We start from the raw sequence: 124,559 nt of genomic DNA on the forward strand, positions 1-124,559 counted from the left end.
TGCGTCAGGTAGGTGTCAGTTTGCAGCTCTCCCCATTAATTTGTGTGGCATCTGCAAACATGAATTACAACACACTAGTTGACTGTTATGCTCTCTCCTATGATAGAGCTGCGGAGGTTGCTATCTCAGTAATTACAATCTCTGGTGCTGAGCGCTTGATGGTGCTAGAAAGTGTAATCAAGCTTGGAATCATGATCACCAAGGAAACTGCAGATGTCAAGATTTACAGTGAAAAGTCTGTTGTCACCCAAAATTGATTAGACGTCTTCAGTGACATTGATTAAACTGTATGGATTGCCTTTATGCGGCCTTTATGTGCTTTTTGGAGCTTCAAAATGTTGTTCACCATTCACTTGCATTTTATAGACCTACAGAGCTAACAGATATTGTTCTAAAAATCTTAATTTGTGTTCTGCAGAAGAAAAAAGTCATAGGCATCTGGGATGGCATGAGGGTGGGTAAAAGATGCAAGAAGTTTCATTTTTGGGTGAACTATCCCTTTAAAGGGGTCATATAATGCCATTTTTGTACAAGGTAATATGAATCTTTAGGGTCTAAATGAAAACTTTGTAATATACTTTTATTAAAAATTCTCATTAGTATTTTAAGAAAACACTAATTTTACCTGCTCAAAAACAGCTCTGTTTTCAGCACACCGTTTCAGTGCATATGACTTTAAATGATAATGAGCTTTGGTCACCCCGCCCTTCTTAGCAAAACCAGCTTTATACTGACCCTCGTTTATAAAGCAGTCTGGTGAAAAATGATTCACAGCAAACATGAACGCATTGACGTTGCTCATGGGGAATATTCCCATCGTAAACAAAACTCAGCCACTGCGTCTTCAGCGGTTCAGATTTAGGAACATCAAAATGACTGCTGTGTTCAGTTATTACACCGAAGAACAGAATGCCACAATCGCTAGGCGCCATTCTGCTCCAGTGTATCAACAATGATGACGGACTATGATTGACAGCTCGCTCACGAGCGAGGGCGGTCTGTGTTGAAACACTGCTGTCAATCAACAATCCTGGGAGGCGTCCGACCGTGTGACGTCACACGGTCGAACGGCTCGATTTGAGGCAGGGGAAAATATATAAGGAGATTAAAACAAAAACACTGGATGGATTTTTATCATAATAGGATGGTTGTGTACAGGCACAGCCAACACACATTTCAGTACAATCAACTTGAAAAAGTGCATGTACCATTATATGACCCCTTTAAGTGATACTAAACCCCCATACACATTTCTAGATGTGTCTTGCTCATGAATAGTAAAAGAAAATCAACTTGACTCTATATGGCACAAGGGGTCCTGATAAGTCATTCAGGAGTTGCTTGATAAAAGCATCTGCACTATATACTTACTAGAAGCATTCTTTGGCCAGAAAGTTTTGTTTTTAAGCAATATAGAATTTAGTGTCATGTTTGCACCACATAAATGCATCTTATACACACACAGTTTTCTGAGGAAGAGTGTCTCACGTGCTCATCACAAGAGGCTTTATTTTAGATGCATCTTTGTCTCATATCAAGAAAGGGGGCAGAGCAGTTTTCCCTGCCCCGTCCTTCTGTCTTTCATTGGACATGTCTGAGTTTCAGAGAAACGCACTGTAAACACGGACTTCTGTACAAAACCAAAACAACAAGATAATACCCGCTTTGAAAATATCAAATTAAACAAATGAGAAAACTTTAACAAAATAACAGCAGAATTCAACTAAACTGCCTACAGTACATGCTGTACAATTCATCCATTGCAGACAAACTATGCAAAAAAACAAAACAAAAATAAAACCCTATGCAACCAAAACAGAGGATATGTACAAGTCATCTGTAATGGATAACAAATGATATCAAACGGAAACAACAAAACCAGCGAATATGCTATACAATTCTTTCATCGCAAAGCCACAGACTCTGTCCGGGTCGTCGCCTTTTAAACTGTACACGTACAATTGTTTCTTAGATTTACAAAACAAATGTTCTTCTTGAGAGTCCATCTCATAGCTCTTACATAAAATAGAGTCATATTCATATTTATTTATTTAGCTATTTACATGATATATGTACACTGCAGCCTTACAGGCAGTCTCACGTATGACCTCAGGAGGAGATCCTGAGAGAGTCCAATCCAAGACAAGTCATCCCATTTAGAGTTTTTCACCTGATCTGAGCCCGTTTTGTCTTTTTAACTTATAAAAGCTCAGGAGAAAATTTGGGTGCAAATAAGCTGATTCTTATCCAGTCACAAAATGTATTTTTCCCATTAGAATGAAAGTATACTATAGGCCCTTTCAACATAACTCGAGGGCATACTGATAAAAAAAAGTGCTCGCCCATGTTAGGTTCTACATTTGAAACTAGGTTGGGCCAACAGAAATGATCCATATTACCAGTATAGTAAAGGTTTCTAATATAGTTATGAGAGGTTCTGTCAAAGCTTCACAAATACTGCATGTGGTCACTTGTTTTTGGTCTGTTATCAATCTTCAATAAGTGAGGAGAGTGACCAGTCTTGTTTGGCTTCTGTTAAGATAAATCTCTTCCTTATTATCATTCTATATTAACCAGGATAATGAGAATATCCTGTACGTAGGAGCTGGTCTTGGATTTGGGACTCATTTGATGGCTGGGGATCCATTTGTTTTATACAGAACACTAACATCTAATGACCGCAACCAAGATGCACAGGGTTGCAGTAAGTGCCAATGTTGGTGGTGGAGGAGGGAAGACCGAAAGTCAAAGTTCAAGAGGTTAGATTGTCTGATGTTTGAGGGGGCCAAGTAAGGATTGAATGGCCAAAACGCAGTCTATGTTTCTGATGGCCTGGATGCAAAATTGAACAGATTAAACGTATGCCGGTGACCCGGATGGGTGTCAATTTGGTTAAGTCCAACTGATGGCAGTGCAATCAGGACAGTTTTCCTTTCAGTCGTAAACAGCACCAAAAAAAAAGGTGGAAACTAAACCCAGACCCTTATGGGCGGACATAATTAACTCTGACACAGATTCACTCAAATCACAATTCACACCATGAACAATTCTCCTTGTTCAATGATTAGGAGGTGGAGCCTGAGATGATTGACAACCCAACAGGGTTGATCTGCAAAAATGAAGAATGAAAGGTGGGTGTCTGGGGGTTATTGAAAGAATCAAGAGGGTTTTGTAGATATGGCTTGTAGGTACGCTTAGTCCCTTCACATGTCTTTTGGCTCCAGCTTGCTGGACATCTCAAAGAGCAGGTTCTGATTGTCGATGACCTGCAGCTGCCGAACATACGCTTTCGTCTGGAGATGAGAAAGGGACGGCTCTGCTTCCATTGCTGTGAGAGAAAATGAAAGAGAAGCAAAAGATATCCATTAAAGCTATTGAACGATTTTTTCTCCCCCAGCACAAAGTGGCCGAGATGGTTCATTTATAATTTTTATGGTGATTTTTTTTCTCCTTTTTGACTTTTTACAGCCTGTTGTCACTGTATCTTTTCTTTATATGGGAAAAAATATTATTCTGCTAAATGACCCCCTTGTGTTTTCCAAAGAAGAAACCTTAGCGGTTTTCAATGCACTTTACACCGTGACTCATTCACCCATTCAGACACACACACACCAATGATGGCAGAGTGCATGCAAGGTGCTAGCCTGCCATTGGGGGCAACTTGGGGTTCAGTGTCTTAACCAAAGGACACTTTGGCATGTGGAGTCATGTGGGCCGGGAATCAAACCACCAACCCTGCGATTAGTGGCCAACCCGCTCTACCACTTGAGCCACAGCTGCCCAATATGCCCATATGGGTTTAAATCGATATGAGGTTGAGTATATTCTCATATCATATTCATATTAATTTTATTTTTCTCAGCATCCTCCAATAACAGAGAAGCATCTGCACCGATTAAGAGTGATAAAAAGTGATACTTTGGCTGACCACATGATGGAGTGCTAGAGTTGAGATACCACCATGCATACAGTATGCAAGCACACGCATGTCCAGCTGACTTAACTTTAGAGATACAGCATCCATTCTGTTGCTAAGACACACTCTCCAAAAAGAAAGTGAGTAGAAAAACTACAAGAGGGAGGAAGGAAAACAGCTCTTTTCAGTAGCTATGAATAGCTTCACATTGTGCAGGATAAAAATTCAGCTGTCACTCAAGTTATGGTGGCAAGACTGATGCAGCTGCAGGTTAACACAGATCCAAGACCAACCTCCACTAATCTTCCTCCACCAACTGTACCCTTAGTTTGCTCTTTCATATCATTTTTCAGTTATGTTTCATTTAAAGCTGCACTACATAAGACGTTTTGGGTTACAATGAACTAAAAGTCCATTATTGAGTGAGTTCATAAAAGCGTTCAAACAGAGCGGACAGTTTAAAATGGCACCTAAAAGACACTAAAGGACCGAAGTAGTTCCGCATGAATGTGTCCTCATTTCAAGTTGTAATACTGTACCGATTTCATAGCACTGTAATGTTTATATTGCATATTTCTGCATAATATTTAGATTTTTAATAAAGTATATTTCATCCCCGAAATTATTGAATCCTCGTTTTATGTTTTTATGTTACAGTCTTATTGTTTGCAGTGTACAGACGTACTATTGTAATATTACAGTTCACTTGCATTGTCCACTGAGGCTGTAGATTGTGATATAAAACTGTAGTGTCTTGAATTATACTCAAATCAGTCATATCATGAGTTTTACATCTTAAATTGTGCAATACAGATATTATTGTGTACTGCATAAACACTTGAATAATCATATTAATATATGTTTATCTTCCTCAAAGCAAACAATATCTTGATTATAAATGTTTAAATGGATAACATGATATCAACATGAAAAGTACACACAGTTTTGTGGTCCGTTCTGAATAAAGCAGCGGCTCATTTTAGCTTATCGCAGGCCCATTCGGCATGTTTCGCCACTGACCCACCGGCCCGCTCAGTTCTCCCGATGGCCAGTCCGCCCCTGATCGACCCAAAAGTGCATCGGCCCACCGAGAAAATGCCCGGTATGCCAGATTACCAGTCCAGCCCTGACAGGAGTGCAGAAACACCACTTGCATTTAAAGTTGCTTGCAATTTTAACTTTTAACCACAGATGTCACTAGAGAGCCCAAAGTTCCATAGTGCAGATTTAACTTTTAAAGGAATAAAAAGGCACCATCCTTTGGACAAGATGTTAAACTGAGGTCCTGAAACTCTGTGGTCATTAAAAATCCCAGGACACTTCTCGAAAAAGAGTAAGGGTGTAACCCTGGTGTCCTGGCCAAATTTTCCCCATTGGCCCTTATCAATCATGGCTTCCTAATAATCCCCATCCACTAATTGTCTCTATAAGTCTACTCTCTCCTCTCCACCAATAGCTGGCGTGTGGTGAGCGTACTGGCGCACTATGGTTGCCGTCGCATCATCCAGGTGGATGCTGCACACTGGAGGTGGTTTAGGAATGTCCCCTGTTCACATTGTGAACTGTTCGCTTTGAGTGTAGTGTCAGAAAAGCTCTATACAAATGTAATGTTCATTCATTCATTATTCACTTACCCTGATGCCATCCCAGATGTGTATGACTGTGTTTCTTCAGCAGAAAACAAATAGAAGAAGATAGAGCTCTGTCAGGTCCTTATAATGCAAGTACATGGGTGCCAGCACATTTGATGGTACAAAAGTCACATTTAGGTAGCATAAAATTGATCCATGTGACTCCAGTCAATCAATGAATGTCTTCGGAAGCAAATCGATATGCTTGTGTAAACAATAAATAAATAATGAAAATGTTATTAACTTTTAAAACGCACTTCCAGTTGAAGCATCACGTCATGCGAGAGATCATCCATTTTTAACAGCATCAGAGCCCTGCATGGAAGCGCCGATTTAAAGACAAAAATGTTTTGATTATCGACTTGTTTCTTACATAAACCTTTCGATTAGCTTCAGAAGACATTCACTGATCGACTGGAGTCGCATGGATTACTTTTATGCTGCCTAAATGTGACTTTTGGACCGTCAAAGTGCTGGCACCCGAGTCCTAGCATGATTAAGACCTGCCAGAGCTCTATCTTCTAAAAATCTTTGTGTTCTGCTGAAGAAAGATGGGATGGCATCAGAGTAAGTGAATAATGAGAGAATTTTCATTTTTGGGTGAACTACAACTATTCTTTTAAGTATCATTTATGTCTCGGATGTTTCTCCTAAACTTCCTTAGGAGAAATAAACAGAGACAAAAGAGACAATTGTTAGCATACAGTAAGAATATAAAGCTATCAAATTAATGTGGAGAGCATCACTCAGATAATTTGGTGTTGGTATAATTTTATGAGAAATACTCATAATGAAATATCAGAATTTTGAATGCAGGTTTATTATCTAAAAGTATCAAATTCGAAAACAGTTTAAGACTTTGTTACAATCTTTTCTGAAACTCTAAAGGAGGCATTTGAGATTAGATTTCCAGAGTCTTTTCCAGAGAAGCAGGAAACTTCAGCAAAAGTACAGACCTATGAAATGAATGTGGACAGCATAGCTCAGCATGGGTTACATGACACGTTACCGGATTTGTGGCATAATGTTGATTACCACAAAAAATGACTTTGTCCCTCCTCTTTAAAAAAGCACTACAATGAAAGTGAATGGGGCCAATATTTGGAGGGTTTAAAGGCAGAAATTTGAAGCTCATATTTTTATAAAAGTAATTAAATTAATTCTTCTGTTAAAACCTGTTTTATTTGAGCTGTAAAGTTGTTTACATTGTTATATTTACAGTCATTTTAGGGTTTAAGGGTTTACCTTACATCACCATGGCAACAAAGTTATAAAATTGGCTATAACTTTACACAGACAAAGATTAGGTTAGAAGCAACTATACCACACAAAAATCATGTTAACATGCATATTATTTATGTCTTGTGGCTAAACCTTTGAAAAAGTGAATATTTTAACATTCAAAAATTGCCCCCATTCACTTCTATTGGAAGTGCCTCACTTTAACCCAGATTTTTGCTTTTTTTAAAGAAAAGAAGGGGCATTTCTTTTTAAGGTAATCAACATTATGTAAATACTGTTGATTGAGCGTAACTTATTGAACCTGGAATATTCCTTCACCCTTACAAAAATCATATCAATTACAAAAAAGTTCATGGCAATTTTTCCGCAAATTCGCCACCGATCATTTTCACATGCAAATGAGCTTTGCGGCAAACTTGTGGTAAAATGTCTATTGCTGCCAAAGGTTTGCTGCAGGTTTACCACTATCAGTGAAGAGCTGCAAACTTCTGGCAAACATTTGTGGTGAATCACAAGCTCATTTGCATGTCAAAATAATGAGTGGCAAATTTGCAGAAATTTTATGGCAAGTTTGCAGATAGTTTGCCATAACTCTACATTTTCTGTAAGGGTAAACACAATCAGTGTAAGATCGTGCACATAAACGCACTCATTGGTGATTTTATTCCCCTAAACTCAGTGTTCCAGCGTTGAGCTGTGGCATCCTTCCTTCAACACTTTGACAGCAGGAGTGCATTAGAGACATTTCTATTATCCGAGCCTCTCGACCAAAGTTAATCCCTAATATCAGGGAAATGGTAGGAGGAGCTATGCATGGTCTGAGTAATGTCAATGGCTGCTATTTGTCCATTTAAATGAATGCCTTCTGGCCTGTGCTTGTCACAAAATGAGCCTAGCCACCCAATAGAAATGTAATTGAAGGAAAGAATATCACGTAGCATGAGCGCAAATCAGTCAAAGATAAATACAAATGGGGTTTAGAATATGCAACGATAATGACAATGTCCGTATTTCAATGCATCTTAATGAAAATACGCCACAGATAGAAAAAATGTTATTGTTTTAAAAAGGCTACTACAACGCATCAGACTGAAAAAGTGTCCTGTGCTTGTCTGAGCATCAATCCCTCTAATGGAAATGAATGAGTGCAATCCACTCAGGTAGATGGAGGGGGAAGGAGCCCTGATAATTACAGCTCTTATTCAGAGGTAGAAACAGCTAAATAAGTGCACTGATGCACTGAGACCTGCTGCTATACCCCAATATACCATAAGATACAGCATAGTGACTAAATAAGAGAACAAAGACCCTAAGATGATAAAATAATAGTTATTTTCTTAGCGAGTCATTTCAAAACCAAAGCATGCTGTAGAAAATCAATCATGTTCTTAAAATACATGTGCAGGATATTCGGAAAACAGCTAAAATACAAGAGTTTGAATCTGAAAACATAGACCTTATTCATAGCAGCGCCATCTTTTTTTAAAGAAAAAAGTTTTATGGTAATCAACATTATGTAACATATACTAACTATAACGATGTTATAAAAATACTGTAATAGTCACTATGGAGAAAACTTTCTGCATTCCAAACATCTTAATCAAATCTCTTTAATAAATCTTCTCTAAAGCAATTTTAACAACTGCATTCATTTGTTTTTCTGTTTATAAATTGATGATCACATAAACAGGGTTGAAAATTATCGCAATAATGACAAAATTATGCATGCCAACCTCTAAACACACAGCACCATGGAGAGGAAGGAAAAGAGAAATAATTTGCAGGGTGTAATGGTGCAGAGTATTTAAAGGCAAGGCAGGCCATGCAGAATATGAATCGATGGTTGCGTGGGTGTGTACCGAGTCATGGCTTTTCAACATTGCACAACCTCATGGTAGCCATGGAAACCATGTTTTGTTTGCATGACCTAGGTCATCTAGACTCCAAAACACTACACAGTGAAACTACTAGCCACAAAAAAATGTAGAGTAGATGTACTGTAGTTTTGTTTTAATGATCAAAGACCAATTTCAAGAACATCAAATCGTGTTCCTGAACCACAGGAGAAACCCCCTATTGAAAGACCAGCATATGTTTTGGATGCTGTTCTCCAGCATGGGATTCTGCTGGTATGCTGGTGTCCCATGATCAACTAGCTTCATCAAAATGAAGCATTTTATGCTGGTGAACAACATGAACACCAACTGCACCAGCTAGACCAGCGGCGAATATGTATAAACCAGCTCGGACCAGCATGGAAATTTGTGCTGGTCTAATCTGCTCTTTTCAGCAGGGAAAATCTCTAAAGCCCCCAAAACTGGTCTAAGATGAGTGCAAAAGGCACCTCAACCATATTCTGAACAGATAATGGCAGTATAAAGACTAATAATGAACAAGTCATTGCGTGTTTAAGCAAAAGCAAAGTAGCACAGGCTGTTTGTCTGCGAGCATAAACGTTTTGAAGCACTGCCCAGCTGTTGCATGTGCTTGTGATGGGTGTGTCACATGCTGGGTGTGTGAGAGTGTGTGTGTGTGTGTGTGTGTGTGTGTGTGTGTGTGTGTGTGTGTGTGTGTGTGTGTTTTGAAGTGGTGCCCCATGACTTGTGGCCCTCAAAGCTGTGCTGGCCTAAACAAATGGGCTGTGGAAGGGTAGAGCAGCACTCTCTTAGAACTAACATACGCAGACAGTGTGTGTGTGTGTGTGTGTGTGTGTGTGTGTGTACTGTAGGTATGTCCTTATGTCAGTGGGTGGAGACATGTTCTAGTTTTCACTAATCATTTTTGACAGGCCAATGACTGTCTGTCTGAGGGTGTACACATGGGCTTGTGTGTGTGTCTGTAAGTGAATGTCTGTGTATGTGTGTGTATGGAGATAAATACTGTACCTAGCTGGGTGCTCCTATACCGCCTGATACTTCGAACCATCTCGGCCACTTTGTGCTGGGGAGAAAGAGAGAAAGAGAGAGATATTTGTATGACACGCACTCCATTATTGGTGTAAAGTAACAAAATAATGTACCTGCAGCACTAACTAGCCATAAGTATATCTTCGATTGGTTAAAACCTTTGTATACATGACAGTTCACTCACGGACAAGAAACACACTCACGGATACTACACTATTCTACAGTCATAGTTACTTAGCTGTGCATTGGGGACAAAATTATCCTCAGAAATGAGCTAAATCAGGCATTTTATATGTCAAACAAAATCTGAGAAAACCTTCTTTTGAGGCTGACCTCAAAAATAAACATGATTCATAAAGTAAATGTTTTTGTAATGAATTAAGTTTAAAAAGGTTTCATTAAAGGTACAGTTAGGGTCTCTAGTAAATCAAATTGAGATTTATATAAAAACAATATAAGTTTAAAGTACGTCCTCATTTAGCTAGATCAGCATAAGTGCGTGTGTGGGTGTGTGTGAGCAGAGCATTACTTCCTTAATATGTGCCAACTCACCATCTTTTCGAAATTAACCAGTTCCCCATGGAAACTCTTACAGCTCTCATGGAGGAAGGTCAGATCTGCAGAGAGAGGGATAGAGAGAGAGAGAGAGAGTGAATGCATAATAAAGGGAGCAGTTATGTAATGACATGTCATGCCATCATTCGTTCAGCCAGACGTCATCTTTCTTGCAGAGCTGAAGCTTGACATTCACACGCAAGGATAAAGAAAAAAAGAGAAGGTGAAGTGAACAGTCGTCATGTCATGATCGGTGGTCTATCCATCCCGGGGACGGGTCTGATGGAAGAGAGAATGGATTCAAAAGTGAAAGAGAGAACTGGAGAAAGGAAGAGTGGCAGGAGTAACATGAGACAAAAGGAAAACGTTAGCGACACTAAATGCATTTACGAGGCATATGCTGAATTTAGGACATTAAACAATTTTATTTTTACTTTAATTTTATTCAAAATAAATGTTTCATTTAATAATATGTATTATATTATAATAATATTAGATGATTATTATATATGTAATATATAATTATATATTAATTATATTATTATATTTTAATATACTATTACTATATTATTAATAATATTATTTAATTATATTATATATTTATTATTATATATTTAATAATATTATAAAAGTTATAATATATAACTTTTTATTAATAATTAATTTGTTTTACTTTCATTGCTTATTTTATTGTATAATATATTTTATAATACTATAATACAATTATAATATATTTATTGTACTTTATTATTAGATTTTATTATATAAATTGCATATGTAAAGTATGTGCATTAAATATGTATGCAAGTGTATGAAATATTACTCATGCCTAAATGTAAATTATGTTTTTTTTTACTATGTGAATAAAGAAACTTGAATCTTGAGGGGGTATAGCTAACTTCCTGACCTGCTTCTCTGAAGTCTGATGTGGTTTTAGCAAATCACCAAACATTAAAAATGCAACACGTGTCACATTTCGCCCTGCCACTACAAAAATATATTGCAAACAACCTCTCCAGCTCTTTCAAGGTCACTACTTTAGTCTCTAAACTCTGGTATGGCCGCGCATCATTTAGTTGATCTGTAACATATTTGAGAGTATTATTCCAAATTTTTAGGCAGAAAAGAAAATGTACTCATATGCACTCCTGGTGAGTTCCCATCAAACAGACTTTGGGATTTCAGCTCAGAGCACATTTCTAGACAAAAACAACACCGTTTGTCTTCTTATAACACCATTCCTACATCTTTATCCCAGCAGCTTCAGTCCAATTTACACTTTCATTTTAGCCGCTCTCATATTTGCCAGGGGTCTCATGACATTGCAATAATGTTAAACATCGGGGACTCAGAATCACCAGAAAATGAATGACTACATTCGGATGAGTGGTATAACATCTTTATTGCTTTTCAGTAAGATTATACCAGATATTCCTGAATGTTTGGAGATATAAACATATAATTGTGGGTGGTAGTGTTTGCACTAATTAGCTCTGGTTGCATACTGCAAGTTTGACAAATATTGTCAAATATTATCAAATATCGAAATATGCATATTACAGTAAATAGTACATGTATACTGCATACTGAATTTATTTCACTTGTAGAAAGTTTATAGAATACTTTAAAGCACAAGTGCAATCTCAACACCAGTATAAGCAACGCAAACAGAATTAACTTCATATGCCAGATCTAAGCCATATCCGATTCGTGAAAGAGTCGCACTATTTTTACGTGATTCAAATTGTTTGTAAAACACTCATCTGAAACTTTTTTAGTTTTTAAATCACTCATGTGAAATGCAAAAATGGACATCTGGAAACACTTTTGATTAATGAATCGAATTAATCCCGAGAGACTCTAGCCAGGTCTCCTAAGCAACCAAATTGGCCCAGTTGCTAGGGAAGGTAGAGTCACATGTGGTAACCTCCTTGTGGTCACTATAATGTGGTTCTCGCTCTCGGTGGGGCACGTGGTGAGTTGTGTGTGGATACCACGGTAATATACTCAACATGCCACGTGATAAGATGTGCGGATTGACAGTCTCAGATGCGGAGGCAACTGAGATTTGTCCTCTGCCATCCGGATTGTGGCGAATCACTACGCCACCATGAGGACTTAGAGCGCATTGGGAATTGGGCATTCCAAATTGGGAAAGGGAAGGGGAAATGTTTTTTGAATTGATCAGTGAATCCTTTTTTTTAACAAGTTCACTAAAGGGAACCATATGATCAACCCAATTTGCTCAAATATATCTGACTTCCCAACACTACTAAACCTGCATTCATCCTTCTATAGCCAAACTCTACAGCTTATGTTTTAACAGTCTGTGTGAAACTTATTCTGCACTATATTCCAGACTGTAACACATAGCACTGCTCTGCAAAGAGTTTGATTCTCAACTGACAGGCTTGAGTCATGAACACCTACAGGGAAGGAGACAGACACTAGAAAGACTCAACAGACATGAAAGAGAGAGGAAACAGACAGCACATAGAATAGAGCAGCTGCCTATGGATGTGTGTGTGTGTGTGTGTGTGTGTGTGTGTGTGTGTGTGTGTGTGTGTGTGTGTGTGTGTGTGTGTGTGTGTGTACATTGTTGAGGACACGTGTACATTACTATACTATGCAACAATGGTTTTTATAGGTAGGATTTATTTGTAAACAATAGAAGTCTATGGTATATCCTAATTTAGATAGCTAGATAAACACAAAGTCTGTCGATGTAACATTTTAATTTAGTGCCATTAATTATATAAAAAAATTAACTAACAATTAATCATGCCTCTTGAACAATATGTAAATTCTGTAATAAAAGTACGTATTTTCCTACCATCAGAATTATTCAAGCTTGAAGTCCAAGTACAGTAACTGTAACGAGTCAGCAGGGGGCAGTCAGCGCACCTCAACAAACCTCACAAGCAACACAGCCACAGAATGAAAGTCAGGCACCGCTACGTGTTCTTGACAGCCGGACAGATCACAACAGAATGCAGGGATCGCGAGTTGCTATTTTCAACGACAACTACTTTTAATTTGACACAAGTTAAAACGCAGCATTATCGATGCTGAAAACCAGCGACATGCTCTGAAGGCGTCCGTCAAGCACATACTTACTGTACATTGACGACTATTAAACATAGTGCCAACAAACATAAGAAGAACACGTCCTGTGAGAACAGGGCAGATTGACGAATTCAATTGCAAAATTGAGTGTCGTGGACTGTAGGCTTATGCTCAGTTATATGGGAATAAATGAAACAGTAGTATGTTGACTTCTAAAGCCACTTTTTGTGTTATCAATCAATGCTTTACACTGCCACAATAATGCAATATATTTCAATCTGAATTGTTATATACATAATAATTATAATTATTTTAATTATTATGTATTATTTATATAGAATTATCTTTATTTAGACCAAGTAAATACATTTGCAAAATGCAAAAGTTTTGTATGATGTTAGGTTTAGAGGTAAGGGAATAGAAATATCATTAGCTCAGTATAAAATTGTGTGTGAGTTCATCTCATTTACTTTTATGGTTTACTTTTTAAGTTTGCCTAGAGGCTTCAGTGTAATTATATAAGTGTGTGTGTGTGTGTGTGTGTACATTTCAGAAAACAATATGTACATATATTAAAAAATTTAATGAGCAGCAGCAACTGTGTGTGTGTGTGTGTGTGTGTGTGTGTGTGTGTGCTGTGTGTTGTTTAGTGGTGTATGTTGGGCCCTGCAGGGGGTCAGCAGTCCACTGTATACAGAGGCTGCAAAACAGAGGGGTTTTAATTAACCAGGCGGGGTCTTTTAGACTGACTTTGAATCAAACAGCAAAGAGGCAGCCACGGCAGGAGGGGACTTTATAGGAACACATATGGACAACAGCTGGGGGAAGACTGAAACCACTCTGTAGTGCTACTGTAATGTGTGTGTGTGTGTGTGTGTGTGTGTGTGTGTGTGTGTGTGTGTGTGTGTGTGTGTGTGTGCGTGCGTGTGTGTGTGTGTGTGTGTGTTTTTGTGATTTACGAGGACAATTTTGTAAGTTACAAATTAGTAATTACAAGGGTATTATGCTATAAATGTGATTTATGAGGACATTGCTAGTGTCCCCATAATTCAAATTGCTTTAAAATCATACTAAACAATGTTTTATTGAAAAAGTAAAAATGCAGAAGGTTTTCTGTGAGGGTTAGGTTTAGGGGTTGTGTTAGTTTTAGGGGTTGTGTTAGGTTTAGGGGATATAATCTATAGTTTATACAGTATAAAAGTCATTATGTCTATGGAAAGTCCTCATAATGATAGGTAGACCAACATGAGTGTGTGTGTGTGTGTGTGTGTGTGTGTGTGTGTGTGTGTGTGTGTGTGGCGTGTATTTATCACTTTGTGGGGACCAAATGTCCCCATAAGGATAGTAAAACCCGAAATTTTTGACCTTGTGGGGACATTTTGTCGGTCCCCATGAGGAAAACAGCTTATAAATCATACTAAATTATGTTTTTTGAAAAGGTAAAAATGCAGAAGGTTTTCTGTGAGGGTTAGGTTTAGGGGTAGGGTTAGGTTTAGGGAATAGAATATAAAGTTTGTACAGTATAAAAACCATTATGTCTATGGAAAGTCCCCATAAAACATGGAAACACAACATGTGTGTGTGTGTGTGTGTGTGTGTGTGTGTGTGAGACTCACCCTTTAGCAGCAGTGGAGTGAATGGTATGAGTGGGGCTCTAAGGCTGGCTAGAAGGTCTCTGTAAGACTTGTGGTTCCTGGATGGGTCCTGTATCAAACACAAAAATTATCATCAAAAATAATTCTGAAAAAGTCGGGACAGTTTGAAAAATGCTAATTAAATAAAAAAGGAGTGATTTGTAAATTATATTCACTCTTTGCTATAATGAAAGCCCTACAACTAAATATTATATGATGTTTTCCTTGTGAATTTCATTGTTTTCTGAAAATGTACAGTAATTTAAAATCAGATGATTGCAACCCACTCCAAAATGTTGGGACAGTCGAGTGTTTACCACTGTGAAACATCACCATCTAATAATACTTATTAAGCATTTGGGCACTGAAGACATAAGTTTGTTAAGTTTAGAAAGTGGAAATTTCCCCCATTCATCCATTATTTATGACTTTAGCTGCACAATTGTACAGGGTCTTTGTTGCCTTATGGTGTGCTTCAAAATTGGAGACAGGTCAGGACTGTGGGCAGGCCAATCTAACACTCACACTCTCTGCTTACACAACCATGCACTAGAAATCTGGGCAGTATGTGTTTTGAAGTTGTCCAACTAGAAAATGCAGGGACTTACCCAGAAAAGACGGTGCTGGATTGCAGTATATGTTGCTCCAAAATTTGTACATATCTGTCTGCATTCATGGTGTTCTCACAGATGTGCGAGTTACCCATGCCACTGGCACTGGCACACCCCTGACCCATACAGACACTGGCTTTTGGACTTGACGCTGATAACAGCTTGGATGGTAATTTTCCTCTTTGGCCCGGATAACACAACACATTTTTTGACTCACCTGACCAAAAAACATGGTTCCACTGTTCTACTTTCCATCTAAAATGAGACTGAGCTCAGAGAAGTTGCTTCTGGACAGTGTTGATGTAGGGCTTCTCCTTTGCATAGTAAAATCTTAACTTGCATCTGTGGAGGCAGCGGTGAGTGATGTTGACTAACAAAAATGTTCAAAAGTTATTCCAAGCCCATGTTCATGATATCCATTACAGATGAATGATGTTTTTTAAGAGTGATGTTTGAGGGATCAGAGATCATGCGCATTCAGAAATGGTTTTCGTCTTGTCCTTTACGCACCGAGATTTGACCAGATTCTTTGAATCTTTGAACTATATTGTGCAATGTAGAGGGTGAAATGCCCAAAATCCTTCCAATTAGTCTTTGGGGAACATTGTTCTCATAGTGCTGTTTTATTTGCTGAAGCATCTGTTGGCAAATTGACTCAAATGATCCTTGCTCTTGAAGGACTAGGCTGTTTTTGGAGGCTCCTTGTATACTATGACATGATTGCCTTACAATGTTTCAAATCGCCTTGTTATTTCAACTCATAAAAGTTTTATTATTCTTAAATTGCCCCCTGTCTCATCTTTTTTTGGAGTGTGTAGCATTCATCTGATTTTAAATTTTCAAACAAATAATGAAATTCACAAGGTAAAACATCATATAATGTATAGTTGTAGTGCTTTCAATATAGCAAAGGGTGAATATAATTGACAAATCACTCCTTTTAGTTATTATTAGCATCTCTTATATTGTATATATATATATATACACTCACCTAAAGGATTATTAGGAACACCAGTTCAATTTCTCATTAATGCAATTATCTAATCAACCAATCACACATGGCAGTTGCTTCAATGCATTTAGGGGTGTGGTCCTGGTCAAGACAATCTCCTGAACTCCAAACTGAATGTCAGAATGGGAAAGAAAGGTGATTTAAGCAATTTTGAGGGTGGCATGGTTGTTGGTGCCAGACGGGCCGGTCTGAGTATTTCACAATCTGCTCAGTTACTGGGATTTTCACGCACAACCATTTCTAGGGTTTACAAAGAATGGTGTGAAAAGGGAAAAACATCCAGTATGCGGCAGTCCTGTGGGCGAAAATGCCTTGTTGATGCTAGAGGTCTGAGGAGAATGGGCCGACTGATTCAAGCTGATAGAAGAGCAACTTTGACTGAAATAACCACTCGTTACAACCGAGGTATGCAGCAAAGCATTTGTGAAGCCACAACACGCACAACCTTGAGGTGGATGGGCTACAACAGCAGAAGACCCCACCGGGTACCACTCATCTCCACTACAAATAGGAAAAAGAGGCTACAATTTGCAAGAGCTCACCAAAATTGGACAGTTGAAGACTGGAAAAATGTTGCCTGGTCTGATGAGTCTCGATTTATGTTGAGACATTCAGATGGTAGAGTCAGAATTTGGCATAAACAGAATGAGAACATGGATCCATCATGCCTTGTTACCACTGTGCAGGCTGGTGGTGGTGGTGTAATGGTGTGGGGATGTTTTCTTGGCACACTTTAGGCCCCTTAGTGCCAATTGGGCATTGTTTAAATGCCACGGCCTACCTGAGCATTGTTTCTGACCATGTCCATCCCTTTATGGCCACCATGTACCCATCCTCTGATGGCTACTTCCAGCAGGATAATGCACCATGTCACAAAGCTCGAATAATTTCAAATTGGTTTCTTGAACATGACAATGAGTTCACTGTACTAAAATGGCCCCCACAGTCACCAGATCTCAACCCAATAGAGCATCTTTGGGATGTGGTGGAACAGGAGCTTCGTGCCCTGGATGTGCATCCCACAAATCTCCATCAACTGCAAGATGCTATCCTATCAATATGGGCCAATATTTCTAAAGAATGCTTTCAGCACCTTGTTGAATCAATGCCACGTAGAATTAAGGCAGTTCTGAAGGCGAAAGGGGGTCAAACACAGTGTTAGTATGGTGTTCCTAATATTCCTTTAGGTGAGTGTATATATATATGAGTATCAACTTTGTTTGAGATGTTTCTGCTAATTTTTTTGGGAGAAATAAAATAGAAACAAATGAGACCGCTATGAAATGCAGTAAGAGTATAGAGCTGAAACTCTAATGGAGATCCAGATGACTGGTGTCAGGAGAAAAATCTGAAGCAAGATACTTAAGCAAAATTCTGCATTTGATCTCCATTTAATGTCATTGTTTTCTAAGAGAAATTATATGAGATTTTTACATTGATTAAACACTTACTGCAATACTCTCAAACTGCTGAAATTGCTTCCGGAACTTTCCTGGTAAACCCTGCCAAAACAACGACACACACACAATCAGGAAGTGACATATTTCACATATTAGCTGGGTTTCCATCCATTTCTATTTGACCCCAATTTCTGTATAAGTGACGATTTTGTTCTCTTAACCTTGCACGACCCCGCGTCCACATGTGTGGACGTTGTATTTTGGCTTTGCTATACACAACGCATAATTTAAACAAATTAATACTGTTCACAAGACATTACACTGCCATTTAAATTTTATTCACACGTTTTTATTGCGATATTCTTATTTTTCATATAAATTAAATTAGCAAATTGGATGACATCCTGTTTATTGACTGTTTAGAATAAAATTTTAATTTGCGTTAAATTTACTGGTGGACATGGAAATATTTCCTCTAAAAAAGCACTGCTAATTCAGTGCTATTGCTATGACAACATGTGCTAATAGCCTCCTGCCAGGAATAACACTTGACGGTTCTTAGGAACGGAGTGTATGCAGAGGTGCTAAAGAGTGTGTGCGTGACCGTTTGCGAGAAAGTATTAAGGAAAGTGAGAAACAAATGTACTCACTTCCCAGGTGAGACGTAGGCGGCTGACTGCAGGGTTGTCCAGTCCCAAAACCACTGCCAGAAAAGACAGCAGATCCTGCTGCTGTTTACATCTAAAACATACATACAACTGTTAAAGCACACAACATTTTAATGCACAAACCTAATACATAATGTGACCATTTTTGAATGCACTATTTTTATTTTAGCATAAAGAGACAATTTAGTCTTACATAAACATTTCAAAGAGATTGTTCACCCCAAAATGAAAATTCTCATGATTTACTCACCCTCATGCCATTTTAGTTGTGTATGATTTTCTATCTTCTGCAGAACACAAATTTAAAAGAATATCTCGGCTCTGTACAATGCAATTGAATGGTGCAAAAGTCGCATAAGGTCAGCGTAAAAGTAGTCCATACGACTCCGATGGTTAAATCCTTATCTGCTAAAGCGATATGATAGGTGTGGGTGAGAAACAGATCGATATTTAAGTTCTTTTTTTACTATAAATGTCCACATTTACTGCCATATTCCTCTTCATCTGTTTTTTTGGTGATTTGTATTCTTCATGCATATTGCCACCTACTGGTCACAGCTGGTCAAAGATTGAGATATTTGGTTAAAAAAAGACTGTTTCTCACCCAAACTTATCATATCGTTTCAGAAGACATGGATTTACCCACTGGAATATTAAGAATTATTTTTATGCTGACTTTGTGATTTTTGTAGATTCAAAGTTTTGGTCACCATTCACTTGCATTGTGAGGACATAAAGAGCTGAGATATTATTCTAATAAACTTTGTTTGTGTTCTGCAGAAGAAAGAAAGTCATACACATCTGGGATGCCATGAGTGTGAGTAAATGATGAGAGAATTTCCATTTTTGGGTATAATATTCCTTTAAACCTCAAAATAAAAAGGCTGTTTTTGCATCTGTACCTTTAAGACTATTTTGTGCTTAGCTAACCACTTTGCATATGAAATGAATAGCAACACCTCCTCCAAATTGTTAAATACTGAATATGCACTGTAGTTTAAACCTGGGCAGTCATATGTGACATCAAATCTGACATCAATACCACAATTTCTGGATGACTAATTTTTGCACTTAAGTTTCAATTAATTATTTGGGTGGCCTGGGGTGGGAGCTTTGCGTTGTGAATGCTAGAGTACATCTATACAGTATATTATTCCACAAGAACATGGAAAATCCTGTTTCCCATACCTGTCCGCTTCTATAAGCAGTTTTAGATCACTCAAACATTTTCCTCATAAATCACATGCATACTCACAAGGCTGCGATCTTTATAAACTTGCGCAGTAGTTGTATCCTTTTCGGAAGCGACTGGCACTGCAAGATCTCCGTGGCGACCCAGTGCTGTACCTCACTGCATCGCTGTAGTATCAGTTCCAGGTTGAGGGGGCGCCAGCGAGCCTGTTCCCCATGGAACACGTAACATACAAACTCCACCTGTTTAAACAGACCCAAATACAACAAAATCAAACACGAACAGGAACAAAGGCAGAGGTAAAATATTACCTAACATCAAAGTGTTTTTGTTTTATACATGGACTTTGCTTTGCGACGGGCCTTGAACTTAAAGCCTATTTCCTGATCCACAGGTAAAGCCTTTAAAGGAATAGTTACGTACAAAAATGAAAATTCTCTCATTATTTACTCACCCTCATGCCATCCCAAATGTGTATGACTTTCTTTTCTTCTGCAGAACTCAAGCAAATATTTAGAAAAAATGTCTTGACCAAAACTATGAAGCTCAAAAAGCACATAAAGGCAGCATAAAAGTAATACATACGAAACGACTCCAGTGGTTTTACTCATGTCTTCTAAAGTGAACCAGTCAATTCAGTGTGAGAACAGACCAAAATACTTTTGACTACATTTCAAGCAGTCTCCTTGGCAATCGTGATTTCAAGCTTGATTACACGTCCTAGCGAATGTGTCAAGCACTAGGAAGTGTAATCGAGCTTGAAATCATAATCGTGCCTAGAGATTGCAAGGGCAAGATGTACAAAGATTACTTTTATGCTGCCTTTATGTGCTTTTTGTAGCTTCAAAGATTTGGTCACCATTTACTTACATTGTATGAAACTAAATCTTTGTTTGTTTTCAGCAGAAGAAAGAAAGTCATACACATCTGGGATGCCATGAGGGTGAGTAAATGATGAGATATTTTTATTTTAGGGTGAACTATCCCTTTAAACAGCATAAAAAACAAGGATTTTCAATTGAAACTGCAAAGTATACCATATACCAATTAAAACGGCATAGCAACAAATTAAGATTTTGCTTTAATTCAGAATGAAACTGTGGCATAAAAAGATATTAAAATCACAAATCTTTTTTTGAAAAAATCACGTATAAAAACCACAAACATTTAAAAACCTAAGTTACAAAAAATACAATAATTAAACGCCAGTTATTATAAAAGTTTCATGAAGAGGCCGCAGGGCATTTGTACTTATAAATCTTTCTTCTGCTCTTTTAAGTAGTTCTAATTCTGCCAATTAAACATTTTTTTAATATTTTAGAAGCAGGTTGATAATCATTTGTTAAATACTTTAATATTTTCTGTGTATTGCAACAAAGTAGTTTTAAAAAAGTCTGTGAAAATCTATGTGAGTGAAACAGTGCTGGATACTGATAGTTTGGGGGCTGTAGTGTCCAGACCTCGTGTACACAGCTGAAGAGTTCCCAGTCGAACACAACAAGCTGATTGGCCACTTCCTCTGCGCTCATGTCATGGAGTTTGCTGTCGCCTGGCGACCAATGGATCTCCTCTGGGAGAGGTATCTAAATTACACAAGTATGAGGGTGAGAACAGGGCTTTGTCCACCATAGACATTGAGGGGTACACTATTTAGAAAAGTGGTCAATGAGGGTTTTCACTGATGTTTACATATGGTCCCCCTTGTAATGTATATTTGGTTACATCCAAAGAACCTTCTTTTATCATTATCTACTGTATTATTTTCACAGTGAAGCTGGACTGTCTTGTACAGCTTTATTTCAGATTTGTTCTAAATGGCTGGAACTCTCTGTTTGACTTGTGAAAGGATTAAAAACATTGAGGCACAACTTCCAGTCCTTTCGGTGTGTAGTTGAAAGAAACCAGAGACAAAAGATTTTGATGCCAGTTCAATGCTTTCTAAACCCCTAGTGTAAGCTTTTAACTCTATTGTATTATACAGTGTTTACCAAATAACAATCATAAACTAGATTGGTAAAACGGTCCCCGCGATTCTCACCAGGCTCTCCAGCTCTGAGGGCTCACAGGCGAATAGGTGGGTGTTGACGCCCAGGGTGGTGAAAACTGCCTCATCACTGGGACGGAACACAGCCTTCTCTGAACAAACACAGATTAGATTGTGATGTTAAAGCGGATGAACGGATTCAACCCCAAACTTGTTGTGTCTCCAAACATTGACACTTCCCACACCAAGGTTGAGGTTTGGATCATAATATACTGTCTTGGCTTTTCAAAACCTTTACAAATTATGCTGTATTTGGAGTTTTATTGCACAAGGAGAGATTCAATTTTCTGTGGATCTTTGAGCACTCTTACCCCCAGATGAGGTGACGGCCACCAGTACGAGGTTGGCAGGTTGGGTCGGCTGATCCTCGCTATACTGGAGCTTCTCTCTCACCAGAGCCAAGATCTCTCCAACGCGGCACGACAGACGACTTCGAATAGTCACGTATGAGTGATCTGGCGTGTACACCCTGCAGAAGACTGAAAAAGAGCCAGAGTCAACCCAGCTTTCTTAACAGCTAACATACAGTATACTTTATGCTCAATTTATTGATAATCTGTCACAAGGTTTTTTCCTGTATTGAAAATGTTTTGGCAGCCATCCAAGCTACATTTCCTAGATTGCTTGTACGATGCAAAATACAATCAAGAAATGGACCTCCAGACAGCACGATTTGTCTTGTAAATCATTCATCAAACCATACCGACTTACATTACACTTATTAAAGAGACACTTTCGAATAGCTTCGAAAGCACAGCTAATGGATCCTTCTTTCTTGGGTTCGAACCTCCAACCTTTCGGATAAAATCCTAGATCTAAAATCAACATACCACGGACTAAAACATGTCATCTTATAACACAAAAACTATTTCCTTATATCACTCTCTTCCTTACAAATTCAAGTTCAATAAATAAACAAAACTATGATTGGTAGTAAGAATGTAAATTATTGGCTTCTTCTCCATTCACAGTCACAGCTTTACACAAACAAAAGCAGAAAGCGGGTCAGTGGTGGCTTCAGGGTCAGCAGCTTTTGTACTGTCGGACTGCCTATTGATTAAGGTCTGGGAAATCACTTAGCTTGGCTTGAGCCACTGCCCTGACAAAGAGCCCCATTCCATCAGATGAGCTCATTGCATCTATAAAACTTGGCAGACGCTACCCTGTGACCCAATTTGTCATACTGGTCTGAATGAAGTGGAAGTAATCTGGCACCTTTACAAAGAAGGATGAATACGATAATCACTAGGTATTCTCATGGGCGTTTTGGCAGCGCTACGCAAACACAATGGAAATAAAGTGGTCTGCGGTCGAAGTGTAATATTTAATCGTGTTATGAAAACGCAGGTTGTAACGTACTCTCGTCGGAGCCGCGGAAAGCCTCTCGGGGCTGCAGGCAGGCATCGATTCGTCTGAAGTGTCGGAAGAGTGGACGTACTTGCTTCTTACGACTTTCCTTGTCCTCCTCCGCCCTGTATGAAAAACACTTCAGTTAGTTATTCATTTGTAAATAACAAAATAATCAATTTGTCTCCGAAAGACCATTTTTAACAGTGTGTATCTAAAACTTGTTTAGTACATATATGCCAATAGTCTTGGAAAATGCTCTATGTACAGACAAGGTATTTAAGGACTAGTCATGAGGTGTTTGTTATGACTGGACGACAAGAAATGGTAAACTCCAATAAGCTAAACACAAGAGCTTGTAGTGCAAATTTAAATATGCAGACAGACCAAATAGACCATTACCAATTTCCTATGAGAGAGAAAACAACATTTCTTAAATTCTAGTCTCAACAGCTTAAAGGTCTATGAGAAAGACTGTCGCCCTGTTTTGAAGCTTTTAATGACAAAATCACAGTAACCCAACACATTAAAGTATTAATCCCCAGACAGAACCAGTCATCCACAGGACAGCATCTGGTTCTAAAGCTCTTAATGGGCTACTACAAGCGCCTGATTTAATACTTTACAACTAATGTTGCACTTCAGGAAGCCTTGAGGCTCAGGGACATCGGTCTTCATGTGCTTTTTTATGTGATTTCCCGTTCTATGATTATCACCGTTTGTATGGCTTATAAAAACATTTATAGCTTATATTAATGTTCCATTGTGAGGATGAAGAGGATTTGATGCCTACGGGCTGTGAAGTATCTCAGTCCAGCGTTGAAGTTTCAGGACATCCTCCACCAGATCAGGAAAGCGTCTGAGCTCCTGAACAGCACACAAATACAGCTCCTGAAACAACACACTGACCATTATTATGAAGTCCAGGTAGAACAAAATATAGAAGATGCAACTGCTGATATAATTTATTGACTCTCTATTTTCAGATTTAAAATTAACGACATGACAGTGTGAATATCTTTTATCCGAGTTGTGATCAGCCTGATTTGAATGTGATGAGATAAAACGTCTGTATACTGCAAACTACCAACAAAACAACACCTCCCTCTTTTGTATTGTGTTTGCTGACTATATTGTGCATTGTATTACACTACAAGAGCAATCTGATTCACAAGTGCATGACTCATGAGTCGATTTTTTAATGAATCGCTTCAAAAGACATTCTTGACAAATACATTTTAAAAAAAGTCAATCTCTTTTAACTATAAATCTTCACTTTAACTTTCACATTCTTCTTTTATTTTTGGTGATTCGCATTCTTCGTGCATATCGCCATCTATTGGGCAGGGGGGAGAATTTGTCTGTGTTGGTTGTAGCTTCACTACAAATAGCGAAGCTTAACTACATTTCTGAGTATAGAGGTTGTAGCTTCGCTAGTTTTTAAATCAAGTAGCTTTTCATTAGTAAAGCTATATTTTTAACTAGGTAGTGGCATAGCGTTGAGAAAAGCTACACCGCTACATCGTACCTTGTATCTGGTGTTTACTATCACCAGTTTTGAATCAAAACTATAGAGGTCCGATCACAAATGGATTGCTTAATTGGTTCGCAATTCAATCTGAATGCTTTAGAAAGCTTGCGCTGCTGAAGCATTTGTTCATGCTCTCACTTGTCAATAAGCTTTTAGTATTTTGTAACATGGAAAATAAAGTTAACGCTGGTTGCAGTGGATCTACAATCAATGGAAATTAAACATGCAAATGCATCCTATCGTTTGCCTGTGATGAAGAAGGTCTTTATAAAGTTCAATACATTTGCAGCTTGTGAACGACTTCTGCAGGTAAATACATTTTCCAAAAAAAGAGTATCAAAACACATATTAGCCTACACGAAAACACTTAAAAAAGTACCATGACATTACCATGTTTGTTGGACATGTACCATTACCTGGACGCACTCTGTAAATACAATGGTATATGAATATGGTAATCATATAGTAGTGAAGGACCATGGTATTTTTTTTTTATTACCTTGAAGCACCATGTAAATAAAACAGTGTATGAATATATGGTAATATATCAATTTACCATGGTAGTAACATTCAAGAACATGAATGTATATTTTTCTTTGAACTATAATAACATATTCTTTGAAGTACAATTGTATAATTGTATACTGTATAGCAGCACACTGTAATATACTGTACCAAGGCTTTGATAAACATCATGTCTTTTAGATGCTTTGTCTATGAGAGTATGCTCTGTGCATCTGGGGATGAAAAAAATTAGGTAGCTTAAATGTAGCAAGCTACTTTTGCCGTGTAGCTTGTAGTGTAACTTGCTACTTTTTCTGAAGTGCAGCTTTTATCTTAGCTTAACACATTTTTCTGTTGAGTAGTTTGTAGCTTAGCTTGCTACATTTTTTTGTGTAGCTTGCCCAACACTAGAATTTATAGTAAAAAATGACTTCAATATTGATCTGTTTCTCAACCACACCTATCATACCACTTCTGTAGACATGGATTAAACCACTGGAGACGTTTGGATTGCTTTTATGCTGCCTTTATGTGCTTTTTTGTGATTCAAAGTTCTGGTCATTCACTTACATTGCAGGACCTGCAGATCTGAAATTGTCTTCTAAAAATCTTTGTTTGTGTTTAGCAGAAAAAAAGAAAGTCATGCACATCTGGAACGGCATTTTATTTTATTTTATAGCATTTTATTTTTGATAATCTACTATTTTGTGTCCTTTACCTTTGGGAAGGTGTTGGATCGATCTCCCTCCTCCTGCAGTAAGTCTCTGTATGTGTCCAGATAGCGAAAGGCAACAGTCAGCACTGTAAGTTTCCGCTCTGCTCCGTCCCAGCTGGGCCAGCCCTCACCCTGCTTACCCTCTGCACTGAATCTGAGCCCAGAGTTAAGAACAAACCACTCACAAGCCAACACTTTCACACCTGCACAAACTTTTTATAGGTAGCTCTAGATAAGAGCATCTGCTATATAAATTGTGTATGCCCAGACAGAAAGAAAGAAAGAAAGAAAGAAAGAAAGAAAGAAAGAAAGAAAGAAAGAAAGAAAGAAAAATAAATATGGGTGCATATTAGTGCCTGTGGATAAACACATACTCAGACAGCCGCTGTCCGATCACCTGACACAGATGCACGGCTGGAAAAACAAAATCTACAGCTCTGTGGCCAGACAGCCAGAATAATTACAACCTTTGAGAAGTACTGAGGGCGATGGAACACACCCATCACACCCACACACTACAGCATAGATGCACACGGAAAGGATTTTTCACTTGCGCTGTTGCATAAATCACAGTGGAAATTCACATTGTAAGTATTTAAGCGAACATATCATTGCATGTACATTACAATTAGTAATTCTATATCTAGAGCTGCCACCTCTGTTTGGGTGCCATTAAAACAGCAGCCTGAGCAACTGGGGAGCTGTGAAAGATGAACCCCGTTCCATGCATGAGTCCTGGATCTCATCTCTACAGCGGTTTGGAGCCCAGCCAGACCAACTCCACCAGGAGCTTGGCTACTGAGCTTTGATCGCTCAACCACTCAAAAAGTGTGTGTGTGTGTGTGTGTGTGTGTGTGTGTGCAGTGGCGTGCACAGACCTCAGCAGGGACAGGGGTGAAAGGATCAAACATTTTTTTTAGAGTAGCACTTGTATATACTTAACTTAATCTTTGCTTTTTAAGTATTTAGGCATTTTTCTTGTATAATAAACATATTGTTTTCCATAATAATAGCCTATTCCTTTATATTCCTAACAAAAAGCACCATATTTTACACTTGTTTTTTTCAGACATGGTCTTTGATAACCCATGTTTTATGACACGTGTCATAGTAAAACCATGGTATTTTTTGAAGTATCTTGGGAGTACTATGACAACAGTATCGTGATATGAACATGAATATAAACATTGAATACCATGGTATTACCATGGTAATGACACAGTGTCTTTTTTGTTTTGTTTTTTGTTATAGGGCTCTAATTGTCACTTTTCTCATCTCTGCACCCTCACTTTACCATTTTATCTGACGTGTGCTGGTTTGCATTTAGAGTTCTCCATTGGTGTGTCAGCGTCGTTCTGTGAGTACACGTCCAAAATGCTAACTAGGCCTATAGGTTTCATAAATAAACAAAAGCAATGCAAGCAATGCAATGTCTGGATTCTAAAGAATTTATTACATTATTGTAACATCAAAAATTAGGTCAAATATGTGAACATGTTGAAATGTAGGCTACATATCATTTATTTAGAAAATAAATGAGGAAATTACTGTATGATTGCTCTTGAGTTGCTTAAATTATAATACATTTGTAATACATGCTTTGGCATATTTTTGACATTCCGTGCTGAAAAAGAAATCATCAAAATAATGAATAACTAATTGCCTTAATAAAACAAATTTGGTGTCGTTTTAAAGACTTTACAATGCAATATAACCAAAAATATAACCAACTCTTACTAGGTGCTTTTCAATTTGCAGACAAATTAGAAGTGTTCCATTTCCATAACTTATAAAATATGATTATTCACACAAACTGTCAAACACGAGGTCAAATCATCATGCGGATTGGAAAATTCACGAATCCAAAACAACACAGATGCTCCGTGATGCAACTTTGATGCTTCGAAACAAATTCAAAACAAACTTTTTGCTCTCTCAAAGGGCACTGCTGCAGGGGATGCCACTCGAAATCTCGTTCCAAATGAAAGTGAGAAAATGAATGGGGACGATGAAGGGCACATTCATGCATTAATTCTGTGTTCCCTTCAGAGTACCCACTTCAAGGGCTCTGCACCTCGGAGTGAGTAGGGCATAGGGAGAATCACTTGTGATTAGAATCCGCACCTGATCTGTTGTAACGAGTGTTGTTAAGGGCACCTACACATCATTTTCTATAATGTTTTTTTCTGGATGACCAGAGGGGCCCCTTTATATTTGTAAATGAATCGGGCAGGGGCTTACGCCACTGCTGCCCCCATTCTGTGCACGTCACAGTGTGTGTGCAGGACTCAACAATATGTATATATATTAGGGCTGTCAATTTAATGCGTTAATTCCGTGCGATTAATTGTATTAAAAATAATGCATTAAAAATAAAAATGTATGCAATTAAATCGCAATGACCCCGGATTGTAATAAGGAAGATTCCTGAGAAATGCAAGCTTGTAGTACCACCTGTTTACTCCAGAGGGCAGTAATTGAAATTTAAGCTGTGTGGCAAGGCACAATTTATAAAGTGAAGAAAACACTTCAGTAGGCAGAACAACACAAACATTTGTTACGTTCTTGTGTTCAAAACACTTGGAGCACAAATTCAAACTGAGGGATCTCAAGATGTGTTCTAAGTATTAAACTATATTTAACTGGACACAGTGACCTAAAAATGTATGTTTATGATGCAACGCACCCGAGATGCTACACAAGCTCATAATGAATCTTGAACTGACTGACAAATTCACTTGGATTGCTGTGAACTGTGTGACAATGATTGTCTTATGATCAATAATATGGTAGTAAACAATACATTGTATTCTAAAGTCGCTTTTTGTGTTGTCTTATTAATGATTAACTCTTCTGCCACAAGAATGTAATGCATTTTAATTATCTGAATATATATATATATATATATATATATATATATATATATATATATATATATATATATATAATTTTTTAATATTTAAAGATAAATATGTATAATTATTTCATCATTATATATTGAATTATTGTTATATGAGGGGCTTTCTCAGCAAATATTTATAAATGCGATAAAATATGATTAATTGCGATTAATTAATCGGGACACCATGTAATTAATTCTATAAAAAATTGTAATCGATTGACAGCCCTAATATATGTGTAATTTTTATAATAGATTTTATTTATAGATATTTATAATATATATATATGTTAAAATTTGTATAAACGTACAGGTATTTTGCATATTTTTTATTAAACAAAATGTCTTTAAATGGTCTCAAAGTTGTTGAAACTTATTTAATTGTCTTCTGTCTAGTGTAGGTCCCCCTCTTGAAAATCCCAGGAGATCAGCAGTTACAGAAATACTCAAACCAGACCATCTGGCACCAACAATCATGCCGTGCTCCAAATCCCCATTCTGATGGTTGATGTGAACATTAACTGAAGCCCCTGACCCATATCTGCATGATTTTATGCACTGCACTGCTGCCACATGATTGCCTGATTAGATAATCACATACATTGTTGGTGCCAGATGGTCTGATTTGAGTATTTCTGTAACTGCTGATCTTCTGCGATTCTAGGAACAGTCTCTAGAATTTACTCCGAATGGTGCTAAAAACAAAAAACGTCCTGTGAGCGGCAGTTCTGTGGACGGAAACACCTTGTTGATGAGAGAGGACAACAGAGAATGGCCAGACTTGTTCGAACTGACAAAGTCTACGGTAACTCAGATAACCACTCTTTACAATTGTAGTGAGAAGAATATCATCTCAGAATGCTAATATTGTATTTTTTGAAACTATAATATATATTTGTATTATATTTTAATATGTAGTTATTATTTGTATAATATATTTAGAAACATGTTTATAAAGGTTTTTTTATATATATTGTTTATTAAAAAAATATTTATAATTTATTTCTCAAAACATTCTTACTTGTGCTTTCAATAAAATGTTCCCATAATTTCAACAAAACCCATCTATAAAGCTGTCTGTTAGCCAGAAATATAACACTCCTTTGGTGACATTTACATGAGCAGAATTAACAACAACAATGTTCAGTACATCACAGAGAACCAAATATTTAAGTTTGCAAGGCATAAAAACACATGTACGTGATCAACAAACATAATGTAAATTTAGTTCTGTTAACTAGCCAAAAACTTTTGCAAATGATCAGGCAGTCCTTTTTGTTGAGCCTTGGTGTGTGCATCTGTGTATGTGAGTTCAGCTGAAACCAGTATCAGATCCAAGTAAAAAGAATAAATCCCCTAATGAGCCCTGACGAATGGGAAGTGAGGAGACGGTTCTTGAATCAAAGCAGGAAGCAGACATGTTTCCACAACAAAAGATCTGATTAGGCCTGGATTAGGTTAAGTCAAAGACCAGGAAAAAGGTGTGGAAGTAGAAAGATAAATGCCAATGAGGATGAAGAGAGAGAGAGAGAGAGAGAGAGAGAGGAGTAGATCATAAGACTGAGGTGGTGACGGCAGTCATGGGAGATTAGCAGGGGTCACTGATTACTGCAGACACTCAGGGGGGGCCGGTCGAAAATCTGCAGCAGACACACTGCATTAGGAGCACTGAGGCATGCAGACAGACCTCCCCAGGAATACCTTTGTTCTTAAAGTCCGCAGACAAGACACTCAGACACCATTATGGTCTGGCTAGGGGGGGCTTTGGCACTCACAGAAGGAATGTAGGTCACCGAATCAGAGAGGAGAAAGGGGAGTCCTGTCTTCAAAACACATACGCACTCTGACACTACGCCTGAGGCTAAAAATACAAACATTTCCCACATTTCACATTCCTTATCAAAATTTCAACAAGCCCAATGGACGACTCAGGGGATGGGGCTAAAAACAGAGCTAGGTAAAGTTGGGTTAGCATTGTGGCTAACTGCTAAATCATTTCGGCCCAAATCTGAAGCTGAAACGGCACACACGATTGCTCTTAGCCCCCTGCGGTAAAGAGATGCTAAGCTCCTCAGCTGCATGTGTAATGAGGTGTTGACTGTTTTTTGGCAGATAATTCTGTTTGTCTTGGAAGTATTTTGAAAGAGTTCCACTGCAAATTATTTAACAAGTACTTTTTTGAAGTGCTACGAAACAAACAGGCTAAGTGGATAAAATGTTAGGGGATTAGCACAACTGTCACTGAGATAATTGTCCAAAACTACAAGCAAACAGCATATATAAGCTAACTGCTAATATAGTTTTAACTCAAAACAACATTGTTAGAGACTGGCACTGAGAAAATTTGGAAAAAGATTATAAGCAATTTCGGTCTGTTCTGCATCCTGTCTAGATGGTCACCCTCTTGCTACGAAATTCTCGCAAACTTTTGCTTGTTGACGTCAAAGACAGTGCATCCAATCAAACTCTAAGGAGCAAACTCTTGATGCAAATGTTATTGTTACGTGTATGGTTGACATTTATGTTTCTGAAACAAAGGAAAGGATACTGCTGAAGCAAGACTTGCTGGAACTTGTCTGGGGCCAGGAAGATTGGGTGTGTTAGCATGAAGTCATCCAGGAGTATTTCTGAAAAGAGACAGAGAAGAACATTGACTTATTAATGACATTATCTCTGAACAAGACGTTCAAGTTGTTGTGAACAAACCTTTGCTTGGAGGAGATTGGCACGAACGGGGGAAGCATTAGTGAAGGGGGCAGACTAATGAAAGAGAAGCGGGAAAATTATGTCTTTCGAGAAAATTTCGTCACAGTTCTACTTGTTTGGCAGGTTGCTGCAATTAGTGCTTTTTATTCTGGCGCCAGTAGCTCAACTTTTTACTTTATCACTGGCCCCACTGCATGAAATTATAAAATTTTAGTGTTAGCAACATATTGTAAAAGCAGCCTGATCTGTCAGCAGCTTTAGGGGGCTGTGTCCTACCACCCAAAATAGTACAAAGTAGATGGCGCAACAGAAATCCCAAATTGCTGGGTTAAATTTTCAAATGAACTCAAAGCACCGTTTTCATAAAGGTCACCCAGTGTAGCAGCACCCCTCTCAATTCATTCTTTCGAGCAAAAGGGGGACTTGTTAATACATAATTTGGGGTTCAGTCATATACTTGAGGAAACATTTAGGTAAGAATGAAAACTGAACATACAGGAAACCTTTGTTCATACTGCATGTAAGTGTGAAATAATGGGATGCATTTTTACTTCGCTAGGCAATTTGATAGCAGACTTTGCAATTGTGAGATTGGGATAAGGATAGTGGTCGACTGATATGGGTTTTTTTAATGGCCGATGCCAATATCCAGAGAGCAGGGTGGCCGATAGTCCGATACAATGCCGATATATCACACTATTTAATATAGTATATAACATAAACATACGATTGCAATAAAAATTATTTAACACTATATTTACTCAATTTCACACAAAACCGATATTAATAAACTTGTATTATATTTAATTATCTTTTTAAAAAAAATAAGATTGTATTTTTAACAGTTTTCAGTTGGGCAGCTGTGGCTCAGGTGGTAGAGTGGGTTGGCCACTAATCGCAGGCTTGGCGGTTCGATTCCTGGGCCACATGCCGAAGTGTCCTTGGTCAAGACACTGAACCCCAAGTTGCTCTCAATGGCAAGCTTGCACCTTGCATGGCAGCTCTGCTCTGAATGAGTCACAGTGTAAAGTGCTTTGAAAACCGCTATGGTTAAAAAAGCACTATATACGAGCAGACCATTTAGTAATTTATTTCTGCATGAAGAAATTGTTAATATATTAGAAAGAAGGAAATGAAAGTACACACAGTAGTCCAGCAACAATGGTTGGCATCTGTGTTACTCATAGTTCACGTTAGGCGCTTTAACTTTGAAGTTGCACTCACACGCTTGTGCGGATCCAGCAAAATCTGCAGCAATCTACTGAGAGTTTAAATGCCGTGGATTGCCTGCTTGGATTATCACGGACTGACCATCATGATATCGTGAATTAATAAAGGAATATTGTATCCTTATCCTGGGGTTCCCCTACCAAGAGAAAAAAAATCTGAAATCAATCCATTAGTTTACAAGCCACTACCAGTTCTTTATAAAGTAACTTATTCCACCCAATAAATGTGTTCCCAAACCCGTAAATTTCCAAAATCTTCCACCCTATCAAACACCTTCTCGGCATCTAGTGAGATGGCAGTGATTGGGGTCTGATCATTTGCTACTGACCACATAATATTTATAAAATGTCTAATATCTAATATTATCAGAAGAACCACAAATTGTAAACTCCACTTGATATATATGTATAATAGATGTAATTACTCTGCTTAATTGATTGAACCAGAATTTTAGACAATATTTTTACATCTAACTGGATCAGGGAAATTGGGTGATAACCTTTACTTTCATTTGGGTCTTTATCTTTTTTAAGAATGAGACTAATCAGGGTTTGCTACATGGTTGGTGGTAGTTCACCTTTCTTTAATGACTGTGTAAACTTCTAACAAATGTGGAGCCAGTCCTGTGACATAAGATCTAAAAAAGTCTGTGGCAAAGCCATGTGGCCCCTGTGCCTTACCTGTAGGCAAGGGTTCAATTACCTCAAAAAGCTCCTCCAAATCATTATCATTTAAGTCAAGTCAAGAAAGTGGTTTTGATAATTTATGGCAGAAGTAAATATATTGCCTCTAGAAGACTACACTGAAGGTTTATGAACTGATGAAAAAAGGTGTACTCCCAGATGGATTCATACATCCTCTATAGCTGCTTGTCCTATGCAGGGTCATGGGTAGTGCTGGAGCCTATCCAGCTGTTGTAAGGCAGGGGAACACCCTTTAAAGGTGGCCAGTCCATCACAGGGCAACACACACACATTCACACCAAATTTAGGGTCTCCAATTAACTTAACCTGCATGTTTTTTTGGACCGTGGTGGAAACCAACAGGAGCACAGGGAGAACATTCAAACTCCACATAGAAAGGCCCTTTGAGCCTGGACTCGAACCTGGCACCTTCTTGCTATGAGGTGACAGTGCTACCCTCAGGTGGATTCAGAAGTCTCCAAATATCTACCCACCTTTGCATCACTATGATCAAGGAGTGGATCCATTAAAAGAAGTCTCCACCCAAAACATTATCATGAAGGATCCCAGCTGATTGTAGCTTTCCCTCAAGATCTATAAAAAAGTTTGGATCATCAGCGTTGGATGCATAAATATTAGACAAAATCAGATTTTGCCCCTGTATTTCAGTCAAAACAATAATGATTCTTCCTAAATTCTCTTTGATCTATTTGAGACATTTAAATTGTAAATGCTTACTATACATGTGATTACTCCCCTGCTCCTACTCGAACCAATACTACTAAACATATGTCCATGCCCTGCCAAGTTTTTCAGCTTCCTGTGAAGAGATGTCCATTTACTAAATAAAATGTTTTACGCTTGTGAAAAAATACAACCTTTCTTCAGTTTATAGGGTGCCTCAAACCCGCTCAAGCTGTGTTAGCAAAATGCATGATGTGTAGTCTGTATTGTTGATTGAGTGTAGGCGAAGTCTACTGCAAAGGCAAACACACTCACTCCATTGATTTAATGAAGGCTATAGCTTGTAGTGGGCATGTAAAAGTTTTGCACCCATTTTTTTACACTCTTTGAATCCGTCCCGCTTGGCATGTGTCGCTCTAGAAAAGTCCAGAAAAAACATGATGCTGTGGTCTCCCCGCACAACTTGCCTTTATTCCTTGCTGCTCGTAGAACAAAGTCACTTTCAGCTAACCGCAAGAATCTTGCCAGGATAGATTGGGGTCTGTCACCCACATCGGAAAGCTGACCAAAAACTCTGTGGGCACGCTCAATTTCGAGCTGGTGATCCAATATGACGATCAAACTTGGAATGAGCCTGTCAAAAAAACTCAACTCATCTTGACCGTCCTTTCCCTCTGGGATTCCAATTTAACAAACATGATTACATCTGCTCCGATTTTCCATACCCTCTATTTTTTCCCACACCAGTTCCACATTGGCTTTGGTGGATGGTGGGTTAGCCTGCAGCTCTCTTTCGGGCAACACCAGAGACTCGACACGCTTCTCAATATTGTCCATTCTTGTGATCAGGGTGGAAAGTTTGACCTCCATAGACGTGATCGCTCAATGTATTTCTGTGAGGCCCCACATGACGGTCGAGATTTTTATTAGTGCTGCATAATTGTCCGAGATATCCAGACCTACGTCATGATGCTGGCTGGCTGTCACTATTGGCTGGACCCCCGCCATCTTGATACTGCAAGGCACCTGACAAATGTGCTTTATAATGTCCCCACAGGCTGACAATTTCAAATTTTTCTACATCCTGCTCTCCCAGCACAGTTTAACAAACAAAATGATTATGGTTCTCACCAGTTAATATTGCTTAAAATGATAATTGTAGCAAAGTTAAGAGGAGCTCACCTTCAAGCGATCAACCCTCACATTGCATCACATAACTCCCCCAGATTAGGTTTTAAAGGTTAATACTCTATGGAGTTTTTAATCAACAAAACCAACCTCCCTAACCTAAACCTTAAACCTAACCCTAACCAATAGAGTCATAAAAAAATAATTTAAGATGAAATACAGAGGTTTTTAAGGCTAATATTCTATTGAGTTTTACATTTCTATCAAAACAAATCTTGCGCTATACTTTTATTGCGTAAAAGTGTTTTGATGTAATAAGATAGCATTGTGTGAGGAAAAGGATGAAAAGTAAGTGTTTATGAACTGAAAATCTGCCGTTCTACTCATTATTTGTGTACATTTTTTGTTGTTGTATCACCTCTAGTGTTAATTTCACCAGCAAAGTGCTGCTATTTGTATGTGACGTAAAAAATTTTTGGCAAAAATGTAAGTATAGTCTGTGATTCTATGAAACCAGGATGTTTATATGCGTTAGAAAATATTGTTAGATTTTCATCAAACATACATTTTCTTTATATAAAAACGATTATCTACAAAAAGCTTATAACATTTAAAATTTCCAATTATAGCTGGAAATTGTACATGTATAATGTAAAGACATTAAAACTGTTAATTCAAACATACACTTTTTGGTGGAAAACGATGGCACGCGGTGCAAAACATTACTGATTTGTTTGATGCTTCCAAGACTATCTCAAGTCATTTTTGAAATTTCAACGAAACCTCACCTATGTCAGCTATCTAGATGTTAGTTTGGAAACATATTTAAATCAGTATCAAATTCAAGCAAAGCGGATCTATTAAAAGAACTGATACAAAGCAAAGCTTAGTTCTCAACCAATCAGTGCGCTCCGCAGAACAGCACTGGAAAAAGGATGAGAGAAGAAACCCATCTGACCAGTGTGTGTGTGTGTGTGTGTGTGTGTGTGTGTGTGTGTGTGTGTGTGTGTGTGTGTGTTAGAGCTGACACAAAAACCTTTCCGTGAAAACTTTGGAATCTGTCACGGACAAAGTGTAACACTCACATTGGCCCTCCTTATTTCTGAGGCCTGGGTTGTGAATCCACACTTTGTGATTATGTGTGAAGAAACAAAGTTGAGCGTGATAGCATCAAACTTCACCTCAACTAACTTTTTCATTTCAAGGACAGTGGGTTTGTGGGTAGCATAAATCATGGTCCTTCTTGGCCCACTTTTAGACCGCAGACATTCCCTGAGGTTGCAGTGATCTACTGTACACACAGATCTTCAAAAAGCATCTTTCTCCGCTGATGGCTATTGAGAAGTATATTTGTGTTCTGACATTAAAAAAAATGGCTAGCAACGTGCAAATAATTTTTTTTTTATGAAACAGCCTGATCATTATTTGCAAAATACACATCTGTTTCTTACACACTTTGTGGCAGTTCTGAGGTGAAATGTCGACTGAGTGGCACTAAAAGCAAATCAACTTTTCTCCCATTCTGATAAGGTTTTTAAGGTTAATGCTTTATCGAGTTTTAAATCAACAAAACCAACCTCCTTACCCTAAACCTTAAACCTAAACCCAACCAAAAGTGTCCTAAAAAGAAAATGGGACATGAAAAACACAATTGCTGATGTTGCCACATTATTTCGGGTGTATTTATGTTGGCTCACATGTCGACTTGCATGCTCTTCTGAAATACATACTCCGGTCCATTGCATTGCAAGTGCAACGCTCTATAATTTGAGCTAGTGCATAATTTGACTGGGAATGAACAAGCTTTTAATTGTATTTGGTTAAAAATGCATCGCCATACAAATAATGCACTATAGTAAAAATGGTGGCAGTATACAGGTAACATCCTTTTTTGAGATGAATGGCAATGCTAACGAATAGCTCACTTCAGGTATTGTACATACCTCCTTGGTCTGAACATTAAAGAACAACATGCACATAACTTTACAATCTAGTGCCACACAGCTACAAGTGAGAGCCTTTAACCAAATAGCTTGTATAAACGTCACATGCAGTAAAAAATATATCATAAGCACAACGCAATAAAAGAGATTTTGAAAAAAGTGTTAAATGCATAAAACTTTCTTCAGAAATGTGTATAAATGTATTATGTTATTCAATCTGGTGCACCTCTTGACTGATATTTGGTTGTGGCTGACAAGAGGACATGATGCTGATTATGAATCTGGGTTACATCAATGTGGAGTTTATAAATCATTGATATTTAACTAATAAAAAGTGTGATCGCCAAGAGCAATTAGAAATGAGTCAGTAGCACAAAATGAACACTTCAGATTACTTCAAACACATTCAAAATCAAATCAAATCACTTTATTGTCACACTACCATGTACACAAGTGCAACAGTAGGTGAAAGACTTGTGTGCAGTTCCGAGCAACATAGCAGTCATGACAGTGACGAGACATATACCAATTACAGTAAACAACATACTTACACAACACAATTTACATATCAAATGTACATATACTTACACAACACAATAATAATATACAATGTACAGTAAACAATACACACAATATAGAATATAAAAAATATATATACAGTAGTTATATTGAGGAGAATACAATTATGACAGTCCAGTGTGACATATAAGATTAATAAAGTGCAGTGCTGGTATATTGATCATGAGAGATCAAGTGTTCAAAAGTCGGATTGCTTGGGGGAAGAAGCGTGTAGTCAGCTGGTGCGGGTCCTGATGCTGCGATACCACCTGCCTGATGGTAGCAGTGAGAACAGACCATGACTCGGGTGGCTGGAGTCTCTGATGATCCTCTGAGCTTTTTTCACACACCGCCTGTTATACAGTATATGTCCTGGAGGGAGGGAAGCTCACCTCCGATGATGTTTCTGGCAGTTCGCACCACCCTTTGCAGGGCTTTGCGGTTGTGGGTGGTGCTATTGCCGTACCAGGCGGTGATGCAGCCAGTCAGGATGCTCTCTACAGTGCTGGTGTAGAACCGTGTGAGGATGTGCTGGTTCATTCCAAACTTCCTCAGCTGTCTCAGAGGAAGAAGAGGCGCTGGTGAGCCTTCTTCATAACGGCCTCAGTGTGGACGGACTATGTGAGTTCCCCAGTAATGTGGACACCGAGAAACTTGAAACTGCTGACTCTCTCCACCAGTGCTCCATTAATGGTGATGGGGCAGTGTTCTCTGTCTTTCTTCCTGAAGTCCACTACAAGCTCCTTGGTTTTAATGACGTTGAAGGAGAGGTTGTGCACCAAACACCAGTGTGTCAGAGTGTGCACCTCCTCTCTGTAGGGTGTTTCATCATTTGTCAGTGATCAGACCTCCCACCGTCGTATCGTCAGCAAACTTAATGATGGCATTGGAGATATGTGTTGCCACACAGTTGTGTGTACAGGGAATACAGGAGTGGGCTGAGAACACAGCCCTGCTGGGCTCCAGTGTTGAGGGTCAGTGATGACGAGGTGTTGCTGCCCATTCTAACCACCTGACGTCTGCCTGACAGGAAATCCAGGATCCAGCTGCACAGCGAGCTGTTTAAGCCCAGAGCCCGGAGTGTCACATCAAGCTTGGAGGGCACTATTGTGTTGAATGCTGAGCTGTAGACTACAAACAGCATTCTCACATATGTGTTCCTTTTTTCCAGGTGGGAGAGAGCAGTGTGTATTGTAGATGCAATGGCATCATCAGTGGAGCAGTTATTGTGGTAGGCAAACTACAATGGGTCCAGAGAGGTGGGCAGCCAGAGCAGATGTGGGATGTTCACCCGTCAGAAGGATTGGGTATTGTTTTGATTGGCACAACGTCCTCTATGCACTTCCTGATGAAACACGTTATGCTATCAGCGTAAACCTCGATGTCGTCATCAGAGGCGGACCGGAACATCTCCCAGTCCACGTGATCAAAACAGTCTTTTAGAGCAGAGTCTGATTGTTCCGACCAGCACTGGATCGTTCTGAGGGTGGGTGCTTCCCGTTTCAGTTTCTGCCTGTACGCAGGTGGTCTGATTTGCCAAATGGTGGGTGGGGAGGGATTTGTAGCCATCCCGGAAAGGAGAATAGCAATAGTCCTAACCCGGTCCCCTCGTGTGTTGAAGCTGATGTGTTGGTGGTATTTTGGTGCGGTTGTTTTAAAGTTGGCTTTGTTAAAGTCCCTGGTAACAATGAACGCGGGCTCAGGGTGTGCGGTTTCCTGCTTACTTATGCTCCAATACAGTCTCTTGAGTGCCCGGTCTGTGTCGGCTTGTGGGGTGTACAGCTGTGATAATGACCGCTGTGAATTCCCTCGGTAGCCAGAATGGTCGACACAGAAGCATGAGATATTCCAGATCAGGAGAGCAGAAAGACTTGATCAAATGTACGTTCCTCTGATCACACCATGATTTGTTGATCATAAAACATGATTTGTGATACACCACCAGCTCTGCTTTTACCTGAGAGGTCTTTCGTTCTGTCCGCTCGGTGCACGGAGAACCCAGCGGATTCGATGGCCAAGTCTGGAATCTCTGCAGACAACCAGGTTTCTGTAAGGAAGATAACGCAGCAATCCCTCGTCTCTCGTTGGACAGAGATCCGCGCTCTCAGCTCGCAGAGTTTGTTGTCCAGAGACTGAACTTTTGCCAGTAGTATACTGGGTAGCGGGGGTCGATTTGCAGAGTGACGTCTTACTCTGATGAGTATGCCGGCTCTTTGTCCCCTTTTGCTTCTGCGTTTCTGCAGCCGGGCAGCCCAGACAAAGGGCTCCGCTGAAGTGTTTGTAAACAGCGAGTCGGCATTGAGGAATTTGACGTTTTTGGTGTGTAATTGCAGAACCAATGTCCAAAAGCATTTGTCTGTCGTATACAATAAGGCAGACAACATCCAAGACAAAACAAACAATAAACTGCAGTGTTGTGTCGGAGCTCGCAACGCAGCAGCCATACTCGGCGCCATCTTTAAAACTTGATTCACGTGCCACACAAACAAAACACGCCTGTCTGACAACCTCTGATGAAAAAAAGGGGATCCAGTCTTTCCCTTAAATACCAATGTTTAAATACATTAACAGTTAAAAGCAGTAGCTTGGATATTAATATATTGTTGCAGGTTTAACTGATCACTAATTGGCACTGATGTTTGTTTCAGCTTCTTACTATGATTATCAAGCAATGATGCAAACATCCTACTGTCATTAACTGGATAATAGACGCCTTTTTCTATGGGTCCTGTGATGGAGTCTGTTCTGATGTGCGTGTTACTAATGAAACAGGCTCAGGCTTGCTCACTTCACACCTCTATGTGTTTGCTTTTTTTAACTTCCTCCTCTTTCCTGGGTTGGAGGTGAAAAGTGCATAGGGAAGATCAGGTTGTGTGTAGTCTCAAGTAGCCATGGGTTCCTTGTGAAGTAACAGCACAATATAATTGGGTTTTGCGAATAAACTGCAATCTACTATATAATTAGCCTAATTTAAAAAGGAGGCGGCATGCTTTCACGGAAAGGAATGACAATTAATTAAACTACTGCAAGATGCAGTGCTTCATTTTAGTGCTAATGGCTCTTGCGTAAACAAGATTGTGGGTGGTAAGTGAATAAGTCACATGTTTTTGCGCTGAAATACCATTCGCAAAAGTTGCGCAACTGTTTAATGAATTTGCCTCTGTATATTTTTCAAAGATTTGAAGCCACTAACCAGAAAAAATTGACAAATTCAGTGATGTCTTCCTCACAAAAGCTTAAAATTTTGCTTATGTCAGATTTATCACTGGCAGTCTGATTAGAGCTTAAAAAAATTTGCGAAGTGTTTTCGCGCAGTACACATCAGACGGTCAGTGAATGGACGGTGAATGAACCGTGGACATGTCAACCCTGGTGAAAAGCATCAAACCAGCCAGGATCAGCATGGAAATTCATGCCTTTTCAGCAGGGACCTCAGCTTAAGACTAGGTTGTGCATTAAATTGTGGGTTTGCTCATGGAGAGGACAAGGTTTGATATAGTTGTGTGCATATTTGTATTTACATTTGCATTAGTGCTTGCGCACGCCTGTTGATGTGTTTGTGTGCTTATGTGTGTGCATCTGAGGTAGTCATGTGAGCAATTGCAGATCTCTTGCAGTTACCAGGGCAACGCTGACTTTAGAGGCTGCATTATAAGGGGAAAATAGATGACGATAGCGAGAAAGGGAGACACCCAGACAAAATACAGACAGTACGACAGATGTACTGAGAGACAGATGCAAAGGGAACCGAGGTAAAACCCCACAAAAAAACAAATGGGATGCAAAACCAGAAACGTTCAGTTTAAGGTAGTTAGCAGGCCGGCTGCAGTGCAGTGATGCACCAAGCGAGTCAGTGTGAAAGACAGGATTGGAATTGCTGGAGGAGTCAGCGGGGTTAATTACCACCTCTGATAGCCACTAGTCCCTCAAAGGCATGTGTTAGCAATCAAATGAAAGACATGCACCATAGCCTGAAGTAAAACTTGTCAACAGCTACACTAATTTCTATCAAAAGACGATGAGATAATTATAAGACAGTGTTGCCATGTCCAGTTGTTATTGTGAATTTGGGCTTGTTTCGCTTTTGAACATGGCAGTTGCAGTTTGTGGCTTTCTGGGCTTATAGATTTCCAAGATTTTTATAATGTTTGCAAATGTACAAAATTATAAAAATTGTATTATATGATTATTATAATATTAAAATACATTATTTGGCAGCAAGTTGCACTTTAGCCTTGTTTAATCACTTTTCTACATTGTTTTCTGTTGATCAATTAAATGAAGCAATTCAAAACTAGGGTCACTTGTTTTCGGTTATTTTGGGCTTTTTTTTTGTCAGACCAAGTTGCTTGTTTCTCTTGCAACATATGGTGTATGAGGTGTTGTGAATGAACTTTACTATTAGTCACCAACGTCACACTCCAGTCAAACGTTAGCATTATTTTTGAGGGCAGTGGCCATCTCTTCGTTAGCAATTTGTCATGCCGGTTTAGATCAAATTAGAGTAGGGGTGTATCATTCTAGGTAACTTGTGCTGCAGTCGTAACTGAGACGGGTGTTAATGTGTGGGTCTATTTGCCTGCCTGAGGCATGTAACACATAGCAGAGAACACTTAGCAGAGAACAGAGAATGTTCCAAACTAAGTAAATTCCTGAATCACATGAAAAATCACTGCAGTGCGCATATTTAATGCTTCCAGCTTTCCTTACTCAATATTTTTGGCTTTGACTCAACAGACTTCAGCCAAATATTCTGGGAGGGTTTTATGCTAATAAAAAAAAACAACACATCAAGATAGATCAGAAGACAATAAAACAAGAAAATGAAAGTGCGCTTTAGCACCTAGCAAAAGCAGAAACTAACAATGTGGCTTAACTGTGTAAAAGTTTGACCTAAAATTATTTATTTAGTGATATATTGCTCTGATCTGTGAAAAGCTTAGCCTGGAAATATAAATTAGCATGAATTTGAGGCATAGAAGACATAAATATGACACCTTTCCTCCTAGCATGCCTTTTTCTTTACTTAATCCCTTCATTATCTGGCTGCCCCCACATTCTCCAGTGCTCTTTCATCCATCTTCCTCTGTCGACTCACTAGTTTACATTATGATAGAGCTTAATGTGTAGCAAATCTCCCACCCAGATTGGTACAAAGTGCATCGCTTTAAATGACAAGAGTGGGAGCGGAGAAAAAGCCAACACCTACCCTGATACCCACATACGCACATGCACACATCATGCGTGCACACACCTTAATACCCACACAATCACATGCACACTAAGGATGTGCAAAGCTACATATTTTCAAAATCGACACGTCGGTGGGGTGCCTAAAAACAACTAACTGGTCTTAAAGGAATATTCCGGGTTCAATACAAGTTTACGCTCAATCGAAGGCATTTGCTGCTCTTTCTGCTCTGACCATGCATGGATACATGGTGAGTTTGCCCAGAACAGAACCACACCGCCACCAGCAGTTTGCTTCAATAAGTCTATAAGTCAATAAAAGTATTAATTAGACGGAAGTGGTCCTGACTGAACTAAATATAAAATTGAGAGGATATCGAGAAAAACTTGTCGACTTCACTAATCAACAAGTCAGTTGTTGGACTGCTAGTTGACTAGTCGACCACTGTGACCCATCCTTAACCCCCACCCCACACACATAGTCATTGTCAAACACAAAGTTGCACATGCATTCTTCATGTATTCTGACCTTGTACTGTCTGAACGAAGCTGAAAATGTGACAGGTGCACAAGGGAGTCCAGATAAACTCCCATGACACATACAGAACACCCAACTCTCTGGGAAATTAACATCACTCCCTTTCATTTTATCTTAAGTTACTGCCAATTGAAAACACCAGTCTTTGCAGTAGAAGAAAACGGGATGTGAGCAACCGAAGGCCATCTTGAAGAATTTCAGTTTTGACTGCGCAAACGACCTTGATGGGCCTAAACTTGGATTAAACTAATTTCTCACTCTTTGTTTTGCCGTCTCAATACTAATGCAGGGATTTTGTTTTACTCTTTGGACAACAAAGATGGTCTGTACTCGTGAGAAAGATAAATCACAAATGAGATCTCTTTAGCATCTCAACTGTTTTTTCTAGTCACCAATGAGATTAAATTGAGATTTTTGAATACATCTCCTGCTAGGGATTTGCCTGTGGAAAACACCCTAGCAATCTCACATGTCTACTCTGAAGTTTCCAACATGCTCTCATAGAATCACATTACTATACCTACATTTTTGTAAAAATGTCACCACAGTCACATAGTTTTCATGAGATTAGGCAAAGGAGACCTAAACAATGTCTCACATTGTGCTCCGATTTATCAATATACTAAAGTCTGCAATCAAAATTCAGATTTCAATATGAACTCAAACTTTTCTCCTCAAATTCTTGCAAGACCACATTATCTGAGCAATGCTATCCATGTTTATTTTACAACTCTATACACTTACTCTATGCTAAAGCCCAAAGTATACTTTGGTTTTGAAGCAAACTCTTAGCATCTGCATACAGTCGCTCACCTTTCAAAGTATAAGTCATTTGACTGTGTGCGCATACACATGTGGCGCATGCACACTACGACTGCTATGAGATACTGGACATTTTCCCTTCAGGAGTTTAGACCCATAAAGGTGTTTTTATATTCCTTTAGACTTGATGCAAATGCTGACCTCCTAACACAAGCATTCTTGATGTGCACATACTCAGTTGTTGTTTCCACCTTCGTTTCCGAGACCGGTGACTTTGCAGAACAAAAATGGGTGTTTCCCAATCAGTGGACATTTTCAAAATGGGATGGGTGTTTTTCAACCTCTTTACTAGATTTGCCTACTACATAGAGATTCCTTACTTTAATAGGATGGTTGAAAATGTGAATCCTGGTTTTGAAACACCCACTGATTACTACATAGAAATTCCCTAATTTCATTGGATAGTTGAAAAACGGCCACACCGGTTTAAGAAATGCTCACTGATTAGGAAACCCCCATTTTTGTTCCACCGAGACTTAGACTCTTGATGTTTAGTGGTGATTACATCTTGAAGTGCTTCTTCGAGAAAGCCACCTTGTGGACACACTAATTAATGGAAATAATTCTGGGCACATACTCATCCTGTGCATGCAGGGTACGTGTGGTTAGAAAAATCAGGGCTGCACACGTTCAATGCTCAAGCATACTGCAGATGACAAAATTTGCATTATGTCTCCTGTATGCAGAATGTTTGCTTGTGACTGAAGTATACTTTGGACTTTAGGCAAGCATCACTTTTGCTCATACTCAGCATTGACTTCAAGTGAATTGTCTTATAGTGAATAATCCTGCAGTTCCTATTTTTATTTCTCCTAAGAAATTGTAGGAGAAACATCTGAGACAAAGATGATAATTAGCTTACATTTAATGTAACAGAGAACTCCTTAAAGTCTCCTTTAAGAGCAATAAAACTTTGAGAATACATTAGTATTTGTACAAGTGCCTTTATGTGTGTGTTTATATGAATTAGGTTGGGCTGGGACACCTCTTGGTTGGGGTCACAGTGTTTACTCGCCTTCAGTCTTCATAAATGACAGTCAGTGAGGAGTGCTAAGAGCCCCAGCTGCACAGGTGTGGTCAATGTAGATTATAATCAGCCGAAGATTGGAGGCTGGGATTTCAGGAGAGCAGAATGGAGAGGACCAGTGTGGCGTTACAGCAACCATGATTGACATTCCGTTACCATGGAGGCCTTATCACATCTAAACCCCCTACTACCTACGTATGCTACTGTTTCTCGCGCTCTAGTTCTCTTTTCTTCATCACTCCCTCTGTCACGTTGGTGCCTTTTGGCAAGATGCTCTGAATGTGTGTATTTATGTATGTTTTGAGACTCTCTGTTCATTCTTCGGGACTGTCAGCGCTCGTTCTTCATATCTGTGCTATTTCACCCCCTACACAAAATCCGTCCATTCTGGGAGGCATTTCACCCTTCAACTCCCATCTTTTCTTTGGATCGTAAAACAAAACACAATCATTCACATGCAAATCTGTACGTAGCCTAAATACACTAAAGCCACTGGAGGATCGTGGCTTTTTCCATACAACAAAACAATCTTTGAAATGCTTTGCACTGAAAACTTCCAATAGAGTTGGAAGGAAGAAAGCTGGTACAAATTAAAATAAATTTGCTACACGTTGCTAAACAAATATATAATATGTTTCATCAGGGTCTGTGTAGCTCAGCGAGTAAAGATGCTGACTACCACCCTTGGAGTCGCGAGTTCAAATCCAGGACGTGCTGAGTGACTCCAGCCTGGTCTCCGAAGCAACCAAATTGGCGGCTCGGTTGCTAATTGGCCCGGAGGGTACAGTCACATGGGGTAACCTCCTTGTGGTTGCTATAATGTGGTTCGCTCTCGGTGGGGCGCATGGTAAGTTGTGCGTGGATGCCGTGGAGAATAGTGTGAAGCCTCCACACATGCTATGTCTCTGCAGTAATGCGCTCAATAAGCCACGTGATAATATGCACGGACTGACAGTCTCAGATGCGGAGGCAACTGAGATTCGCCCTCCACCACCCGGATTAAGGCGAGTAACTATGCCACCACAGGGACTTAGAGCGCATTCCAAATTGGGGAGAAAAAGGGGAGAAAAAAAAAATAATAATAATAATTATATGTTTCTTCACGTAAATCAAATACTTGTACATACCGTATATGCAACATAGATTTTAAAATACTCTTATATGAAAATACATTTTTATATATGCAACATATATTTTCTCAAATCATAGTGGAATTTGAATATGTACATATACTGTAGGTCCAAATATATTAACTTTAATTTTATATCCAGTATGTGTTCATATGTATGGGTCAACTCATAGCAAAGAAAAATCATAAATGAATCTCTTTAACATCTTAGTAGTTGAATCATTTATTATTTTAATCAAATGATTTTTGGAGAAACTAAGACAAAGTTGATACATAAATGAAACACAGTTGAAGTCTCCTGAGCTATGAAAAGGCATCCTCTGAAAAAGGCCTGATAGTCTTTAAACTAGCCTAATACAGGGGCTTGCTGAATTTAGCACATCACTTTTTTTTTAGGTCTAACCTAGTTCAAACTGGCCTCAGGAGAGAATGTTCCAAGAGCAGGACTCACAAAATGCATTTTTAAAGCCTGCACTATAGTCAGAAGGGAGACATGATTAGGAATCTTTGCGACTGGAATTACATAAGACAAGAAAAGGAGAGGTGTAGTTTTAATAGCTGTACATCAGTGCAAGACATGCCCACATTAAAGTATGCCAGGACAAAAACATGCAAGCATTAACTCTCACACTTGCACACAAACCAGTGGGAACACCCATGCAAACAAATCCAAACCCACAGCAGAGTTAATGGATTCATTCTCACAAATTTGTTTGCCTAGCGTGTACATGATCTTTGAACTTGGCCCTGAATTTAAGAGATAACGCTGCAGGCAGTGGGTGAATGCTGCTTTTTCTCAGGGGCAAATTTTCTTGCATTACAGAACTTGATTATGTGCAGTTTTATCACAAAAATCTGAATTACGTTAAACTGTTGTATGTTATGGACTCCTTGTTCTGATTTTTAAAGCAGCCACTCCTAAAAACCTCAACAAAACCTCAACCTCATCACTCACCACACACTTTATTAGGAACACCTGTACACCTACTTATTTATGTTATGTTCTAATCAGCCAATCCTGTGGCATCAGTGCAATGCAAAAAATCATGGAGATATGGGACAGGTACTTCAGTTTATGTTCATATCAACCATCAGAATGGGGAACATTTTTGATCTCAGTGATTTCAACCATTGCATGATTGTTGTGCCAGATGGGCTGGTTTGAGTATTTCTGTAACTGCTGATCTCCTGAGATTTCCATGAACAACAGTTTTTAGAGTTTACTCAGAATGGTGCCAAAAACAAAAAACATCCAGTGAGCGGCAGTTCTGTGGATGGAAACGCCTTGCTGATGAGAGAGGTCAACAGAGAATGGCCAGACTGGTTGGAGCTGACAGAAAGGCTACAGTAACTCAGATAACCACTCTGTACAACTGTAGTGAGCAGAATAGCATCACAGAATGCACAACACATCAAACCTTGAGATGGATGGGCTACAACAGCAGAAGAACATATCGGGCACATTATTAGGACCATAGTATTCCTAATAAATGCTTGGTGAGTGTACATCTATAGTACTCTATAGTACTTTAAAAAACCATTTAAAAACAACATGTAAAAAGCATTAGCAACACATCTAACTTTTGTAAAGTGGCATATTTGCAAGCTCATCATGATTTGATTGGATGGTAAAAGCTAGGCAGTGATATTATTGGTTAATATTACATTTCCCCACCCATAAGGCCTTGATTACATCAGCAGAAAAGAAAAGTCATATCAGAGGCAGAGAAAGTAGTCTTGATAAAAGACAATGAAAACAAACTTTTTTTTCTAACTTATATTTTGTGTAGTAATGAATCATGCACTAATTCCAAGTACATTTTTAACACAGTAAATTGGGTCAAAATTACGTCTGGGAATTGATACAGATTTCCAGAAACTTCCATGTTTACATTTTGCTTACATGTGAAGGATATCCTTTCTCAGCTTATGTTACGTTTGGAAAATATAGCAACATTTAAAAAAATTAATAAAAGGACCCAAACTACGCAGTTTAATTACTATTACGATATTACGATATCGGGATCATTCAAATGAGGATTGTGATTCTTTGTAAAATTCATATTTTTACCCACCAAAATAGTTTTCATGCTTTTTTCAAAAGGTTATGGCTGATTCACAATGCATATGGACAGAGTACTTTTGATAATAAACTGGATACATACAAATTGTGTCACACATTTGTTTAGGATGATGAGCAAATCATCAAAGCTAAACGCTCCTCTATGTGCATTTCTAAATGTTTCTTTATCCAATCATCCACTAGAGAGAAAGAACTAAACAAATTAAAGGCAAATCAATTGGCTCACCAGGCCGGTAATAGGCATTTAAACTTCAATGCTCCATCGGCACTAGTGAGAATTGACTGATATTACTCATCACTAAGCTCATCACATTCTGCATTATTGTTTATTTCTTGAATCTAAAAGCATAAAAAGCTGTTCAGTGTCTGTATCTGCACTAGGCTGTTTCAAAAGGAGCATTTGCATGTGTGACTGCTTTTTGGTGGGAGTGATCACTGTGTGCTAGTCACATCCTTCACTCGAGCAGGCAGGGAGGCTGTTTTCAGGCTGTTATTAGGGCTGTCGATCAAGCCACTGATCCGGGAGCCCGGGACCATCTGTGTCTGGGCGCGTGCATGTGTGTTTGAGTGTGCAAACTGCGTTGTGAAAAAAAGAACAACCTCTGCTGTCACTTCAAAGGGGCATCACATGTCGCATTTGGTATGGTCCGATTCTGACTCAGTGAATGCAGTGTTGTTGAAAGTGTTTATATTTGTGTGTGGGTTTGGGGGGAAAGACTAGAGCAGAGTGAGGCTGCTTTGAAAGTGCCATCTTATAACTGCTGTTAAAGAAATGTATATGTACACTGCACTACAAAGTTAAAACACAGCAACTACGCCAACACAGAAACTGAGAAAAATGGCTTCAAAGTTACTCGATTTTGAGTAGATTACTGCAATTTTACACTCTGTTTCCTCTGAATCTGAACACGATTGAGTCAGACACGTAGTAGCAGAGCTAGGGGGTGGCCAGGGGTGGCCGTGGCCACCATGGACCGAAGCCTGGCCACCCCATTGGCCACCCCACTCGCAATTGCTGTCTTAGTCATTTTCTTTTGATTTTTTGGCACAATTTAGATCTTTAGATGTGAAATCATCTCTGAACAAATGCACAAACTTAACATGTGCGCACACCAAGGTCGCCGCACCTCTCCATCCCGGGTGTCATTGTATCCACTCACAGCTGAGAGTGACTTTTCTCCAGGAACACTTTCTTTCTTTTCTCTAATTTTTCTGTTCTCTCCTTCCGTTTAACTTTTCTCCTTACACCTCCACCTCCGAGAGCGCTAGTTGCCACGTGAACAGGTGCCGAGTCTGAGAGAGGCTCCTTCACACAGTATCATCTGTGATAAGAGGACTCCTCATGCTCACAAAAACATCAGAACAAGGAGTCTATAACATACAAGAGCATCTATTTCTACTCACTTACAAAGCTTGCAAAAGTTAGGCAGCATCTAAGCAATGAACCAAACCAATTAGCTCTGAGGTAAATCACAACATTACAAACTATGATTTGATGAAATTGGTATTTGAAAATAAACAAAAGACAAAGTTACAAGACCGTGGACTTAATGTCTTTCATGAGGGCATGAACTACAATCCTATAAAGCATTGTGAATAATGTAATTAAATTAAATTCTAGTTACAGTTCTACATTAGATTGCCATTGTTCTCTTGTGTGTGTTGATATAGACAAAGATATCAGACTTTAGCAGATCTAAATATTCTTTCTCAGTACTCATAAACAATGACCCTACATTTTATGTTTTTATTTTCAAAGTAAAGCTAATCAAAAACTATTTGTTAGTTGAGGATGTAAGGTCATAGTTGTTCTTCAGCCAGATCTTAAGAAGGAATGTAAGGCCATACCTTATTTTCAGAGAACCATTACACCCCTACTGCCTATATAGAGTGTTATAAATCAGACAGGTTTGAGGTTCCAGTTACCTCAGAAGGTAGATGGCTAGGCAAGTAGGCAGGTATCGAAAATACCCAGTTGTACAATACAACATAAATTTGCCACCCCCTTCACATTCACATACACTTTGCATCCCTAAAATACTTAAGACAATTCACAGTGCAAATGGTCCGAGCACAGAGCCGAGGGAGACCCCATTGCATCTCTCCTGCCCAGGTGCGCGAACAAGCACAAAATGAGTAGGCGCAATCCATTAAGAATAGCGATATATCTTGCTTTTCCTCCTGATGTTATGTAAAGCCCTGCAAAGGGAGGCCAGTGAGTGGGCATCCATTCCACTCTAATCCCTCGCTCTTTTCAAAAGTAAAAAAAAGCAAGCATTCCTCCCACACAAACACACTCTCTGCTGTTGCACACACTTTCTCTCCCTCCGTGCATTTCTTTCTCTCTTTCTCCACACTAACTTGCTTGATAAAGATTCTTTAAAACAGCCTGAGGACAATTTTGTCCCACTGGAAAGCAGCACATGGAGAGTGGGGTGGCCCTTACACAACCAAGCATCAGTCTATAAACCATTTACATTTATCTTTAACTTCATTAGCCTCTGGTGACAAGGTAAACCATCGTAAATCACAAGTGAAAAGCAAAGTTTAAAACTGACTCACAAATATCCTTGGACATTGGCATAGTTTGGCGGCTTAAAATTCAAAAGGTCATGCTGTGGTACTGATTTGAGGGTTAATATTTAGATAAGTGTTGTAACTGTATTTTGTATTCCATCCAGGAAGGCCTACTAAACTAGACAAAATGACTCTTCAAAAACAGCTTATAACATACATGACTCATATATTAACCAGAAATATGACATTGTATGATCCAGATTAGCAGTCGACCAATATGGATTAAACCAAAGTGTCCAGGTGGCCGATATAATGCTTACACAGAGCCTATATTTTTAAAATATGACCTGCATTCCCCTACAAAAAATCTAGAGATATAGAAAACTTTCCGCAAATTTGCCACTCATTATTTTCACATGCAAATGAGCTTGCGATTTGAAGGCCTTCATTTTGAAGAAGTTGGCTTCCTAACCTTTTGGCAACAATGACCAATTTTCCGCTACTGGCAAACACTTCTGTGGCAAACCTGTGGCAACAATAAAGAGTTTGCCACAAAGCTCATTTGCATGTGAAATTAATTAATGCCAAAATTGCTGCAATTTTGTAATAAATTTCAATTTTTGTAATGGTTATATAATATATAATCCAGTTTATTAAAAGAAAATGGGATGTACACAAAATTGCTGAAATTAAATGTATTTAAACATAAATTAAACATATCTCGCACAATGTTTATTCCAAATTCCCTTAAAAGTATCTGAAAAATGTATGTGCTGTCAGCAGATTGTGGAATTACAACTGGCGACAATATACTTCTAGCAAAATGGAAGAAAGAACAGGAGTGACTTTTCGAACAAAATCTGGCCAAAACGAAGGTGTTTTTGAGTTTGATTTGGTGGTTTGAAACAGTTTGCCAGCACAACATATCAGGAAAAAATTGTGTCGGCTGTTAAACACCTTCTCTCTGCCATTGGTCAACATAATCAGCGGGTGTGACATGGTGCTCCACCTACTTCAATGCCAACATCCTTTACAAAAAAGTTTTCAGCAATTTTGCCAGAACTCTCAATTTTTCACAATCTTACATGAATTCTTACAAAATTCATCATAAAATACAACAGCAGAGGGTAATTGGTGCATATTATAACCACCTATAGCATGTTAGCGCTAGCATTAGTCAAGAATTAATGTAAACATGAAAAATTACACATTATCTACTGCATATATATTATGTTAAATCATCACATACTGCTTAAAATACTTTTTTACGAATCTCATGTGTACTTTATTTATAGAATGAGAATTTAGTAATAGAAAACACATTTCAATGTGACATTGGTTAATGATTTGAATGTAGTTGTTTACAGGACAGTTAAGGAAGCTTTTAAATGCACACCAATATGCTGATAATGAGCTAAAATCAACTTATTAAAAAAAACATGTTTACGTGAGGTTTGAAATAACAGTCAAATTCAAAATAACAGTTAGCCTGGCCTATACATCTGTCTATTACTCTTAGCAGATAAAGGACAATTTTATTGCAATAGAGCACTGCTTGAATGCATAGTTATGTTTTCCCGTTAGAATTGACTGTTTTACCAGGATATGCTGCAAAATAATTTGCCCACTTTAAGTGAGAAAGTTATAAGCCACTCCCATCACCACCTGTGAGTGGAGGAAAATTCCCCCAATTCTGCATCTACCACCGCTAAAAAAATCACACAGCCGTTAGACTGCTGTTGCCTTGACCTCAGGAACTTTGTTCTGACACACAACCTACACAACTACTTTTGCCTCTGGCTCACAACCGAAAGGGCTAAACAAATTTATGTAATGATCAACTTTGCCAATCTCAGTTCAACTTGCCCTATAAAATCACTCCATTACATGCTAACAAGTTATTATACACACACTAGGTGTCTGTGCACATACCAGAGACAAAGCTGTATCAAGTGGGTGTGTTGTCTTGGAACGGAGCTAACTAAGGTTACTGTTGAATCCTGGATTCCACAAAAAGGAATCCAGGATTCCTTTTATTTCTTTATGGTTAAAGAAATAAAAGTATTTAAAATTATGTCGAATTTGGAAAAATAATATGTAGCTGTCTAATGTAGCATTATTTAATGTCCTTGAAGTGATAGTTCACCTAAAATGAACATTGTCATAATTTCCTCACACTTGTTGTTCCAAGCCTGTGTGATTTTCTCTCTTATGTGCAACATTACATGTTAGGGATTGACTCACAACCTGACTCACCTCAGTCACCATTCACTTCATTGCATCTTTTTTCCATACAATGAAAATGAATGGTGATCGAGACTAACATTCTGCCTGAAATCTCATTTTGTGTTCCACAGAAGAAAGTAACTCATTCAGGTTTGGAAAATCATGTGGGTGAGTGAATGTTTTTTGGGGTGAACTAGCCCTTTAAATTCACATTTTCACTTGCAAAGACTTTATAAAGAATGTTGTAAAAGGGGGCCTGGCGAGAATTGACTACCACCCCTGGAGTCGAGGGTTCGAATCCAGGGTGTGCTGAGTGACTCCAGCCAGGTCTCCTATGCAACCCAAATTGGCCCGGTTGCAAGGGAGGGTAGAGTCACATGGGGTAACCTCCTAATGGTCGCGTGGCAAGTTGTGCGTGGATCGAGGAGAATAGCATAAGCCTCCACATGCTGTGAGTCTCCACGGTGTAATGCACAATGAGACAAGTGATAAGATGCGTGGATTGACTATCTCAGAAGCAGAGGCAACTGAGACTTGCCCTCCGCCACATGGATTGAGGTGAGTAACCGCTCCACCACAAGGACCTATTAAGTAGTGGGAATTGGGCATTCCAAATTGGGAGAAAAAAAAAGAAAGAAGAAGGAACTGTCTACAGTCCTTTATTTTGCCAACAGCTGAGGTACGTGTCTTAAAACTGGTGAATTGATTGTGCAGTATGTTGTGTCTTATTTCAGTGCATTACCTCTTGACCCAGGATCAGTGGACTTCCCTCAGTCCATAATCCAGCATCACTACACGGACAACAAAACTAGATGAGACAATTTGCAAGTCCATTGTTGGCAAATTCAGGATTAGTACATTTTTCCAGGCGCCTACAATGACAAATTGTAGCAAAAACATCAGTTTTATCTAGAGGCAAAAAATGACATCCCCCTCTACAAAAAAATCAGCACAGGTTAGGAAGGAAGTCAAATGCCACAGTGTAAGACAGAATTCAAATCTCTCTGATCTGTGATAGGTATAGAGCACTAATTCAAGACAGATCACTTAAAATTATCTAAAAAAGATAGGTATTTATTTCAACATGAGCTGTCAAGAAGACAACATGAATGATAGTCTAGTTATGGACATCCTTTTAAAGGTTAGCAGGAGCTCATATGGTATATGTTTGCTAAAAAAACAGTTGTTTTTTTAATGAAAAAGCTCATGTCTTAAGCTAAATATTTAGTTTGAATTCTGTGAACCACATTAACTATTACTGTAATGTTTCAATCCACACTGTTGATCAACAAATGCCAGTTTACTCCAAAAAAAAAAAATGATTCATTCATTCTTTCACTTTTGTCAGTTTTACATAATCCTCCTTGTTTCATTTTACTCAACAACAAATAAATCGTGTAACCAAGTGAACTTAAATTACCTGAGTTGTTTCAATGCTTTCAAGCTTTACTTAATCTATTTGTGTTGGTTAACTTAAACAGGGCAACTCTCAGCATGCTTTGTGTGGCACTCAATATTGAGAGAAAGTGTTAAAAATAGTTGTGTAATAAAATGTATGTTTGTGCAAGATAAATGTATAGGGTGAAAGTTGTGGTGTTTAATGTTTTGTTGTGTTGAGATTTAGAAGAGTTTCTGTTATGTTGAAGTTTTGGGGATTACCATTATGGTGAAGGGTGGAGCTTCTTGAGGACAGGTACACCTCAATTGAGCTTGGTGTGTGTATAGACCTTTTCTCATCTTTCTTTATTTTTCATACAGGTGAAATGAAAAAAAACTAAATGAGCCTATTCTCCATTATCATTTACCTTTACCAAAAATGAACAGTCATCCATATATCCTAACAATGCAATGGACCAAGGCAAGTGGGCTGTCTGCCCATTGATTTCAATTCAAGCATAATTCTCTCTTCCCTGCAGTTCCCATGGTTACTTCACAAAAACACTGGAGTGCACATGTGCAGCAAGAGCTGCAGCACTATGGCTGCAAAGCATCACTGCCATTGAATGTGTGGAATGTGCCATTATTCATGGGATAAAAGTCGTGGAACTTACTGGAACAGGTAACATGTATGCACTTGTTGCTGATGTTTTGTAGACATACAACACCCTATTCCCATCAGAAAGTCCCACCGTTTGTCATTTCCCTGTAAATGCTCTTTGTCTGAAGCTCAAATAGAAATCCCCATAACTGGCACAGGGGCTGTAAGTGTTTACCTCATTTGTGTTGTTTTCTAAGTACAAGTGATCAGTGCTGTATGCTTGTGTGTCAGGTGTAGGTGGTAACAACACCAATTTGAGGACAAAGCACCTTTGTAACACTTAAAACCCAAAGCCTATACCCAAAGAAATACCCCAGCTCCACCCATATTTCAAGATATTTTCCAGCAAGTTCAGTAATAAAACCTGTTATTGAAAGGTATGGCAGTGCTATTTAACAACATCACCAACTGTGACCTTTTAAATGTTACCACTGACAGTCCTCTATAAGGCTCAATGTCCACGACTGAAGCTAACTTTGATGGCCTTCCAAGACCTGAATACGGTGGTCTGCTCTCATGCCATATCCCTTTGAAATAAATAGGGCATCTAATGCAAGTAAACTGTCAAAAGCATTACCTTGTTAGCAAAAATAACACATATGCCTACTGGCTCTATACATTAGCTTTACTGATGTACCACTGAGGCACTGTATGCACAGTCGGTGCAAGCTTGGTGAGCAAGTTGGTCCACGATGGACTTTCATGTGTGGATCAAATAAACTAGCCTTCATCTTACACTGTAGCTGCTTAGATGAACAAAACAGCAGTATCTGTCTGTTTCTCTTAACCAATTTCACTAAAGGGGGCATTCACACACTTTCTTGCATTTAAAACTAGCAAGACTGAGTGGAGCAGAACAGAATGGAGCAGAACACAGGGGTCTCAAGTCAGTTTTTAAAAGTTTAGGGGCCATTTATACCGAATGATTCTAATTGCCACTAAACTATTTGCTGATTCCGGTCTCCATAAGAAACAATGTAAAAACTACAGAAATAAACGATCCAGACAGAAAACAACAACTATTTTAAGTGTTTGTTGGAGTAAATATGAGTTCAGGCTTAACTTGTGCAGATGTTAGCTCCCATAACAATTCAAAGTAGCTAATGATATCAACGAAACTAACCTCGGGCCATCGCATCATGTCATATAATCACTCCTTAAACTTTGGTGACGGTCATCGCTATGGAGCAGCATCTTTTTTTAATAAGGGAATTTTTAAAAATGTAATAGGCTAAACATCACATTATCCACTGAAAGCATACACAGATGCGAGTGAAAAAACCGGAGGCCGGAAAACTCACAAGGTAGAGCATGGTGCTAGCAACACCAGGACCATGTATTTGATTCCCAGGGAACACACAATTTGATAAAATGTATATTATAATGCACTATAAGTTGCTTTGGATAAAAGCATCTGCTAAATGCATAAATGTAGTTGTTAACTTAACACTGTGTTTAAAAGAAGTGGTGCTCCTCTGCAATACACTGAATAAAACAGAGAAGCGGGGCAACGATTAAAGACATCCATCTAGTGTATGTTCATCTAAAAAAACAAATGGAATTCAAATGCTGCTGATTGATCTTAACTTGTTTTTAGCCCCAAATATTCCTTTAAAACAGTAAGGGGCCGTTCACACCAAACTAGGAAGAATTTGAGGTAAGCTCAAATGCTATCGATTAAGCTTAAAGGAACATTCCGGGTTCAATACACGTTAGCGCAATCGACAGCATTTGTGACAAAGTTGATTACCACACAAATTAATTTTTAAACGTCCCTCCATTTCTTTGAAAAAAGAGCAAAAAAAAAGCAAAAATCAATGTTACACTATAGTACTTACAATGAAAGTGAATGGGGCCTATCTTTGGAGGGTTTAAAAGGCAGTAATGTGAAGCTTATCATTTTGTAAAAGCACTTACATTAATTACTCTGTTAAAACTCATGTATTATTTGAGCTGTAAAGTTTTTTAAATTGTCTTTCATACCTTCATTTCAGGGTTGTAGGGTTTGTTGACATTATGGTACATCGCCATGGAAATGAAGTTGTTAAATTGGCTATAACTTTACACAGAAAATTTTAGTAAGCGATTTCATCACACTAAAATCATGTTGACATGCATATTGTTTGTCTTGTGGTTATATTTCTGAAAAAGTGAGTATATAAGTGTTCAAAAACTGGTCCCCATTCACTTCCATTGTAAGTGCCTCACTGTAACACAGATTTTTGCCTTTTTTAAAGAAAAGAGGGGGCAAGTCAAAATAATTTTTTGTGGTGATCAATATTCTGCCACAAATACTGTGGATTGAGCTTAATTTGTATTTAACCAGGAATATTCCTTTAACCTATGTGTTAAACATGCGAAGCTCATGCCGCAAGACCCCCAAAAAAGGCCAAAAGATCAGGCCTGTCCTTATGATGGGTAGATGGGGTTAAAAGGCAAAACTTGAATAATTGTGCAGACACAAGAACTTGCCTAACAACCGCGTTATTATTATTATTATGTAACCAAAGAGCGTCTTGGAGGAGCTTGGCAAAATAACAACTTATTGTAACCCAATTACTAGCCACAACACAGCCGGGCACGATCATCACACGGCACAGGAACTTTGTTACACAATTAACAAACATAAAATGAGCTCTTGAAAGATCCACTGTTTAATGGAGTCTTAAATGTAACTCTCCTGAGCTTAAAGAAGATCTTTCTGGTGCAACAGTCATTAAAAGTTTAACAAATATCGAGGGGGAGACACAGAGCTGGTCTGGCGGGAAAATGGTTCCGTCGCCGAACTCACCTGTACAGTTGGTGTAACGTTTTCCCGCCACACTATCCAGCAGCGCCAGCGCTAGATTCTCTGGAGTGTCCGCGGGCAGCGGGGTCCAGTTCGTGTCCAGACTCGCTTCCGAGCTCTGTTCATCGCTGGACAGTGACGGGCTCCTGATGTCCGCAGTGGCGGAGGGCCAGCAGGGCGCTTCTTCGGTCTCCGGGCTGAACACCTCCCTAGCCGGGCCGCTCTCGGGAGACGTTTCCCTGAAGAACGGCACCACACGGGACAGGCTGGCCCGCCGCCTCGATGCCCCGGTGCCGGTTGCTTTATCCCCGAACCCTCCGGCCCGAGTAAGTGCGTTGGTCTGCTTCTTCAAGAACTTTTCAAGAGGCTTCATTCCAGCCGGCATTTTGATGACAGCAATAACAAGAAGGCCCTGTGTGTTGATCCTAATTAATACTCAATAATTAACACTGGTGAAGACGGTGTGGACGTGAGCTTCTACATCATAGCTGATAGTACCGACACTCTGTAAAACAATTGATTCAATTCTCCCTGCTGGACAGAGGTGTCAAGAATAAAATACTGCCATTAGAACATAATCAATGTTACAAAATAGCATTCAAATGGATGCTGATTGAGTCCCCTACTACGACTGGAAAAAAAGATCCCAGGGAAACCCGTCCTCCACTGCAGTCCTCCAGGTCGTCTAGGAGAAGGCTATTAGTGTATTAGGCTTTCCATTGCCACTGTCACGAAGCCTTGATCGAGGAGTCAATTAGACGAATAAAAGATAACGATAGCAGCAGGGGGTTTAAAACTAGCTGTTTATAATGCATATATAAATCTGTCTCTGTCAAGATGCTGGACCATGCAGATGAATCGTCTATGGCAGCAGGTCCAAAGGAAAAAGGCTTCTGTCGCAGACCCGATCCTGAAGATTCCGTGTCTATAGATCCCTGATCGGTTCAGTGCTCGAATTCTTGTTTATTTCTCTTTTTACGGACGGTACCGAGTGTTCTGCGCCTCGAGTCCGCACAAATATTGTGCTCCGTCGCACTCACATACAGTAGCCTATAGCCTACACACCCAACGTCTCTCTCTCTCTCTCTCTCTCTCTACCGCCTTCTCTGCAGCTGAGCGCGTGTGTTATTGGTGGTGTCGAGAGATATTGCTCAATTGCTTTGAATAGCAGCAACTGCAGTCACAAGCTCATATAGCCTAACGTTTATCCAGAACACAAACAGGCACGTCATTTGTCTACTTGTTTTTCGATTCAAAATATTTGAATATTTGAATAATTCGATTTAAAATGTTTGTTAATATAAAAAAAAAAAAAAAATTCTAATTCAAACTATCAGACTATTTTACATCCCATACTAAAGTTAATGTTTATGTAAATGTTCCTAAATTAACCCTTAAATGCATGGGAATTTCACTAAACGCTCTTACATATTTGGGTTTTGAAGAGACCCCACACGCAGGGGCGAAAATTTCATCACAATGTTGGGGGGGACAATAAACATAGCAATTCTCAAGAGCAATTTTTGAAGGGGACACCAATAATACAGGCAAAATTGTACTTGCCAGTATACGTGTTCACAGAGGAAAGCCTTACTACTATTATTAGTGTAACATGGAGACCGTTCCATTGTCCTTCCTCTCAAAGTTTCTTTCTGGTTTAATGAAAAAGCTGACTAAATTGACCAAAAAATTCTTCAAAACCATTTTTTGTAAATAAGTGTTTACACAATCAAGCCACCAAAAAGGGAGGGGGGACTCAAAAATGTTTAAAACACTTTTTTGTTGTTGCCCCGTTTGCATTTCCATCCATCCATCCATCCATCGTCAACCGCTTATCCTGTGTACAGGGTCGCGGGGGGCTGGAGCCTATCCCAGCTAACATTGGGCAAAAGGCGGGGGACACCCTGGACAGGTCGCCAGTCCATCACAGGGCCACACATAGACAGACATACACTCACCTCCACATCCACATCCACACCTAGGGCAATTTTTTTTGGAGACACCAATTAACCTAGCCTGCATGTCTTTTGGATGGTGGGAGGAAGCCGGAGTACCCAGAGAGAACCCACGCAGACACGGGGAGAACATGCAAACTCCACACAGAAAGGCCGGGGCAACCAGGGTTTGAACCCACAACCTTCTTGCTGTGAGGCGACAGTGCTAACCGCTGCACCACCGTGCCGCCCCCCGTTTGCATTTGTATTATTATATTTTAGGGGGGGACCACCCCCCGCGTTTTCCGCCTGTGCCCACACGTATATCTATCACAAAAGTGTATACAAAATGTCCAGATAGTGAGATTTTCAAAGCATTTTCAAGACATATTTTATGATTTATTGTGATGTTTTATTCTTCATGTATCAAAGAGATGATGCATCAAATCTAGAACAGGATTCCTTACTTCCACCCTGAAATTTCATGAGACGCAATTGACTGTCAAAAACATATTGAGGTACATATAAGCTACACATAAATATGTTCTCGGGCACTTATTGAGTCTAATAAATGCACAAGTTACATAATTTCAATAGTACTCCCAAATGGCAATAGCCAAATCTGTTCATGTGTTACACTTGCTATAGTTTACTTCCTTGTTGTTTCTATATCAAATAGCTATGTCAAATGTAAATCAAGTCAATCACTGAAACATCAGTGACATCTTGAGTAACAAATAACCAGGGTTGGGGAGTAACGAACTACATGTTACGGGATTACATATTTAAAATACAAAATATAAGTAACTGTATGCCACTGCATTGGTAATTAGAATACAGTTACATTCAAAAAGTATTTTGATAACTGAAGAGATTACTTTGCATTTTATTGTCATTTGTGTCATTTAATATTTATTCCTTTCAGATGGAAAACATTTATACATATCAACGATGTGATCCAAAGTGTATTTGAACAGCGGTGAAACACGTTCTTATGATGTGTTACATTCATACGAGCAACAGAGAAGTAAGTTTGAAGTAAGTTTGGAGCAGAAGAAATAGAAATAAACCTTGTGTAAATTGTCAGCTTTACGCTAAGCTAAAATGCTATTTCTAACCATTTTACATGCACATGTTACCAGACACGTTCATATTTTAACAAGAAAATTCATGTTGGATCATCATTTCTTTTTTTTTAGTAAGACCTTTGATATTAGGGCAAAAATCATATTCCTGATAATATATTTTTTTATTGTTTTCATGTACAGTTTTTATAGTCAAAACAAGTGAAAAATATCTACCAGTGCTGAAGAAGTAATCCAAAGTATTTAGAATACGTTACTGACCTTGTGTGATCTAATGGAATACGTTACAAGTTACATTTTACAGCATGTATTCTGTAATCTGTAGTGGAATACATTTGAAAAGTAATCCTCCCAAACCTGCAAATAGCATGTATTGGGAGGGTTACTTTGTATGTGTACACGCATATGGAATATTGATAATTTACCATTGTTGCACAGAAAGTCAATGTGATGTAGTATTTTTGAATGAATATATTATAATTTATTTTGTAATAATAAACAAAGAAATAGATATCCTGTGATAGTAAACGTATATGAAATAATCAAAAATATGATTTATGGAAGTAAAAAGTGACACTATTTCATATAATATTGGTTTAACAATTCAGTTGTGGACATTGATTCCACACAATTAAATTGAGTTGCCGTAACATGATATTAAAATGTAGGCTCTACTCAAATACTCTGATACTTACATAGATTCCGAGGCATTGGGAATTGAGAATCGATTCGAAACGTTGGAATCGACTCAAAAGCTGGAGTCGATTTGTTTAGATGGAAACCAGTTGATATTTTCGGACTGTGTTTATTTCCTCGATCACTGAACTACTACACATTTCAGATGCCTAACAGCACTAAAACGATTTACAAAGTGCATCAGCATCTGTAAATCTGCTCAGTTTGTTCATCTGTATGAAGCAATCACACGAGGCCTTCAACACATCTGCTTTCGAGTATAGTCTGCTGGTATTTTATTTCGGATTAAACTTATAATCAATAAACGTGCCAAATTTGTGACTGTAAATTGGCATACAATGACAACTTTCCCAATGTTACAACACAAGTCTACAACAAAGAGTTGGCAGAGTTCAATAAGCATCCTAGTTCACATTAATAAATTGGTAGGTTAAAGTTTAAATGATCAATGTGCTGCACTTATAAAAGCGAGAATCTAACGTTCACTACTGTTCTCAACATTTTTAAAGCGTTTTAAACCCTTTTGGATATATATATACACATAACATTGTCTTTGTGTTTGTTTTTGAGTTGCCACAGTATGCAATAGACTGGCATGTCTTAAAGTCAATATTAGGTAAAAAATGGCAAAAAAGAAACAACTTTCTCTAGAAACTCATCAGTCAGTCATTGTGTTGAGGAACTGAAGGATATACAATGCTTGAAATGGCAAGATTTCATACAAAGATACATTACAGTCTTCAAAGACAAAGGACAACTGGCTCTAACAAGGACAGATAGAGATGTGGAAGGCCCAGATGTAGAACTAAACAAGAGGATACGTACATCAGAGTCTCTAGTTTGAGAAATAGACACCTCACATGTCCACCGCTGACAGCTTCATTGAATTATACCCGCTCAACACCAGTTTCATGTACAACAGTAAAGAGAAGACTCAGGGGTGCAGGTCTTATGGGAAGAACTGCAAAGAAAAAGCCACTTTTGAAACAGAAAAACAAAAAGAAAAGGTCAGAGTGAGCAAAGAAACACAGACATTGGACAACAGATAATTGGAAAAGAGTGTTATGGATCTTAACCCCATTGAGCTTTTGTGGGATCAGCTAGACTGTAAGGTGCATGAGAAGTGCCCGACAAGACACAGCCACATCTATGGGAAGTGCTACAGGAAGTGTAGGGTGAAATGTCACTTGAGTATCTGGAAAAACTGACAGCTAGAATGCCAAAGATCTGCAAAGCTGTCATTGCTGCATGTGGAGGATTTTTTGATGAGAACTCTTTGAAGTAGTTTTGACTTTTTTTTTTTCAAATTGTAATAGTACATTTTCACATTATTAATGTGCTGACCATACATTGTGATCAGTTGAAAAAACCACTTCACCACTTGACTTGACTTGAATGCCAGAGAAGAGCAAAATCTGTACATTATTCCAATCTTTTGGCTGCCTTTTTGTATTTTAATGTAGGTAAAATGGTGCTTTTAAATGATTTGTGGTAGTCATTCCTACCATGTAATCAATTCCAAAACCAGGAATCGGAATCAGAGTCGATTCCCAAACTTCTGGAATCAATCAGACCTACTTGTTGCTAACTAGCATTAAACACATTAGCATATTATATAATTTTGTGCTGCATGACAATAGTACTGTTGAAGGTTACAGATCCCAAATCAGACAGTATAATGACTGACTCAAAATGATCTCTCAGTATTTGCTTTATGAGAAATACAATAATACATTGATACTACAGATATAGTTTACCCAACCTCAACTTAATCATTGGCGCACATTTCCACCACAATGGTAATCTCCAAAAATATCCAACATGACAGAAACGTATCCATATTCCAATATAACAGAATATTAAACAATATCAAGTCTGCTACATTTCTCATTTTGCATAAAAATAATTTTTCAAATGTACTCTCCCAATTTAGTCAAATGCAATGCATGCTGGGAAATCCCCTGCTCGGTTTCAGCAATACAATGATGCAACAAACTATATTCACATGGTCTCAACACAATTGGATGAAATAAAATTAGATAGATTGTTCACAATGAAATTTAGTTGAGACCAAATGCTATAGAAGTGTGTTACATTAACCTATTTTAATTAAGTTAATTGAGAAAGCAGTAAAATCACATTGAGTGAACACCATCTGTCTGAAATCTGAATCCATTTGAACATGTGATCATGTCACACGTGAATTTCACTTGGACTTTACGCAATATAACCATGTTCTCATCTCCAACTTAAATGTATTTAGTTGATTTAAAGTGTACTGGTTTAGTATTTTCAATACGGCCTTTTGGTAGTTCAGCCATTATACTTTTTTATTTATTTTTTATTTTGGCTTCATTTGTGTTACACTATTTATAAGTGATAGATATGAGAAATACTGAAGCGCTGTGGGCATAACTTAAAAAATGGATAAGGTACAGGGGGTGGAATGAGGTCTCGGGTCACTAAAGATCTGAGGTATGCATTTAAGGGCATTTTGTTTAACAGTGACTACCACTAAATGTTTTTTTTTTTATTATTGATTTTGCAACTCAAATAACAATCATACGTTTCACGGATACCTAGGCCTATAATAAAAATAAACATTGGCATAGCTCAGCACAATACAGTCAACCACATAGCCACAAGAATCATACACAAAACATTTATGACAAATAAATAAACATAATAATAATGCACAGAATTCAAATAATATTAAGTTACAACAGTTTTATTGTAGCATTCAATAACTGCCAGAACTATGGGATTATGGCTACCATGGTACATTTTTTGTAACAAGATGACAAATAACTGTTGCTTACCTATTAAGTTTTTTTTTTTTTTTGGCAAAGCAATTGCTTAGCACAGAACAAATAGTGAAAACAATACAAAATAACAGTATGCAAAAGACAAATAAAATAGGCTAAAATTAGTGCAAAGTAGAATTAAGAAAGTAACACATTTCTTACGAGTAGTGTTGGGTAAGTTAATTAAAAAAGTATCCACTAAAAATATTAATTACACCTCTAAAAAATGTTTATTAGATTACACAGTTTATTACTTAATGGAACTGGATTACTTTACTTTTACATTACTTTCTAAAACACTTTTCACAGAAAAGTTCAAAATAAATATATTTGTAAAAAAAATGTCAGTAACTGTAATCTGATTATACAAATTAAAGGGTAATTTGTGAAACTAATTTAGTGACGTAAAAGTATTAGAGTACAGTAATTAAATACTTTGTAATCAGATTACACCCAACACTGCATTTCAACTTGGGCCTTCATCTTTCAATGTACATACTGTATGATGTTAAACGCAAAAAACTAACAAATCGAAAGTAGCACAATGAATTAAGAAAGTACCTGAGACTTGTAAAATAAAACCACTGTGCTCTATCGATTACAGTTGGCATGTGTCTTGTTCCCTGTAAGGGTCTACAGTTGACCAGCTGGATGCCAGTGTTTCATGCTGGTTTCAGATAGCCCAGCTGGAAAGCACAGAAAATGCTTTCCTCCTACACAACACTTCATGTTCAGTACCACAAACACTGCATTTTAGAGCTTTCAATCACAGGCCGTAATTAAGAGACACACATCAACAGCCTAAAGCTTGAAGCCTGGTTATGTTTGCCTAACAATGGCGAAAAGATGCAAGCCTATAGAGCAAGTAGTTTTATCTATCATCACAGTGTTGGGTTACGATTGGCCGTCCATGCATGGTGTCTTGTTCAAACATCTGTCAGGAAACAGTATCCTAAGACACCAATGATGGGTAAATAATGGATCTGTTTACCATCACACGATGTGCTGGGCACTTAATTGAATATGGATTTAATTTAACTTATGAGAATATTAAAACCTGAATTTATGTAATGGTACATACTATATATATCATATGGCGAATTGTCTCTTCTAAAGTGAGAGTGCTGATATGGATTTCATCTGCCTTGAGGTTAATATACACCTATCAGCCACAACATTAAAACCACCTACCTACAGAAATACTCAAACCAGCCCATCTAGTACCAACAATCAGCCATGCGATTATCTAATCGGCCAATTGTGTGGCAGCATTGCTGCACATTATATCATGCAGATATGGGTCAGGAGCTTCAGTCAATGTTCAAATCAACAATCAGAATGGGGGAAAATGTGATCTCAGTTATTTGGACCGTGGCATGATTGTTGGTGCCAGATGGGCTGGTTTGAGTATTTCTGTAATGGCTGATCTCATGGGATTTTCACGTACAACAGGCTCTAGAATTTACTCTGATTTAATTTTGTGGCTGATCGGTGTATATTCTACCCCACAGCCTGTTGGTCAAAGTTCAACATTGAAAATATCACAGATAGCAAGATTATCTGATTATCTTTAAAGGCATAGTTTTTAATTTATTCAGTTGAAGTTAAAGCTTCCACCACACATCACATGTGATGACTCTGCAAGGCAGAGTTACATCACCCACTGAGTGGGTATTTCCATCCTCTATGACATCACAGTGTAATGCACCTAAGCTATCCTGGATGATCCTAGGGTATTCTGAACAATATGTTTATGTTTTTGAAAGCTAAAAACAGCAGGCCATAATAAAGAATCGACATGGTATAAACAGCTCTGCATCAGTAGAGGTCCTCGTTCTCACCATGGAAATGTGAGTTAAAAACCATGCTGCAGCAAGGTGGAAATCACACGTCGAGCAAACCACTGCAGCCTTCCCCTGATAACAGAACTAACACTACACCCACACTCTGTCTCTCCACATGCTACACTTCTCTATTCTAGTTAGTCTCCTTTTAGTTGATATTTCGAAGGGCCCCCCCGAATCTTCTTGCCGCTGGTCACCTCTTGTTTCACCCCACTTCTACCTCTGTGTTTTTTTCTTTTTGGGCTCTTGTAAGGGGAAGTTGATGTAGACATGTGTGTGAGTGTCTGTAGAATGGCATAGTCAAGTGTTTGTCATACCGTTCGTCATATGACCTTCCCTGAAGATGAGCCATGACTTCAACATGTGTTCCCTGTGACTCATTAGAAGCCCCTTCCGTAAAACATTCAGGGTTCCCACAGTCATGAAAAACCTGAAATTCTAAGGGATTTATTAAAACCTGAAATGATCATTAATAATAATCAGAATAAACAATTCTTCTGCTATGTAATATAGGCCTAGTTCATTATCCTAACTGTAGGAGTTTATAGCTGCCAAGCAACATTATTTCACAACAGCTTCATAACTCGCCCAGTCAGAATTTAGACCACAATCAAACAAAACTTTTTCTGTTTTTAGTTTTCCATAAAGTATTCAGTTATGGAGAAAGATTTCTAAAGTGTCTGTTTTCGGCAGAGAAAAACACCACTCTAATGACGATGAGAGGCTTAAACGCAGCGAAAGTAATGAGCTGTAAAAAAAATAATTTATATTTGTGCTAAAATACCAGCAGCTGTTGTTGCCAAAAATGTACCGTAAAAAATACGATGACCGTGTGTTATGCTTTTTACATACAGACCACTCGTCAGATGCTCAAAACCGCTCCAAAAGCAGGTGAAAACCTGGCCAGCAGGAGCCATCTCTGCTCTTCAGGACTGTTTTGAGTGTACTGACTGGCACATGTTCAGGGAGGCTGCAACATATGGTGACTCTAACAACTTGGAGGAATACACAGCATCAGTGACCAGCTACATCAGCAAGTGCATTGATGATGTCACCTTCTCTATGACCATCACCACATGCTCCAACCAGAAGCCGTGGATGACTGCGGATGTGTGTGCGCTACTGAGGACCCGAGACTCCGCCTTCAGAGCAGGCGACAAGGCTGCCCTAAGAACAGCGTGGACCAACTGTCCCAGGCCATCAGCGAGGCAAAGCGCGCGTACGCCCAAAGAATCCACAGTCACTTCCAGGACAGCGACGACACGAGGCGCATGTGGCAGGACATCCAGGCCATCACCAACTACAGGACAGCATCAGTTGCCTGTGACAAAGATGCCTCCTTTCCAGACACGCTGATCGACTTCTACGCTTGTTTTGAGGCTCAGAACGACGTGGTGGCGAGGAAGACCACCCCTCCTCCCAACGACCAGGTGCTCTGTCTTACCACGGCCAATGTGAGGAGAACTCTACATAGAGTCAACCCACGGAAGGCTGCTGGACCAGACAACATTCCTAGAAGGGTTCTCAGAGGATGTGCAGACCAGCTGCCAGATGTTCTTACTGACATCTTCAACATAAGCGCCGTTGTTCCAATGTGCTTCAAGGCCTCCATCATCGTCCCCATGCCAAAGAAGTCTTCAGTGTCCTGCCTCAATGACTACCGTCCCGTTTCACTCACACCCATCATCATGAAGTGCTTCAAGAGGCTTGAAGCACATTACTACCCAGCTGCCCCCTCACTAGACCCACTGCAGTTTGCGTATCGTCCCAACCATTCAACAGATGACACCTTTGCCACCACCCTCCATCTGGCCCTCACCCACCTAGATAAAAAGGACTCATATGTTCGAATGCTGTTCATAGACTTCAGCTCAGCATTCAACACAATCATTCCTCAGCACCTGATTGGAAAGCTGAACCTGCTGGGCCTGGACACCTCCCTCTGCAACTGGATCCTGGACTTCCTGACTGGGAGACCTCAATCAGTCCGGATCGGGAACAGCATCTCCACCACCACCACACTGAGCACTGGGGCCCCCCAGGGCTGTGTGCTCAGTCCACTGCTGTTCACTCTGCTGACTCACGACTGTGCAGCAATGCACAGCTCGAACCACATCGTCAAGTTCACCGATGACACGACCGTGGTGGGTCTCATCAGCAAGAACGACGAGTCAGCATACAGAGAGGAGGTGCAGCGGCTGACGAACTGGTGTAGAGCCAACAACCTGTCTCTGAATGTGGACAAAACAAAAGAGATGGTGGTTGACTTTAGGAGAGCACAGAGTGACCGCTCTCCGCTGAACATCGACGGCTCCTCTGTGGAGATTGTCATGAGCACCAAATTCCTTGGTGTTCACCTGGCGGACAACCTCACCTGGTCCCTCAACACCAGCTCTATTACCAAGAAAGCCCAGCAGCATCTCTACTTTCTTCGAAGACTGAGGAAAGCACATCTCCCACCCCCCATCCTCACTACATTCTATAGAGGAACTATTGAGAGCATCCTGAGCAGCTGTATCACTGCCTGGTTTGGGACTTCCACTGTTTCAGACCGCAAAGCCCTGCAGAGGATAGTGAGGACAGCTGAGAAGATCATTGGGGTCTCTCTTCCCTCCATCAAAGACATTTACAATAAAACACTGCATCCACAAAGCAACCAGCATTGTGGACGACCCCACACACCCCTCACACAAACTCTTTACCCTCCTCCCGTCTGGCAAGAGGTACCGAAGCATTCGGGCCCTCACGGCCAGACTGTGTAACAGCTTCTTCCCTCAAACCATCAGAATCCTCAATTCTCAGAGACTGGTTTGACACACACGTGTCCAGAGTTGCACTTTAATTATTGTCACTTTATACCTGGCTGCTACTTCAATAACTGCTATGTCCATAGAACTCTATCTCATAGTATGTTATGTTTACATTTGGCATTTTTAAAAACTGTCATCTTTTTGCACTACTGTGCACTGGTCGGCGCTGCACTGTCTCTCACTGTGCCCATTGTCCTGTTCATTTTTAGTAATTTATTGTACTGTCCCGTACTTTTTGCACATGTTTGCACATGCACTTTATGTAGAAATGTTATTTAATCTGTGTAGTCTCATGTGATTCTGTGTTTGTCCTATGTTGTTTTATGTAGCACCATGGTCCTGGAGGAATTTTGTCTCGTTTCACTGTGTACTGTACTAACTGTATATGTTTGAACGACAATAAAAACCACTTGACTTGACTTATGGGATGTACATTTGATGCTTGTATATTTTACTGTTCACTACCGTTTATTTTATTAAATGATATAAACTCAGCAGGAAACTGATGGAGTGCGTACTCCAGGTAGGGAAGGAGGTATTGCCCCAAGTGAAGGAGTTCAAGTACCTCGGGGTCTTGTTCACGAGTGAGGGGACAATGGAGTGGGAGGTTGGCCGGAGAATCGGGGCAGCGGGGGCGGTATTGCACTCGCTCTATCGCACCGTTGTCACGAAAAGAGAGCTGAGCCGAAAGACAAAGCTCTCGATCTACTGGTCAATTTTTGTTCCTACCCTCACCTATGGTCATGAAGGCTGGGTCATGACCGAAAGAACTAGGTCACGAGTACAAGCAGCTGAAACGGGCTTCCTCAGAAGGGTGGCGGGCTTCTCCCTTAGAGATAGGGTGAGGAGCTCAGTCATCCGTGAGGAGCTCGGAGTAGAGCCGCTGCTCCTTTGCGTCGAAAGGAGTCAGTTGAGGTGGTTTGGGCATCTGGTAAGGATGCCCCCTGGCCGCCTCCCTAGGGAGGTGTTTCAGGCACGTCCAGCTGGGAGGAGGCCTCGGGGAAGACCCAGGATTAGGTGGAGAGATTACATCTCCACACTGGCCTGGGAACACCTCGGGGTCCCCCAGTCAGAGCTGGTTAATGTGGCTCGGGATAGGGAAGTTTGGGGCCCCCTGCTGGAGCAGCTGCCCCCGCGACCCGACTTCGGACAAGCGGTTGAAGATGGATGGATGGATGGATGATATAAACTTGATATACAGTGTTGTGAAAAAGTATTTGCCCCCACCCTGATTTCTTGTTTTTGTGTATTTCTCATCCTAAACTGTTTCAAATTTAAAAAAAAGTATCTAACATAAAACATAGGCAATCTGATAAAACTCAAAATACAGTTTTTAAATAATAATGTTATTTATTGAAGCAAAAAAGTTATCCAATACCAACTTGGCATGTGTGAAACATTATTTGGCCCCTTAGTTACTAAATCCCCAAATCTATGAAACTGCATTTATAATATGGTTCAGCTGGACTACCACCCAGGCCTGATTACTGCTGGCACTGTTCAATCAAATCAACACCTGCAATGGGTCACGTAGGGACTTGATACGCCCAATTATTGTTTTTCATCGTAATTCTAACAATAGTTTATTGTAAAATGTCCATGTATTCTCTTGTTTAACATAATATATCTTTTTCCGGTCAAAGGTGCTGTTAGTTTTTTCACATGAATGAGCCTTATAATTAGCCATGCTACTCATTACAAAACCCGGCCTACAGAAATAATAATGACACTAAAATTGCGCAAAACAGCAGCGTTGTTTGCTCCTGTGGCTGTCAAATAGTGGCACAATTGCCCCCTCAACTGAAAACCATTATGAATCATATCCTCTTCAAATACAACACTATGAGAACGAGCAAAATGATTGACAGGTGAAAAGCATCAATGTCCGCTGACACATTTTTGTTTGCTGTATACAAAGTCTACAACTTTGTAAACAACTTTGTGTCACAGAGACCAGTGAGATATCTCAGGCCATTTCATTAATATCTTTAAGGTAGTAGGAACATTTTTGCATACTTTTCCATGAAAATTATATGGTAAAATCATACTTTTTACATCTAAAAATATATATATATGTTACGTTAAACAATTAATGTTTGTTGTTGTTGTTGTTGTTTAACTGTAGCATTTTTGCATTCTTTTACCGTTAAAATGACACAGTTTGTTTTCAAACAAAGACGTATTAGTTTGGATGTGGCCTCAGAGTATGAACTGTTATACTGATCTGTTTTATATAAAAAACATTATGCTCCGTTGTAAATATTTTATCAGCTAAAAATGACAACGCAGTCTTGATAATATGATTTTTTCAAATGACTGCAAAAGTAATTGAAATTCATTGGTCTAAAATTGTGAGATTAGACGGGAGACTTTGAGGCGTATAATGTACCCATTAATAAATCAACTCTAAAGCCAGAAAAAGTCCTGTAACTTGGAAGGACGAGAATGAATGTCAAAATTAGGAATGCATCAATATAGAAATTTTGGTTGATAGCCTATAAATATTTTTGTTATGACCGTCAAGCCAATATATAAATCTATGTAGGTTTTTTTTTTTTTAAATCAAGAATGGTATGCTTCAAGTAAATTCAGGAATCATAACATTGTGCAAAAACATTGATAATTACTAAGCAAATTTGAATACTGGCATTGAAAAAGTGTATGCTGTGTGAATAAAAAAATAGGTCCTTGGTGAAGGGGTGAATTCAGAAAATGTTTCCATTTATTGTCCAAAAATTGCCCCATTTACCTGAATTCACCCAAAGAAATAATTGTATCTGCTTACATTAGCCTAATATTTTTTATATACCAACTCAGTGCTGGAAATTGTAATATTGCCAAAAATATTTTTTAAACTGGCCCATTCTAATGTGGTCACTAATATATTGTGCATCCATCTAGCCAAAATTTAAAATAAAGATTTGTATTTGTATTGTATTGTTTCCACTAATTTCAATGAAAACAGTATTCCAACAAAAGACAAAGTCATTACTATGGTAATTCCATAAGCATATCCGTCTTGTAATAAACATGACTCTCTAATAAACTTGGTAGCACAGCCCACCCGTCTTTACGGATACGTAAACTCACCCACACACACTCTCTCAGATGATGGATGACCTCAAGAACCTAACTCACTTGCCCTGGTGTGAGGAGAGCAGAGCTCACATCTGCGATGATTCAATAAATACCCTCCCACCCTTCCATGCTGTCATAACGCCATCATTATGCCAAGTGATATTGTACACAACACAAACACATAAACAAGTACAGATGATCACGGTGTTGTTATTCCGTTTTATGAAAAAGGCTGTAATGTACTGTACAGATGAATAAATGCAGAAAAATGGTAATACTGAGACACACAACCATGTGTATTTACAATGGATCAGTCTTGATGTTCTCTGTCCAGTGTGTGTGGACTATTCACCCTGTAAGGAGATTATCTTTAACTCATTAAACAGACTCACTTTCCAGCACCGTGAAATACAAAGACCCTGTTCCCATTCCTGACACCCAAACAAATTATAAGCGTATCAGAGGAAAGCTGTTTGTCTTAGGCTGGCACAGATGCCCTCCACGCTGCCAGCCTGGCAGATTAAGATGGTAATGTGTCCCCTGAAGAACATTTTGAAAAGCACACTTTCATGGGATTATATTTCAGTGTGATCCTCAGGCTTATAGCATAATTTAGCTTGCCATCATTTGAGAGGTGTCATTAGATATTGAATCATGTTAGATGTCTTATATCTACTGAATTGACAAGTACTGATACAATTTAGGTAACATCCATTAACAGATTGTTAGTCAGACCAGACAGAGAGACTGATCAAAAGAAAGTTTAAAAGGATTGTTCACCCAAATTTTTATTCTGTCGGCATTTACTCACCTTTATGTAATTTAAAAAAGCAAAAAGAGATATTTTATAGAATGTCCACGCTGCTCTTTTCCATTCGGTAAAAAAAAATGGAATCCAATTCTCACATGTGACCTCAAATGCAACTGGTTCTTGTTTTTTCATGTCGACTGCGATGCTCCAGGTTTGAAAAGTGGGAATGAGATTTGTGTGCAAAAGGGAAAATAAATTCAAATAATGATTTAAAGATGCAGGAAGCGATTTTAACATTCTGAAGCTTTATGCATTGAATTAGCCTCGTCCCCTCATTCCAAAACCCCACCCTCCAAAGAGATTAAAACAGAACAAAATAGCAGCATTATTTGTTGCTGTGGCTGTCAAATTCAACAGTGGCACAGTAGTGCCCTCAACTGACAAACATTATGAATCATAGCCTCAATTATCCACTTCAAATACAACACTGTGAGAACAAGCAAAATGATTGACAGGTGCAAAGCATCAATGTATGCAGACATATTTTTGTTTGCCGTTTACAAATTTTACAGCTGTCACAGAGTTCTTGCCTATCTGAAAGTCTGCACTGACCAACTGGGCCCCATCTTCAAACAGGTATTCAAAAGATCACTGGAGCAGTGTGAAGTTCCCTGCTGCCTCAAACTCTCCACCATCATTCCGGTCCCCAAAAAAACCCAAATCACAGGACTTAATGACTACAGACCAGTCGCTCTCACGTCTGTGGTCATGAATTTGTTTGAGAGACTGTTTTAGCCTACCTGAAGGACATCACTGTACCCCTGCTAGACCCCCTTCAGCAAACAGATCTGTGGATGATGCTGTCAATATGGGACTGCATTATAACACCTCGACAGACCTGGGACTTATGCAAGGATTCTATTTGTGGACTTCAGTTCAGCCTTCAATACCATCATGCCTGATCTTCTCTCAACCAAACTGACCCAGCTTTCCGTGCCCACCCCAATCTGTCGATGGATGGCAAGCTTTCTGACAGACAGGCAGCAGCTAGTGACACTGGGCAATCTCACATCCAGGACCCTCACTATTAGCACTGGTGCTCCTCATGGATGCATTATCTCTCCACTGAACCCTGAACTGCACTACAAAGGATCCCACTGTCAAGCTCCTGAAGTTTGCAGGTGACACCACAGTCATCGGCCTCATCCGGGACCGTGACGAATCTGCATACAGACCGGAGATTGAACAGCAGACTGTCTGGTGCAGTCACAACAACCTTGAGCTAAACACGCTCAAAACAGTAGAGATGACTGTGGACTTCAGGAGAAATCCCCCCCACCCCACCCTCCAAGATCTGTACATCGCCAGAGTGAGGAATCGTGCAGGTAGATTCACTCTAGACCCCACACACCCTGGCCACTCCCTCTTTGAACTGTTGCCCTCTGGCCAGCGCTACAGAGCACTGAGCACCAGGACCTCCAGGCTCTAAAACAGTTTTTACCATCAGGACATTTTCCACATGAACAATTAAACTGCCTTCAGGACTCCCATAGTGTAATAATGCACATATGTAATTTCATATTTAATTCAATAACTGTACCCAAACTTGCACATACATTACCACTTGCACATGTACATACACCATTCTGTTATATGTCCTATTATTTGTATGTCTATTTACACTCTTACCATGTTTTATATTCTGTGTCTCGCTGTAATGTTCTGTGTGCAGTTGTTCCTCCTATCACCAAAACAAATTCCTTGTATACGTGAGAAACTTTGGCAATAAAGCTCATTCTGATTCTGAGACAGCTGAGATATCTCAGGACATTATAGTAGGAACATATTTCACATACTTTTCTATGATAAAATAGCTTACAGCACCTTTAAATTTCAGTCTGTTTTCTCACAAAGCTACAATATCATATGGCTTCAGATGATTTGGACTGAATAGCGCACAAGTCGTATGGACTACTTTTATGGTGGCTTTTCAGACTGATCTCACAGTGAATTCTGCAACAGTAGATTGACATTTCTTGAGCAACACTCAGATATACTGTAAGTACATATCGGCACATGTGGGTTCCAGTTTGTGGGTGAAATGTCCACAGAAGGGTGCCAAATTGAGTTGTAAAGCAAGTAGTATTTAGTTGTAAATTGTGTAATACAGTAGAGAGGATATTTTATTAAATATACACCCAAACCCCAAACCTAAACCTAACCATGAGTTGAGTAAAAATGGTGTGTGTGTGTGTGTGTGTGTGTGTGTGTGTGTGTGTATACGTCCTTTGTTAATTTTGGATTTTCCTTTCAGGGAAAATTGAACCTCCAAATTGTGCTTGTTACTGATTATGCGAACATAATCACTGTCTGGTTACAACACGGGAGAGAATCCCAGTCTCTAACGCTGCCAGGTCGTTCAAAGATGAACACACTTGAACTGATGCAAAAATGACTGATTGGACTGGGAGAAGTCACTTGTCAGTAACTCAGCAAAATGGAGTTGATGTCAGGGTACTGGAACATTATGTAAGAACATGTCAAGTTTCCAAGTGATCAAGTTGGCCTTTATGTCCCTTTCTGAGCTTGACAGCCCCCAATTCTCTTTCAATATATATGGAAAAGAGTACTCAGAACATTTTGCCTAACATCTGTTTTGTGTTCAATAGAAGAAAGAAAATCATATGGGTTCAGAACAACATGAGGTTAAAGGAATATTTCACCCAAAAATGAAATCAAACTAAGTTTTTTAGAAGTATATCTCAGCACTGTTGGTCCATTCAATGCAAGTGAATGATGGCCTGAACTTTGAAGCTCCAAAAAGCACATAAATGCAGCATAAAAGTAATCCATCCAACTCCAGGATTTAGTCCATATCTTCAGATCTGATATATTAGGTGTGAGTAAGAAACATATCAATATTCAAGTCCTTTTTTTATTACTATAAATTTCCACTTTCATATTCTCTTTTTATTTTGGCTGATTTACATTCTTCATGCATATCACCACCTACTGGGCAGGGAGGAGAATTTACAGTAATAAATCACTTAAATATTGATCTATTTCTCACCAAGACTTATTATATCATTCCTGAACATATGGATTTAACCACTGGATTACTTTTATGCTGCTTTTATGTGCTTTTTGGAGCTTCAAAGTTCTGGCTGGCCACCATTCACTTGCATTGAATGGACCAACAAAGCCAAGATATTCTTCTAAAAATCATAATTTTTGTTCTGCAGAAGAAAGAAAATCACACATCTGGGATAGTATGAGGGTGAGCAAACGAGAGAATTTTCATTTTGCAAAGCACATAAGACACACTCACACATGCATTCACATTGAGCTACAAGGTGGCAATTTCCTTGACTGTGAAATCATACCTCAATGCTGTTCTCAGCTGTGAAGAGAGAGTGAGAAAAACACAACAGGAAAAAAGAAACAGTGAAGAAGAAACTCAAGCAATCTAAAGAAATGACAGCGAATGGGCCACAGAAGCCTGAGTCACTGATGATGAGTTTGTGTGTGTGAGCTTTTTGCTTGAGCACCAAAAAAATACACAGACACACACATCTCATTATACATGCACATCATTTGTCTCACTGCATGGATGCTCTTAAACAGCTCCCATGAATCATGTGAAAGTTGAAATGCCACCCACACAAACACACACTCCAGCTCTTAGGCTTTGTTTGGTTATCGTCACAAAGACGTCGGAGGGGAGGCCCAACCTCAGCGATGTGCATCTCTGACAAAAAACAATGGATGAGAGCGGGAACACCATTAAATATGCAGCAACCGCCAATATAAAGCATTAAAAATGCACTGGTGACAAGGACTACAAAAGATAGCTAGCTTATTGTGCAGACATCAGGAGTTTTAAATGTCTGTCTAATGTAGGCAGAGATCATGCTCAGGGATGGATTGCTCAATTGTACAAGCATTTCATAATTTGACTCAAAGTTTGAGTTCAATTTGGGGTCAGATTCTCTGTTATATAAAGATTAATTCATGGCTAAATGTTTCCATGGACTCAAAGCTACTTAAAGGGTTAGTTTTCTCTATAATAAAAATGCTGTCATAATTTGGTCACCTGCTTTCTAAACCTGTAAGACGAAAGCAAATTGTGACTAGGGGCTGCCAAGCTCCAAAAAGGACAAAAAAAGAGACCATAACTGTTGTCCATATGACTTGTGCACTATAGTCAAAGTGTTCTGAAGCCATATGATAGTATTATGCCAGGAACAGACCAGAATTTAAGTTGTTATTCACTGAAAATCTTTCTCTCAGCCATAACTCTCAAAACTCATTCAGTACGGCACGTAAACTTGCACTATCCCAGGCCATGTTAATGACATCAAATGTGAATGGTCCAAGTGTCTCGTAATCGATTCCAACACACTGCAATGTGATGCTTAGTGTTGGGTAAGGTACTCAAAAAAAGTAATCCACTGCTAATTACTTCTATGAAAAATTGTAATTAGATAACTTTACTGATCATTTTGTTGAAAAGTAATCACATTACTAATTACAGTAAGTTACAGTAAGTTATTTCCTAAAACACATGCCCTTTAGATGTCAAAGAAATGCAAATAGATGTATACATGAACAATTCATGTGAAAATATTTTTCTCCTAAATAACGTTTTTTTTTAAATATGTACTGTCTAGTCAGTAACTGTAATCCGATACAAGCAATTACTTTTTTAATTAAAAACAGAATGTTGTGTGCCTTCAGAAGACTTGGAATAGAGCACATGGACTACTTTTATTGTGGGATTTTTTGTTGTTTTTGTCCTTTTTGGGGCTTACGTTTTATGGAAAATATCTGTGTGAACACTTAAAATATATTTTATGGGTGTTTGTGAAGAAGTGAATTCTTACGGGTTGGGACAGCATGAGGGTAAATGAGTGAACTTTCCTTTTAAATCTGGATCTGAGAACCTGTTCCTTAAAACACTGTTCCAGATTCAGTACAAGTTAAGCTCAATCGACAGCAATTGTGGTATAATATTGATAACCAAAAAAATTTATTTTGACTCATCCCTCATTTTCTTTCAAAAAAAAAAAAAAAAAAGCAGAACATCTGGGTTACAGTGAGGCACTTACAATGTAAGCAAATGGGGGCCAATTTTTGAACATTAAAATACTCATTGTTTCAAAAGTATAACCACAAGACATAAAAGATATTTGTGTAAAAAAATATTTTAGTGTGATGAAATCACTTACAAACCCTTTCTGAGGAAAGTTATAGCCAATTTTACAACTTCGTTACCATGGCGATGTAATGTCAACAAACCCTATGATGACTGTAAATATAACCATTTAAACAACTTTACAGCTCAAATTATACACAAGTTTTAATAGAATAATTAAAGCAAGTGATTTTATAAAATTATAAGCTTGACCTTTCTGTGTTTAAACCCTCCAAAGATTGGCCCCATTCACTTCTATTGTAAGTGCTTGACTATGATCTCAATTTTTGCTTCTTTATTTAAGGAATGGAGGGACAAGTTGAAATACATTTTTGTGGTAATCAACATAGTCACAAATGCTGTCTATATAGCTTAACTTGTTTTTGAACCCAGAACATTCCTTTAAAAACTGATTTACTGTACCAACAGTACATGCAGAAACCTTTTACCAAACCAAAAAAAAAAAAAGAGAGAGAGATGACTTGAAATGTTGATCAGAAAAGAAAAAATAATAATTTGATATGTTGAATGTCTTGGTAAATAGGGCCCTTTGTTTTTGCTTGGTCCATGACATCTTGGAATGAGTTCTGGCTTGTGACTCTCACGAGCGTCAGGTTTGAGCAGGTCAGTTGCACCCTAAAGCCATAAATCAGGTCACGTTTCAGTGATCTCAGATACAACATACAAACAAACTCACCCATGTGATCAGCATACTTCATGTGCCTTGGAAAAGCATTGCAGTGTGTTTGTCAACACTACATTAGTCAGCCTGGAAACATATAGCAAAGCTTATTGTCTAGCTAAAAACATTGACAAGAGCCTTAAAAGGGAACCCTTCAAAACCAAAGGCCCCCTCACATTTGACTAGTTTGTACAAGTCGAAAAGAGACTGGTAGTGTGGAGAGAAAGAGTGAGAGAGATTCCATACATAACAGTCCAGAAAGGTTGCTTATGTGTGTGGGTAGCTGTCAATGAAAGGGTGGGACTGGTTAGACAAACAGAAGAAGAGGGCTTTAAGATGGGAGCACAAGAAGCTGGTGACCAAATATAAAGTTTGAGTCATCCACAAGTCACAGACAAAAAGGGGGAACAATTTGAAAAGATATCTAGATGTTTGGCATTTTCAGAAAAAGTAAAGAGAGTTGTGTTTGCCCATGCAAAACCCTTGCAAAAGCCTATTGCACCACATTGCAATTTGGTTGCTAAGGATGGTTCCCAGCACATTGCTATGCTACCACAAGTTTTTTTGTGCGTGTGTGTAACATATGCACCCTGAGGAAACTAAGAATGAAATGAGATATCTGGGAACACAATTCCTGTGACACAGATCTGTCACTCTCCAGTTCACATGTGCTGTAACATGAATCTGTAAACAACGCTGCAGGCATGCTTAACCCAGAACGCACTGCTAAATACTTCGATGATAAGGTCAGCCACACTATCACAGCATTTTCACCATTCCTTTAAACCCCAGTGCATAGTTATCATATTATGGTTAATCATAGAGGCAGAGGCAGGTTTTTGTACACAGTCAAGATCATTAACATGCATGCAGTGACTTTTGTTCCCACTAGGATCACTTGTAAGTACTCAGATGAGTTGGCAATTTAGAACTGCTGTTACATTGCAAGTCTGATTGGTTTGGTGAGGCAGCCCATGACCTCAGGAAGCCAAGTGTGAATACAGAACCCAGAGATGAGGTTAGCACTCTGGTTCAAGTGACAGGTTTATTCTGAAAGGAGACTATTTTTATACTTCTTGAGAAGTTAAATGGTTGACAACTTTCTAAACATTCAGCACTATTATCCACTCTTTATTATTAACATTTTCAACCGAATGGCCAAGAATCAAAATATGCAATAACACACGAATGGCCATCAAAAGTGATCAGAATATGAAATAACACAAATGGAAGTATTGGAATCATGCAGTGACCAATAAACAAGATTCAATAAAAGATTCTTCAAAGTAGCCTGTAGGCCTATATTAAAGGTCTGCACACGCTCTTCTTCGTGAGGTACATCCTGTGTTGTAAATGGGAGTAAAACAAGGAGTAAATGGGTGCCATCAGGCTGCTGGCTATTTGATGGTCCAAATGGTTAAAGTAATCCATGATTCAATTTCTTCTGAAGCAAATTGATAGGCTGGTGTAAGACACAAATGACAACCAAAACGTTTTTAACATTAAATCGTTGCTTCCGACCAGAGCTGTATTGCTGTTTGAACTCTCGCATGACTTTCCTTCCTCTGATGTATCCAAAGCTCACGCTTCCGACTTCTCGTGTGAACACAGTAGCAGTTTTAACCACCTCGTGATTGCGTGGGACCCCCTCTCCAGTAGGAAAGCTCAGCAAAAACCGCTTGAGGGATGGCATGTCACATGTTGTCACGCGTGAATACACTGCTGTCAGCGCTCTCAGAGCTGTTCAAGTTAGAGGTCTATCGGATTGGGAACATTTTTCAAGTAGGATTTTTAGTTTGGGTTTGTAATTTATGAAAAAATATACAGGCCTTTTGAACTTGTTTCGCCCATGATCACTCACAGATACGTGCAAATGGATGAGTTAGGGGATGTTCATACCGAACGTGTTTTTTGCCTGTGTCTGCTCTGTTTTTCCATTGTTTTCCTATGTAAACAGGCGCTGGACGAACGTCCATACCTGCTGCACTGCGTCTCGCTGTTTCTTCAGTGACTCACAGGACCGGCATGTTTTTAGACACTGTCAAACTTCAGGTCTGAAAAACACGCTTTCACTCAAAAACGTTCCGTTTCATTCGTTGCTCTGCGTCTAGATAGTTTTTAGCGCAGGTGTCACAAAGATTTAACATTCTGAACAAGTTCAGGTTGCAAAGAGGTGACTGTTGCGATGTTTAACATTATTCCAGATTGTTCTGCACCAAGCAAAGTTTCAGCCCCCCTTTTACTCTAGTGTGCTGAGGGTCCACTGTTCCTTGTGTTTACTGTTACAATACTGTAACGAATAGGAAAACATGCATTAATTAACTTTAACCAGATTTGTATTTGATTAAACATTTTGAATGTACTTGGCTTCAACGGCTGATTTAAAATTATGATTTAAAATAAATGTTGTTATTTTTAAGCAAACATTTTCAAAATGTGGCCCCGGGGTTGATCTGTTGCTTGGGGTCTCAGAAATCGTAAACCCGCCCCTGCGTTAACATGCCATTGGTTTGCGTCACTGATGCTGGCAGGAAGCGATTTTTTTTTTCAATAGTTTTAAATATCTAATGTATTTGTTTCTTACACTAACCTACCAACCTATCAATTTGCTTCAGATGAAATTAATTGATCAACTGAAGTCATATAATAATAATTCCTTACATTTATATAGCCCTTTTCTAGGCACTCAAAGCACTTTACACAGCATAGGGGGAATCTCTTCAACCACCTCCAGTGTGCAGCATCCACCTGGATGATGCGACAACAGCCATAGTGCGCCAGAACGCTCACCAGCTATTGGTGGAGAGGAGAGAGTAGAGTGATACAGCCAATTAAGGGATGGAGATTATTAGGAGGCCATGATAGATAGGGGCCAATGGGGGAAATTTGGCCAGGACACCAGGGTTACACCCCAACTCTTTACAAGACGTGCCCTGGGATTTTTAATGACCGCAGAGAGTCAGGACCTCGGTTAAACGTCTCATCCAAAAGACAGTGCTTTTTTTTACAGTATAATGTCCCTGTCACTATACTGGGGCATTAGGACCCACTCAGACAGTAGGGTGAGCACCCCCTGCTGGACTCCCTAATACCACTTCCAGCAGCAACCTTGGTTTTCCCCAGGAGGTCTCCCATCCAGGTAATGGCCAGGCTCAACCCTGCTTAGCTTTAGAGGGCAACCAGGAAGGAGCTGCAGGGTGATATGGCTGCTGGCATATAGATTACTTTTATGCTGCCTAAATATGCCTTTTGGGATGTCAAATAAAAGTAATAAAGGCATAAAAGTAATCCATTCGACTCCAGTGGTTTATTCCATGTCTTCAGAACAGATATAATAGGTGTGGGTGAGAAACAGATCAATACTTGAGTAATAATTTCTCTACAGAGCAGAGAAATTATTCTAAAAATCTTCATTTGTGTAAAGCCGAAGACAGAAAGTCATACACTTTCTGGAATGGCATGAGGGTGAGTCAATGATGAGAGTATTTTCATTTTTTTGGTGAACTCTCTCTTTAAGGGTTAAATCAGGTAGAAATAGCTCCTTACCATGATTGCAGTTTTTTTTTCCACTTTTTTTGGGCCATTTAAAAAAAAAACTCTGCTCCACCTCTAAAAGAGTTTTGTTGAGAAATGTATACATGGGTGCAAATTATATCCGTCTACAAAAAAATTTAATAAAAATACAATTGCTAGCATATAAGTAAAAATATTTATGTCATCAAGTTCACGAGAAACCTACATTATTTAGGCCTATCGTGTGTCAAAACATTTGAATGTTAACTTGCATTTCATAGGCTATTGAAGTGAGAAAATTCCATAACAAAGCTAAAAGATTATTTGTAGCCAAAGAAACATAAAGTAGTTTGTTTTATGTGAACATTGCTTATTTTAAGAGTATCACAGTGCAGCAGCCAAGACTAAAGAAATGAGCACACCCAAGTGGGCGTTTTAAACCATTACAGCAGTGCTAAATCGGACCTTGTTTTAAGCAATAACATTCTATTGTTTGGTTTCAAATTCTTCAATTCAAATAATATATCATTAAGATGTTATACATAGTTTGCTCTTATTTAGGCCTTACTATCCATGTTTAGTGGTGATGGTGAACATAACAGGATGCGCAACTGGGTGTAGTCAAGGCCTTAAAACTGTCTGAATCGTGCATGCCCATTTCGGTCTGTGGAAAACAATGTTTTATTTTGCGTTTCTCTAAATAAAAGAGGCAAAATGGCTCGTTAGATACATTCAACCCACTAAGATGTAGCAAAATAAACACACAACACTTACAAAAATATGGCTGCAGCAGGTGACTGACTATGTATGACATTCGCAGTGTAATTTTGAGGCATGCTGCAACACAGTCACTCACTTTTGGCAGAGTTGCATATGATGGCAGAAGGCGTCGCTTCGCTTTTGGCAAAGTCCGAGTATAGAGCACAACCAGACAAGGACACATTTTCTGACCATTCTCCATTTACAGACTTTCACTTCCTTTTTTACATTTTATGCAAAACTGAGAAACATATCATTTGCACTCAAACAGTAGTGTTGTGAAGACATCCAAAAACGTATTTCAAAAGATGTGTGGTATTTCAGGGTTTCCACACAGTTTGACCATTTAATTAGATTGCACCATTATTTACACCAGTTGTTTATGATGATTAAGGATTTTCAAAGATCATTTTATTTATACATTGCTCTTTAAGGGCGCAATCTATCAGATAAAACAATAACATTTAAATTCCATTCAATGCTATTCTTCTCACCTCATTTTCAATTGTACATCAATTGTACAGAGTGGTTATCTGAGTTAACGTAGACTTTGTCCATTCAAACCAGTCTGGCCATTCTCTGTTCACCTCTCTCATCAACAAGACATTTTCATCTGCAGAACTGACGCTCACTGGAAGTTTTTTTGTGTTTGGCACCATTTGGAGTAAATTCTAGAGATTGTTCGGTTGCATTTCTGTAACCTGATCTCCTGGGATTTTCAAGCACAACCTCTAGTCTCTAGAATTTACTCCGTGAATTTTCACACGTGTCTGTATGTATTTATATATATATATATATATATATATATACATACAGTGAGGAAAATAAGTATTTGAACACCCTGCTATTTTGCAAGTTCTCCCACTTGGAAATCATGGAGGGGTCTGAAATTGTCATCGTAGGTGCATGTCCACTGTGAGAGACATAATCTAAAAAACTAAATCCAGAAATCACAATGTATGATTTTTTAACTATTTATTTGTATGATACAGCTGCAAATAAGTATTTGAACACCTGGGAAAATCAATGTTAATATTTGGTACAGTAGCCTTTGTTTGCAATTACAGAGGTCAAACGTTTCCTGTAGTTTTTCACCAGGTTTGCACACACTGCAGGAGGGATTTTGGCCCACTCCTCCACACAGAGCTTCTCTAGATCAGTCAGGTTTCTGGGCTGTCGCTGAGAAACACGGAGTTTGAGCTCCCTCCAAAGATTCTCTATTGGGTTTAGGTCTGGAGACTGGCTAGGCCACGCCAGAACCTTGATATGCTTATTACAGAGCCACTCCTTGGTTATCCTGGCTGTGTGCTTCGGGTCATTGTCATGTTGGAAGACCCAGCCTCGACCCATCTTCAATGCTCTAACTGAGGGAAGGAGATTGTTCCCCAAAATCTCGCAATACATGGCCCCGGTCATCCTCTCCTTAATACAGTGCAGTCAGCCCTGTCCCATGTGCAGAAAAACACCCCAAAAGCATGATGCTACCACCCCCATGCTTCACAGTAGGGATGGTGTTCTTGGGATGGTACTCATCATTCTTCTTCCTCCAAACACGGTTAGTGGAATTATGACCAAAAAGTTCTATTTTGGTCTCATCTGACCACATGACTTTCTCCCATGACTCCTCTGGATCATCCAAATGGTCATTGGCAAACTTAAGACGGGCCTTGACATGTGCTGGTTTAAGCAGGGGAACCTTCCGTGCCATGCATGATTTCAAACCATGACGTCTTAGTGTATTACCAACAGTAACCTTGGAAACGGTGGTCCCAGCTCTTTTCAGGTCATTGACCAGCTCCTCCAGTGTAGTTCTGGGCTAATTTCTCACCTTTCTTAGGATCATTGAGACCCCACGAGGTGAGATCTTGCATGGAGCCCCAGTCCGAGGGAGATTGACAGTCATGTTTAGCTTCTTCCATTTTCTAATGATTGCTCCAACAGTGGACCTTTTTTCACCAAGCTGCTTGGCAATTTCCCGTAGCCCTTTCCAGCCTTGTGGAGGTGTACAATTTTGTCTCTAGTGTCTTTGGACAGCTCTTTGGTCTTGGCCATGTTAGTAGTTGGATGCTTACTGATTGTATGGGGTGGACAGGTGTCTTTATGCAGCTAACGACCTCAAACAGGTGCATCTAATTTAGGATAATAAATGGAGTGGAGGTGGACATTTTAAAGGCAGACTAACAGGTCTTTGAGGGTCAGAATTCTAGCTGATAGACAGGTGTTCAAATACTTATTTGCAGCTGTATCATACAAATAAATAGTTAAAAAATCATACATTGTGATTTCTGGATTTTTTTTTTTAGATTATGTCTCTCACAGTGGACATGCACCTACGATGACAATTTCAGACCCCTCCATGATTTCCAAGTGGGAGAACTTGCAAAATAGCAGGGTGTTCAAATACTTATTTTCCTCACTGTATATATATATACGCAGTGCATCCAGAAAGTATTCACAGCGCTTCACTTTTTCCACACTTTATGTTACAGACTTATTCCAAAATAGATTAAATTCATTATTTTCCTCAAAATTCTACAAACAATACCCCATAATGACAACGTGAAAGAAGTTCAGAGACATCAAGGATGTCTCTGTACATTGCTGCATTCATCTTTCCATCGATCCTGACTAGTCTCCCAGTTCCTGCTGCTGAAAAACATCCCCACAGCATGATGCTGCCACCACCATGCTTCACTGTAGGGACGGTATTGGCCAGGTGATGAGCTGTGCCTGGTTTCCTCCAGACATGATGCTTGCCATTCATTCAATCTTTGTTTCATTATGCTCTTTGTATACCAGAGAATTGTGTTTCTCATGGTCTGAAATTCCTTCAGGTGCCTTTTGGCAAACTCCAGGCAGGCTGTCATGTGCCTTTTACTGAGTGGCTTCCGTCTGGCCACTCTACCATACAGGCCTGATTGGTGGAGTGCTACAGAGATGGTTGTTCTTCTGGAAGGTTCTGCTCTCTCCACAGAGAAACACTGGAGCTCTGTCAGAGTGACCTTCGGGTTCTTGGTCACCTCCGTGACTAAGGTCCTTCTCCCTCGATCACTCAGTTTTGCTGGGCGGCAAGCTCTAGGAAGAGTCCCGCTGGTTCCAAACTTCTTCCATTTACAGATGATGGAGGCCACTGTGCTCATTGGGACCTTCAATGCTGCAGAAATTTCTCTGTACCCTTCACCAGATCTGTGCCTCAATACAATCCTGTCTCAGAGGTCTACAGACAATTCCTTGGACTTCATGGCTTGGTTTGTGCTCTGACATGCACTGTTAACTGTGGGACCTTATATAGACAGGTGTGCCTTTCCAAATCATGTCCAATCAACTGAATTTACCACAGGTGGACTCCAATCAAGTCCACCTCAAGGACGATCAGTGGAAACAGGATGCACCTGAGCTCAATTTTGAGTGTCATAGCAAAGGCTGTGAATACTTATGTATATGTGATTTCTTTTTTTTTATTTTTATTTAATATATTTGCAAAGATTTCAAACAAACTTCCTTCACGTTGTCATTATGGGGTATTGTTTGTAGAATTGAGGAAAATAATGAATTTAATCCATTTTGGAATAAGGCTGTAACATAACAAAATGTGGAAAAAGTGAAACGCTGTGAATACTTTCCGGAATCTCTGTACTTGTGTACTATTGTTTGTACAGATGAAAGTGGTACCTTCAGGCATTTGGAAATTGCTCACAAGGATGTATCGGACTTGTTTTCTTGATGACTTTTTGCTGAGGTCTAGGCTGATTACTTTAGATTTTCCCATGATGTCAAGTGGAGGCACAGAGTTTGAAGATAGGCCTTAGAACACATTCACAGGTACACCTCCAATTCAGTACACCTATCTGATGCCAATTGACTAATTGTCTAAAGGCCTGACATCATTTTCTGGAATTTTCAAAGCTGCTTAAAGGCACAGTTAACTTGGTGTATAAAAACTTCTGACCAACTGGAATTGTGATATTGTCAATTCAAAGTGAAACTATCTGACTGTAAACAATTGTTGGAAAAATGACTCATGTCATGCACAAAGTAGATGTCCTAAACGACTTGTCAAAACTATAATTTGCTAATATTAAATCTGTGGAGTGATTAAAATTAGTTTTAATGACTTCAAACTAAGTGTAGGTAAACTTACACACACACAGAGTTGAAATCAGAAGTTTACATACACTTAGTTTGAAGTCATTAAAACTAATTTTTTTAACCACATACAGGTGGGCAAAATGTTGGAATGATGAACATTATTATAATTTTTTTCTTCACATTTTAGAATAATAGTGGTTATTAAATCTATGGAATAACAAATGGAACTTTGGGAATTATGTTTTGACTGAACAAAATTCAAAATAAATAAAAACTGTTATATTTTAGCATCAAAGTAGTCACCCTTTGCCTAGACTTCAGACATGTACTCTTGACATTTTCTAAACCAACTTCTTGAGGTATCAAACTGGGATGCTTTTTAAACAGTTTTGAAGAAGTTCCCATCTATGTTGGGCACTTATTGGCTGCTTTTCTTTATTATTTGGTCTAAGCAAACAGAATTGCAAAATTACAGTTTTCAAACAAATTTGTCTTCCATGGTTCAGTCAGATATGGCCAGTCAAACTCGTGTAACTATTGGTTAATCAAATGTTGCTGCTTGCAATACCGTTTGATGTCACTAGGGGCGCAGAAACTACCTTAACCAGTCAAGACCAACTTCTAGCTGCCGAAGAGTCTTTTCACACAACAATCAGAGACAATAGAAATGTTAGATGTAGTTAGTTTAATTTCATCTCCTGACATTGCTCCACAAAATAAAATCGCAAAAAACAACACTTTTAATATTGTTCAAACACCAATGAAACATACAAGCCCTCACAGTGTAGTCAGGTCTAATCAAACAAAAACAGATATGTCAAACCAAATATTTCTTTAAGGCATAGAAAGCAATACAACATCTTCTAATAGTCTTTATGAGCCATGTCTAAAACAACGCTGGGAACAACGACATTTCAGTTATACTGTTAGGGTTTTTTTTATTTTTCTAGAACAATCATAAAGGGAACAATTGAAATAGATGCATCCATAGCACTCCCACAGTGGAGCAAAGAATAACAGCTCACAGCCACAGTCGCCATCTAGAATTGCCTTTACAAAGGAATTTATCTATAAAATCATGCATGCCTGTACAGTATGCCTAAAACAATATAATTGCAACCATAAACTATTAAACAAAAGTGGAACACAATGGATAATTGCAAATGAATTCTTTAGAAATAGAACTCGAGGCCTAGGCGAGGTTTCCCTGCTGACTTTGTTCATATTGACAATATTTCATAGATTAATATTTTTAGTATTACTCTTTAAACAACTGGATTCAATATACTTTAATATGTACACTTACAATAGATAGCTATCAAGCAGTTACACTGTAAAGTCAGTCAGTTTCTGGCAAAGTTAACGATTTGTTTTGATAAAATTAGAGTATTGAATTCAACAGTACATGTCAAAAATACAAGTGACAGCTCGACAAAGAGAAGAGGAAGTTTTTAGGGTTTCAGTCCCAGTTATCAGGAGGGCTAGCACCATTACAGTGGGTAAAATGTACAGCACTATTAATGAAAATTGCACAAATGAACATATTATAATACATTTTCACAGATTAAGGTGGGTCCACCAACATATGACAGCATTACTGAGAAACCAGACCAAAAACATCAAGTGGCATTTAAATTTGTGTAGGTCCTTAAAGGGACAGTTCCCCCAAACATGGACTCACCCTCATTTGTTTCAAACCTGTATGAATCTCTTTCATGAGAAGTCATACAGGTATCAAACATGAAGGTGAGCTAATGACAGAATTTTCATTTTAGGGTGAACTAGCCTTTAACATGTACAGCTGCTTGCTGCACAATATGCATTTGGATCCATAACTCATAATTATTCTGACTGGTTTCATAATTCCATTCCAAGCATTATACAAATTTGAACCTCATCTGTACCTTAGAAACAGAGATTTGGGTTCGGGTTAAAAGCGCAATGTCCAGGACGAACATCTGAATTCCACACAAAAGTTCTTAGCACTGCTTTTCTTCTTTCCAATGAAAACATCTAAACCACTTGATGTCTTGAAGGCATTTAAAAGTAACTTAAGTCCAGCCATCATGTTACAATTTCAATCAGTCTGACAGAAGAGACCAAGGATACAGGCTTAGTTGGTCTCAAAACAGCATTTATTTATTTCCCAGTTGAACGTCTGATATGGGAAAAACGATGCTGGTCAAAAAAATGTAACAAATGGGAGCAATCTGAAAACAGGACCTTATATGAAAACAGTGAACCTAAGCTAGGCATTACAAAATTCCCATGATAAAAACTATAAAAAGAAACTGATGTGAAAACCTAAAAAGTGAATTTAATTTATTAAAAAAATGGTGCTGGTCCTGACAAATGGCCTCATCCCATCAGCTAGGAGCGGATTTCCTCACTGGCCTTTCTGCTCTGATCCTGATGGAGGGAAAGAAGCAAACCGCAAACGTTAGCCATTCTGGAACTTCCGCCACACTTCTAAATTAGACATGCCCCCTTTCCAAATCCCCACCCCATAGGCCTTTACCACACTTCCACGTTAACAGAGCGGAAGCTTTGCTTAGTAGCATAAAACAACTTCCACTGCAGTCGGTTTCAATGGCAGTGCCCACAGCATTAAATTATGGACTATTTTATGTACAGTTCTACCTCACCTTACCATCATTACTCAGGGATAATGAAGTACAGCAAAACGATGTCATGTTTTATTATTTTAAACAGGATGTATGTGACCACTTCAGAGTACATGTATGCTTTTTTTTATTAGATTAATGCAAGAATAAAATACAAACTTGAGTACCTTTACACATTGAAGAGCATTAGAACAAGACAGGGGTATATAAAGTCTCACACACACAAAAAAAAAAGTAAATTCAGAGAAAAGTTTATACAGAGTATTTGCAATGATAATGATCACATTGCTTTCATGTACTTTATATAATTTCCATGTATGACTTCTGTATTTGAAAATGTTTCAAATACAGAAACATTTCCATCACAGAGTCCGATAACAGAAAATAGCTGGTTTCATCATTGTAAACATGGAGTGATATCCTTGTGGTTCAAGTATGATGATTGGGGAAGCGTACATAAGAGTTGCAACCGAATGCAATGTCAATAAAAACAAAGACGAAAATGTCCCAGTGTCTACAACTGTATTATATTTAAAAACAGGAGATGAGCATTTCGCAATTGTGAAAACAATGACATTAAAACACTTAAATGCCGTCTTTTTGGAATTGAGCACAATAATCCTCTGGGAGTACACCGAACAGCACGCGCAGCTCCCTGTGAATTAGGAAAACTTTGTGCCAGATCCAGCTCCGTTCCTGCTTGGTGTCGGACTCCACTGCTATGCGTAATGCAGCCAGTGATACCCAGACATCACTTCAGTCTTTTACGATGGACTTCAGATGATGAACTGATGCCTACTCCAACCGGAAGACATCGGATACTTCATATGCCTTGGGTTTAGGATGGACCCCACCGAACTTCAACAAAATGACCTGCTGGTTGAACTGTGAAGCATTTCATTGATCTCTGCCTGCATCACCTGTCTATTGATGGACTACACTCTTGAAATGGAATACATAGACAAAGTTAATTGCCAACAAAAGGCTTCATCAGCCAACTAACAAGGACAATTGCACCCATGTAAACTTCTGCAGTTAATCCAGGATGGACTTCAAAGACATTAGTCATTAATCTTACAGTTCAGGGGCCCTGGGTAGCTTAGCAAATAAAGACGCGAACTACCACACCTGGAGTCACAAATTCAAATCCAGGGCATGCCGAGTGACTTCAGTCAGGCTTCCTAAGCAACCAATTGCTAGGGTGGGTAGAGTCACGTTGGGTAACCTCCTCGTGGTTGCTATAATGCAGTTCTCGCTCTCGGTGGGGTGCGTGGCGAGATGTGCATGGATGCAGAGGAGAATAGCGTGAAGAGTCCACATGTGCCATGTCTCCATGGTAACATGCTCAAGCCACAAAATAGGATGCGTGGATTGACTGTCTCAGACGCGGAGGCAACTGAGATTCGTCCTCCGCCACCAGGATTGAGTCACTACACCACAACGAGGACTTAAGAGCCCATTGGGAATTGGGGATTCCAAATTGTGGAAATAAAAAATAAAATAAAAAAACTTGTTTTACAAAATTTTGGTTTAAATACTGACTCTTAACACTTGGTTTACTCATCATAAACCATAACTTGCACTCACCACAAATAACTAATATTGGCATTATATTCATGTTGTTTAGCCAGAGGGGAACTGGCCCCCACACTTATTCTGGTTTCTCCCAAGGTTATTTTTCTCCATTAACCAACATCTTCTGGACTTTTGTGTTCCTTGCCACGGTCACCTTCAGATTTACACTTCATATTTAATCAAACTACACAATGATGACCAAGACTTTATAGTTATTACGGTTTAATTTTTTGTTAATGCATGATTTTCTGTAAAGCTTCTTTGAAACAATGTGTGTTGTGAAAAGCGCTTTACGATTAGGCAATAAAGTGGTAGATAACACATGGTGAAGTACTATGGTAATCCAAATAAACTATTAAACGTTTGATGTTTACTGCCAAGTGCATCCAAGATGGCTACATTTATTTAGAAAAAATGCAATAGTCCATAGACTGATCGATGGGCGGATGTTCGTTTACGCTATTATTCGGAGCCGGATGTGACGACACATGGACTGTGATAAAGGCCGATTAAGACACCATTATACTGTTGAGAACACTGTTATCAAAGATGGAGCCAGAGAGCTGCAGAACGTCATCTCAAAAGCATTCTGTAAAAACTGGATATGAAGCTGAATGTGTTCAACTTGAGTGATTACTTCAACTACCCGATTTACAGCTTCCCATATATGGGCTGTCCTGTAAACAAGATGCTGGAAAAACAAGACTCATCACAAAAAAGTTGTCCATTTAGCGCTTTTACACACACATATACACAAATATTTTAGTTTTTAAAACGGTGCAGATTGATGCAAGAACACTTTCAATGTGAACATCCCCTTAGAAGGTAGCTAGAAAACACTAAAGGCCCCTCAATAGGTTTGAGAATAGAACTCACGCTTAGTTAAAACAGAAATTCAGAGACCCATTAGCAGTTTCAGAGTCCCATTTGTGTGTGTGTGTGTGTGTGTGTGTGTGTGTGTGTGTGTGTGTATATGTATATAAAATGTGCTGTTACCTCAGGAGGGGGAGGTCTGACTGTAACTGGATGAGAGGAACGTCGGGGTGGGGAGCGTTTGGGCTGAGCTTGTTGCTGTACTGTATCATAGTACGTCACACCCCCATAGACCTGTGACTGTGCCTGAAGAGTGAACAGAGACAGTCATTCAAGGTTCTGTTTTCAGGTTGTTTTAATTTCCTGTTTCTTCTGTTCACCCGATAATAATACTGTTTTTGACAATTTGTGGCAAAATAAACCTGTATCCCTGGTCTCCTTGCCAGATACATTTCAAATCTCTTTTGCCTGTTGTACAAATAAATGTTTCGTTTATGTGGAAAGGACAAAAGTTCTAGAAAGTACTAAAGTATGTTGTGTTAAAAAAAAATATTCCAGGTAAGTTTCAATTGAAAGCATGTGTGGCATAATGTTGATTACCACAACAAAAATAAGAGACTCGTCCCTATTTTTCTTTAAAAACAAACAAAAATCTTGGTTACAGTGAAGGACTTGCAATGGAAGTGAAAGGGGCCAACTTTTGGAGGGTTTAACTTTGACACATATGTGAAGCTTATATTTTAATAAAAACACTTACAGTATCTTATCGGTTAAAACTCGTGTATTATTTGAACTGTTGAGTTGTCATTTTTGCATTCATGTCGTCATGACAACGAAGTTATACAATTAGATATAACTTTACACAGAAATTAGTAAGCAGAATAAATCACAAATCATGTGAACACATTATGTCTTATGGCTATACTTTTGAAAAACTGAGTATTTTAACATTTACAGCTTGGCCACATTGACTTCCGTTGTAAATGTAACCCAATTTAATCTTTTAAGTATAGGAGGGACAAGTGGAAATAATTTTTTGTGGTAATCAATGCTATGCCACAAATGCTTTTGATTTAGTTTAACCTGTACGAAAGCCAGAATATTCTGTTAAGATGTTCATTGCTAAGATGTTTCAGCTCTGTTGGTCAATACAATGCAAATGAATGGTGACCAAAATTTTGGCAGCATAAAAGTAAACCATAAGACTCCAGTGGTTTGATTCATGTCTTCATAAGCGATCCACTCTGTATTGGGTGAGAACAGACCAAAATGGAAACTAATTTCACTGTACATCTTTGCCATTGCAGTCTCTAGGCACCATCATGATTTCAAGATCGATCACACGCCCTAGTGCTTGCACAGGGTGCTAGATGGCAATAGGAAGTGTCAAGCATAAGATCACATGATCGCTTAGGAGACTGCTGACATCAACATTTATAGTGAAAGAGAATTTATATTTTGGTCCGTACTCACCCAAAATTGATTGAATCGTGGTTTTTTGCTGAAGAAAGTCATACACATCTGTGGTGGCATGAGTAAATGAGAATTGTAAGGATGTACAGATACCTGGAACTCATGTGCAGTACGTCATGTGACTTGCTTTACAGCAAAACGTGCTCACCTGGGGGTTGGTGTACATTGGAGGTAGCGTAGCTCCGGCAGGGTATGGGTAATTGGTGTTCCCAAATGTCATGACACCTGGTGGTGGATAGAAGGGTGGGGGTAGCAGCTGTTGTGGAGATGGTTGCCCAGGTGAAATGGAAACGGGCGGAGCAGCGTAAAGAGCCGGATTGGGTATGGGCCCTCCTGATTGGTGCGGATGCAAGCCTGAAAGACAAAGCACAATATTAACAGCTCATTACATTCTGCACACCAATACATTCCCAAAGTTGATTATGAAATTAGTTTCCACATCAAAACCACCACATTATGTTCAATTAAACTGACATATCTGTAGATAAATGGGGAATGTCATCTCGATTTACAAATCAATAGACACCAAGTTAAATATCTTTCGACAATAGAATTTTACTTAAAAAGCATGGGAACCTTATTCATCCAGATATTTGGCCTAGACAGTAGTTTATTAATTTGTCAGTGGAAATAAATGACATTTCCAGGTTTGTATGGATTAGCGCTCAATTACAAATAAAAGGACTTAAGGAGATGATCCATCTCTCACCTGGGTGTCCAGGGTGGGTGGGGTGCGGCAGATGCATCTCAGGCTGAACAAGCATGCCTTGAGGGGGCAGAGCTGCTGGGTTGTCCCTGTGTGTGTAGATTGGTCCTTGGAAAGACACTGCATAAAAAAATTAGGGCGATTATCTTCCATGTATAAAGCCACAAAAACATTGTGTGTTTATTTTTTCCTAAAATTTCCAATCATGTTTTGAGTGTTCACATGAAATAATCTATAACATGCACACATGTTCCTTGAGTCAGTCACCATCAAAGAGCTGCCCCCTATGGGCCTAAAGCAGCACTGCACTCACTAGGTTCATAATAATGGCCCTCCATCACTCCTATGTGCATGGGTGCAGGCTCAGGAACTGGCCTCTGGCGCTGTGACGAATACCGCTTAGCTCGGCCACCACTGACACCCTAAAACAAAAACATGAGATGAGTGTACGGAATCAAACAACAACTTGTATCATAATGCAGTTATACTTTCCTCTAAGACACTAGCACTTTAAGCACAAAGTTGATTTTCAACAGAATCTTAGTTTAATGCTTCTGGAGCACGCACGCGTGCGCACGCACACAAACACCTTTTGATTTTGTCAGCAATTGATCTTGCTAATGGACCCTTTTCACAAACTGTGTCCCGCTACTGCCTTAATTTGGCAAGGTAATTTGAGAGAACCAGTAGAATTTTTATTTTATTTTTATCCCCTTTTCTCCCAATTTGGAATGCCCAATTCTCACTACTTAGTAGGTCCCTGTGGTGGCGCAGTTACTCACCTCAATCTGGGTGGCAGAGGACAAGTCTCAGTTGCCTCCGCTTCCGCTTCCGAGACAGTAAACCTGCGCATCTCATCACATGGCTCGTCATGCATGACACCGTGGAAACTTCATGCTACTCTCCGCGATCCATGCACAATTTACCACGCGCCCCATTGAGAGCGAGAGCCCCTAATCGGGACCACGAGGAGGTTACCCCATGTGACTCTACCTTCCCTACCAACCGGGACAATTTGGTTGCTTAGGGGACCTGGCTGGAGTCAATCAGCACACCCTGGATTCAAAATCACGACTGCAGGATGAAAAAAGAATGGCCAGACTGGTTCGAACTGACAAAGTCTACGGTAACTCAGACAATCACTCTAACCAAATGTGGTAAGAAAAATAGAATCTCAGAATGCTATTTTGAGATGCAGGTTGACGCCGTTTTGGCAGCATGAGGGGTATATAACGGGCAGGTGCTTTTAATGTTGCGGCTGATCGGTGTATTATGTGCACTGTTTTGCATTCATTTTACGGTCTTATTTGTATGCAAATCAGCAGTAAATGATTTGGCAATATGAAAATGTACAAATATTTGTCATGCCAATAAAGCACCTTAAAACTGAAAGAGAGCATGCAAGATGATTGAGTCACACAGATTCTGCCGTTTCAAGCATCTCCTCTAATTCATGACCTCAGCAAACAAAATTTTAGACTTCTTGTAATTTAAGATATTTAAGACTTTTTATGACCTTAAATTTTAAAAAGTACATTTAAGACTTTAAGGACCCGTGGATACCCTGATAACTATCATTTGTTATATTACCCTGAAAAAAAAAAAAAAAAAACAACATCATCTAGTCAACACTGCTGTGAAGTTTTAAAGGGATAGTTCACTCAAATATTAAAATTCTCTTATCATACACTCACACATCACAGATGTGTATGACTTTCTTTGGCCGAACACAAATAAAGATTTTTAGAAAAATATTTCAGCAAGTGAATGTTGGCCAGAACTCTGCAGCTCCAAAAATCACACAAGTCAGCATAAAAGTAATCCATAAGACTCCAGTGGTTAAATCTATGTCTTCTGACGCAATATAATAGGTGTGGGTGAGAAACAGATCAATATTTATGTCCTTTGTTACTCTAAATCTCTACTTTCACTTTCAGATGTAAAAATGAAGGTGACGATTTATTAACTTAATATACTAGATATAATCAAACTTTTGCTATAACAACAGAAGATGGTCACATTCTGTTTATTATATAATATTTTTATTTTGCAGAAAGTTTATTACATAAACTTTCACACTCGTCTGTGACCAGACAGCCATACTGTATACCATATTGTAATTGTGTTTCAGAGGTAATAATACTAATAAAGTTTACCCTGCTAGTTTAATTCTGCACTCCAAATACAGAAATGTGAAAAGGGTCCATTGGGGTGAATGGGATGAGAAACATATGTCTTTGGAATTTTAAGGATGCACATAAGCAATTACTAGCAGATTTGTTGACTCACCATATCCTCTATATTTCCATATTGTGGAGGGCCTCCTCCCATGTGCATGGGACTACGGATGCCTGTAATGGATATTACTGTAGTAAATGTAAAACCAATTTTCATAACACACAATGCAAGGTTACTCGTTCCTGCTCCTGGAGAACCATTTCAGAGACAAGTTTGATATAAATCAGCAAATCAAGATCTTTGGGCTAACTTAATCCAACAGCCAGGTGTGTTAAAATTCAACTCTTCAGGAAAATGGCTCTCCAGGAGCAGGACTGAGGAACCCTAATCTCGTAGATTGTCTACAACCCTGAATTAAAATACAGTGCTGTGAAAAAATATTGATTTTCCAATGCTGTGGTGGCCCACTCGTCTTTACAGAACTGCATTAGTTCAGCCACATTGGAGGGTTTGAGCATGAACTTTCCATTTAAGGTCCTGCCACTGCATCTCAACTGGGGTCAGGACTTTGACTAGGCCTCTCCAAAACTTTAATTTAGCTTCTTTTAAGCTATTCAGAGGTGTATTTACTCCAATGCTTTGGATCATTGTCTGGCTGCATAATCAAGTTGTGCATGAGCTTCAACTCACGAACTGATTACCGGACATTCTCATTTAGGATTTTCTGGTAGAGAGCACAATTCATGTTTCCCTCAATTATTGCAAGTCGCCCTGGCCCTGAAGCAGCAAAGCATTCCCACACCATCACACAACCACCACCATGCTTGACTGTAGGTATGATGCTCTTTTTGTGGAATTCGGTGTTTGATTTACGCCAGATGTAACAGGACCCGTCTTCCAAATAGTTCCCCTTTCGACTCAGTCCGCAGAACATTATCCCAAAATGTTTGAGGATCATCAAGGTATATTTTGGAAAAATAGCCTTAATGTTCTTCTGGGTTAGCAGTGGTTTTCACCTGGCCACTCTTCCATTGATGGCATTTTTGGCCAGTGTCTTTCTAATAGTGGAGACATGAACAGAACCTTTATTGATACGAGAGGCCTGCAGTTTCTTGGATGTTGTCCTTGGCTTTTTTGTGACTTCCTGGATGAGTCTTCGCTGTGCTCTTGAAGGAATTTTGGAAGGTCGGCCACTTCTGGGATGGTTAACTACTGTGCCAAGTTTTCTTCATTTGGAGATCTCACTGTGGTTCTTTGGAGTCCCAATGCCTTTGAAATAGCTTTGTAATGCTTCCGAGACCAAAGTATTTCAAATCACCCTTTTCCTCATTATTTCTGGAATTTCTATTGACCTTGGCATAGTGTGCTACTGGGTAAGACCTTTTAGCCAATTAGAATTTAGATGTTGATTTCATTGAACATGGCTGACAGTAATCAGGCCTGGTTGTGTGATTTAATAACCAAGGGGACAAATAATTTTTCACACAGGCCCAGTGGGTATTGGGTAACTTTTTTGCTTCAATAAACAACATAATTATTTAAAAACTGTAGTTTGTGTTGTGATTTCCTAGATTTTGTTTGAATATTTTAAACAATTTAGTATGATATACACAAAACAGAAGAAATCAGGACGGGGACAAATACTTTCACAGCACTGTATGAGAATAATATTTCTAAACTTTTTTACATTTATTACCCCTCATCTCAGCCTGCAGGTAGGAGGGCGCGTTCTGGGCCCAGTTCTGCCCTGCTAGGCTGAGGCGGGCGAGGTCCTGATCAAGTCCACCTTGTGAGCCGGCATCACCCTGCTCCTGCCACGATTCGCTCTTCACTGCTGTGGGGGCTTGCTGCACTGCTGGCGAAGAATCATCTAATGACGCCTGCTTACCAAGGTCAGATGGCCGCGTTCGCGTTGCCCTACGTGCAAGGGAGTACGATTTCTTCTCCACCTGTCTCTCTTGAGGTGGAGATTGTTCTCGCACCTGCCCGGCTGCACTGCCCCCTCCAACCGTTGGGCCCGGCTCTTGTTTCCGTGGTGATTGAGCCCTCTCTCTCTCATACTTGTAGTGGTGAGCGGTGTACGTAGTTGTTGCTGTTGGAATCTCACAGTCATCCTCTTCTTCGCTGCGGATGTCTTCCACCAGCAAGTCTGAGCTGCGGTCAACGTGAGTGGCATGAAAGCCACGACCCCTTAGCCTCGGACCCCTCTCACCCTCAACAGGCTGCGGCCGTACTCCCCGAGGTGGCGGGCCATCCAGGTTTGCCTTTGGGTGTCCTCGGCCTTCTGTCCTGTGTGGGGCTGATGGAGCTCGGCTTCCCTGGAAACTGCGATGGGGAGGCTGAGTTGAGGGTCGTCCAGTAGGTTTAGGTGCAGCAGGGGCAGCGGGGGGTGGGCCGGACTGTATAGTAACAGACTGATGGGTGTTGCGGTGGCCAGGAGGGGGACCCTGCCACGTGGTACGAACAGACTTTTCACCGTCACGGTGGCGCCTTGGCTCACGATTGGGTGAACCAGCATATCTGCAATGGAAGTAGACATTAGTGGTGGACCAATATGATTTTTTCAATGGTTAATGCAGATACAGATATCAGGAGAGCAGACAAATTGTATAAAAAAATAAATAAAAAAAAATCCCAGATTGGACTGTCATTTCCTTTTAAAGACTGCTGTCCAGTTCACAGGACTGATTACTCCTCAAATGCGATGGTCACATTTGTTTTTGACTGCATTTGTAAGTGGTTTTTGTGATTCGATCACAAAACGTTTTAGACCCCGTTTACACCTGTATTTAGCACCAACTACGTTTGACCGGATCAAAAACGCATCTTTTTACCAGGTGTAAATGGGGTCAAACAGTACTTTACTTCCTAATCAGTCTCCAAATCTTGCAGTTACAATTGAGTAACTGAGGGGCACTATGGATGTAATTGAGGTGTTGAATGAGAAGGAATTGGCAATTGGAATTGGCCGTTTGGATTAGTGTGAAGTCAAGTGTGGTAATACTTGTAATATTTTGATTCTTCTTGATTCTACTGTATTGATATTCGATTTTTGCTGGAGTCATGCCTACCAATGGACAAGAATCAGCTTTTAAGGTGGAAAGAAAATGCGAAGAGGTATGAGAAACTCAGCTTATCAGACAAATGTGTCTGTACATTAAATCTCTGAACACGGGCAGAGCGCAAAGCCAACTTATTAGGGTTGGGCGATGTCCCCTAAATTGGCAGTTGACGATGTTGACAGTAAAACATCGCGATGGATGATATCGTCGGTGGGGTGGGGTTATATAATTTCATATAATTTTCAAAAATTATAATTTCGTTATTTTACTAACCCAACTAATGACTCGTCGGCGCTTTATCAGTAGGTTGCACGACACGTGAAGCATTATTTTTTTTTTTTAGCTTTCATTTAAGAAGAGTTGTGCACTTTTTATTTTAATATATCTCTTCACACAAATACTATTTTCCACTTAAAAACTATAATTCCTTTATTTTACTCACTGATGAGCAAAAGGTCGAGGCAGAAATGACCATGTACCTGCAGGAAATGGCCATTGATGGGGAAGAGGACCCGCTGACTTTGACGACTTTGACGACAAAGGTTTCCGTTCATGCAAGATTAGCACGGAAATATCTGTGCATATGTGCTACCAGTAGCCTACTCCATTAGAGCGGGTCTTCAGCACAGCGGGTAGTGTAGTTACTCCAATCCGCAGCTTATTAAAACCAGATAAAGTGAATTTGTTGGTATTTCTGGCCAGAAACATCGAAATTTAAACATGGTCTATGGTGAAAGATAGTAGACTTCTTTACGCATTTTTCGCCATCCGTTGTGGAGCTATTCGATTTTGCATATTTTTTTTAAACGTTCATTTGTGTAGTTCATATGACCACTTTACAATATTTCAATAACAATTTATTTTGTAGCCTGTGCTGAAGTTAATTGTGCTGCTAATTATAAGTGAAATGTTAATGCCGAGTTTCGGTCTGAGTGTTGTTCCCGTTTTCTTGTTTTATTTGTTGTTGTTCTATGTTTTAATAAATGTGTGTTATTCATATTCACCTTGTTTCTTTCATTTGATTTGACATTATGGATTTATGGCCAAGGAAATTTTTCTTTAAAAGTATTAACCAGACAAAAGTTATTTGACGTTCACTGGTCTGGGTTTATCTTAAACTGCCGCTTCAGTGTATACAAGAGCTATGTGACAATGAGCAAGATTTTCTGAGACACTACAACTACTAATAATTAATTAATAAAGACTATTTTCTTGTAGCCTACAACATAAAATATTTTAATCTAAATGTACAGTGTAAGACATGTAAAAAAAGACAAGAAGCTAACAATGTCAAGATCAATATTTGTGCAGCCTGCCTGACACGGTATTTTCACAGACTAACACGTCACGTCTCTGGCATATACTACAGTATTTAAAATAGCATATATGCATTAGTTATATTCTCAATTTAATTTACAGAGCAATCTGCAAAGTTTTTAGGTTAACTATAGAAGAGACTAGGATTAGTGAGTCACACTAGGAAGACTCGCAAAAGGGGGCGTGGCATCACGATGGTGGCTCTACATCGTGATATCGTCCATCGGCACAACCCTAAAACTTATACCATTTTCTTTTCTGAAATGATACAAATGTGAAAGCTTGTAATTTATAAGTCTATATACAGTATGAGCATTACCTTAATGCATTCAGTATTGGTTTCTATGCAAGCTCCAGGTGAGTGCAAAGGTTTTTGCTGTTATTCTTTAAATGTTATTAAAAGATTATTTTTTCCTCACATTTTTATTAATGCATATTGTTAATTAAATTTTTTCCAAAAAGGCATAATCAAATTTTGAAACCTTTCTTGGCAATGATTGTGAATTAAACAATATTAATGTTGAACAAAGCACTCATTTTTAACTTGCATTTTAACTTACAAGTAATCAATTACTTGGAGTTGGAGTACTCGTCTAAGAAATTACTTGAAAATGCCCATCCCTAATTTAATTACAGCAAGTGAGATACACAAAAATGCTGAAATTAACTTCTTAAATGTTTACTTCACAAAAACAATATGAAATAAAAAGTTCAACCATTGACAAAGCTGTCAGATCATTTCAGATCTGACACAAATAAGATATAAACAGCCACTGACGATGATAAAATTCATAGTCAAATATTTGGCCAACAATTGTCCAGGCTAATATATTATCAGTCTATTACCAGTAGACAGTCATAAAAAAATAAAATAAGCATAAGTGTCAACAATTAAACAATTATATCAATATCACTCACTATCAAACTGATAACATTTATATGGCGTAAAGCAAAACCACCTCACCTCGGTTTTCGTGTCCTGTATGATCGTTCCTCACTTGGCCCTGTGCCATTGCGGATGTCATAACCATAAAGAGCGATAAGCTCTTGGCGGGATTTTGGTGCCTGCTCCTCTTCACGGAACTTGTCATGTACCCAGCGGCCCTCGTCCTTCCACAGCTTCCTGTGTCTGCCTTTAGGCCTGATGACAGATGGATAGAGAGAGAAGGAAGAGAGACCCCAAGCTGACAATGTTCATCTACACCATTGAGTCATGTTAGATGCAACACAAAAGGAATATTCCAGGTTCATTACAAGTTAAGCTCAAACAACAGCATTTGTGGCATAATGTCGGTTACCAGTAAAAATAAAATGGACTCATCCCTCCTTTTCTTCAAATTACTTGTATAACCACAAGATGTAAACAATGTTAGTTCTGTAGTTAAAATTGATAGTGATATTCACCATTTCCAACAGAAAATCTCACCTCTCCTCCTCCGGAGCTTGGCCTCTCACATCATGCTCAAAGAAAAGGCCTTTTCTGGGGATGTATGCTGGATTCTTTCTGTCCTCATCATCGTCCAACTTCTGGCCGCCTATACTGGCCAATTTATTCTCAGGGTCATCTGTGCTTTCCTGTAAACATTGAGGGCCGGTATAAAGCTTAGTTTCAGCCTAGAAAGGATTTACAGATAAGAATACCAAATAGCAGAATTAGGGCTGGGCGAGACATGATAAACCGGTAGAAATTTGCCAACCGGTATACATTTTGAAGTATCGTCTCTATTGCGGTAACACAAAATTGCCACACAAGAAATGTTTACAGCACATAACACGTATGCATTACACACTCTGCCGGACAAATGGAAGACGGAGCAACTGCTCGTTCCTCAAATACATTTGAATGAGAAGATGAGGTGATTATCAAGTTTGGCAAAAGAAAACAGCGATTTGCAATGCTTGTACATTGTGTATGTCAATATATCCATGTGCGCATGCATAGATAGATAGATAGATAGATAGATAGATAGATAGATAGATAGACAGACAGATAGATAGATAGATCTCAGTGGTCAGCGCTTCACGTGAGACTGATAGAAATAATGAAACACCATTTTTCCACAGACAGCTTTACATGTCATTAGATGAAAAGCTTGTCTAGAACGCAAGGAAAAATGACACTGAATCTGCTTCTGTGGCATGAAATTTAGTTTGAGCCACCATTAAAGCAAATTCAGTGACATTCATCCTGCGCTCCAAACACGCCTCCCATCCAAACACATGCAGCTGTGTTTTGTGTGAGTGTTGCGCACCCAGCCTGAAACACACAAGAGCGCAAAAGTGTTTTATGGATAATTTTTATTTATGTTATTTTACTTTTTGCATTGCTTTGAGATGATGTTAAGTTTGAGGAAAGTCATAACAATAAAAAAATAAATAAACCTGACTGGAATTCTATTTAGGAAAAGACTTCGTGTTTTCAATCCTATGTTCTTTCTTACCTGTCCATCTCCACTCTGTCGCTCCCCAGAAAGATTGCCCTTCTCATCCATTTTAACCTTCTTCGTCCCTCCATCTTTCTCTTCCTCCACTATCTCTTCCTTTGGAGCATCTGTGGCAGGTTTCTGTTCCGCTTGAGGTCGTGAGGCCTCTTCATCACTGAAATGCTCAACCTCCTCTTCATCGTCTCCTCCCTGAAACATACAGACGTCAAATCATTTAACAAAGGCCTAGCTCAAGTAGCACCTTTTCAAATTGTGTGATTTTCTTCACACTTATTATGAAGGGAAATATACAAAATTCCTAGAAATGCAAAGGGATGGTGCGTCATAGCATGCATGCGATTAAGTATTAAAAGCAGTTAATAGCAAAACAAACAACAACTTAAAGGGTGCAATTTATGCGCCGCAAGCCTCACCAAATTTCAAAGCCCCCACTTGCCATTGGTCTGATAAACCAATGGTCACACCATTGGAGCCAATATTGTTTTGTAAAGCACAGTCAGGCCACTCGAATCAAGTTGCATTTATTTGGTGCCACAAACATGGAAACATATTCCAATCCAAAATAAAAGTCTTATATCAATTTGCAACGATTTATCATTATACTACATCCTGAAATTTCTGCATTCATAAACATTTTTTTTTTCTTTTTAAACTGGCTGTTGCAGTCTGGATCTCCTTAAAGGAATATTCCAGGTTCAATACAGGTTAAGCTCAATCAACAGTTGTGGCATAATTGTCCAACACAAAGTTGATAAACACAAAGTAATTTCAACTCCTCTTTCATATTCTTAAAGAAATACTGAAATAGAGGTTACAGTAAGGTACTTACAATGAATGGGGCCAATTTTTGAAGGGTGTAAAGCCAGAAATGTAAAGCTTATAATTTCTGAAAAGCACTTGCACCAATTCTTCTGTAAAAACTTGCTATCTGGGCTGTGAAGTTTATTAAATTGTCATTATTATGGGCATTTTAGGATTTAAAGCATTACATTGTCATAATAACGAACTTGTAAAATTGGAAATAATTTTACACAGAAAAGGTTAGCAAGTGATTTTATCACACTAAAATCATGTTGTTTACTTCTTCATGCTATACTTTTAAAACAGGGAGCATTTTAACGTTTACGCATTGGCCACATTCACTTCCATTGTAAGGGCCTCACTGTAATACAGATTTTTGCATTTTTAAAACTAAAAAGATGTCCAAATAATTTTTTGTGGTAAACAACATGCCACAAATACGGTCAATTCAGCTTAACTTGAATTGAACCCTGAATATTCCAGTAAACAGCATACTTACTTATGAAACCGAGGGGTCTGTGCTTGTCTGCAGTGAATTAAAGCCAGCTTTACATACGTCTGGGCTGTAGAGATGGTGTACAAAGGGTTGCTAGGACACCAAACAAAGTGGAAAATCAGCAGCAAAGATGGCACAGAATAAACCCGATGAGCGGACACCTACTAAAACCCCATTTGACTCAGCAGGGCCACTGCATCGAAACAAACCAATTTGAGGCTTCACAACATGCTTTCTTATATGTCTAAATTACCTAATGATGATCATACGGCAATCATCAAAATGCATTTTACATAAGATGACCAGCAAAAGTCTGGATGGTGAGTCATGTCCACTAATATTAGACAAGGAGTACAGATGCACCAACAGTATGGGGCTCAGCATTGGCAGTACTTATAATGGCACAAGAGATTGGTGCAAAAAAAAGTGACAATTTTAGTTAAACACCTTTCATTTTTACAAATTGTTACAGATACTTTTGTTTTTAATTTCTCTGTGGGCAAAACCCTTCATCTTGTGAATATATGATTAAAAATATGATTGTTAAAAATATGAAGCATATACATTATTGAATGTTTAAATAACCTTTATTGATTGTTCAGTTCATGCTGATTTTGACTGACAGTGCCCAAGAGAAAAGGAATTATTTTTATAATACCACGATTGCTGATAATCTATAGATAAATTCTATGTTGATTAACTACTTATCATACAGTATTTCTTAGCCTAGTGTATTGCAAAAAACTTTTCAAAAACAGCTTTCTGAATACACCCAGTCCCACCATCTCCCGCCCCCCCATCTGTCGTTAGTCCCACCCTCAACTCACGTCATTGGTTGAGTAATGCTGTAGGGGCTGGTCTTAGCTGGTCCCACTAAAATTAACCCATAAATAGCTAACTGTATAGTTGTCTCTGCATATTAAATTGGGAAAGGAAAAAGTATTTTAACACAGAAAAAGTAACATACATCAGCTTTAAAGTTCAATAAATACATTTGAAAAACGAATCAACCACTTTATCGGTTATTTGCCTTTTCCACCACCTTAGTTATCGCTATAGACTAGGAGTGGAGAAAACTATGAATTGTCCAATGCATCACGTTCTTCATTAAACAATCTTGATATGGATTCTTCAATCCCAAGATCAATCTTTTACTCCATGTGCAACACTCTCCTACAATGAGAGGAAATCACTTGCAAATTTGCAAGCAAATTTCATGCTATGTATAGTATATATATATATATATATATATATATATATATATATATATATATATATATATATATACACATATACAGAGGTGTAGTGGTAAAAAAGAGGTGGGTAAACTATAAATTCTGGTGGACCATGACGTGGTCACCCGGTAAAGTGGGCCACTGCCTACCGGTGTATGTGTATCCTGATGACATCGCTATAGGCTATCATTTGATGGTACTACCAAGGGTATCACTGGTTGTTCCCTCATCATAGGTCACACAATCACTATTCAATTCATACATTAATCTAAGTTCTTGTTAAAGAGACCCAAGAAGGAATAATATGGTTGAAATCTATAAAGTTTACTAAATGACAAAACAGAGAGAACAAAAATATTTAAGAGAGATAGAGAGGGAGGCTTATATCCAGGTCTTCCAATGCAATACACTTGTACATAATGATTAGGGATTTGGGATTATTTTCATAGTCGATTAATCTGTTGAATATTTTCTCGATTAATCAATTAGTTGTTTGGTCTATGATATGTCAGAACAATGTGGATCAGTGTTTCCCAAAAGCCCAGGAGGATGACGTCCACAACTCAAAGATATTCAGTTTACTGTCACAGAGGAGAGAAGACACTAGAACATATTCACATTTAACAAGCTGGAATCAAAGAATTTTTGCCCGCCACAATATCAACGCTGACCGCCACACATTGATTTTGGATTTATTTTTTAAGTTTTACTCAGACTATTTAAAATCGTATTTGATTGCAGAGAGCCGTAGCGCATTCGCGCAGCACTAGGCTACCTCTCGCTCGTCCCTCTCTCTCTCTCTCTCACCGTCATGGAACACCGCTGCATAAATCTGTCCAACACAGCACTGTCAGTTATTACTTATTAGCCAGCATGCAAGGAGCCTAGCTAATAAGGAGAGCCAAGTTATTGTTAGAATACAGCTGGATTTTTGAGATCAGCACGCTGTATATAGCTGGTAGTAGTCAATATCGATGCACGCGCATGGGAAACACTGGCAGCAGCGCATTATGAAAGACTTTGTCTTAGGTTTAACAACCTATGAAACTAATAATGAACAATATGAAACTAAAACGACATACGCTTAATTTAAAATGGCTTAGGAACTATCTATTTAGGTGGATAAACGCAATTTAGAGGTGGATAGGCCCACTTTGGAAGTGGGTAAACGCTATTTCCGAATTTTGGGAGGCTGCGTACGTGCTTAGCCTCCACATAGTATATATACATGTATATATATATATACACATATATATACATATATACACATATATATATATATATATATATATATATATATATATATATATATATGGCAACTGGCTGATAAAGGTTTAGATTTCACTCAGAAGTGATTGTGTAGTCTAGTGGTGGAGTATTCAACAGTGAGATCCTTGCATCACATGTTGAGAGTAAAAGTTGTTCTGTGTAATTTGTGTCTAAAAGACAAGATCCAAGCAATCCATTTGTCATTGAATAATGTCTCTTTTACCACCCTTTGTTCTTTACGGTCAGCTGTTGATGAAAACAACAAACACTTTAATTCTAATTACACACAGCACGGATCAAGTAAAGCCATCTGAGGCTCTTGTTAACATTCACTAATTTACAGAAGCTCTTCACAGAAATGCCAGTTCACTTATGGGGCTTTTCCACTGCACGGTACAGCTCTCGCACTCTTTTTAGGGGGTTTCCATTGTGGATAGTACCTGGTACGTTTTGTAGTACCACCTCGGTCAAGGTTCCAAGCGAGCCGAGCCGATACTAAATGTGACGCCAAAATCCTGCAGATTGGTCAGAGAGAATAGTCACTACCAGCGTCACTGGATTGGCGACACGGGACATCAACCCGCTAGTTTTAAATTTAGCTACAGTGATAGCAGTATTATTTTTCAAAAAGAGACTATCAAATTGTAAAAAGAAATGGCTGTGCGCAAAACCACGCCGTGGTCAATAAATGAGGTGCAGGCGCTCCTCTCGTTAGTGGCGAACGAAACGTTGTGAAACGAAAAAGTCTTTCAGGAAGTGTCTCAGCTGTTGGCCGGACATGGCTAATACCGGACCTACCAACAGTGTAGGGAAAAGTTACACAATCTTAAGTGACTACAGAACCATCAAGGTCCACAACAGTGGTTCAAACAGAAGAAAGTGGAAGTTGTTCAACCAAATGGACGCTATGGCAACAGACCAGAGAGCAATGGGAGGAAGAGTGCCCTGAACTCTGCCACAACATTATTGGAGTCCACGATGGAGGACGGTAAGTTTTGTTACGTTAAATTCAAATTCTGCTTGAAAGCTTCACTTTATTTAGTTGACCAGCTACTGGAAAGCTTGATTCTAAAACAACCAATTTAACTGTTACACTTGTGTAAAATCACCATGCAACAACTGATTTATGCAGCACAATGAGCTAGTAGCCAACAGCTGGTGGTCCTGTTTGTGTCGCGTTTAAGATGATGTCACGGCAGTAGAGGCAGCGCAACTATGACGATCAGCCTATAATCCCAACCACGTTGAGGCAGAACTAAACTGCAGTGGAAAAGCAAGCTAAGAAAAGCGAGCAGAGTCGAACCGTAACGTGCAGAGGAAAAGTGAAAATAGAGAAAAGTTTAGCATGTTCAACAATTATGCAATTAAACAATAAACAAAAAATGTATTCATCATAATATCATATTTATTGATTGATTACATGTGAAGGGTGAGGGTCAAAATCCCTTGTCTCTTCAGAAATATCAATACATATATATATCCTTTTATATCAATATCTATCTGTATTCTGTTGCTTAACTTCTTTAATAAAGTGATGAATTAACTATATGCATGATCACATAATCAATTCTACTTTCTTATGCATAATTGAAATATACTTTGAATCATATGTGTGTTGAATGTTAATTAGTCTCTTTTAGGAACATCCCAGAGTCTCTCTGTCCTGCACGTCGGCTGAAGGTCTTTTGGGGGATAAGCTTATTTGTGACGCTCTCCAGCCTCTCAGGGGAGGGGGTCAGGGGGAATGCATTAAACATGTGTTCCAGATGTATTCTGTGTTTGATTGTTACCTTTCCATGACTAATTATATGGTTTAAAGTCCTATGTAATAATACCTGAATAGTAGAAGTGTGATTTTCTTTTATTATTTCTTTAGGGAAGAAGATTATTTCAACCCTCTCCTCTGCCCGAGGAGTGAATATTTTATCTCTCTGTTTTGGTTCAAATGGCCTGATAATGTGTGCTCTAGCTGTCTTGTGCCCAGAGAAGGACTGTCGTTCGTCAGTGTTTTGTGTGTGCGTTTGACCTTCTACCTAGGTTTTGAACCAGGGATGCACACCAGGCCGACTCGAAGACGCCCCGCGACCATCTGCGAGGTCACTTCAGACGTAAATCTCGGGCGTGGACGACAAGTGCGCTGATTAATGTTGATAGGCCATTTAACTATCTATATGTTGTGACTTTATGTTCTTTTAGCCAATCAGGAGTAAAATAATAGAATATACGTCCTTGCAAATGGTATAATTGATGTAAGATTTTGTGTAAGGTACGAGTTAGCTTTCGATCTCCTCGTGAGACTTTGTCGTTGGCTCTACCAATTTCACTGCAAACTATTCTTCAGTAAATTTTGATTCTTTAACTGAATTTCTCGACTCCTGGTTTTCTTTCTCCATATCTGGTCCAGGTCATAACTGTTATACCCCTAACACATGAATTTGTCATTTAAAAAAAAAAAAAAGCTAAAATGTGACAAATGGAAAAAATATAAATAAAATATACACACAGTATCTCACAAAAGTGAGTACACCCCTCACATTTTTGTAAATATTTGATTATATCTTTTCATGTGACAACACTGAAGAAATGACACTTTGCTACAATGTAAAGTAGTTAGTGTATTTGGACATTTTCACTTAGGGGTGTACTCACTTTTGTTGAAAGGGGTTTAGACATTAATGGCTGTGTGTTGAGGTATTTTGAGGGAACAGCATATTTACACTGTTATACAAGCTGTACATTGTAGCAAAGTGTCATTTCTTCAGTGTTGCCACATGAAAAGATATAATCAAATATTTACAAAAATGTGAGGGGTGTACTCACTTTTGTGAGATACTGTATATTTGTAAAATTAATATTTTCATAAAGTAGCAGTTAGTCTCCTATATTTACCGCATTAGCTGGGAGAGAATTTCTTTCATATGTAATCAAAAGTAACATTATAAATAAAAATATACAAATACATAAAATCGAAAGCCTGTGAATCGGAATAGAATCAGGTAACCTGTAAAAGATTTTGTAATACCCAGCACAAGTCCTGTCAAAAATCAAAAGATCTCTAGTTTACAATGTAAAAAATAGATACATTTTGTGGCCGATTGTACAAACCCAACAACGCATACGTGTAAAATAATGAAGGCATGCCAAACAAGGTTGCAGAACAGCAGATTTTTCATGCAGGGTGAATTCGGGGTCAAGGGGAAAAAATTTTGGGTCAAGGGTAAAAATGTTGTGGTGCCAGGTTTCATTTAAACTGTTTATGAGCTTTCACTGATAAAATAATGCTATTTAAGGGATTTACATAACCTTACACGTTGTCAGGTTATATCAAGCAAAATTGGAGAAAGATTGTGCATGTAAACGATCAATCTCTAGCTAAATGTTTAAAACAACAAAACTAAATCAATCACACCATCATATTCAAAATTGTAAATAAAGGTAGAGCTAAAGTTTAATTTTCCAGTCTAAGCACTGACAATGACTGAGCAAAGCACAGATTGCATCTATGGACTGTCATGGACACATCTGACTTCTTTTATTCACCATCAAGCAGTCTTCCAACCCCATTAAGATCCTAATGAATTCAGCTGAGCATTGTCTTCCACAGCTGGCATAGAGACTTACCTCAGTGTGCGATCCATTCTCCTCCAGATCAGCACTGTCATAGTCTGATAACACTGCTGTAGAAAGAAACGCCATCAATCAGCATTTAATGCCATTCTGTTTCATTAGCAAGACCAATAACATGCAGCTTAGAACTGGACTCAAGAGTGACAGCTCATTACAATTTAAATGAGACACATACCTTCACCTACGCCATCTTCACTTTCCTAAAGAGAAGGGGAGATCAGAATAAAAATAAATTAAATTGTCTTAACAACTACAGTCAATCAACATTGCCTAATAGCTACCTTCTGCATGTTCTGCACTGATTTGAGGTGGAAATCTGAATACTCCAAAATGGATTAACCCAAATAAAACATTTTAAATGGAGCTGAGAGTAGTAGGCTCAAAAAGCATGATCAGATTAGGCAAAATATGAAGTAAATGAACATGCAAGGGGTTGGTGGTTTGTAGAACTTTGTGAATGATGGGTGTTCCAATTCTGCAGAGTTCTGCATGCAAAACTCCCGTGTCTGCCTGCATATCACCCTTAAAAGATTATGTTTGGCACAGTCTGTGCTGTTCAAAATTCCTCTTAATGGTCAGTATACCTTCCCATTTCCATTTCATATTGAAAACGCCAGAATATGACAAGTCACCTTAGTGGAAACCAGTTTTTATAATGAGTAGTTTAAAAGGTCTCCCAGGGATAGTTCACCCAAAAATAAACATTCTCTCATCATTTACTCACTCTCTCCATGTCATCCCAGATGTGTATAACGTTCTTCAGCAGAACACAAATTAAGATTTTAGAGAATATTTCAGCTCTGTATGTCCATTTAATGCAAGTGAATGGTGGCCAGAACTTTGAAGCTCTAAAAAGCACATAAAGGAGGCATAAAAGTAATCCATATGACTCTAGTGGTTAAATCCATGTCTTAAGCAATATGTTAGGTGCGGGTGAAAAAACAGATCAGTACTTAAGTCCTTTTTACTATAAATTCTCCACCTTGCCCAGAAGGTGGGATAGGCACAAATAATTTGAATTGCCAAAAACACAAGAAGAATGTGGAAGTTAAAGTGGAGATTTATAGTAAAAAAAAAAAAGGACTTAAATATTGATCCGTTTCTCCTCCACACCTATCATACCGCTTCTGAGGACCTGGGTTTAAGCACTTAAGGATTACTTGTATGCTGCATTAATGTGCTTTTTGGAGCGATAAAATTCTGGTCATTCATTATGAGGACCAACAGAGCTAAAAAACAATATTCTTCTAAAAGTCTTAATTTGTGTTCTGCTGAAGAAAGAAATTCATTCACATCTGGGATGGCATGAGGGTAAATTATGAGAATTTAAATTTTTGGGTGAACTAGCTTATCAACCTCAAATATAAAATTCAAGGACCACACAGCAGTTCTAATCCAACCAGAGGAATAAACCATTCTACAAATGTCGCCGAGACAGGCGAAAGTTAGCTCCAGATCATCCTTCCTGATTCTGCTGGACCTTTATGCAGCCTTTGATACGGTCAGCTATCAGATCCTACTCTCCAACCTCTCTTCGCTGGGCATCACAGGAACTGTGCTTGGCTGGTTCAAGTCCTCTCTCTCAGGTAGGTCCTTCATGGTAACCTGGAGAGGTGAGGTGTCCAAGTCACATCAGCTACTTAGTGGGGTACCTCAGGGCTCAGTGCTTGGGTCACCTCTCTTCTCTATATACACAACATCACCGAGACCCCTCATTCCGGCACATGGTTTCTCTTACCACTGCTACGCTGATGACACGCAACTCTACTTGCCTTTCCAACCAAACGACACCATGGTAACGGCTCGAATCTCTGCCTGTTTGGCAGACATCTCGGCCTGGATGAAGGAACACCACCTGCAACTCAACCCAGCAAAGAATGTTCTCCTTGTCCTTCCAGAAAACCCTGCTGTTGAACACAACATCACCGTGCAGCTGGGTTCAACTACAGTAACGCCTTACAAAACGATCAGAAATCTAGGGGTAACCATTGATAACCAACAAAATTTCACACATCTCAAAAACAGCACGATCATGTAGATTTACACTCTACAATATCAGGAAGACCCTTCCTCTCTGACCATGCCACAAAACGTCTTGTTCAGTCACTTGTCATAACTAGACTGGATTACTGTAACGCTTTCATTGCAGGCCTCCTGCATGCACGATTAGGCCCCTGCAAATGATCCAGAATGCAGCAGCACATCTGGTCTTTAATTAACTAAACATTCCATGTCTCTCTTCGCTGTCTGCCTGTTGATGCAGGAATCAAATTCAAGGCTCTGATGCTGGCATACAGAATGGTCACTGGGTCTGCTCCAGCATACCTAAAATCATTTCTGCAGAGCTACGTTCCCACCAGAAGCCTACGGTCGGCTAAGGAACAGCACCTTGTTGTACCAACACAGAGGCACCAAAACACTTTTATTACTGCACTTTAATCTGTATTGAATACTACTATTCTGATGCTAGTGATACTTTGTAATGCAGCACTTTTCACACCACTGTGTCCTTAAGATGATTTACTTATAATGTATTCCTCTTTTGTAAGTCACTTTGGATAAAAGTGTCTGCCAAATGAATAAATGACAGCCATGATTTCAAACGCTCAAAAACAATTTCCTTAGATCAGCGTTTCTCAATACTGGTCCAGCAGACACCCCTCAAAGCAATGTATTTTTGGGGGGTCTCTGGGTTCTGACACACCCAATTGAGGTTATTGAGCCTCTACTACTGAGAAGAAGAGTTAAAACCAGGCTAGATCAAACAGACATCCAAAATGTGCAAAGCTGGGGGCATCAGGTCCATGGTGGAGAACCACCGAGTTAGATGTACAGCACGAAATCCTATGGCCAAAAAAGGAAAACGCCACATGAATGTAGATTCAACGACATCGATAGAAGTGGGGTCGAATCTGTATGCATGCAACTATAGAAAAGGCGTCTGTTATGGTTAGCTGTTGTCGGAATCTACACTTGAACGTAGTTCAACATGTACCATCTCGAGTTGTAGTAGTAGTATCGCATATAATAGCGTTTAAAAGGAAACTAACTCGGTTTCTAGATCTTCTCAAATTATTATAAAGTCCACACACTCACATCGGCCCCGATTATAAAAGCAGATTTATAGCCACACACTCACACACTCGGACTCGTCGTCACTTTTGGCGACCACGCGCTCCACTGGCGTTTCCACCGGCTCGGGGTCTTTTCCGCGAGGCTTCCTGCCGGCCGAAGATGCTCTCCCGCTCTCGGAGCCCGAGGCGGACTCGTCCTCATCTTCGCTGTCCTGAGAGGCGCGCCGTCTCCGTCGCCGCCGGTCGGCCATCTTAATTCTCACAAAAAAGCGGATCTGCGCGCGGCATTGTGGGGGTTCGGGGATGCATCATATCCTCCTGTTCTCGTGCGCTGGGAGCGCGCGCATGAATACATATTCGTGCGCGCGTGTTTCACAGTGACGTATGCGATCGTATTTTCTGTGCGGTTTCGTTTCAGTGAAATCAGAACAAAACACAATGTACTGCAGAATTACTGAATATAAAGCTGCAGTGAGGCCAGTGTGCATTAGAACTGATTAAGGCATGTTACAGCACTGGTTTTCCATTCATTATGAAACATTTATTGAAATGCTTTTAAGGTAGGTACATAAAAACACTGAATGCACCATGATATTATTTGAAGTACCTTGGTCAAGCACAGTAAATACCAAGGTACCGGAATATGGTAGTCATTCAGTACCATAGGTAGGTACATGAGAAAACACGGCAAGAATGCACAGTGCAAGTTACCATTGTATTTCAAATGCTATGTGAATAACATGGTAGGCTACATGAATTAGGCAAGCATTCAGGTATATATCAATGTACCATGGTATTAACATCAGTGTACTATTATACTGTCAGCATTTTTTCCCAAGGGATGAATTGTTCAGGCTTAAAGCACCCGTCTTTTTAATGCAAGTTGATTGTGGGCAAAACTTTGAAGCTCCAAAAAGCACATAAAGGCAGCATAAAAGTAATCCATATGTCTCCAGTGGTTTATTCAATTTTCTGACGAAATATTACAGGTGTGGGTGAGAAACAGATCAATATTAAAAGGAACATAACATACGGAATTACATTTTCCTTGATCTTTTAACTAGGTCATTGTACTATAAAACAAACTGTACATTTCAGAAGTCAAAACTTCCTCAAAGCAAAGAGAGCGTTTTTATTTAACCAAGCTGCCAAAACGACTCGTTCTCAACTTCGACATTGTTATGTCACACTGGTAGACATTTTCATCAGACCAACTTCACAACAACACATACTTTACCTTATCACTTCTGTAGCCTCGCCCAATTGTGGCGAGCAGTGAGATGACAATGAGAGAGAGCCAATCATAACAGTGGGCGTTTTTGTCGAGTCTTAAAGGAGAAGCAGCACAAAAACAAGACAGTTTCTGACAGAGGGTCAGAACGAGGGTGGAAAATGATCATGCTTTACAAATACATGACTGTTTTTTGTGCAAAAACTATGGAATAGTTTCCCTAACACTGTTCGAGATGCAGACACACTCACTCAGTTTAAGTCTAGACTAAAGACTCATCGATTTAGCCAGGTATACACCTAATTTATCCTCCAACTCACAATTAGACTGCTTTAGTTTAGTCTGCCGGAACCAGAAAAAGTGATCATGATCTATAATTCTGCAATAAATTGAATGGCATATATTCTTTCATGTATTTACCTGTCTCAACCACGGGACTCCTATCCTGAGGTCACAAGAACCGGCCAGATCCAGCTCCATTCCTGCTTCGTGTCTCTGAATGACAATGACTAAATGCAGCCGGTGCCAGCCAGACACCACTTCAGTCTATTACGATGAACTTCAGAGGATGAACTGATGCCAACTCCAACCATAAGATATGGGATACTTCATATACCACTGCCTGAACCTTAGGATAGACCCCACCAAAATGACCGGCCAGGTTGACTTGACGATGCACCTTACTGATCTCTGCCTAAATCACCTCAGTCTAATGATGGACTCCTGAAATGGAACATGTCGACTATCACTTAATTGCCAACAAAACCCTTCATCAAGGGTTTTTGCATCTATTAATCTTGCAGTTCATACAAAATCATTGTTTAAACACTGTCCCTTAACACTTACTTAGCACTACACAATGATGACTCAAGACATTATAGACATTACAGTTTATCTTATCTTCTATAAAGCTGCTTTGAAATGATGTGTGTTGTGAAAGTGCTATACAAATAAAAATTACTTGTTTTGACAAAAACAGGCAAGAAAACAAGGCATACCTATTTTTAATGTTTTAATATTTGAAATAATTTCTTTTGCTATCTTACACATTTACTTTGAACATTTTCCATACGTCTTATGTTACAACAAATACTTTTCAAATGGCTTTCCACCATTTTTCTCCTTTACGTGACTAAGAGAACCCACCCACCGCAATCAACAAAAATGCTGCATGTACAGTTTTGCAATCAGATTTGATAGTTTATGGCAGATCTTTGACAGATGTGTTACAGTAGAAGCTTTGGTCCATACTGCTCAAGCTAACCTGCAAAGTATGACGCGATGTGACCACGTAAGCGTTACATTCTGCAGAATAGAGGCCACCGTGATCATGGATATGTGGTTGTGAGAGCTTGTTTCTCAAACATTACAAACCAAAAGACACAGTTTCCTTATGGATGCTAAGCAGGGAGATCCAAAGTCACCCCACAATCTGCTTCAAAATATCCAAAGTGCAATCTATGTGATCAAGTACAAGAGATGAGAGTACAAGGCCAAGGTTTTGCTTCAGCACACAGAATGGTATGAATGAAGCAGTTTCCTGTTGACTCCGCAATGAGAGGTGCACAACGGCAATCCTTTCTGTCTGCTTTGTGAAAGTTTCATTTGCGACACGTTCGATGAGGCGTCTTTTTCTTGGTCATCTCTGTCCGGCAGCGACTGCGTTCATCCAGCCATGGCAAGTCAAAATTTCTGAGTAAAAGAACAAGGACACTTAAAATCCTATTTTGTAACAACAAATCAATTGTGTTATAAAAATGCTGTTCATATTATTAGTCTTATGCTGTCCTGGTTGTTCTTTGTGGTTAAGAAACATTGTTATATTAAACTCACTGCTGTTTCAGGTTCGGAAGAGGTCTTCCAAAAGCCACCACTGGCAGAAAAGGTGTCATCATTATAGACTCCACTGAGGAAAGATTCGGAAACAAGCACATTAAAATACTAAAGGGTACCAAACAATACGACATGATACTACTGACCTCACCCAAAATATATGAGGTTAAAATTCTTTGAAACACAGCGGGGAAACCCCGTTGACATACCATCTTCAGGATCTGGATAGAAGGAGTGCAGTTCTGGTTCACTGTCCGCAATGATCTTCCTCCTGTTGTTCATCCTTTGCTGCAAACGCTGGAACATCCTCTGCTCACGAATACGCTGGATATCCCACCTAAAAAAAGGAAAAATTAGGTTTAAAAAAGAGAAGGAGTGAGCTAGTGATCTTATCTAAAGATAAGGAGGGAAGGAAAAAATTGTGAAGAATGCCAAGAAAAGACATTTCTGTAATTTTTGTGTGAGTGTTGGGGGAGGATAGCACAAATGAGTGATTTTAAGATAATAATAAAAAACTAAGAACTGATAAAGATGGATGACACATTTTTAATATTTAACAATCTATTTTTTTCTTAGTGTTATGAGGAAGTCGTGGCCAGGCCGTGATGGAGCATGGCCAGCACGGAATCAGCTGATCTACGGGAGAGGGAGTTAAAGGGGTGGCCGGAGATGCCGATTCGAGAGAGACACATTGCACGTTTGTTTATATTGGTTTTAAGTTTACCATTAAAGTTTGTTTACTGTTCAGCCGGTTCTCGCCGCCTCCTTGCCCATCTTCGCTGCCACCACCCGCCAGAGGAGCAGCCACAGGCGTCTGCCTGGGAACAGCCGCCGAGACCCAGAGGAACCGACTGGTCTACTAAGAATGGGAACCCAGCCGACTGCCGAAAAAGGAAATAGCGGTTCTGTCCACCAGAAGTGCCATCTGCCAGAGGGCGGGGGATCGGTTGAGGACCGGGCGACAGCACATCCGTGAGCCAGCGAGCAAGTTCTTCTCTCTATGTGTGTCTCCGCTCGCCCTTTTCCTCTCCCCATGCTTCCCCTCGACTCTCACCCCAGATTCACAGGAGGCAGGGTGGGCCACCGGCTGACAGAACGGGGTGGGGTGGGGGTTAGTCAGACCGGTGGCGCCCCGGCCTGAATCAGGCAGGGAGGAGTGTGATGAGGAGGAGGGCGTGGCCGGGCCGTCATGGAGCATGGCCGGCACTGAATCAGCTGATTAGCCGGTCCGAGAGAGAGAGATGCACGCAGCCACGTTGCATGTGTGTCTGTGTTTATTTATGTTTGTTTTAAGTTTCTGATTAAACTTTGCATTGACTGTTGAGCCGGTTCTCGCTGCCTCCTTGAACTGTTACAATTATCTATTTGGTTACTGTAGACAAAAAAGTAAACAAAAAACCTTTTCCGTCTCTTCTCATCCAGTTCAAGCTTTGCATGACGCTTCAGAAAGACATTATCGTCCAGACTCTGCAACAGACAATAAAAAAAGAATGAAAAATTAATGAGTATACACATGGGTCAAACGGAAATTAATCTCTATGTGCTCTCAAGTCTTACTAACCTCAGGGATGTCCGATACATCTTTCTTATCCAAGGGCTCTATGATGCTCTTTCGCCAGGAAGGAACTGCGAGCAAGGAACAAAGATACACAGTACATCAATATCATGAGTAGTGAGTGAAAGGCTGATATATCTACCAAGCCGATTATTCAGCCAATATATTTGGCCCTTTTGCAATTATCGCCATCAGCTGAGGTTTACTTAGCCGATTAACAGAAGTGTTAACTTTATCTTGTGTCAGTTACAAAATCTACCAATAAATTTGTCAGAGGATAGATGTTTTTTTTTCCACCTTTAAGCGAATTTAAGTATATACTGTATTAAAGTATTCGATACACTTTAGAATTTTTGAGCACATTTGATTTGCTGTTGTTAAATTGTGTTATCAATAGAGCTGTCAAAGTTAACGCATGCATTTAATTTAAAATGTTTAGCACATACATTTTGCAATTTACGCATTTACCGCATATTACTTCTGAAGTCATTGATTTAACCACTGGAGTCTCATGGATTACTTATATGCTGCCTTTATGTGATGTTTGGAGCTTCAAAGATTTGGCACCCATTCACTTGCATTGTATGGACCAAAAGAGGTGAGAAATTCTACTAAAAATCTTCATTTGAGTTCAGCAGATGAAAGAAAGTCTTACACATCTGGGATGCCAGGAGGGTGAGTAAATTAGAGAATTTTTTTATTTTTGGGTGAACTATCCCTTTAATGGTCACACTGCTCAGTGGTTGAGGCTCAGGGTTACTGACCAGAAGGGGGTTCAAGCCCCAGCACCCTTGAGCAAGGCCCTTAACCCTATCTGCTCCAGGGGTGCCGTATCATGGCTGACCCTGCACTCTGACCCCAGCTTAGCTGAGATATGTGAAAACTAATAAATTTCACTGTATATATGCAAAAAACTGTGTGTATAATGTGTGACCAAAATAAAGGATTCTAAGATTCTACTTGGCCATATAAATATTTGAATTTGATTAACTGTCATTGATATCATCTAAAAATTATCACATCCAGTAAAAGTTTACTAATAGCACCACACTATAATATGGTACAGAAATTAACAAGATGATATCGTACCGGTTTTGATTTTTGGTATTACGATATTTCATTAGTACCAGTATACTGTACATCCCTAATAGGGACTAGTTCTTTTAATTAGTCACCCTCCCAATCAGACTTTGGGAAACTTTTGTTACTTGAATTTGTGCTATTTTTGTAAATTTCTATCTTTATAATGTGGATGGATTTGTTTGGAAAATGTTAATAAACCATTATTGTTAAATATTGTTTTGTTTTCTTTCAAAAGAAGGAAATAAGTGCATGTTGACAGGAAAAGAAGCATATAGGGTCAAAGTTCAGAACTATCCAAATCTGAAATTAATCGCAATTAGACATTTTTATTGACTGACAGCACTAATTATTGATATCAGCAGTTGGCCATCTTGCTCACTAGATATTGGTATTGACATCTACCTTTTAAAAAACCTATATCAGTTGACCACTGATCAAGAGCATCTTAAATTTACAGATAAATATCACTTAAATGGATAGTTCACCCCAAAAATGAAAATTCTCTTATCATTTACTCACCCTCATGCCATCCCAGATGTGTATGGCTTACTTTCTTGTGAAGCTGAAAAATGAAAGATTTTTAGATTAAATTCTTCTCTTTGCCCAATAGGGGGCGGTATGCATGAAGGATGTGAATCACCAAAAACACAAGAAGAAGAATGTGAAAGTGATCTGTTTCTCACCCATTGATTTAACCACTGGAGTCTCATGGATTACTTTTATGCTGATTTAAGTGATTTTTGGAGAGTCAACATTTTGGCACCCATTCACTTGCCGGAAAATGGACCGAAAAAAATTATTTAAAAAAAATCTTAATTTGTATTCAGCAGATGAAAGAAAGTCATACACATCTGGGATGGCATGAGGATGAGTAAATGACGGGGAATTTTCATTTTGTGCGAGCTTTTCCTTTAACTGAATTTCACTCAATTGACTAAACACACCTGCAACTGTGTCCTCGTGCACAGGGGAGGAGTCTCGCCATGGTGACGGGGGTGGCTGATGCCAACGGCATAGGTACATCTCAGTGGTAGACAGATAAGGCAGTTCCTCTGATTGTGACTGTAATTCAGGCCCGATCTCCTCCTGAGATTCCTCCTTCAGAGATGGGCCCTTCTGTGGTAGTGGTGACTTGGGCTGCCCACGCCGCTCTGCCCATCCGGGAGTCCTGGAAAAGAAATCTCCTTTAAGGAGAGAGGAAATATTACCAAATGTAGAGAGCAATTATTTGAAAAAATTGCAAATTATAAATAAAATGCTCTCTTTACATATTTCAGAGGACAAGATTTTGATCTACACCTTTTCAGGCATTTTCCTCCTCTTCCATAGTGCATTTGTTTTAGGGTGTTGACCTGTCCCTCAGCATGCTGTACCTCATCTGAGGCACTGCTCTCTGCCTCAGGTTCCCTATGGCGAGGTGTCTGAGAAGGACGAGATCCTCTTCCGTCTTTCCTCACCATCTGCAGCCGATGTTCCATGCGTTCAATCCGAGCCATAAGCTACAAGCACACAAACCTATGTAAGGCTGTATATGAAGCTACTGTTTCAGATTAATACAAACGGAAACTAATAAAGGATGATTTTTCCATAATCTGCTTAGATTGAGAGAAAACAGTGACATTTGACAGGACAATAAATAAAAAAAACAGTTTCAGTGTTGGGCTAGATACTGCATTTTGCCTTTGTAGGCCAGTGTGGATCTACTAAGAATGGGTTTTCAAACAGGCCCATCACTTGCTATTTTAATACAAAACATGTTAGCATAGCTTTGATTTAAAAATAAAACACTGCCTGGATAAAAACCATTAGCGTACCATCTCTTTTTCAGCTTTGAGGTCATCAATCTCTTTGCTCTTGTTGTGCAGCTGCTTCTGCTGCTGTTCAATCAGTTCCAGTTGCAGCAACAGGATCTGTCGGATGCAGCTGGTCTGCGTGTCCACTAGGCCGGGGCCTTTTCGCACATTCCGACGTTTCCCATCTGGGCTGTTCTCTGGTGAGGGGACCCCCGTCACTGCCACACCCCCCACCGGCCCTCCATCTCTCCGCTGGCTGCTGCCATTTGATACCATGGGATCCATCCTCCCCACGTGGTTGTGACTGCCCTGACAAAACAGTGATTTGCTCTTGACTGGGAAACCTTCGGCCCCCATCTGCTTGGCTGACAGGAGTGACAAGGACTCCAGCTTCTCCCAGTTCTCCTCCTGCCCGATGCACTGCCCTGCTGGAAATTGGTCGGGGCTGCACAACAAACTCTGACAGCTGGTCTTTGCTATGCTGTTAGGATGGTGATGATGTTGCGCACTGTTATGGATTGTGCTCAGCACATGGGTGGTGAACTCACAGCTTTCCTTCTTCAGGGCAACCGGGGATTCATGGGCACCGGCTTGTTTTTTGCTGAGCTCTATCAGGCTTGCGTCCAGTCTGTGTGCTCCATTCATGAACACAGTGGATCGCATAGTCATTGCGATCTTGCTCCAACTGAAGGTGCTTTACAAACACCCACCTCTGTAGATGAGAAGGATTTGTGACAGTCTGGATGTGATTCCTCTATCAGGGCCCTTTCCTATAGCCATTCTGTGGGGGGACGTTAATGTGATTTTATTGCATTTGATGTGCCAAGATGTGTTTTTATTACAAAATAAACAGATTAAAAACATATCTTAAAGGCGTGGTAGGAGCACAAAAATGCATTTATTTGTTCAATGCAGCTCTTAAAGGGATAGTTCACCCAAAAATGAAACTTTTCTCATCTTTTACTCACCCTCATGCCATCACAGATGTGAATGACTTTGCTTGTTCTGCAGCTGCTGAACACAAACAAATATTTTTAGAAGAGCATCCCAGCTCTGTTTGTCCATACTATGCAAGTGAATGGTGACCAAACTGTGAAGCTCCATAAAGCACATAAAGGCAGTATAAAAGGAATCCACATGACTTCAGCTGTTTAAGCCATGTCGTCAGAAGCACTATGATAGGTCTTGGTGAGAAACAGATCAATATTTTACTGCTTTTTTTTTTTTACTATAAATCTCCACTCTCATACAACCTTCCTAAGTGCCCTTCTCTCCTAAATGTTCTTCTTTTGTTTTTGGTGATTTGCATTATTTGTGCATATTGACACCTACTGGGCAGGGAGGAGAATTTAGAGTAAAAAAAAAAAAAAATTAAATGTTGATCTGTTTCTCTTTTATTTTTGTCCCCTTCTCTCCCAATTTGGAATGCCCATTTCCCAGTGTGCTCTACATCCTCATGGTGGCATAGTAACTCACCTCAATTTGGGTCGCGGAGGACAAATCTTAGTTGCCTCCCCCTCTGAGAGCGTCAATCCATGCACCTTATCACGTGGCTTGTTAAGCACGTTACTTCAGAGACATAGCAGGTGTGGAGGCTTCACACTATTCTCTGCTGCATCCACGCAAACCTCACCATGTGCCCCACTGAGAGCGAGAACCACATTATAGTGACCACGAGGAGGTTACCCCATGTGACTGTACCCTCCCTAGCAATCGGCCAATTTGGTTGCTTAAGAGACCTGGCTGGAGTCACTCAGCACACACTGGATTCAAACTCACAACTCCAGGGGTGGTAGTAGCATCAATACTTGCTGAGGTACCCAGACCCCCATGTTGATCTGTTTCTCAACCACACAAATTATATCTCTTCTGATGATGTGGATTTAACTACTGGAGTCGAATAGATTACGTTTATGCTCCCTATGTGTGCTTTTTTTTGTGCTTCAAAGTTTTGGTCACCATTCACTTGCACTGAATGGACATGCAGCTGAAATATTCTTCTAAAAATCTCCATTTGTGTTATGCAGAACAAAGTCATACACATCTGGGTTGGCATGAGGGTGAGTTAATGATGAGAGAATTTTCATTTTAGGATGAACTAACCCTTTAACGCAAGCTGCAAAACAAAATGCAAAAAAAAAAAAAAACACATGGCCAGGAGTAGAAAGTTCATTTATAGAAAGTGAAACATTGTAGTCATATCTGCTTGCTTGCACATCTGCAAAACATGCATTAGGCTAAGCTAACCACTTTTGTATATCTTGCACATTAGCGCTTCACAGCTAGGCTAGCTATGCAGCAGTGCATGCATCGTGTTTACTTTTTCGGGGAGATAATCGTCCAGTCATTGTCTATATATATGCATGCAACGGAGAGTGTTTCAGATCTACAGTGAAACAGCACAGTCATGCAATCTCTCTGAGCACAGACAGCGTCCACCATTTTAGATCTACAGCAAAAACAATGACAAACATTTTCAACAGCTCCCTTCGACTGCACAGAACAGGAAAGACGATGACGCCATTTTAAGTCATAAAAACATGCTGTATATTTAAAGACTGGAGGGAACACATTGCAGCTGCCAACTAACTCGTTCGCCACTACTTTGCATCGACATGTTATTTAAATTTCCCTGTACCCCACCCGAATTTACCTACCGCCTTCCTTTAGCCCACTTTCGGATTTTGTTGGAACGTGCGCCCTGAGCGCATGCGCGGTAACTTCCGCATGCGCAGGATCTGATTGGACGCTGGATTCGAGACTCTTGCTGCATAACATGTGTAACGGTTCTCTGGCGCGCGTGGAAGCTTACATTATGACATCATGCAGTGATTTACTGGAGATATGCGCGCTATTAACATCTCTGAACATATGGGGATGTCACCAAAGACAATTTGGTGACATCCCCCATGTTTTTTTAAGCATATTAGCAGAGGCATGCAGAGAATTACAAAGAAATGACTGATAC

General features: G+C 39.2%; 3 protein-coding genes across 3 annotated transcripts; all 3 read right to left on the minus strand.

Annotated features, from left to right (window-relative positions):
- Nucleotides 1-1,077: 1,077 nt before the first annotated feature.
- On the minus strand, nt 1,078-59,273 carry rapgefl1 (Rap guanine nucleotide exchange factor (GEF)-like 1). The gene is made up of 15 exons (XM_052132468.1): nt 58,167-59,273; nt 31,422-31,500; nt 25,978-26,128; nt 24,018-24,115; nt 23,237-23,349; nt 22,189-22,356; nt 21,872-21,969; nt 21,294-21,416; nt 19,897-20,075; nt 18,624-18,714; nt 18,025-18,075; nt 14,933-15,020; nt 10,248-10,312; nt 9,675-9,729; nt 1,078-3,328 (listed from the first exon to the last, which is right to left on the minus strand). The coding sequence occupies exons 1-15, from the start codon at nt 58,546-58,548 to the stop codon at nt 3,204-3,206; spliced, it is 1,866 nt and encodes a 621-aa protein (XP_051988428.1). The 5' UTR covers nt 58,549-59,273; the 3' UTR covers nt 1,078-3,203.
- Nucleotides 59,274-88,083: 28,810 nt separating this feature from the next.
- On the minus strand, nt 88,084-114,360 carry LOC127648456 (protein CASC3-like). The gene is made up of 13 exons (XM_052133135.1): nt 114,162-114,360; nt 111,198-111,222; nt 111,017-111,072; nt 103,592-103,783; nt 102,577-102,725; nt 102,115-102,291; nt 98,468-99,291; nt 96,883-96,944; nt 94,907-95,015; nt 94,597-94,713; nt 94,036-94,241; nt 92,598-92,720; nt 88,084-89,811 (listed from the first exon to the last, which is right to left on the minus strand). Exons 1-13 carry the CDS (start codon nt 114,345-114,347, stop codon nt 89,773-89,775), a joined length of 2,265 nt encoding a protein of 754 aa, XP_051989095.1. The 5' UTR covers nt 114,348-114,360; the 3' UTR covers nt 88,084-89,772.
- A 1,919-nt stretch (nt 114,361-116,279) lies between these two features.
- On the minus strand, nt 116,280-124,275 carry msl1a (MSL complex subunit 1a). Its single transcript, XM_052133078.1, is given in 10 exon segments — nt 116,280-117,019; nt 117,161-117,233; nt 117,370-117,497; nt 118,560-118,627; nt 118,722-118,786; nt 120,743-120,948; nt 120,950-120,982; nt 121,098-121,297; nt 121,613-122,372; nt 124,245-124,275. Coding segments are annotated over 9 exon segments (1,512 nt in total). The 5' UTR covers nt 122,261-122,372; nt 124,245-124,275; the 3' UTR covers nt 116,280-116,928.
- Between the last annotated feature and the right edge of the window lie 284 nt (nt 124,276-124,559).

The sequence above is a fragment of the Xyrauchen texanus genome, chromosome 8 (assembly GCF_025860055.1).
Source record: "Xyrauchen texanus isolate HMW12.3.18 chromosome 8, RBS_HiC_50CHRs, whole genome shotgun sequence".
Lineage (NCBI taxonomy): Eukaryota > Metazoa > Chordata > Actinopteri > Cypriniformes > Catostomidae > Xyrauchen > Xyrauchen texanus.

Bases quoted from the DNA above. Each gene is read 5' to 3' on its own strand.
- rapgefl1 (XM_052132468.1), bottom strand. From the start codon at position 58,548: ATGCCGGCTGGAATGAAGCCTCTTGAAAAGTTCTTGAAGAAGCAGACC. The intron at 15,021-18,024 runs GTAAGTGTTTAA...TGTTTGATACAG, and splicing joins AGCAGTTTGAGAGTATTGCA to GACCCATCCAGGAACCACAA. The intron at 9,730-10,247 runs GTGAGTTGGCAC...CTTTCTCCCCAG, and splicing joins TGGTTAATTTCGAAAAGATG to CACAAAGTGGCCGAGATGGT.
- LOC127648456 (XM_052133135.1), bottom strand. From the start codon at position 114,347: ATGGCCGACCGGCGGCGACGGAGACGGCGCGCCTCTCAGGACAGCGAA. The intron at 111,073-111,197 runs GTATGTGTCTCA...TTCTTTCTACAG, and splicing joins TGAAGATGGCGTAGGTGAAG to CAGTGTTATCAGACTATGAC. The intron at 94,714-94,906 runs GTGAGTGCAGTG...TTTTTTATGCAG, and splicing joins GGGCCATTATTATGAACCTA to TGTCTTTCCAAGGACCAATC.